Source organism: Erinaceus europaeus, chromosome 7, assembly GCF_950295315.1.
Source record: "Erinaceus europaeus chromosome 7, mEriEur2.1, whole genome shotgun sequence".
Classification (NCBI taxonomy): domain Eukaryota; kingdom Metazoa; phylum Chordata; class Mammalia; order Eulipotyphla; family Erinaceidae; genus Erinaceus; species Erinaceus europaeus.
The window spans coordinates 104,904,515-105,048,693 of NC_080168.1; the positions used below are offsets into that span (position 1 = coordinate 104,904,515).

The 144,179-nt window shown below is 40.3% G+C and overlaps 1 protein-coding gene and 1 long non-coding RNA gene across 2 annotated transcripts; one reads left to right on the forward strand and one right to left on the reverse strand.

Moving 5' to 3' along the window:
* Positions 1–13,363: 13,363 nt before the first annotated feature.
* Positions 13,364–15,482, reverse strand: LOC132539479 (uncharacterized). Its single transcript, XR_009550798.1, has 2 exons — positions 15,359–15,482; positions 13,364–14,987 (listed from the first exon to the last, which is right to left on the reverse strand). It is a non-coding gene; the product is annotated as an uncharacterized LOC132539479 (long non-coding RNA).
* LRIG3 (leucine rich repeats and immunoglobulin like domains 3) lies at positions 14,984–76,347 on the forward strand. The gene is made up of 19 exons (XM_007516658.2): positions 14,984–15,393; positions 21,556–21,627; positions 22,403–22,477; positions 48,064–48,195; positions 49,127–49,270; positions 52,382–52,525; positions 52,834–52,977; positions 53,430–53,573; positions 54,505–54,585; positions 57,246–57,317; positions 61,996–62,067; positions 62,836–62,999; positions 66,158–66,478; positions 67,480–67,761; positions 69,301–69,753; positions 70,947–71,105; positions 73,803–73,946; positions 74,046–74,321; positions 75,698–76,347. Exons 1-19 carry the CDS (start codon positions 15,149–15,151, stop codon positions 75,940–75,942), a joined length of 3,369 nt encoding a protein of 1,122 aa, XP_007516720.2. The 5' UTR covers positions 14,984–15,148; the 3' UTR covers positions 75,943–76,347.
* The last annotated feature ends 67,832 nt before the right edge of the window (positions 76,348–144,179 follow it).

A 144,179-nucleotide genomic window follows, 5' to 3' on the forward strand; every position in this document is an offset into this window, starting at 1 on the left:
GCCTGAACTCCCACCTTCTGCACCCAAAAAATAATTTTGGTTCAAACCCAGAGGTGGAGAAATATTAGAGGAAAGTGACTAAATGGCTCTGAATTCCAATTCCATCAGGACCCAGAGAGAGAAAGGGAAGAAAGGAAAGCCATTTGGAGGTAGTAACGGGTGTAGGTGTGACTTAAAAAGGAAAATAAGGCAGGGCTATAGAAAAAAATGGGCAAAATTATACATATAGTTATAGATATAATCAATCCTTAGCTGTGACCTTGGGAGAACCACTGCAGTTTCCAGTGGAGGGAATGGGGACAGAGAACTCTGGTGGTGGGAATGGTGTGGAATTGTACCTATGTTGTTTTATAATTTTATAAATCACTAATAAAAAAATAGAAAAGAAAGAATACTTATTTACTCATTTTTCAGCACCAGGACCTTCAGCATGAGTAATTCCATTGTTCCTGAGTCAAATTTCAATCCCTTCCATTTCTCAGAGAGAGAGGAAAAAAAAAAAAAACACCACAGCACTGCTCCACCACCTGTACAATTTCCCCTGGTGCCCTGGCTTTCCTATGTGAAGAAATACATATGGGAAAGCATGCTCTCTACTAGGTAAGCTATGATCCAGGCCCCTCAGAAATAGGCTGTGCTTCTATAAATCAGAGTGCATGAACACAAACTCATAGACAGAGAGACATCATCCAAAATTTATTCTCAGCCTTTAGCCATCTTCGATAACCAAGTAGGCTTCATTTCTACAATTACTGAAATCAATAATTATTCTACCATGACCTGAACTGGAATTGGCATCTTGCACCAAAGTAAAAGACTCTGGGGGTGGGGGGGAAGAATACAGGTCCAAGAAGGATGACAGAGGACCTAGAGGGGGTTGTATTGCTATATGGAAAACTGAGAAATGTTATACATGTATAAACTATTGTATTTACTGTTGAATGTAAAACACTAATTCTCCAATAAAGAAATAAAAAAATAAATAATTGTTCTACTGTTCCATCTGGTCAAGAAGAACCCAGGTGGACCTTCACACTGGACAAAGGCTGAAACCTGTTCACCTTTATATCCTGTTGGAGAGGGTGGCTACAGGTAAGGCCTCCTAACATAAGGCACGATTTCACTTTATCTATGATAAAAGCAGCTAGCTGTTTTCAGTGACTGGACTGTGATTACTTTCTTCCACTTTGAGAAACTCTGTCTGCCATGAAAATCCAATGGTGAAACATTGGGACCGCACAAGGAGAGAGCTGTGCTGTGTGGAGGACACCTGTGGAAAGGGCCACCATGGCAGCTCCCCCAAGAGTGAGTCTGCTGGGCACACAGCCACCCCCACAGACTGGCTCTCACCCAAGTCATAGTAATGCTAATGATTTGTTTTAATCCAACCAAAACAAGGGTAGGCAATATTAAAGCTTTTAAAGAAGAAAAAAAAATCTAGTTCTACCTTTGACCCAGGCTATTTTTCGTCAAATATTTAAAGTTCAAAGGCACTGTGTGCTTATACTTTTATTTCCAACCAGAAAGTCACCCTTATTGTATTTGATCACCCTCTTAGTTTAATTTGAAGACCTGATTAATAATAAAATATGTGTTGGACTTTAGCCGAGTATATCATGTGCATAATAATAGCAGGACTGTTTTTTTACTGATTAACTAGGAAATACATGAAATGCCGACCTTGCCAGTGAAAATCTTTTGCGTATATTTTAAAGCATTATTCCGTTGCGAAAGAGTTGCAAGAGTGAGGTTTTAACATGGCTCCCAGGAGAATTATACCAGTCTTTATGGAGCACATTGCTCACAGCTGTGGCGAAATATCCATCACTGAAAATCACAACACTTTTATTCCATGTCGATGACATCATTGGTATAATTTAACTATAATTCACATATGGGAAGCAGTTGTCTACCATTGTGAAATTACCCTCACATTTTGTGCTAGGAGTGGGGACTGTAGCAAAAACCAACTACATGGCTTTATTTGCATATACTAGTAGTGTCATTTAAAAAAATATTTTGCATAAAACACATACAAGCCATATGACAGCAGATGGCACTTTTAAGATGCTCCTTTAGCTATTAACAGGATGACATCTATCCATAAGAGCACTGTATAGCCAGAGGTCCCTCTGCTTTCTACTTACATATGACCTAAGGGTTTCTGTTCCCTAAAGAAGAATTTCCTATTTAGATAAGCAACATCACACAGTTATACCTAAAATCTAAATTAATAACCTCAGAGACTCTGAAGAGGAATCTTGAAATTGTAATAGAAAGAGTACCAACAACAGGTAAATTGTATAGATTACTTGGGTTTCATTGGGATAACAGTAAGGAAAAGAGAGAGACGATGAAAATCTATTATTAGATCTCTGCTGTCTTTTCTCTGATATGAGCATATTTCATAATGATTTATTCTGATGAGAAAAATTAAGTTTATGATTGTTTTACAGGATGAGATAAGCCCCCGATTGATTTTTAGTTAAGAAAAACTCTGGGGTCGGGCTGTAATGCAGTAGGTTAAGCACACATGGTGTGAAGCGCAAGGACTGGTGTAAGGATCCCAGTTCAAGGCCCCCGGCTCCCCACCGGCAGGGGGGTCGCTTAATAGGCAGTGAAGCAGGTCTGCAGGTGTCTATCTTTCTGTCCCCCTCTCTGCTTCCCCTCCTTTCTCGATTTCTCACTGTCCTATCCAGCAGCAATAACAATAAGTTAACAACAACAAGGGCAACAAAATGAGGGGAAAATGAAGAAAGAAAAACTAACCTCCACCTTGACTTATTTTATCTAAGCAGAAAAAAATAAATCTGTTCCACAAAAGACTGTAATCAAATAGGTAGGTGGAGGGAGGAATACGTTTAAACATACGCAAGCAGCACATTCTGCTAAAAGGGAACATTTGCCACTAGAAACGCAAAGCTTCTAGCAGTCATTCATTTAAACATTCAGTCTTGTATACAGACATCTGATAATGTGACAATCTGGGAATACAGACATTCAAGGCAATTTTACTGGTTATTGTGCCATATTAGAAAGTGTTCTGGGTATGGCATTACACTGGCAAACAAGAACAAGTTTCCACTTTGCCAGGGAGCTTACCTTCTGGTAGAGGACACAAGCATTCAAACATATCTATGGCCTGGGAGGTGGCATAGTGTCTAGGTTCTAAATTCAAACTCTAGCAACCCATGTGCCAGAGTAATGCTCTGGCTCTCTCTCTCTCTCTCTCTCTCTCTCTCTCTCTCTCTCTCTCTTCCCACTAACAAATAAGTTACATAATAATAATGCAAAGAAGAAAAATAAGTAAGACAAAGCCTAGAGATTCCCTGGGAGCAGGTAAGGGAGCAAGGCAATTTTGAAGCTGTGGCAAGTGTCTCTGGGAAGTAAAATGTAAGCTGAGACCTTAATGAGGCAAGAATGAGTTAAGGAGGTCATCAAGGAAACACATTCTAGGCCAGTCCTTGTGCTTCGTGCCACATGCGCTTAACCCGCTGCACTGCCATATAATTCCCTCTCCCTCACTATCTCCCCATTCCCTCTCAGTTTCTCTCTGTCTCTAACCAAGGAAGAAAGAATAAGGAAAGAAGAAAAGAAGAAAAAGGAAAAAAGAAAGGAGGATGCAAATAAGGAAGGAAGGAAAGAAGGAAGGTAGGAGAAAAGAAAGGAAAAGGGAAAGGCTTACAGGTGGGCCACTGAGAGTGGTGCATTCATTGTGCCGGCACCAAGCTCAGAGACAACTCTGCTAGCAATAAACAATAAGTAAACTTAATAAATTATGTGCTTAGAAGAAAGAAATGCTGCACAGTAAGAAAGAGTCTCTCACAATACCAGAGCAGTAGCCTTCACATTCTCAAACTTTGGGGGTGTGCTAAAATGTAGATTCCCCAGAACTTATTTATAAAATATTTGACATAGTAAGTTGGGAAAAGAGCAAAATCATTTTTATGCTTGCTAAGTCAATCCCATATGTGATGCTGTTATACTGGTCACCCTAGAAAAAATATTATCATCTATAAATTGTTTTTGTTTTATCTCATTCCTTGTAAATGGTCTACAGAGGAGTCATATTCAGTATAAAGTTTTAGAACTAAGGATGATAAAACATAAAAGATATTTTAAATAGTTTCTGACCTAAAACTTTTCTACTTTTAAATATCAGAGTTCCAACAAATGAATTCATAATTTCAGATCTAGTCACATATAAAACATACCTTTAAAAAAGTTAACTTTAGTTACTAAATAAGAATTGCCTTAGGATATTTTAGTGATTTTTAATGGAAGCAAACATGCCACATTCAAATGATATTATTAAAACTTATTTAAGGTGTTTTTTTTTTTTGGCCTGGGTTAACGCTTTTTAAAAGAGCTTTTGGGATTGCAATCACTATGTTCAAATTATACATACTTTTATTTCTAACATTCTTGTCTTGGATCATAAGAAGTCAAGTATAATTACTAACAAGATAGAGAATTCCCCCCTCAACTTGAGACATATAGTTACATTAACACTATAGGAAAAGTTCCAAAGTACGAAGGGAAAAGATATAGTACTTTTTATTGTTCCATTCACAAGCATATCAATTTCAATGAAAAATCACAAACTTCAGGAAAATACTCATCAACTTCTAATGCTAGAGAATCCTTTTGGGACTAACTCATGGGCACGTGGTATAATTAATTATTCATGTTTCCTTTAGCTTCCTGAGGTAGGCTTTCATTAGATGGAATTAAGGTTTTGTTCAAATTTCTGTTTTTAAGGTGCACCATGGCTTTTAAATTTTTTACCACTGAATTAAATGACCCAGTGTTCTAGGAAAGCTTTAGATAAGTTTTGTTTTTTTAGGTAGCATATTTCATAAATGACTGAAAAATCAATATTCTCTTGTATGAATTATTTTGTGTATCGACTTTTAAAATCATAATTGAGCTTTCTTCATACTTTGTGAGAAATGCTTAAAGACCAATTCACAACTTTTAACATAAGGGAGCTTGTGTTTCTAGAACTTTCTCTCATAATATTAAAAATATAGATTTTTATCAGAATTCCAATAAACTTATTTTAATGATGTCTACTATATTATTCATAATAGAAAGTTTTGTCATGGTGATGAATGTCTTAATAAGTACAAATTAAGATAAAGAAATTAAGATTATGACCTGAACTGGTTCTTTGAATGTGAGAAAGATGAACTCAAGAAATTCTGAGAAGAGTTGGACAGTTTCCCTCAGAAGGAAAGCTGCCGCCCAGGAGGTGGCCAAGTGGCTGGAGCGTTTGACTTGTATAACTTGTAGGCACAAGGTTCCAAACTCATTCCCTGGCATAACATAATGCCAGAGTGAAGCTCTGGTGTTCTCCCTCTCCCTCTCCCTCTCCCTCTCCCTCTCCCTCTCCCTCTTCTTCTCCCTCTCCCTCATATTAATATTAATAACAAAAAAGTTAGTTTTATGTATTTATTCATTTATTTTTAAAGGATGATCCAAGAGATGGTGCATTGGCTAGACTGATGAATTTAAATGCATGAATTCCCAATCGATTCCAGGCATCTCATAATGCCAGAGTGATGTTCTAGTTCTCTCTCCTCTCTTTATCACTAATGAATAGGTAAATATTTTTTTTAAATTAATATTTAAGGATTTTTTCAAAAAAAAAGAAAGTTCCTGAGAGCTCTGGCACAATGAACTTGTAGGTTTCCCCTTTAAAAAAAGAAGTAAAGAAGTGATTGCAAAATAGAACTAATGAATTATTTAACATTTTAAAAAATATTTTATTTATTTATTAATGAGAAAGGAGGAGAGAAAGAAAGAACCAGATACCACTCTGGTACATGTGCTGCCAGGGATTGAACCCAGGACCTCATGCTTGAGAGTCTAGTGCTTTATTTATCCACTGTGCCACCTCCCAGACCACTGAATAATTTTTTTCTCACCACTCCAGGCTGACTTTTTCTGATGAGAAGAAAGACACCAGACCAGGACAGAGAGGCAGAGAAGAGGAAAAGACACTAGGGCACTAAATATTCCCCCCAACCTCCTCCCATGAGGTAGGGCACGTACATAACAAAGCTGACATCCTCACAGGTGAACTATTCTGCCAGCCTGGGAAACTGGTACTGGAAGTGGTTAATTTGGAATACTGAAGCACGTTTCTCCTTAAATAGTATAGAAGTTAGTAAAGCATAAAAATTATAATAGCATTAGCTGATAAGCCAAAAACAAAGAGAAATTTCTGAATCCACCTGCAAAGTATCTTAACTGTTCAAATATAACCTCTAGTTCTGATATTTCAGAACTCAGGCATCCAAGTTCGACATCCTCAAGGAAATACTCACAAAAGACATGTCTCTGATATATGATTACTGTAAAAAAAAATGGCGACTAATCCCTAGCACTGCAAAAACGGTATCATCTGTTTTTCATCTACACCATGCCTCGGCCTCGAGTGAGCTTAATGTGTAGCTTGGCGATACAAGAATCCGGCCTGAAGCCCAGCCAGTCTATCTTGGCGTTACTCTCAATCGCACTCTGTCATTTCACGAACATCTCATAAAAACTGCAGCAAAGGTGGGCGCGAGGAATCACATCATTGCAAGACTGGCCAGCTCCTCATGGGGCGCGAGCGCTTCCACACTACGATCATCATCTCTGGCATTATGCTATTCCACTGCAGAATACTGTGCCCCAGTATGGTTCCGTAGCCCCCATGTCCACTTGGTCGATTCCAAATTATATTCCTCCATGAGGATAATTTCTGGAACCATCCATTCCACCCCGGTTGCATGGCTGCCAGTCCTTAGCAACATCGCCCTGCCAGATATTCGTCAGGATGCAGCATCATCTAAGTTCATTTCCCACGTCTACGCTCGACCGGACCTGCCAATATATGCGGATATCTTCGCCCACCCTGTCCAACGCTTGACGTCTCGTCATCCAATCTGGTCCCCTACGCCTACACTGAACTTCTCTATTCCAGACTCTTGGAAACAGTTGGCAGTCAGCTGAGGTAAAGAACAAACACCTCATCACAGATCCCTGTAAGCGTCAACCTGGCTTTGACCTAGCACGTTATGACTGGGCCCTCCTCAATCGCTATCGAACAGGCCATGGCCGGTGCGCTGCTATGTTCCATCGCTGGGGAGCCAGAGAGGACCCTAACTGCCCCTGCGGCTACAGACAGACTATGACCCACATAGTCAATGACTGCCACCTCTCCAGATTCAAAGGAGGTCTCGAAACTTGACATCAGGCTCAACCTGACGCTGTTGACTGGCTACGGAAGAAGGGCCATGCTCCTGGAGGTGGGGGTGCACTGACTTTAGAGTGATTGTCATGTCTAAGCACATGTAGTTTTTTTTTTTTTTTCCTCCAGGGTTAATCAGTGGAACTCAGTGCCTGCAATACAAATCCACTGCTCCTGGCGGCCATTTTTTATATTTGTTGTTGTTTGATAGAACAGAGAGAAGTTGAGAGAGGAGGGGAAGACAGAAAGGTGACAGAAAATTAGACACCTGCAAACCTGCTTCACCAGTTGTGAAGCAACACCCCTGCAGATGGGGAGCCGGAGGCTCAAACCTGGGTCTTCGGTCCTTGTGCTTCTTACTTTTTGTGCTTCACTCAGTGAAGATAAATATTTTTTCTAACCTTGAATCAATGAAGAAAGGAGCAAAGAGGAAATGACTTCATTCTCGAAGGAAGCTGGCCCCACCTTCCCTACCCGTCTGACTGACTGAAAACTCTCTCTTTTGAACATTAAGGAAGCCTTTGGAAATCCTTGATTCTTCTTTTCTTAAAAAATATTTTTATTTTATTTTATTTTAATGAGAAAGAGTAGATACAGAGGGAAAGATACCAAGAAAAAGAGACCAGAATGCTGCTCAGTGCTGGCTTATAGTGGTGTCTCCCATTATGATGTCTTCCTGGCCCAATCCTTGATTCTTCTAACTCAAGTGAAAAGTAATGAGGCACAAAGGTGCAACTTGAATTTGAATCTTATCTCTACTACAGGCAAATTCTTTTGTCTTTCCAAGCCTCAGTTTCCATACCTGGTAATATGAGGTGCTATCTTATAATGTGGCTTTAGAAATACATGTTTAATACAAGTAAAATATTTAGAGACTAATAGGAGCTGGGGGAGGATGGATAACATCATTTGTGGCGATCCAAAGTCTGTTAATTCCACTGTACCACACTTACCGATATAAATCAAATCAACAAAGGGAGATCTTCACGAAGCTGTTACAAGAGCATTGCTTGGGAGAAAGTGTCAAAAAGATATGCAATTATTTAAGTTGTAAAGTGGATGCTTAATGAATATTTCTGGTAATAGCTTCTGTTTTGCCCAGAAGAGTTCAAATGACATCAAGAGGAGGGAGGAATCTGTGTGAGCTATAAAGATGAAGGCTCTGGCTGACAGGGAGTGGGGGAGGGCTCCAGCTGCACACAAGGCTGTGGCAGGGGCCAATGGCTGAGCAACAACTCTCTCTCTCTCTCTCTCTTTCTCTCTCTCTCGCCAATGGCTAAGCAACTTCTCATTCTCTCTTTTTAAATTTTTATTTATAAAATAGAAATATTGACAAGACTATAGGATAAGAGAGGGTACAGCTGCTCTCTTTAAAACTTCTCTGTGTTCCCTGTCAGTCTTTCTATGGAAATTATTATTATGAATTCTCAAACTTTACATTCAAACAGGGTAGGCTAGTTTAAAAAAAAATGTGATGGGATTCTTCATTGAGTCTTATGGCAGCTGATGAAAAGGGGAAAAAGGGTCAAGGGAAGAAATGACAAAGCATGCTAAGGTCCTTAAGGGAGTGGAGAAACTGGAGACCACTGAAGGGCTCTAGTGTGGGACACTCTCAAAAGAGAGGGTTCTAGTGTTGGAGCTGCATGCTTGAGGCTTTGCCCAGAACAGTCCCATCTCAGAGATCAGGACTCCATTAAAGTCCCAGGCCAGGGAATCTCTAAGGTGTCCAGTTTTATCCACATCGAGTTTTCCTCAAAGCTCACATTATTCCTAGAAGGTGACTTGAGAAGTGAGTAAAATAAAAGATAGCTAGCTATGTTTAAATTTTGGTCAAGTGAATATTCAGATAACATTGTTTTTGATCCAAGTAACATTCAACTTGAGAGAAAGATGGGTGGCTATCTTCGTTTTTCTAAATATTTTCTAAAAGAGTTAAGACACATTAGTGGCAAGGCTTTTGTAAGGTAATATTCTGCTTTGTCTACTCTTTAAGTGACAAACTGCATTTTTCCCAAGGAAAGGGGGTTATCTATTTCTTCTAAAATGCCTTAATGAATAGGAAATGATATGGTTAGGTTTCAGAGGACAGCGTCATTTGCTTTGAGCTTAATTATCTGAGGGCTTTGTGCTTTTCTTCCTCCTTTGCCTTATCTCTTTTCCCCTTTCACAGTTCACACTTAGACAAACTGTGTCATTCATTGTAATGATAAAGCAAGTACTGAGTGTTTAGCTTTCATGCTTGTCCTTGGATGTTAAAACTGACAGCTTAGCACCTCTATTACTGTTTATCTGTGAGTCATTGCCCTTGCCAGCACTCAAGATAAGAAAGTCTCACACTTGCCAGAGGGAGAAAAAAACAGGAACACTGAAAAGATCACTGGGGCTGGGTTATACTAACCACAGAATGGACAGGCTGGAGGCTGTTCTGAAAATGGATGGGCCTTGCCATTCACCTGGACAAAGTTACAGAGGAGAAACTGTCTGCTATAATTTAGATGATGTCCAATGGAAAGTCAATTTTCAAATACCCAGTTAACCAGAGTAAATTTCTGGAGTAGAGAATTTCAACACTTAATCTAGTGTTGATTCTAATGTTAAAATGTCCTCCTCCAGTCAAGGTGAATGTGACTGTTTTACACTTAATCCTTACTTATGAGACATTAGCCACATGCAACAAGAACAAACAGTCGGGACTGTTGTAACATGGGTGTTTATGTGTGGGATCAGGAGAAGATCAGAATTCCGTGGCACTTTAAGGCTGCTTCTGGGTCATTTTTATTCACTGGTAAAATTTAGATCAGACAGGATTGTTATGATCCCCCCACTCCCAAACCCCATTCTGTTGCAGGTTATCTTTCCTAGTTTGTTGTTTTTGTCTTTATTCCTGTTTCATAACACTAGAGAGCCTCAACAGGCTCTTAGTACTTACCTGTTCAGGTAAATATTTAGAGGGAGATCTGTCTTGTGGTTCATAGTGTCTGAGCAATCTGTGAAAATATTAAATTGATTTAAAGCTACCTTGTAGGACTAATTGCTCTTTCAACTGACTGCCTGGCTGATGAATTGCTGAGGTGGAGAATGGGTACAATTACCCAGAACTACAACCTTTCACTAGTTTGCTCTCTCCATGTGAAGTTCTGAGTAAGCATTTGCCACACCCATGAAATATCCTCTGACTGTTTCCTAATTCTGACTCCTTTAAAGTAGAGCAAGAACTTAAAGATACTTGCAAAGAAATCCGTGTGAATAACTCTCCTGTACTTAGCATTATCTCTTCAGTATTTACAATTATCTTGCCCATATCTGATAGCATTGTTTCTTTCCCCATGTTTATGTGTGATTAATAGTGGGTTACAAGGTTGTAAGACTAGTATATAGTTCCAGACCACACCCATCACCAAAGTGACGTGGGTGCTCCCACCCTCCCACCTTCCAAACATAACCACCATAGTTTGCACAAACTCTTAAAAAAAGGTGACTTCTATTTTTTGTTGTTGTCGTTGCTTTTTCCGCAAGTTTTTGTGTATCAGTTCTATTGTGTTTTATTGATTGCCTTAATTTTTTCACTATCATAGACAGGCAGTTACTTTCTGGTTGCACTTGTTTTATTTGGCTTACACAATATTTGATGTCATTGTGCAATTATAGATAATAAACAAGTCTGGAACTACTATGGATCAACATCCAACTGGTAGAAACAATGGGTGTAGCAGGGAGGGGCTGGTAGACTCTAGATTTCAACTCGGCATAGGTTTAGTCAATACATTTTGCAGAGGGAGCAGAGTGAAAGCTATTCCAGTGAAACAATAAATGAAAGTCAGATAAGAAAGTTTTTACTGCATTTTCAACTTACTAGAGTAACTGAGGTGATGAAAATTTATGAGTTAATATCAAATATATTGTATAGGATACATAGTTCCATAGAAATTGTCAGAATTATCTAAAAAGTAGAATGAAATGATCCAATTACATTCCAGTGAACATTGGATATTCTGGGATTGTACCAGACAGGTAGAGAAAACAGAACTCTAGGAAGCCTCCTTCAAAAGAAGAATGCCTACAGGAGGGTAGCTTCACAAGTGGTGAAACAGGTCTGCAGGTGTCTGTCTTTCTCTCTCCCTCTTTCTTCCCCACCTCTTTTCATTTCTCTCTGTCCTATCCAACAGCAATAACAAGGGCAACAAAAATGGGGGAAAATGGCCTCCAGGAGCAGTGGATTTTTAGTGCAGGAACTGAGTCCCAACAATAACCCTGGAGGCAAAATACAAATAAAAATAAAAGAAAGAAAAATGCTTAAATTGAATGCTTCAGCCCAAGTCAGTCAGGCAGTAGAGGGGTAGAGAGTGGTCTGGCTAGGAAGACCAGCATGGCAAGAAGAGTCAAAGACAGAAAAGTACAGCATAGGGAACGAGAATGGCAAGTAGTTCCTAGAGAACAGGTGAGATGATGGGCCAGCATGGTGACTGTCCTGGATACTGTTCCTGCTTTGTCAGACAGGAGACTTGGATTGGAGGAAGGCTCCCCGGTACAGAGGGAACTTAGGTAGTGTCACCTTTCTCTCTGGTATTCTGTCTCTTCTTTTTATTTGAAAAAGTGGGCCCTGAGCAGTGAAAACCTGGAAACAGAGAAAAGAAAAAAAAAAAAAAAAAAAAGGAAAAATGACTAAATAAAATGTATTAAAAGAGAAAGAATCCAAAGATACACAACATAGAGTGGCTGCATATGTCACCCAAAAGAACTTAAACTTTACTCTGAGGCCACTGGGAGTCCATGACAGAAATCAGACAGTTGAACTGCAGGTTCAGATTTGAGTTTTTGGACTATCACTTGACGGCACTCTGGAGAAAGGATCAGAATGCCAGATAGGACAGAAGCTGTGGCAGTAATCCAAGCAAGAGCTGATGGTGGTCTGAGTCTGCATAACAGTTTATGGAGATAGAGAGGAGATACATTTCTTTCTAGCTTGTCAGGACATGCTAATTGATAAAAGATACAGGTGGTGGTGAGAATGAGAAGGGTGATTCACGCTTCTGAGGCAGAAGACATCTGGCCACAAAGAGGAGGGATTCAGTTTTTGAGATAGTGAACTTGAAAAAAAAAAGAGTAAATTTAAGGGATTGGGAAATTAAATTCTAGACATGTTATTCTTACTTTGTTTAAAAGAATGTATCTGTTTATTAACCAGAGAGGAGAGAACCAGACACCATGCTGGCATAGGTGGTGTTGGGAATTGAATTTGGAACCTAACACTTGCAAGTACTGTATGCTACCACTGTGTTTTGGGGCTATCACTTGATTGCACTCTGGAGAAAGGATTAGAATGCCAGATAGGACGGAAGCTGTGGCAGTAATCCAAGCAAAAGCTGATGGGCATGTTACTTTTGAGCATTTAATTTGTGGATCTTGTGTTTAGGAGAAAGATCTTGGCTAGGAAAACGGATGTGGTAAACATAAGTATATAGGTGTAACAGGAATCCCAGAAGATGAACTACTGCAAGGAGAGTATATATAGAAAGGGGAAAGAAAACAGGTCTCCCCTGTTCCCAATGGCAATCAATTTCTATTTATGCCATGTTTATTAATCCACCATACTCATGACACCATGCTTATACCTAAAGATACATGGATAATGGAGTCTCTCTTCTCTTTTCTTTTCTTTCCTTTCCTTTTCGCCTTCAGGGTTATCGTTGGAGCTCGGTGCCTGCACTGCGAATCCAGTGCTCCTGTAGACTACTTTACCCCCTTTGTTGCCCTTGTTGTTTATCGTTGTTGTTGTTGGACAGGACAGAGAGAAATCAAGAGGAAGGGAAGACAGAGAAGGGGACAGAAAGATAGACATCTGCAGACCTGCTTCAACGCTTGTGAGGCAACCCCCCCCTGCAGGTGGGGAAGGGGGGGGGATCGAATCGGGATCCCTAAGCTGGTCCTTGAGCTTTGTGCCATGTGTTTAACTCGCTGCACTACCGCCCAGCTCCCTCTTTTTTTTTTCTTTTAAAAAAACTCAATTTTTTAAAATTTGAAACAGATGGTAGAATGGGGGAGAATTAGCTGGAAAATCCACAGTATAACTGTGGTGTGTTTTGCCCACTCTCAAACAGCCAAAATTATAATTCACAACCAAGGTGCCATCATTGAAAATATATTTATTTTGCTAAAAAACAGAGAACTGGAGAGGGAAGTGGTAAATAGAAAGATAAAAAGGCAGATGCCTGCAGCACTGCCTCATTGCTCATGAAGTTTTGACAGCTTCTGTGTCTTATGTATTGTAATGTCCTCTCAACCATGTCCACCAACACCGGGGGCCTACAAATATTGTTAAATCATACATCATTCAAATGGTGGTGGGGTTGATGCAAACAATCACTGAAAATAAGAGGATGGGCTAGCATATCTAAAATACTGTGCTTGGACATCAAAGTTTGTCTTTTTTATTGAGTGGAAGTGCTTACTTATTGGGTGATTTGTTGTTACAGTGGAGATCCACTGGACATTAGAGATGGAGTTAAAGTCTCAGCTATACCTCATTAAAAAACAGTCTTCATGCGATTCCCAGGAATGCTTGGATAAATAACGTGCAAAAAAAAAAAAATGTCTGCGAGTGGAAGTTTAAAATATGTGTTCTTTTTTTTTATTATTATTTCTTTTTCTTCCTTTTTCTCTGCCACAGATTTTTTACATTTCCCGGGTCCATTTCCTCACCCACAGGAGAATAGTCACAGGTGATCTTGGATCCCCATCAATTTCAAATCCTTTGACACTAATCATTTGCAAGAACAAATGAAGGCACTGACTTCACTGTCAGGTCTTATAAACCTAGACCCACGATGATTTTGGAGGTAGGCAAAGAATTCTAGCCTGGTAGCATTCTCAGTCAGGATTCGTCATCTCTCAAAGCCCAGGTGGAAAAGAACATTTATTAATTTTATCCTCCAATTCCAGTTTTCATTATGCTTTGGAATACCACTGTGACTACTTTTATCATTTCTAGTTTTTTCACTGAATAATATATAATTGTTGCCAGAGAGGTTCACTAGAGGGTTAGTTTCTACCAACCCCCTCCCCAGTACTACACCACAGCTGGCCATTTCTAACTCGAGACAATATTCTCCATGTTTTAACTTTTACGTGTCATTATTTTAAGTTTGGAAGCTGTATATTGGGGGAAAAAGTCAAACAGTATGAGAACTCTTATTCTCATTGAAACTATATTGTTTCATCTATGGAGAGTTTGGCTACACGATTTTCAAAATTCGAACTTAAAGGGTTTCCTCCTAACAGAGCTAGTAACTTTACTTGACTCCTCTGAAATTCCTACAAGTCATCTCTGAGACAGGGAGAGCTGGCCTAATAGCTACTCATTTGTTTGCTCACCCCATTCCCCTTCAACTGCATTTGATATATGTAGGAGCGACTTCTGGCTGGAGAGGCTGGAAAATGTTAACTCCGAATTTCCTACAATCTCAGCTCCACTTTCTCCAGATCTCCCTCCCCGGGCTGGAGCCTTGTTATTGTCACGTGGCCAAGGGGACGTGGGCGGCCAATGGGCGCGCAAGGGTGTCTGCACCGCCCGCCCAGCGACTCCGCAGCGCCGAGACTTTGCGAGCCGCCGCGGGGAGGAGGGTGAAAAAGTTTCTTTTGCTTGCTGGAAGGGGTCCGGCGCCCGGCTTGGCTCTTACTGCAACTCTTGCTGCAACTGGCCGTTCTTTTTCGTTTCCTTCTTGCTGCTCCGGGGCATGAAAGAGCTTCGCTGCAGAGAGTGAAAGAAAGGAGTTTACCTGGGAGCGCGAAAGAAAGGAGCGCGCACGCGGTCGGAGCGCAGCGGTCCACGCGGGGCGGCTGGAAGTTTGCTCCGGGCCGGGAGTACGCGCCGCGGTGGGGCCGGGCGGGGCGAGAGGCCGCGGGACCGCGATGGGCGCGCCGAGGCTCCGCGTGGCCGCGGCGGCGCTGGGGCTGCTGCTGTGCGCTGCGCTGGGGCGCACGGGCCTGGCCGAGGGCGGCCGCCGCGCCGGCCGAGGGGCTCCCGAACAGCCTTCGGGGGTGGTCGCTGAGCCTCTGTGCCCGGCACCCTGCCGCTGCTTCGGGGACCTGCTGGACTGCAGTCGCCAAGGCTTGGCGCACCTTCCCGAGCTGCTCCCGTCCTGGGTCACTCGATTGTAAGTATTCTTCCTGTGGGCTACGGTGGAGCCGGCGAGGGGCCTGGGGTCTTGGCGCAGTCCAGGCCTCCTGCGGGTTGTCCGTAGCGCTGGATGGAAAAGGAGCCGTAGGGTCCAAGACGCGCCCCCCCCCCCCCTTCCGCAACACACACACACACACCTTGCTGGCGGTGTAGGTGGACCGTGGGCGCGCCCTTCTTGGCCACCTATGGGCCGAGGGTAGCAGCCTCTGACAACTCCTGGAGGCAGTGCCAGAGTTCTGCACCTGGACTTCACTAAGGGAGTCACAGGTACTCACTCCCCTGCCAAAACTGTAGACTGCGGGAGTTGGCAATCTTACCAATGATCATTTAACTCAAGGATCATTTCTAACCTGTCCAGGCCTCTGTACCTATCCCCTGCCAGTTAATGAACGCTCCCCCTTCACTGCGGGGATCCCTTCCATCAGCAGTGTTTGTTTGGTCACAGCTCAAGCTTTTGTTCTTTCTCTGTTTAATTTCTCATTAGGAAGCACCATAAATCCCTTCCTCGAACAAATTCCACTAAGGTGACAGACTGATCAGGAGACATGGCAGGGAAAGATGGAAAGTTTGCTGAATCAAGGACGTGATTTCTGTGATTGCTTAGCATGCCCAGACGGTTTAAGAGAGTGCTTAGTGCAGTTAGGCAAGTTTCCGGTTACTAGCTGTAGAGTCTGAAAAACCTGAAATCATTGCCAACTGCGTGGAAGAACACGAAGGAAAATGTAGTAGTTAAGCTGGAAAAACAGCGATTCTTCACAAATTCCGTCACTTCATTCTCTCAGCCCTCGTTTTGTTAAAACTGTATAATGCAAACAGAAAGTTAAACATTGTTTGCTTTTAGAAAAACAGCCAATAGTTGTCTAAAATTTTAACGAAACCCATCCTTGGTTCTTAGATTTGGGCCTAACCAAACAATTTCAGTAGACTATCCTAATGTCTTAGTTTTGATCAAGTAATTTCAAATACTGTGGTTTAAAAGCATTTTATTATCAGACTTGTGTATGCTAATGAACCTTAGTTTAATAAAGTAGATTTACAAGGTTTTTTGATTAATGTTTAATCTCTTATCATAGGATGTCTTATTTAGTAATTTTTATTACAGTTGAAGAAGATAAAGGCTTTAACCTAAAGCAGGAGAACTTTCAATTAGTTGTGGCTAATTCTGTTCAATTGCCTCTAGTGGAGGTCATGCTGCCTTATTCAAGAAATGTGAATGGCTCTATTGACAACATATGGAACTGAACATTTGAATGACTGGAGGTGAACACCTATGAATAATAGAGGGATGAGAAAAAGTAAATGAGTACAGTGCTTCCTGCTGTGTGCTTTGTAATGGTTGGGTCATTTACTACATTCAACTTCTATTTAGTAGTTTTCTCAGTGGCTGCAGATGGGTGTGTGTGTGTGTGTGTGAATTTGAATGTCTTTTAAAAAATTAACTGTATTTCTCTTGATTAGAAGTTGAGTTAAACCAAAAGGAGTTTGATACCTATTTAAACATTGTCTTAAAAGTAGCTGACCTAATTAGGATTTTGTTTTGCAGGTAATTTGGTGGCACACTAAAAACAAATTACAGTTTATTTGGTTAGCACAATCTTTAATTACATTTCCGCCAGCAGTAAATTGTCTCAATACAAGTCTACATTCCTTAAATGTATGTGAAAATAAGTTCCACTTGTATAAATAAGCACTAGTTCTGTTGTCAGAAGCCCCGCTGTGATCATTCATTGGACAACTCGCTATTCTTGTACTTGTGTGACTTTTAACCAATTTGGTAGTTGTCACCAAGCCATGTGGTCTAAATTCTTTATTGTAAATGTTTCTTTTGTGTCTAAAGCTCTAGAGGTCTCCTGGCTTCACCTTTGAAAGGAGCAGATAAACTCCTGGAACTAAACTTTCTTTAAACTTCTTTTTTACTTGGTGTTTGGAAGAGGCATAAGCTACTGCCTTCTGAGGCTTCATGTAACTTGAAAAACAGTTTCACACTTCAGAAATACGTGGAAAAAATGCATTTTGTTATTTCCTATGTCTTAAATTTGTGTTTGTTAGACAATTGAAACAGTAAAAAAAATTTAGAAATAGTTTATGAGAGCATTTTTTTTAGAATAAAAAATCAGTGCCTATCTTTTTTCATTTTATGAACTTGCAAGGTAAAATAAGGAGTATCTTATGAATGGATGTTTTCCCATTTTATTCAGTCACAAGCTATTGCCATTAAAACTCCTTGTGTGAAAAGTTGAATAGTTTGAGGTGTAAAATAATGTGCCTGGTTCTTTCAAAAAGTAACTTCTAAAAAAAAGTAACTTCTAATATTTCAATGAAAGTAGCTCTTTAAAAAACAGTATTTGAAGTTCCTTACAACTGCCTATAAAGTCAGTTTTGAGTTTACACCTAGAGTTTGTGCTTACAAAGAGTCCTGGACCTAAGAAGAGTGCTTAATAGAATGTCATACATAGCTAGTTTCAGTTATTTATTTATTTATTTATTTATTTATTTATTTTAGATAGATGGAGACACAGACAGAGAGAGAGAGAGAGACAAAGAGTGGGGGGAGAGGTGGAGGGAGAGAGGGACCACAGCGCCACAGCTTACTTCAATGCAGTGGGGGCTGAACTTGAACCTTTGCAGATGGCAAGGCAGAGGCAATATACATATAAGTGAGCTCTTTAGCCAGGCTGATTGCTCAATTTCTGATGAGGTCTTCAGATATAATTAAAATCTCACATCTCACCGAAATTTCAAAATTATTTATCTTATCACACAGAGTTGTCTGAGTTAGTTAGTTGGGTTTGGGACAAAAGTCTGAAAGGTACTTTTTATTAACACATCTTCTGCTTGGTACCAGAGTTGGGACTAGGGTGGGGGTAATAAGTCTTTATGGTTTTTACAGCTGTTCTTCTATATTTTCCAGGCTGAAAACTTGAACAGAGCTGGCTGATTTATGAGTCACTTTGGATCAGTGTCTTAAAACAGCTACAGCCTGCCTTTTTGTTTTTCAGCTTTCCAGATTTCTGCTGAATTAGCAGCTCCCTGGGCCCCAGTGGGATTGATTAAGAAGCTGTGCTCGATTTGCATTTTAAAATTTGACTTGGAAGTCAGATTTCCAAATGCTAAAAGGAAGAAAAATGATAGCTGGAACCAAATGTTGTAAATTGGTTATTTTCATATGTGTGTGTGTGTGTGTTTGTGTGTGTGTGTGTGTGTGTGTGTGTGTGTGTGTGTGTGTGTGTTTTCTTGCTAATATGCAAGATGAGAGACTTCTCTTCCAGGTGGAGTTTAATTTTTCAAGTACTTGGCAATCTGAATTCTGGATAATTAATTAACACCTTTCTGCCTTATCACCTTTTCCATTTATTATTCTTAACTACAAAAGGTTTTTGAGAAGATTTTCATTAATAGAACTTTTAAACCAAATAATCTGCTTTATTTATTGAATGAATTTATGGATTTAGAAAAGTATTGACATTGTACAACTTGAACTTGCTTTTAATGGTCCAGCCATAAAAACAATAAAGTAATATTTAGGAAAATATGACATCCTTTAACTGGAAAGTAATCATTTCTGAAACAAAAACTGTATTAAATCTAAATTTAGATATATTAAAAGTTCCATGGCTCTAAGTATTTAATAGTAAAAGTCACATAGGAGGTGATTTTCTTTTCTCCACCACATATAATGTGGTTTTAATAGTACACAAAACTCAGGAATGGAAGTGTGTTGCAATTATTGAAATATCTAAGGTTGCCAGCTCCAACTTCTGGATTAGAAATGAGTGGTCTCCAGAATGTCTTCTGCTCTTTGAAGGCAGTTTTTCACTCTAAAGATCTTTTTTCACTTTAAAGATCTTTTGTTAGAGACCTCATTCCATGACTGATTCCCCCCCCCCCCCAAAAAAAAAAATGGTTAACATTCAGTCTCTCTCATGGGATTGCCCAGTGAAATAATCCTTAAAAATGAAGAGTGTGACTTTAGTTTTTCTAATTAAATAGAAAAATCACCTGTATTAAGTGTAAAAATACCAGATTGGTTCCCCCCCTTTCCTCTTAAAACTTGAAACAATAGGCAATGCAGTCTTATGTTTGTTCAACATTCTTTAGTTAAGTGGATCCAAATGAGACTTCTGTTGTTTCAGGCTACCTCCCAGGTGAAGAACTCTTTCCTTTGGTTGTTTTTTTTAACCCTGTGGGAAATCTGTGACTGTCTGTGGTTCTAAAAGCACACAGGTTTTTGTTTGAATCCTAACGTGCATTGTTGGGCTCACGGTTTCCTTGATGAACTCCAGATGGATGTGAGCTGGGCTGTGAGGGAAAGTGTCTGGCTCCAGCATGGTGAGCATGCACAGCAGTGGTTGTAATTGCAGGATTTTTATAGTTTAAAGACTGTGCCAGATTTTTTTTTTTCTTTTCATGTTATAACTCTACCAGAACAAATCTACTCATGTCTGTTACTGTCTGGTAGGTCTTTAGGCAAGCATGTTTCAAATAAACCTTTGCAGTTTTTTTTTTTTTTTTTAGGTGAAACAGAGAAATCCAGGTCTGTTCTCTACAAACATCCAAAGACTGAAAGGAACTCCTATTTCTAACTGACTAATGGGTGCACACTGCATAATATTGTGCTTCTCGTTTGTTTGTTTCCTCTTTCTTTCTGGTTACCTGAAACTTTGGTTATTTTAAAATTCTTCATTTTAAATGCAGAATTAGTGTAGTGTTTGCTAACCTCTCTCAGTAGGAAAGCTTCAGTCATGCTTATTTTCAACCTGGTGTTAGGTAGCCCCTTGACAGGTTCATTTTCGCTACACCATTTTGAAGGCACTCAATGTAGTGATGATCAAAGTGAATATAACCAAAAACCTGCCATATTTTGTTCCATAGTTTGAATCTTAAATGCTGGCTGGGATGACTTTTAGTCCTGGACTATTGTATATATAGGAGTTTTGGCTTGCTTTTAAAAAAAAAAAAGATGTCTGTCCCCACCTGCAGGGGGAAAGCATTATGAGTGGTGAATCAGGGCTGCAGGTGTCTCTCTGACTCCCTCCCTCTCTATCACCCCCTCCCTCTAGATTCCTGGTTGTCTCTATCCAATAAATAAAGATAATAATAAATAAAAAAATAAAAACTGTTTAAAATAAAATAATGATGTCTGATGGAAATTATGACTGAGTTGAAATGAATCTGAGGAAGAAAGCACGTTTATTTTAATGAATGGAAAGCGGTCCTGCAGATGGCTCCCCTGGGGGATGCCTGCTCTACCATGCTGGGGCTCAGATTCCAGCCCCGCCCCCACTACACTGGGTGAGGCTTTGGTGCTGTGGTGTCTTTCCCTTCTTTCTGTCTATGGCTCTTGTTCTTTCTAAAAAAGTCTGCCTGGTGCAGTGAAACCCAATGATGACCCCCCCCCCCCGCCGCCAATACATAAGTAAATAAATAAATGCACACATAAATAAATAAATAAAAACACTGAAAAAAATCTGATAATAGGATTTGTCCAGTCTGTTTAACTCAGCTATGTGTTTGATGTGGTTTAAACTATACATTGTATTACCAAGCACTGAGAATTTGGGGGATTCAGGAAGGCGGGGGATTCAGGTTGTTTTCAGACCTCAAAACACACCATTTTAATCTCTTTAAATAACTTGGTGCCTTAGCACAGAGAAACAAATATGAATGAAAAGCAATTTCTGTTCTGTTTGACTGTAATAAGGACACTGCTGCTTAATTTTATAATGATAAAAAGGTGCTTTAGAGGTTTTAGGTTCAGTAACCTGCCTAATTAGCCACTTTTCATAAACCATGACTTAATCATATCAAGTTGGAAATGAGAAGGTAGGGAGTAGGGAGGGTGAAGCAAAATAACCAGTTCACAAAAGCTCCGTTCACTGTGTGCCAAAATACATCTCCTGAAACGCTTGTGGGCTTCAAGCAATTCAATCTGCCAGCCTCCTAAACTAATTTTGTCCTTAGAGCTTGGATTTTGAGCTTCATGTTTTGGTTGACATCTAGTTTATGGACAAGCCAGGCCAGTTTCTTATGCCGTCACCAGTGTTGATAGAATCCCTAAGTCCACTTGGTCTTACACATCATTAAATGTTATTAATGACTATTCTAAACTACTTATGATTTTATTTTTGTTTTCTTCTAGAGACGTAAGCCACAACAGATTGTCTTTTATCAAGGCAAGTTCCATGAGCCACCTTCGAAACCTTCGAGAAGTGTAAGTCTTAGTTATTTTCTCTTCGAGGTTTGAATACGATACTCTACCCATCACACTACTTAATATAAGGAATGTTTGGATTGCAATACATTATTTAAAACATCAGGTTGGATGTATTTTTAAATACATATTTTAATCTAATACATGTATTAGAAAGAGACAGAGAGAAATCTAGAGGGAAGGGGGAGACAGAGACAGACGAGAGATGTCTACAGTACTGCTTCTCTGCTTGTGAAGCTTTCCCCTACAGGCAGGTTCTGAGGGCTTGAACCCAGGTCCTTGCACACTGTTACAACATGTCCACCAAACTGGGTGTGCTACTGTCTTCCACCCCCCCCAGCTTAGCTATATTTTATAGTATTTTTAATAAAAGTTTTATTGAAATGCCAGATTTATTTTTTATTTTTATTTTCCCCCCTTTTGTTGCTCTTGTTGTATTATCGTCCTTATTATTGCTGTTGTTATTGTTGTTGTTGTTGGATAGAACAGAGAAAAATTGAGAAAGATGGGGTAGACAGGGGAGAGAAAGATAGACACTGCAGACCTGCTTCACCACCTGTGAAGCGACTCCCCTGGAGATGGAGAGCCAGGGGCTCGAACTGGGATTCTTAACAATGATCCTTACACTTCACACCATGTGCGCTTAACCCACTGTGCCACCACTGGGCTCCCATTTCAGAGTGATTTTATAAATGTTTCACCTCTGTGAATTACAGACAACCTAATCAACTTCTTCCTGTCTTTTTTCTCCCCCCTTTTTTTTAAACATTTATAGAAAACTGAACAACAATGAATTAGAAGCCATTCCAAATCTGGGCCCAGTCTCAGAAAATATCACACTGCTGTCCTTGTAAGTAAATATAACAGGACTTCCCATGCATGTTTTCAGAAACACTGTTATCAGTTTCTTATGGGCTAAGGTCTTAGAAACAAAATACAAGTACATCTTTAATGTTTAATGAAGATAGGCTCTTCAAATGGTTGTCTTCCAGCTCTGTCTCACCTTCTAAATTGTAAGTTTTGTTATAACAGTATACTTTTACACTTTATTGTCATTGCTGGGTTGATCTCCATGATTCAGAGAAGTCACCTTTACCAGAGGTACATGTATTTGATTATATTTTATAGACTAGGATTTGCACTCTGGTCGTAGTCAGTAGATGGCATAAGACCTGTGGATTAGGTATTGCAGAGTTCCTAGTTAAAAATGAGCAGAGTTGCTTTGTGAGGAAGAACTGGATTTGGTGAGAATATTCTTTTTTATTGTTATTATTATTTATTTATTTTATTTTTTAAAAATTTCTTTATTGGGGAATTTATGTTTTACATTCCACAGTAAATACAGGGTGAGAATATTCTATGTATAGGACCTGAAGTGAAAAAATAAGGTTCAGAAACATCAAATATCACTTTATCTAGTTAAAATGAACTATGTGCTTAGAGCTACGTGCCATTACATGTTAGTTTGCAAATATGAGATGGAAACCAAATTGTGTTGAATTTTCCATATTTGTAGGGCAGTATATATTGTATATCATGTTTATATTCATGCACTAGAGATATTTTGGAGTAAAATTGACTTTCAGTCTTTAAAATTAACATTTAAAATGCTCCTTGTTTGGTTTCTAAAATCAAATAGTTTACCGCCTTAATCTCAGATAATCTAAATATATACTTAAGTCACAGAAATTAAAAATATTTCCTCTTTTAATTGACTTAAAAAACCGACCGTTGTTAGTTGCTTCTGGGGAAGGTGTGGGGGGGGTTGAAATTATATAGTAAATTTCAGGAAAGCTGTTCAATTAATTAAAATGATCACTGCCCAATTGCTTACATCTGGTGATTTATAGAGGTTTGTTTTTACTGAGGGCCCAGGTCAGCTAAGTCACGGGTGTAGCCGCTATGTCTGCTCTCTTCTGTTTGAATAAGAACTAAGTGACATTTGATACCGATGTGGTTTTTCCAAAGATCAGAAACAGAAAGGAATGAAAAAAAAAGCAGTTGGTATTTGACAAATAAACACTAAATTTAAAGAACATTTTTATGCTTGCATCAATACCTGTCCCCCCCACCCCCACCCCCACCAACTGCTTAAAAATCTGGATTCTTTAAGTATTGGTTTTGGTATCTTAAACATCTTTAGCCACTCTGACTGAGAGGAGTTATTTTAAATCTCAATGAATGCCACTTTACCCTGTAGCCCTGCACTGTGTATTGGCAGATTCTGTCAGCATATTCAAGAGAGCTTTGAGAGTCACTGCATGCTTCATGGCTGAGAGCATCTGTAGTAGAGTTTCAGAATCTACGTGGGGTGGGGAAAGCAGCCCTCTCTGGCATGGTAGAAAGCTGAAAGCATAAGGATTCCTAAGGAAATTAGAAAGTTCTATTGGAAACATACTGCTAATTTTACACTTTAAGGCTTTAACTTGAAATGAGAAAATAGAAATAAAATCTAGAAATTTAGAAACCTTTGAAATGTGAAGTCTTCTCCTGCATTTAAGTGTGAGTGAGTGAGTGTGTGTGTGTGTGTGTGTGTGTGTGTGTTTACTGAGTACTGAATAATCTTTGGTGAACCTGAATAACCTCACTTTCATCCTCATTATTTACTGCAGATCATCTAACCTGCAATAAATAGTTGTTCATTTTTATCTGATAGGGTCTGTTTATTGCCTAGATTACATAGACTCTGTGAAGAGTGATTTAGGTGATGGGCCTGCTGGTTCAATGTGAATACTGAATGATAGTTTTGATACCTATGAAATATTTTTTTAAAAAATGCGCTTGTCTGGATGCTTTTCACAAATGTCTTTTTTTCTCATATAGGCTTCTTTGGATGTTGTAGTATATAGTCTCTGTTTCTATGGCACTGTTAATTTCTGTCTTGGAAAGCATAAGCTATTTTATACTGAGTCACTTTCAGTATAATGATCAGCACTAAAATTGAGTACTTAGATATCTTTCTGAACTTTCAAAAGAAATTACTAGACCACATCACCTGAGTCATATCAGAAACTAGCTAGAGCACCACATTTGAATCAATGCCATACCTTTCAGAGAAAGTATCAATAGTTCTCAGGACTATTTGACTGTTACTCTATTGAAATCATTTCTTTTTCCTTTTTTTTTTTAAATATATTTTGTGGAGGGAAACATTTCTCTGGGCAATGTGTTCAAATTAAGTCAGTTCTGAAAACTGACTTAAAAGAAACTATCAGGTGAAAGTCTCTGCTCTCGACTTTTGCTGCTCTGGTTAGCAGCAATCCCTGCTGTCTGGAGGGGCTGGACACATAGAAGACTGTTTCAGCTATAGCAGCCAGAAACTAATAAAGAGTCGAAGGGTGCCTCTTGTCCAGGGGTACATGCAGTCATTTAGGAACAAGTGCTGATGTCAGAGAGACCTTAACGTGATTAAATACTAATATTTTGAGGATGATGGTTGAATGAACATTTAACTGTTTCATTAGCAAAGTTTTTTAAGAATCTTTCAGAATATGAAAGATTTGAACTGATCTGTTTTCCTATGAATTCTGTACAGATCTAGTTCAGAAATCAACTGGCGTATTTGGACAAGACATAGCTTGTGGTTTTTGTTTATTTGTTTGTTTTCCTCATAATTTCCTGGCCGAGGCATGGTATAATTTAGGGGAAAAAATGGAATAAATAATCATTGGTGTGGGGGGTGCTGGGTGGTGGTGAATTTGGCTAAGTACACACATTACAGAGTGCAAGGACCCACATTCAAGCCCCTGGCCACCGACTGCAGGGGGAAAGCTTCATGAGTGGCAAAGCAGGGCTGCAGATGTCTGTCTCTCTCCTTTCTTATCTCATCTTCCCCTCTCAATTTCTCTCTGTCTCTATCTAATAATAAATAAAAATGTCTTTTAAAAATACACTTAAGGGAGTCCGATGGTAGTGCAGCGGGTTAAGTGCACGTGCCTCAAAGCGCATGGACTGGAGCCAGGATCCCGGTTCGAGTCCCTGGCTCCCCATCTGCAGGGGAGTCGCTTCACAGGCGGTGAAGCAGGCCTGCAGGTGTCTGTCTTTCTCTCCCCCTGTCTGTCTTCCCCTCCTGTCTCCATTTCTCTCTGTCCTATCCAACAATGACATCAACAACAATAATAATAACTACAGTAACAAAAAACAAGGGCAACAAAAAGGAAAATAAATAAATATATATTTTTAAAAAATACACTTAAAAATAATCACTGGTGTGAAGATATCTTGTAGTGAAATTGACTGACATTCAAGAACTGATTTTACTAGCAATAGATGTGATTGTTCTGGCTTTCTGTGACATGTATAATCTGCTCATGCATTGAACATTTAGGAAAACTGTGTGTGACCCTGAACAGGGCAGGAAGGAGTCTCTAAGTTATTAGGCATTATTGTTGGACAAAAGAGGCCTTGTTGGTTACTAAATACAATTAATTAGGTCTCAGTTTTGACACTGAAAGTTTATATAGGGTTGTTCAATACACAGATGTTTGCCTCATGTCCTGAAGTTGGAAAGGTTTGGGTCAGTGATTGTCAAATGAGTACTTAGAATGAGAATGAAAAATACAGATTTACTGACCTCCATCACTAGACATTCTGAATCAGTGAGTTTGGCTAGGACCCAGGAATATCTGTGTTAATGCATCGACCTCGCTATGTCTGATGACATAACTATTACTGGAACTAATGGTAGCAGCCAACTGATTATAATCGAATAGGCTTTTTCATCTTATTTCTTTTTTTAAAATATTTTTATTTTCCTTTTTGTTGTCCTTGTTTTTCATTGTTGTTGTAGTTATTATTGTTGTTGTTATTGATGTCGTCTTTGTTAGATAGGACAGAGAGAAATGGAGAGAGGAGGGGAAGACAGAGAGGTAGAGAGAAAGATGGACACCTCCAGACCTGCTTCACCGCCTGTGAAGCGACTCTCCTGCAGGTGGGGAGCCCGGGGCTTGAACCAGGATCCTTAGTGAGGTCCTTGGTTTTGCTCCATGTGCGCTTAACCCACTGCGCTACCGCCCGACTCCCTTTCATCTTATTTCTTATTTTCGAGGTAGACCATTTATCTTAGGTCCACAGTTCTCTTCACAGCATGCCATTTTTCCAGAGATCACATTGTTATTCTTCTAGAGGGGATCCTCAAATATGTGTTCTACCAGTAGAAATCACTGACTAGATTTAAAACAGTGAGGGATCCGATTTGCCATTTGAAAGTAGTGTTAGTGTGGTAGTAGCCAGAGGGGATGGCACTGGGGGATGGGGGGTAGTGGCTTAGAGAGACAGATAAATGAGGAAACCATGGCAGTAGATCAGGAGTGATGATGGTCTTGATGCACTGTGCAGCTCTGGCCATGTCAGTGGAACAGGAATTAAAAACAAAGCTCAAGTGAGATGGTGTGGAATTAATTCCTGGCTCTATTCTGCTACATTTGTGACCTTGGGCAAGTTACCTTCTGTTTGTGTTTCTTCATCTATAAAATGAGAACCACGATAGTGCCTCCCTTACACAGTTGTGAGGATTTGGAGAGAGAGAAGACTAGTAAAACTACCTTGTATACTCGGAGTGCTTAGTGAGCATGAGCCATGGTGATGATGATTGTTCAACTCAAATATATTAAATAAATGAACAGCACAAGGCTCTGTGTTAAGTGCTGGGCCGCAGCCATGAAGAAAGCAGACAAACTCATACTTATCTTGAGACTTCCATTCTCATGGAGTGGAGGGGCGAGAAAATAAGTAAACAAACTTAAAATGAGCTCAGTTTTGTGATAAATACTGTGGAGGGAGAGAAAGGATAGGGCTAGAGAGTTCTGGCAGTTGCCCTTTCATGTGATCAGAGAAGGCTTCTTTTTGATTATTTACCAAATCCTACTCTGTTAGGTTTGCTCTTGGGTCAAGATTCAATAGTGAATGAAATAGACAAATTTCTCTATTCTCACATAGCTGACCTCATCAAAGACAGAAGGTAAAGTAAAAGATGTGTTCAGGAGGTGCTGGGAGTCGGGGCTGGGGGTAGGGAGGTGAGGGAACAGAGAAGAAAGGTGTGTGTGTGTGTGTGTGTGTCTGTCTGTCTCTCGGGAAACAGGGTTTACAGTTTCATATGAAAATTCTAGGAGGGGATCACTAGAAGGTGAGACTTTAATTAGGCCTAAAGTTGAGGGGGGGGAGTTATGTGAGGTTCTTAGGGAATAAAAGTCATCTCTTTAAGCCTCTCCTGCCCTGTTAAGGCTCACCTTGCCTTGTAGAGTAAAACAATAGTTTTCATTTGTTTGTTGACTATATTTTCAATCCTTTATGACTTGGTCTTGTTTTCCCCAGTCTTCACTGCAGCCATATGGCCCAGAGCTGGTGGTTAATTTGTGTATGAATGAAGGAATATTTATGGAGCGACCATACCCATTGAGCAGAATCCACAAGGCAGCTCTTTCCTCTCTCTCTTTCTCTTTCTCTCTGTCTCTCTTCCTTATTGCCATTAGGGTCATTGCTGCCAATAAGGAGAAGGAGAGACGAAAACACCTGCAAACCTGCTTTACCACTCCTGAAGTGTCCTTCCTACAGATGAGCAGCAAGGGCTTGAATCCAAATCCTTGCGCAATGTGGTATGTGCACTTCACCTAGTGCACTACTGCCCAGCCCGGCCCCCCTTTCCTTCTCTTCTATCAGCATAGCCTAAACCAATGACTAAATGAACTTTAGTGGAGACAAAAACTAAATATGTTTTACTTAACTTATGTCCAACTATTCATTCTTGGTTAAAATGAAATAGTAGTAACAGCAATAATAATGAAAGGGAGAGAATGTATGAGAAGTAGCTCAGATATTCAGCTGTCCATTGTAGCCAGTGAGCACACACTCTATAGGATGTGGGAAATAAAAAGTATGTGGGAAAAACAGAACTTTCTTGCCCACTTGCATTTTTAAGTTTGAATATCCTGGCCTACTGAGGATGACTTTGGTCTTTAAAGATAGACTTTCATAGCCACAAACCTCCTCCCTACCCCCTCCCCTCATCTACCTCCTTCTCTCCCATGACAATCTTGAATCATCCACCAAAGAAAGAAATGGTTTTAGGATTAAGAGAGAGAGAAAAAAAAAAGAGAAACTGTCTATGTAAAGTGTTTTGCTGCTATTTAAGGAATCTTTAAAAAGTACCTCAGACTCGAAGTGGTTCTTTCACATCCAGTAGCTTCAGAAACTAATGCCATGATGCCCCCTGAGATGTGGCTCTGTCACATCATATTCCTGTATGGCAGTTCTGTGAGGAAGCAGGAAAATCAGAAGGTCATGTCCTTCCCTCCAAGTTCTGCTGTAAACTTGGATGGTGGTGCTTATTGCCAAATTCTGAGGAGGGTGTGTGTGTGGTTATATATATTAATATATATATATTAATAAGTAATATATATATATTACTTATTGATAGCTAGAGATAGAAATTGAGGGGAATGGGAGAGCTAAAAGGATAGAGAGAGAGAAAGAGACAGAGACACCTGCAGCCCTGCGTTACCACCACTTGTGAAGCTTTCCCCCTACAGGTGGGGGTCAGGGGCTTGAACCTGGCTTCTTGTGCCCTTTAATATATGGCTTAACCAGGTGTGCCACTGCCTGGCCTTGAACATTGTTTTTTGTTTGTTTTTGTGTATGTCTGTTTTTCTTCTATTGCTTCTGATGGCATTTGTTGCCTGTCTTATTTAAGGTGGGACTCGTATCTTACTGAGCTTTCAGTCCCTTCAGCAGCCCAGAACATAGGGAGTCCTCATTAAATGTTTGAATGGGTAAGAGTGATCACAGGCCCTTGTGCAGAAGCAGAGGGACTGGAACTAGGAAAGGAAATGCAGGTTTTTGTCTTGTCTTAAAGTCATGACCTGTCTGACCTCAGCAGAGTTAATTAACTTGTCCTTGTTTATCTGTACAGGCAGGCAGTGTGTCATCTGCTCTCTCTCTCTCTCTCTTTCTCTCTCTCTCTCTTTCTCTTTCTCTTTAAATATTTTTATTATTAAATTTTTTTTAGTTTATTTTTATTTTATTTTTACTAGAGCACTACTCAGTTCTGGCTTATGGTGGTAGAGGGATTGAACCTAGGATTTTGAAGCCTCAGGCATAAGAGTCTTTGCATAACCATTATGCTACTTCCCCCCACCCCATGTGCTCTATCTCTTCTGGTTTCTGTAAAGAATCAGGTGGCAGGATGTACATGAAAGGGGCCTGAAAAGTGGGAGCTGCAGGAGCTGCTCTGCTGCAGTCACGGGGGGGGGGGGGGGGGGGGGGGCGTAGCAGAGGAGAAAAGAGTTGAGGTGGAGGCCCAGGGTAGACTCTGGAACAGAAGGGTCACAGGAGGCTAGAAGGATTTTGAAACCTCTGAACAGCAGTTAAGTGAGGGAAGGAAAAAGACCTCTGCTTCTGGAAGAATTTCCAGGAAGACTTTTACTCTCTTCAAATGGTTAAGAAAAAAAAGTTGTGGTTGAGCGTACATGTTACAGTGTGCAAGGACCCAGGTTCAAGCCCCCAGTCTCTACCTGCAAAGGGAAAGCAGTGCTGCAGTTGTCTCTCTCCCTCTCTACCACCCCCTTCCCTCTTGAGTTCTGGCTGTCTCTATCCAGTAAATAAAAATAATATATATGTATGTATGTGTATATATATATATATATGTATATATATATATATATATATATATAGAGAGAGAGAGAGAGAGAGAGAGAGTGAGTTTATGAGCACTCAGCTGTAACTAACAGCTGTAAACAGCACTGTGGACCTCTGTATCTATAGGTGGATTTTGAACTGTTCAAAGGGCCCAGTAACAAAGGATGTGATCTTGTGATGTGATATGGGGGGGGGGGACCTTAATCTCTGCCCTCAAGGGACTTGGAATAACGGAGGAAGAGAAATGCAATAGAGACATCTCCAAGTAAGGTTTTAAGGCTTGGCAGGGCAGTGGTTTCAATCTGTACAGTGTGAGGTGACAGGCCTAGGCGGGGAAGCAGACATCAGTGAGTTGATAAACTTTATTATTTTATAGGTTGCAGTAAGGGAAGTCATGAAACATAGCCTTTTTCTTCTTCTTTCTTTCTCTGTAGATGGAGACAGAGATAGAATGAGTGTGTGAAAGAGACCACAACATCTAAGCTTCTTTCAGTGCGTGTGGGGGGGGTTGGGGGGGGCAGGCTCAAACTTGGGTCGTGCTCATATTAAGTAGCACACTATCCCCATGTGCTGTTTTGCTGGCCTGGAACATAGTCTTTCCTTAATCAGGGGAATAGAGTAACCACATTTCAATTAAGTACAGAAATTGTCCTGTTTGTCTCATCCCAGAGTCATTAACTAATAGTTATGTTCAGAGTCAGCAATCATAAAGTCAGGTGAATAATGCGATTTCTAAATACCTGCTATCCCTCCATCTTTAGAACTGTTACCTTCTGAGTCCTGCTGTATGTTAGGACCACATTTTGTTTCCCTACAAAGAGGAATTGACCATGGGGTGAGAAATATATGAGCACTGGCTTCAGCATAATGAAAAGGGTATAGTTGAACTTGTGCTTAGATATGAGATCTCAAGTATTCTGTTTTCTTTATACTCAGCCCAGCACCATATGAAGTGGGGATTTCTTCTAGAAACACACATTGATGATTGCATTGCAAAAATCAGACTTTTAGAAAATCAGTTTGTCAGACAGTGATTTAGGAGACTCTTGTTTGGTTGCATGACAGAGAGTTTAAATAATTTGTCAAATCCAGTTTGTAGCTTTTAAAACATTAATTCTTCAATAACTCATGGCTCAGAGATAAAGCTCCATGTAGAGAAGAGAAGGCAAGCTTTATATATGCTTCCAAGTGAGTGATTTTACAGCTTTGTGATAAAGTTCAAACAGGGACTACCTTTTTTTTTTAATTTTAATTAAAGCCTGTTTTTAGTATTTGAAAAGTGCTCACCAGTTTGTCATATTAACTAGGGAAGTGAGACTAGGAAGCTTTGTTCTATTTAGGTAAACATAAGCTGTGCCTCAACTTTACCCACATTTAAGTGTAGATAATCTCTTGGACCTTGACCACCTTAACTGGAAAGTTCATGCCAAAATGTATGGTCTACTGACAGGCGGGAACTGGGCTAATGTTTATGTGTCATAGATTCTGCATTGAGGGTACTACCTTCTTCACAATGGGAGCCATACAGGCATTGCTGTATTTAGTGGATATGGGTTCATGAAACTCAGATATTACAAAACAAGTGCATAAATATCTTAGTATGATCAATTGGATTGCTTTATTGGTTAAAAGGTTTATATGCTTTGTAAGTGAAAGAAAGAATAGAATCCACCAAACTGTATTTGTGGCTAACACTATTATAAGTTTCTTCTTATATTTAATCATAAACCAGTCTCCAAAATATATTAGTAAGCCTGCTCGGTTTTTGAATTCTTGATTTAGAATGACTAGTTTTGAAAGAAAAATTTGTGACTGGCTCTTGCCTCTTTTAAACTCTTCTGGAATTTCCAGTTGTGAGTGGATCAAGAGTGAGCACATAAACTAATAAACAATAAATAAATGAAAAAAATTCTTTCCCAAGGCATACAGTGCTTTGACTGATCAGAATGTTTTGTTGCTATCAAATCCTCTTTAGAATCACTCCTCTCTACGAGAAGTGGCAAAGGCAAAATGCTCTTGCCTCGGAAATATGTTCTTTGCATATGTGTTTTGCTCTGCACAGGATACATACCCTAGCCCAACTTTTGCTAAATTTGACTTCCCCTTGTACATTTTTTAACTCTTTTGCTTATAATGTCCATTTTAAAATCAGGTATGCACCCATGTTTTTCAGTTACTGTTTTCTGACTATTGTTCATTGTCCTCATAAGAATGAAACCTCATAAAAGCCCGACTGCCTCTTGTTTTTAGATCCACTACGATTTTGTCATCAGCACAGAGCCTACATGGCAGATAGAATGTGTTTGCTGAATGATCCAAGAAATGGGTTACACAGTCCAAATTCATATGTGTAGTGAATTGTGAAAGAAATGATTTAGTCTTTCTCATCACACACATTAAGGATTTCTTTTTATTAATAAAACTCCATTTTTCCATGATAGCAGCATTCTTAAATTTCACAGAGTGACTACCTTTTTTCAGTGGTGATTCTTGGGGAGTCCATAAAAATAGACACACAGCCCCCACCCCCACCGCCCAGACCATTGAACTGGACTTTGCACTACAGCTTGCCACTAAATTCCTGTATTACCAGTGTTTATCCTGAACCTGCACCATTTTCTCATCCCTTCCTTCAATTTCATTCTAGCCATTTTGATTGCTGCTTTGAAGTATGAAGCACAGCTCCTGCCAAAGACTTCTCTATGTTGAGTGCAGCCTGGGCTGCCAAGACAGACAAAACAATGAAGTTACTGCCAGTTGCTTTGCATGATTAGCATGGCAAGACTCAACATGTGTCTCTCTCTTGGCCTAGCTCCTTTTCCTCTTCCTCCCCCTTAGTTTAGCATCTCAGTTTCTCCCATAAGGCAGAGATTCAGAGCTTTACTAGAATAGGGACACCAAGACAACAGAACAGGATGCAAGCCAGCATTACCCTGTCTTTGGGCTGAAAGTTGTTGAAGTACTAAATCCAGAACATGAAAGGAAAAGGCAATTATGAATGTAAGTGCCTCCTTTCTAACAATTCAGTTCACCTGCCTAGCTCTTTCCTTCTCTCTCTAGTCAATACAACAATCTCTCCAAGTGGGGTTTGAAGACAAAAATGAAATTCTCCACTCATTTCCATGCTGCAGATACCATATGATGCAGGGCAATTGTGGTATACAATCTTTCACTGACTTTACTATGCATGAGTAACTTTAAATGATTTTGTAACAAAATAAACATAAAGATTAGAATCAGAACAAGCACAGTGTTGTTCAAAACTGTAGTCCTACACATTGGCCTAGGAGTAGAGGTGGGTATTCTTTAAAGATGAATGAATGTGGGGCCGGGTGGTAGCGCACCTGGTTTGAGCGCACGTTACAATGCACAAGGACCCAGGTTCAAGCCCATGGTCCCCACCAGCAGGAGGAAAGCTTTGCGAGTGGTGAAGCAGGGCTGCAGGTGTCTCTCTCTCTCTCCCTCTCCCCTCTCAATTTCTGTCTGTCTCTATCCAACAGATAAATAAAGATAATTAAAAAAGATGAACAAATGTTTACTAAGTCAGGGAAGGCAATTAATTGAGTGAATGTTTATTCAGTTCTCTTCCTTGCTTTGACTTATTCATCACCATTTCTACATAAGTATCAATGAGCAGGTAAGGAGAACTAGAAATAGTTTTCTATGTAATACAACTGGCCTCAATTCTTTTGTTTGTTGTTTTGACTGTCTGCAGGAAGTTCTGATAACTTAGTTTTATGAGACATTTTTCCCCCTATAAAGAAGTCTCTCTCAGGGAGTAAAGCTTACTTGGTGGGGAGCCTTTCCTCTCTGAACAGCTCTAATCACTGAGGCTTTTTAAATGCTAAGCTGAGTTTTGCTTTCCTTTGGCCTCTACCCATTGTCCCACTCTTTGTGTTAGGGGGAACAACTTCACCCTATATTCTGCACAGTGATACATACAGCTCTTAAAACACAGGTTTTCTTAAAGCTTTCTCTTGACTCATTCCTTTTCTTTTTTGACATGGGGTCTAGACCAGTGCTGTCCAGGGGGCAAGTTGTGCAGTGAAGGCAGAGTTCTCCATCTTTTCTTTCCACTTTGGGGAGCCACATAAATAAATATTGAACACTTGAAATTCTGGTTAGTGTGACTTTAAATTAAACAGTTGCACATGATCACACATGACCCGTGGCTATTATACCAGTCAGTGCAGATCTAGACTTTAGACCGTTGCCTCACACACCCTGTCTGGTGGTACAGTGTGAAATATGGTGCCCAGATTAAGATATCTGAGATTGGCCAATATTGACTTGTGTCAGCTTAGATCCCCACAGTTATAGTAATTTTCATAGGAAATACCTTCACATAAGCCTTTTAAGTGACTACTTAAACATTCAAAATATTACCTTATTCTAGCTTAATTTCTTCAGTTATTTTCATTTATTTACTTATTTACCAGAGCACTGCTCAGCTCTGGCTTATGTTGGTATGGGGAATTGAACCTGAGACTTCAGAGCCTCAGGCATTAGAGTCTGTTTGTATAACAATTTTGTTTTCTCTCCCCCAGTTGATTCTAGCCCAGCATTTTAGTAGTTTAAGGAGGCACTTACATTTTAGAAGTTTTGGGGGAGGGCTGGGCAGTGGTGCACCTGGGTGAGCGCACAAGTTACCATGCACAGGGACCAGGGTTCGAGCCCTCACTCCCTACCTGCAGAGGGGATGGTTCACAAACATGAAGCAGGCAGGTGTGCAGGTGTCTGTTTTTCTCTCCTCCCTCTACCTCCCTTTCCTTTCTCAATTTCTCCCTGTCTAATCAAGTAAAAATAGAAAGGAAAAAAAAAAGGAAAAAATAGCCAACAGAAGCAGTGGATTCATAGTGCTGGCACTAAGCACCAGCTGTATGCCAGTGACAATAAAAATAAATAAATAAAAGCAATTTTGGGTCACACTTAAATTTAATAGGCGAGTTATATTTCTTTCTGCAGAATTTGTACTTAATTATTCATATCTCCATCTATGGTCAAATATATGTCAGCAGCACAGGCACTAGCAGACACAGTCAGACCCGAACAGTTTCCACAAATGTCTTTTCCAGTCTATAAAATACAGACAAGGGCTGTGAACTCAACTGCCTGTGTAATTTATCCCATTTACTACATTGTAATCCTCAAGCTAAACACTAGGTGAAATCAAGGTGTTCTGTGTCTGTAATGCTTCTAGTCCATATCAGAAAAAATAATAACAGTAACAATAATTTAGTCTGTTGTATTCCTACAGAATTAATCTTCTGTATGATAGCTGTTTATGAATCAAGACTCTCAATAACAGAGGATGATTTATACAAATCTAAGTTGATTGATTTTTCATTAAGATGACAGTGGTTTCTGAAGGAGGATTTTGTTACATATTTTATTTTTTATAGGAAAAAATGGTTTTACTTATTGAATTTTATAAAAAACTTCCTATTAGGCATGATAGCAGGAATACATTCATTTCCCTCTGCTTCCTCCTAGAAATATACAATGTCAGGAACAAAGAGAAAACAGGAGAAAGCCCAAATGAAAGACATTATAAAATTTTTCTCAACAAATTATAACTGGAGAGAGAAAATAGAGTAGATCCAAAAGAAACTTTCTTTTTTTTTCACAGTTAATAATTAAAACTTCAGAGCTGTAAAAGTGGGGATGCAGAGTAGGACTGAAAATAGAGGATTGAGTTGAAGCCTTTTTTAAAGAAGCCATCAGACCTTGAGGCTCCTTTTCCAAAACTCAAATCAAAGCTCCTTCTCATCACTGATCTAAGACTGAAAGCCTACCCTTAAGAGAGCTGAAAGAGAGTCAGGAATTTAGGACACAGTCCCAGTTGGGGAAGGGGTGGGGACCAAGGGTGGTGCCTTCTGCAATGAAGTCAAGTTTGAGTGTTAAGGCTACACTCCCTCCTACCACTTATTTCCTGTTAGCCTTCTGAGACACTGGCAGTTCTGCTTACCCTCACCAGAGTAAAAGCCAACTGGAGAACTTGCACAGTATGACTTATGGATATCTTGCCATGAATTATGTCTTCTCTCAGCCACCTGTGGTGAGAGTCACCCAATTAGCAAGTCTAGTCCACACTTTGCCCTCAATGAATTATTTAGTGCTGCTTTTTTATTAAATGTCAATGGATTGCCAGTGATCAGCTGACTTTTGAAGAAGTGTCTTAACAACCAAGTCAGAGTCTTACATAAAAGGAAAAACACAACCAGAGACAAATGAAGGGGAAAGGACTCAACAACCCAATATCTCTGGAGAGAAAAGATGTTACATATGCAAAGAAAACAATTCCTGTTTCATGAAAATAATGGTTAAAATAGTAAGAAAATGAACTCAGTAAATTAGTTTAAATAAAGAGTGCTTTTCAAAACAAATAGAGAACTTGGGAGATAACCTGTTAGAGCACCAGCTTGCATGCCTGAGGCCCCAGGTTCAGTCCCAACACCACATTATGCCAGAGGTGAGCAGTGCTATTTTCTTTTGATAGCTACCTATATTTCTTTCGTTCTCAAATACTTAAGGCAGTAGAAGTACTGGATGAAAATTTAAAAAACTCCCTCAGGAACCACCAAAAAACAAAGGGATAGAAAACGAGAGGAAAAACAATGGGAAATAGAAGTCACATAGGAAGTCCTTAATTGGAATTCCACAAAGAAACAAAAGACACAAAAACATTTTCCACAGTGAAGTAATACACATTTCTAGGTTGAAAGCCCCTACTGAGTACCATCAGATGAGAGAACAGAAAGAGCTATACCGAGAGACATTACTGTGCAAACATGGAATGCTAAGGGAAAAAGAAGCTCTGATGGGAGGAAACCATCTTCCTCATTTAGGGTGGTTTTTCCAAGTGTGCTCCTAGCAGCACTAGCATCAACCATGTCTTCAAAGTCCTATTCAGAAGGAGAACAAATGCCAGCTAATCTTACTTATATTTGGAATATCAAGAAACAAAGCAAGCAGACATCGCATGCTCTACTTGACATAAGGCCCCAGGCAATTCATGGGCATGGAAGGAGCTCTCTATATATGGTGACACAGTGTTGTGGCTGGTCGGTTAGTCAGTTCTCCTCTCTTCTCTCTTCTCTCCATTCTCTTTCTCTCTTCTCCCCCCCCCCCCCTCTCTCTCTCTCTCACACACACACACACACACACACACACACACACACACTAAAATAAAAACAGGCAGTTAGACTGTAATGGCAAATTGAAGTGGCCAACATGGAGGAAGGAGAAATATAAGGATAAAGAGATTCAAATAGCCTTTGATGGAGTGTGTGGTGTGGTAACATATCAAGAAAATATGTGAAATTGTATTACAGAAACATACAGACTTTTAAGTCAAAATTATCTTTATTTATTTATCTCACTGCTTATGGTGGTGTGTGGTTATTAAACTTGGGTCCTAGAAGCCTCAGGGATGAAAAGTCTTTTGTATAGCCACAATGATATTCCTCCCAGCCTGATCACATTTTTAAAAAAATAAAATTAACCTTTTACATACCCAAACTCTCAATCCTATAAAGGCCTTTCCAAACATAGGAGAGAAGCAAAGCACCTCCACATGTTAAGTATATTGGAGATGGTAATGAAAGGCATATGGCATATCCCGGGAACATGAGGAAATAAGCTACGCAAGAGAAAGAGTGAGCATTCAGGCAGTGGGACTCCACCAAAGGAAAGACTGAGAGAAATCTGCCACAGGTGAGGTCAGATTTTGTAAGAGGCTACAGTTTTCATAGGATGGTCATGTGATGCTTCTGATAAGTGTGGTTTTCTGAGTGCTTGTCATCCAGATCCACCATCACAGTTCCTGAGAGCTAGGAGAGATGGCCTGCATCCCCACCCACTGACATGTGAGGGAATCAAGGTTCACAACGTGTAGTCAATCAGGATGCAGTAGAAGAAGAAAAACCTAGCAGTGAACTGTGATACTTGAAATGCTGCTTCAAAGATAGCCTGCTTCTTCTAACAGGTTGATTAATGTGTGGAATCAGCTTTTGTATGTCCTTTACCTGACTGGCAGCTATAAAGGCCAGTCTTCTGATGTACATATTCATCTCAAATTACAGTTTAGATAAATTCAATCTCAAGGTTGACCTAGTTTCTAGAATAAAATCAAGATTGATCACTTTTTAAAGATCCTTAAGAGACCCATCTATTTAATCCCAAATTTCTGGAGACTCAATCTCAAGTATAACTGTAGTGGTCTTATTGTGGAAGAGATGTTTGCCTCAAAAAAGAGGTTGTGGATAAAATTTTTTTCTTTTCTTTCTTTCCTTTTTTTTTTTTTAATTTATTGCCACTAGGGTTATTGTATGAATCCACCACAGCTCCTGGTGGACATTTGTTGTTGTACTTTCTGTTGTACTTCATGAGACAGAAAGAAATTGAGAGGGGAGGGGAGATAGAGAAGGAGAGAGAAAAAGACATCTGCAGAGCTACTTCACCTCTAGTGAAGCACCTCCCTACATGTGTGAGGTCTGGGCTCAAACCCACATCCTTTGCATAATAATCTATGCCCTTAACTGAACATGCCACTGCTTGATCCCAGGATTTAAAAATTTTCAAAACATAAAGTTAATTTTTATTCGATATATTTTATTCTATATAGAGTTGAAATTATTTTGCATCAAAATAATTATTCATTAAGTGTCTTCTAGGACTTACCCTTAAATTTCTGTTCATGTGAAGTACTGAAATGAATTTATACCAATTGTTTGTGTTGTGGGTGAATTTCAACCCAGTTTTCTTTTTTCATTTTTAATATATGTTTGGATTAGCACATATATAGGGCCTGATTACTGTAGGATAACCTCTTTATTATTGGGAGTTAAAACAGCTTTATGTTGACTTGACTTTTAACTGAAAGAACTGAAACTCTGTTCCACACAGTGGCTCATTTACTTCTTGGTATCAGTTATTCATAATCAAGAGTCTTTCTCCTTGCAGAAGTTTCCTCAGTTAGCTTTATTCTTTTGATTTCACAATAGTAGTAGACCAGTCTAAACATGTGTCTCTTTATGAAACTTCTTAATTATCTTTTTAGGGAAAAAAAAAAAAGACAAGCAGAGAGTTTATTTTTATCTGTGAGGGAGAGGTTCTTTGCTTGCCAACTCCCTCTGTTGAAAGCAGCCTGAGTGTTATTATGGGGTGTTAGGTATTCTGTTCAAGCAACTTTTTAAGGAAAGTAAAATAGAGATAGAGATAGATAGATAGTGGGGGGAGGAGAAAGGATTATTGTTGGAAATACAAATAACCTTTAATATAGTTGCTTTAACAACTTATAATTCTTTTATAAATGGTGATAAGGTGATTCCTTGCAAGTTATTTATAGAAATAAGTATTTGCTGAGCCCCTGGCTCCCCACCTGCAGGGGAGTCGCTTCACAAGCGGTGAAGCAGGTCTGCAGGTGTAAATGTTTCCTCCTCTCTGCCTTCCCCTCCTCTCTCTATTTCTCTCTGTCCTATCCAACAACAGAAATAACTACAAGGCAATAAAACAAGGGCAACAAAAGGGAATAAATAAATAAATAAATAAATATTTTTTAAAATTTTTAAAAACTTAAAAAAAAAAGTAATCAGTATTGCTTGGGGCCAAACTGTCCGTACAGTCAGTACAGCTAATGAATGCACTGCTCTATCTTTGTTTACAGTGACCACACGTTCAACAATTTGTTAGTTGTAACAACTGAATTAAACTCAAGGGGTGTGGTTAGAGTAATGCATTCTAAGAAAATAGGTACTGAAATATGTATTTACGCATATAAATGATTTCAAATTAAATTTTACTGCACACACGGTAAGACAAAAATGCCACATATACACACACCTTCTCGAAATAGCCAAGACTGCATGTCTTTACACATTGAGCTACAAAGCCCTAAGCTACCTGTTCTCTTGTGCAATAGGTAGGAGACAGTTGAAACTATTGACAGATTTTTCTTATTCATCAAGAAGCTACCATTTAATTGGTTCAGGAATTCCAGTGTGAAAGAACCTGATATTCTGGTTCCTCACAAAGAATGTTCTTCTCTCTGAAACTCCTTTTAGACTCAGGAAATAACCTAGCATCATTTATATCCACTTAAGCGTGCATCCAAGTTCTTTTGTGATTCTTTATGTTTACTAGGGATCATGGTGAGTCAAAAGGTGCAAACCTGTCATCACCATCATCATGTGATCATCGCCTCATAATTTTACTGTTACTGATTTAGTGTGAGTTTATGTTCAGGGCCCATGTTTGGAGTATCAGGACAAATATCCATCTTATATATAGAGATATCCCGTCTATCTGTTTTCTTTTGTTATTACACACAGATTAAAATGCCAGTTCAGGATGATTCTGGTCAGCAGGAGCTCACATCTGAGTTGGAGGGAACCTCAGTCTGTTTCCCATGTTTTAGAAGGTCTCCCAGGTACTCAGCACTAAATACAACTGCAGGCTTGCCACATAAATCTGCGTGTAAGACGAGGGGCAAGCACAGCCTGTGTCCTGGAAGAGTGGGCTTTCAACGCCGTACTGGGCACAGGGGGGTCCACTGCATCCCTGGCATTTGCATCAGGTGTCCTCTGCATCAAACAAGGAGCCTCCTACCCATTCTTTGTATTCACTGTGTCCAGAGCAGAGGGATGTGTGTGTGTGTTGCCAGGACCTCACACATGAATGATTTTACCACTCTAGGCTAGGTGGTCCCCTCCCCCATTCTGACTCATCAGTGGACAGGAAGGAAACAATGAAGCTTCCTGTGGTGCCATTATAGTACTCCTCCTGCAATACTCAGGCTCACACACATGCTAAGTGCACATCTGACACGGTCACCTCACCATTTGGAATCCTGCACTCTGCCTCCCCCCAGTTGGTCAGAAGGTAAAGACCAAATGTCTGTTAGATTGTATTTGACCTATTCTCATCTTCTGCATCTTACTCTTGAATTACATTTTTTTTTTTTTTTTTAGCTCTCCACCCATGGACTCTTAAGTACCAGCCTTACTAAGGCTTTCCTTTTATTTTTTTCATTTATACTTTCTTTTTTTTTTTTTTTTTTTTTCACAGAGCTCTAGTTATGGTGGTTCTGGGTACTGAACCTAGGACTTTGTAGCCTCAGGCATGGGAATCTCTTCGCAGAACCATTATGTTATCTACCCCCCTGTCATTTATTATTTAGCCTTGTGTTGTTCTCACTTGCTTCTTGGAGGAAACCAACCCTTCTTGCAGCAGGGAGGCTTGCTGACGTGCCATACCCCCCACTTTGTAAGGGCCTTGCCCCTTTTTTCCTCTGAATTCTTTCCTTATCATAGCACTTGTTACTCTGGTGACCACTTTGCCTGCCTGCTTCTCTCAAAAGAATTAAAGCTTCGGGGGTCGGGCGGTGGCGCAGTGGGTTAAGCGCAGGTGGCGCAAAGCGCAGGGACTGGCGTAAGGATCCTGGTTCGAGCCCCCAGCTCCCCACCTGCAGAGGAGCGCTTCACAGGCGGTGAAGCAGGTCTGCAGATGTCTATCTTTCTCTCCCCCTCTCTGTCTTCCCCTCCTCTCTCCATTTCTCTCTGTCCTATCCGACAACGAACAACATCAATGATGGCAATAATAATAATAACCACAACGAGGCTGCAACAAAAGGGGGAAAAAATGGCCTCCAGGAGCGGTGGATTCATGGTGCAGGCACTGAGCCCAGCAATAACCCTGGAGAAAAAAAAATTAAAAAATAAAAAAAAAGAAAGCTTCATGAGGTCACGGACTTCACTCATCTGGTTTATTGTTAGATCATTAGCACTCAGCAAACATCACCATTCCGAAAATGGTCATCCATGTTTGGGTCTGTATCTTAAAGGTATTTGGCAAAATTGGTTGAGAGGGAGGCTCCCTTAGGAGGCCGGGTGGTGGCACGCCTGCTTGAGTGCACAAGGACCCAGGTTCCAGCCCCCGCACCCAGTCCCCACCTGCAGGGGGGAAGCTTTATGAGTGGTGAAGCAGTGCTGCAGGTATCTCTTTTTCTCTCTCCTTCTCCCCTCTGGCTGTCTATCCAATAAGTAAAGATAATTAAAAAATTAAAAAGAAAAGAAAAGAAAAGAATAGGTGAAATTAGTAACAAGGTGAAATAATTACTGTTGCATTTGAGACACTGAGGCTTAAAGCATTGGAGCTCCTGTTTTTCCTGTGGCCTCTTAACAAGCCTCAACTGTGTTCTAATTGACCAACCTCCTCCCTCCCTATCCCCCCCATCTGTTTTTGTACACATGGGGTAAATTACACTTGACCTCAGCAGTGATTTGACCGTGGTACATCTTGTACTGCTAGCAAAAATAAACGACCAAAATATTCATAGTCCGTCAAGGTGTGCGTAGCAAGAGGCTGACAAGCCTTATAATACTTGCATATGCCAGCTTTGAACAATGGAAAGACGGCAGTTCGACATTAGTATAAGTAATGGAAAAAGATACTCACATAGTTTTGCTTTTGCTAATGCACTGCACATTTCCTGCCCCCCAAATATTAATTAACTGCAGTGCTTTTAATGTTTTCATCAATTGTGGCAATAATGCTTACTTGGAGAAATATTAAAGCTGGAGTTGAATATTTGTCTTTTGGAAAGCAACTACTTGTGATCCACTCTGTTATGAAACATTTGAGGGTTCTTGGTGACTAAAGAGGTTTTTAATCTAGTTTTTCATGCACTCTTTTTTATGTTGTTTAACTTCTTTTCATGACATAAAGCAAGTCTTATATTTTGTAAACTCGTATATATCAGGTGATTATTTACCAGTTAGTCTGAGAGCTAATATGAAGCAGGTATTTGGGTTTAATTCAATTCTATTAGGACAGAGTTACATTTTTGTGATACAGGGACTATTATCCTGGCAGTTATAAGGGATTTTTGTGCTAGGAAGCAGTGCTGACAAAGACAGCACTGTGCACGCTCCATCTATAACTGAGCACTTTCACACTGCAATTTAGGAGGTGTGCAGTTCAGGAAATTGCTGGCTTTGGCTACAACATACTTTAACTGCAAGGAAAACTTTATTCATCACTCAAGTAATTGGCACTTTTAGTACCTTGTTCATAATTACCTTATAAACAAACGAATATATAAACCTAAGATTGTGTGGTATGGTATCTAACTTGTAAGTCGGACCAATGTGACAGACACCTGTGGGTCTCCCTCTCCCTCCCACAAAAAGCTGATTTGCTCCCTTTACTGCAGAAATCCACAGCTCAGCATCTTCGTTTTCTGCTCTCTCTCTCTCTCTTTCTCCCTTCCTTTCTCCCTTCCTTGCTTCTTCCCTTCCTTCCTTTTTTTTTTTTTTTGCCTGTTACAAAAGTGTAGCTATATTAGCCCTAGACAGCCTGAGGGCCAAAACCAGATGTGAGTTTGGTGAGGGAATAAGGGGCAGGAGTAGGGAAGGGAGGAGGAGAGTGGGTAAAAACGTTTGGACTCTTGGGTTACTCCACTGTTTGTGGGAGGACATCCTGGTTAATGCAAACATTTGGGTTCTGTATTTAAGAGAAAAAACTGTTCCCCCCAAAGCATGGTTTTGTTTAACCCACACACTCTGACCCTCTGGCCCTGTGGCTTTTCTTTTGGACTGAATCCATGAATCCATCTCCGGGACCTAGAAATTGACTAATTGTCTCACTTGCATCACCCTGTACCTCACAGCTAGATCAAGGGGTTTATACATTGGTGAATGCAGATGTGGGAAATGGTCAGAATCAGAGGTCACGGCTGACTTGCCTCTGTTAAACAAAGTTTGTAAAATGTTATGGCAGTCTAAAGGGTGAAGGGCTTGATATTTGTGAATTCTATAGGAGACTTGTTTGTTCGTTTGTTTGCTTTAGTATTATCATACTAAATAGAGAAAACTCAGTCTTTAGGAGTTTTACCTGTGTTTGTTACCTGGTTTGGGATTGCTTACTTGGGAGGGTGCCTGCTTTGTTGTTCCTGGGACCAAGATTCTAGCCCACCCTCCTTGAGAGCACTTAGTCACTGTAATGTTGTGTCTGCCCCCCCCCCCCATACTCCCATCCTCATCTAAAAATAGCCCATTTGTGATGAAGGTCTGATGTTGACAAAATAGAAACAATAAGTAATGGGCTGGGGAGACAGCATAATGGTTATGCAAAGAGAGTTTCATGCCTGAGGCTCCAAGGGCCCAGGTTCAATCCCGAGTACCACCATAAACCAGAGCTGAGCCGTGCTTTGGTCTCTCTCTTTCTCCCTCTCTGTCTTTCTGTCTCTCTCATTAAAATAAATAAATAAATAAAATATTGGGCAGGGGTAGATAGCATAATGGTTATGCAAAGAGACTCTCATGCCTGAAGCTTCAAAGTCCCAGGTTCAATCCCCTGAACCACCATAAGCCAGAGCTGAGCAGTGCTCTGGTAAAAAAAATAATAATTAAATAAAATATTTTTAAAAAACAAAGGAAAGAAATAGTAAATAAATAGTGGGGTTAGATTCTCAGGTGAGCTGAATCAAAGGATTTAACATTATTTTGTGTGTGTTGTTGTCTGCATAGAAACCTAAATCCATTTTCCATCTCTACTGCTCTTCCCTGTTGTAAAAGGCATCCCTGACATTTGCACATACACAGAAAGTTGATGTTCTACCCATATCAATGCATAACACCTGCAAATCTGTATCTACCTGATTTTCGATAAAAGTGGGGTTGGGGGGGGCCTGTCTCGCAGGCATTCTTACTGTTGGCATGATCATGGCTCAGTGACCCTGGTGAATTCCCACATTAGTTTGAAACCAGAAGTTCAGCACTTTTTTTTTTTTAAGGGGTAAAAGTATAGTGGGTCTTCCTGGCCATTTATCTTCAATAAGAACTTAATTGCCAAACTATCTATGAAACAAGTCTCCAGGGACTGCATTGGAACTAATTTGGATGTATTCTGTGAGGTGGCTTGGGAATACTGAACTCATTAGTTTAAAAGCACCAGTTTCCTCATTTTAAAATCATAAGATCTACATCAGAGAAAACTTATTATGATTAAATAGCATAATATATGAAAAAATGCTTAGCTTGGCACCTAATGTGTACTTAACACTATTTAGAGAAAAGAGTGGAGACGTAGCTCGCTTCAAAGAGCTCACAGTGTGGCAGAGAGGACAACTATTTTAAGTGCTGTATCAAAATGCAGAATAGGATTTTGTGAAAAAATACAACACCTGATCAGGATATTCTGAAATGGTGAGGGTTACGTGAGCTACTGTAATGCAAAAGAGCTCAATAATTTATTGTTTTTAATATCTACTTATGTATTTATTTATTTTTTACCATAGCTCTGGTTTATGATGGTACAGGGGACTGAACCTGCCAGGGACTATGAAGCCTCAGGCACGAGTCTCTTTGCACAACTCTTTTTTTTTTTTTTTTTTTTGGCAGACTCTATTCTCTTTCTAGTCTGCTTGAACATTTCCCTTTGGCAAATGATGGTCTAAAATACATTAAATAGTAAAATAAAAAGGCATATTACTTGTTCTAATATGACAGTTAAGATGATTTACATGTCACTTTAATTCCTGTTTACTTGTGGTAATTGAATGCTAAATATCACTTTCAAAGCTGTTATATTGGTGACCTTATTTCTTCTTTTTTCTCCTTTGTTGTGTAGTACAGTGCTCGCCAGTAGTACTATGGGTCGTAATGGAGACATCCTGTGGGTGCAGTGCCCCTCTATACAGCCAGCCATCAGGCACATGTGGCTCTGGAAGGCTAGAAATGTAGCCATTGTGACAAAAGACATACATTTTAACATTACATTTTAATTAACTTAAATAGCCACTTGTGACTACTATATTGGACAATATGAACTGGTTTGTAAGACTGTTAATGTTAAATTTAAAAAAAAAAATCTAATTACTCCCAGGCATTGAAGTGCTCTTTTGTGGACCCTTTATAATACCAAACCCCTGAAGCATATCCACAGGCTGAATGACTAAGGCAATCCATTGTAACTGCTGCTTCTTACAGAGGAAAAAAAAAAAAAAAAGAAGAAGAAGAAAGAAAGGGAAAAAAAGATGTATGTTGGAAGACTTCTTTTTTCAAAATCCCAATGTAATGGTAATATGGATACTTTTCAGCAAGAATTAAAATAGATTAGAAGTCAAGAGTCAGGAACAGAAAACTGACATGTCAGCACCTGGAATGCCAAACTGGTTCTAGTTATTTTACATACTGTTTAATAATATCATAAAGAAGGAGTGTCATTAGCACAATGATACTAAGAAAAGTTAAACTAGGGCCAGGAAAATAGCATAGCGATTTGTTCAACAGACCTTCATGTCGAAGGCTCTGAGTTTCCCTGGGTAACCGAGTTTCTGAGCACCACCATAAGTAAGAGGTGAGCAGTGCTCTGGTTAAAGAAAAAAGAAGGAAAGAAAGGAAAGTCATACTGAATCTGCAGAGTAGTTCATCTGCAAGAGGAGTGCCTGCTTTGTCAGGCAAGTGACCCAAGTTCCAGTCAGGCCCCCACTGGTGAGGGAAGCTTTGATGCTGTGATGTCTTGCCCTCTCTCCGTATGTCTCTCTCTGTCTGAAAAAGTTGATGTGGAGTGATGGTGAACCCTGGTGACAGTTGTATAGAATTTAGGTGTCATAGCTGTTAAATGCAGCCCAGATTTCTAAAAAAGTGACCATATATATAATATTAATTATGATTTACTATTCAGTGCAAAGTTAAAGTGGCCATAATGCTAACTAATGGGAGGGAGTGGTAATGGTTTATAGTACACTTGTTGCTACGTGGGTACTTTTTTTTTTTTTTTGCCTCCAGTCGCTAGGGCTAGGTGCTGACATTACGACTCCACTGCTCCTGGAAGCCAATTTTTCCTTTTTTTTTTTTCTTTCCATTTTTATTCAATAGAACAGAGAAATTGAAAAGGGAGGTGGAGACAGACAGGGAGAGAGACACCTGCAGACCTGCTTCACCACTTGTAAAGTGTCCTCACTGCAGGTGGGAAGTGGGGGCTTGAACCCAGGTCCTCGCATAGTTCCTTGCACTTAGTACTGTGTGTGCCACCATCTGGCTGCTATGGGTACACTTTATCTCTCTATGATAGGTGTCTGCAAAACATTCTCATCCCCCTAGATCCACCCCTATAGAGTCCCTCTGCCTTCCCTTATTCCCCCAGAGTTCTTTGCTTTGATGCAATATACCATACCCAGTCCAAGTTTCACTGTGTTTTCACTTTTTGGCTTATCTCACTTAAACATGATGCCTTCAAGTTCCATCCAAGATGAGGCAAAGGAAATGACTTCATCATTTTGAAACCTTGAGTAGCATTCCATTATGTATATACACTACCACTTCCTTAGCCTCTCATCTGTCATTGGGCACCTGGGTCGCTTCCAAGTTAGGGCTATTATGAACTATGCTTCTGTGAACATAGACGTACAGAGATCTCTTTGGATAGATGATTTTGTTTCCTTTGTATTATTAACTCCTAAGAGAGAATTTGCTAAGTTATAGTGTAGGCCCATGAGTCTCCAGACTATCTTCTACAGGGGTTGGACCAATTTACTTTTCTACTAGTAGTGTAGAAGAGTCCCTGTTTCTCCACATCCTCTCCAACACCTGTTGTTTTTAATGTATGTGTGAAATTCTCATAGATGTGAAGTGGTATCTTACTGTCTTTCTTTGCATTTTTCTGATAATCAGTGTTGCTTGATTTTTAACAGTACTATTTGGAGTTCTTTACTCCATGTTTCTGAAGGACAAGTTACAGTAGTCTTCACCTTTCATATCATGGCCCATTCACATTCTTGTGTGTGTTCTCCTTCAATTCTAGAGCTGGAAACAGGATTGTTGAAATAGTACCGGGACATCTGAAACAGTTTCATTCCCTCGAAACTTTGGATCTGAGCAGCAATAATATTTCAGAGCTGAAAAGTGCATTTCCACCCTTACATCTCAAATATCTGTAAGTCCATTTTTCATTAACAGAATGTTTTCATCTGTGGAGGCTGGTGAGCTAGCTCCCCCGAGAAGAACACCTGTTGTGCCATACATGGGACCTGGGTCTGAATCTCCTGGGACTTCTGCTACCCTGGTTGGCACCCTGGTTGCCACTCTAGGTTGGCACCTCTCTCTCTCTCTCTCTCTCTCTCTGAAAAAAGAAAGGGGGACAGGAGTGGTGAAGCCCTGATGATAGCAACAGAATTTTCCCCTATGTTAAGTAAAATTTACTGTGTTATAATTTTATAATGCATTACGGTTTTCAAATATCAATTTTAAGATATAGTAAAGTCTGCCTATTTGACTAATGATGTATCAAAGATGTTGCTTTCCTATTGTAATTTACTGTAACCGCAGTTTTCCTTTTATGCCTACAATTTTGGATTGCAAAACATTTAAAAAATATCAAAGTGAAATCACTGTTATGTTTCACTAACCTCATAAAAGACAACAAATCTCATAAAAGACTGGATAAGCATCTCTAAAATTGCTTTGTAACTTTAAATACTCCAGTTACTTTTCCTCAGTAATATGGGTGAATCTCAGTCCATATTGGTTTATAATGACCCAGAAGTAATCATCTTAATGGTTCATTTTAAAAATTATTCACTTGCTAGGACAGAGAGAAATTGAGAGAGGATAAGGAGATAGAGAGACACCTTCAGCACTGCTTTACTTCTTGTCAAGGCTCCTCTCTCTAGGTGGGGGTTGGGGGTCTGAACCCAGGTCCTTGCGCACTGTCATGTGTGCACTCAACCAGGTGCACCACCAACCAGCCCTCTTTCACTGCTCATTTTTACAAATTATGTTTAGTTTTTTGGAGACTACAATGCAGACTATGCATGCAGTTACCCAAAGGAAGCAGAAAGAACAGCTCATGTTTACAATTTCAATAGGTATATCAACAGCAACAGAGTCACATGGCTGGAACCTGGGTATTTTGACAATTTGGCAAACACACTGCTGGTGCTGAAGTTGAACAGGAACCGTATCTCAACTATCCCACCCAAGATGTTCAAACTGCCCCAGCTGCAATACCTGTGAGTAAGATGCCCTAGACATTGTTCCCTCACCTCCTCTATCTCCTAAAATCCACACTGTGGCAAAAGGAGTTTGAAAGTGAGGATTTGGTCACCTTCCCTTTTGAGAGCCCAAGTTATAGGATTTCTAGATCAGAATGAAGTCTAGAAGTCACCTGGCGTGAGCTCCAGCCTGACAAGGCATGTTGGATTGTTAATGAAAGAGTGAACAGTGTAATCACTGAGCAACCTCCTCACAAAGGCATCATTGTGGCACTGAAGAAATCACAGGGACTCTCAACAGCTGAGGTTTATGAGAATAACACTGACAACTGCAGGAGGCTCTGGCGGCTTAAGTGGCTTGCACAGAACTGTCTCGTTAATAAGGGTAAAATGATCTGTGAACAGGCTTCTAAAATATAGTGATTTTTCAACTTTGGCTGCACATTACAGACACTTGGGGAGTTTTAAAAATCCCAGAGCCCAGGCTACACCCTGGACCTGTTATATTAGAACCTGTGGAGGTAAGAAGCGGTGGGCTTCAGTAATTTTTTAAAACTCCCTGGGTGATTCCATTGTGCAACTGAGGTTGAGAAATAAAGAGAAGGCATTACACATAAAGAATCCTGAAGGAGTAAGCAGTTTTGAAAAGGATATACTTAAGGGCCCTGCTCCTGAGTAGACCCCATAGTCCTTTTTTTAAGACCCAATTTTTATTTGATTTTTTAAAATCAGCATTATTTATTAACTAGAGATAGCAAGAGACTAACAGGAATGGGGAGACAGAGAGGGAGAGAGAGACAGAGAGACACCTGCAGCGCTGCTTCACCATTCATGAAGCTTTCTCCCTGTAGGTGGGGACTGGGGGCTTGAACCCAGGTTCTTCCACATTGTAACATGTGTGCTCAACCAGGTGTGCCACCACTTGCCCCCCCCTGTATCATATTTCAACGTACTGGTCCATATTCTCATTCTTACAATTTAAAAATAAATGCTCACTTGTTTATTTTTATGCTGATTGGACAACAATTTAGATATTGTGTGGTAGGCTTTCAGTATTTTCTTATTCCAGAAGTGTATCACACATCTCAAAAGGAAATTCTACTTTTGTTTCTGAGGTTTCCTTGGTTTATAAGATCATGAATGTTTTTGAAATATAATTCTGTATCTCTGAAAAATATGTAAGTAATCCACACCTATCTCCCAAGCACCAGTAGCCCTTGTCTTCAGTTTATGGATCCCCTGCACACTTGCAGCCCAAGCCTTTGCCAGTCTCCTATTCTGCTTGGTAATCTCAGGTCTTTGGTCTGAATCCAAAGCTGTGTTTTCAGCTGATGCTCCCTGTTTTCCTTGCTGTGTTTCTTTACTGTACATGGGTAAGATCCCTGTCTATTTTTACTTCATAGAAGTCGCTTGTTTATCTGAAAATGCTCTTCATTACTCCTTCAAGCCTTAATGCTATCCTAGCTGGAGAGAGCATTCTTAGGTGGAGCTCTTTTCCATTCGACAGCAGTCCTTTCTGGTCTTTAGAGAGCCTGTTGAAAAAAATCAGCTGATGGTCTTTTATAAGTAACTTTTTCTTTTGAGGATTTTACATTTCTTTTATATTTGATTTTTTGCCACTTTAACCGTTATGTACCTTGGTGAGCCTAGGTTTAAATTCTTTTTGTTTTGAGCTCTTAATGCTCCCTGGATCTAAGGATCTGTCTCCTTCCGGGGAACAACCTTGGTTAATATTTGTTCGAATAAAAATTTTGTTCCTGGGGCCAGGCGGTGGCACACCTGGTGAAGTGCGCACATTACAGTGTACAAGAACTGCCCAGGTTCAAGCCCTTGTTCCCCACCTGCAGGGAGAAAGCTTGGAGAGTGGTGCAACAACGCTGCAGGTATTTCTCTATCTCTTTCACTATCTCCCCCTCCCATCTCAATTTCTCTCTGTCTCTATCCAATAACAATTGTGGTCCTATCTCTGCTCTTTTTGGTGCCCTTGTGATATGAATGTTCTTCCTCTTAATATTATCCCATAACTCTATTACATTGTTCTCATTGGTTAAGTTCCTTTTTTAAAAAATGATTTTTAAATCTTCTTCTACTCTATTCTCCAACTCACTGTTTCAGTCCTTGACTTCTGTCCATCTGCTGGGACACCTTTCAACTGTTTTTGTTTTATTGTTGTTTTAGCTCAGCTACTGTATTTCTGCTATAACTTGCATGTTCTCTGATTTTCTCCAAGTTTTCTTCCATTAAACTTCTTTATTCAGAGACCATGCTAGGGATCATAATCCTGGTATCCTTTTTAGGAGGTTTACGCAGCATTTTTTAACTTGGGATTTTCTTCAGTTGCTATCTTGGTCCAACAGTGTTTTCTCATTATGTTTGATTCTCTCTTAGAACCTGGGCCTAGTGGTCTGTGTTTGAACCTGGGTATCAACCAAGAAGCTCAGTGTTGTCAGTTCTTACTAGCCACAGAGTTGCTGTGTGCAGCAGTTTCAGATTTGATCTGTGGCTAAGGCCTCAGTCTAGGTAGTGGCAATCTGACAGGGTAGTCATGGCTGGCTTAGGCCAGGAATCTTCCCCCAGTGTTCTCACTATGGAAACTAAAATCCCAATATAGCATCCCTGGAGCTCCAGCACGTTTCTGCCCTAGGGCTTCCCTCTCCCCCTCTTTGTGGCTTTTAATGCCCAGGTTTGCATCATCTTACAGTTTTAAGAATAGGACTGGGATGTTAGTTTTCAATACAGCTTGCCCTCTGCTTCCTTGCAAGATTTGAGCCCTGAACCGTACAGTTCTCTCCCCATAGCAGTTTGTTTTAGCACAGAGGGACTTTTCTTTCAAGAGTGCATCTTTTTGTGTCCTTCCACCTGGATATTAAACACTTGTGCCTCTTGCCTTGAGAAGTTATTTTTTGTGCCTGCTCCCCCCCCCCACAGTGTTGTAACTTTCATATTGATGCCAGGAGGAAATTTACTCATTATTAATCAAAATTTTCTCAATAAAGATACTAAGAAGCTTAAAACAGTCTATGTAACTTATCACTGACTGATTTAACTATGTTATAGTACTGCCTAATTTTGTTACTACATCTAGAATTTGTCGTGTAAGCTAATGTTTAATTGTAACATCCAATGCAGTGAACTGAATCGAAATAAGATAAAAAATGTGGACGGACTCACATTTCAAGGGCTTGGTGCTCTGAAATCTTTGAAGATGCAGCGAAACGGAGTAACAAAACTTATGGATGGAGCTTTTTGGGGACTGAGCAATATGGAAATCTTGTAAGTGTGGGTTATCATGATCCCTTCTTAGTATGATTCCCAGAATGCTCAGTAAACAATCAGTAGCTTTTATTTCAAATCCTAAGTCCAAAAAAAATCACATAGTGAACAGTCTTATTTGTAGTGTTTCAGGTGAGGTGACTGAGAATTTATAAGCAGACGGTGTTTTTTGCTGATACCTATATAACAAAAGCCAAGCATGTAGTAACAACAATAGGCATATATAATAGGATGTAATCATATGTCCCCTTTGAAGAGAGTAGATAATGAACTTTTGATCCTGCTTTTGATTCTTGTTGTAAATGTAGGCAGCTGGACCATAACAACCTAACAGAGATTACCAAAGGCTGGCTTTACGGCTTGCTGATGCTCCAGGAACTTCATCTCAGCCAAAATGCCATCAACAGGATCAGCCCTGATGCCTGGGAATTCTGCCAGAAACTCAGTGAGCTGTGAGTTCCCTTTTATTCTCCTCAGGTTCGGAGCACAGGTCATGCCAGAGCATGAGCTTCTTACCACTGATCTGTGAAATTTTCATAACAAAGTTTCCAAGGTGACAGCTTTTTTCATATAAAACCTAGTCATATTTTTGTTGTGACAAATTGCAGACAACTCTGCTGTTTCAATTCAGTAGCACATGGGCTAAAGTAATGATGGTTATTTCCAAATACAGAGAATAGTTTTTTTTTTTTAATTGCTAGGATTAGAAATCATGTTTACGTGAGTATTATCAAGAAGACACCATTGTACAATAAGGATTATTGTAGTTACGCATAGTATCAGGGTGTTTTTGTTTTGTTTCATTTGCTTTTTTCTTAAATCATTGTGCTTAATTGAAAAATAAAAACTTTATTTGTACTTTTTCTTTTTTCCTTTCTTTCTTTCCTTCTATTTTTTTTTACAGGGACCTAGCTTTCAATCACTTATCGAGGTTAGATGATTCAAGCTTCCTGGGCTTAAGCTTGCTAAATACACTGCACATTGGGAACAACAGAGTCAGCTACATTGCTGATTGTGCCTTCCGGGGGCTTTCCAGTTTAAAGACTTTGTAAGTTACACATTTTGCTCTATGTACATAACCTAATTGGTTCCTAAATGTGCCCACTTTTCTCCAACCAGCCTTCCTTTGTTGTGAAGGAAATGTGTACAGCCTCAGAAGTAATGTCTTAATCTTTCCCAGATCAGTTTGATTAAAATAGGTCCATTTTATCCATATGTGTTTCTTAAAGGGATTAAAAAGGACAGTGATCAGATTGTTTTGGTGATTGTTGTTGGCGTTCTAAGGATTTCCAGGAAGTTAGTCACTGTTCAAGAGGAAAACAATTTTAAATTCACTAATTTTTCTTTATAAAATACTGATTAAGAATTACTCAGAGAAAAACAGTCTATGCGAAAGGAATCAAAAGCCAACGCCTGCTTATCCTGCTAGCTATATCCAGACTTGATCTCTATTGTAGGAGAGAAAAAAAAAAAAGATGTGATTAATTGAACTTTGAAAAAAAAAAATCTCTCAGATGTTAACTTTAATGTTGTGCAGTGGACTTTTGATTTTTGCACTGTCAGAAACTTTTCCTCTGCACTATTTGAAGCATTACATAATTGAAAGGCATGCTGTATGCTTTGGCGAATTCCTCCTGGTGTGGTTGGAACAGTGGTTTTAAAGTTTAATGTATTTTTCAAACTAGTCAAATCTTTCAGAATTTAGTCATCTTGACAGGGGAATTAATAGAACTGAAGTCTGCTTTCCTGAATTTGAGCGAAGACTTTAAAAGTTGCTGAGGGAGGAGGGCAGAGGTTGTAAGAAACCTGATGGAGAGTTTTTCTATCATTTTGAAACAACAGATATGATGAGGGATATTACGGATTACAAGATATGCGGATAGTAATCTTAGATTTCTGAGTGTGTCTCTGAAGAGAATTTATCTTTTGTTTTGTACTAGTTTCAGTAAAGTTTCTTTTTTTTTTTCCTCTTAAATGAGGGATCTGAAGAACAATGAAATTTCCTGGACTATAGAAGACATGAATGGCGCTTTCTCTGGCCTTGACAAACTGAGACAGCTGTGAGTATTATGTTTTGTCTCACTCTTTAAACATTTTATCTTAATCAAAGTGAGTTTCACAAATTAATGTCTTAACAGGTAGACAAGTAGATGCTTATCTGGTTGCTACTTTGTCATTTCCCCTAAATGAGTATTGATGGGGTGGGGGAGGGAGTTGGGCTGTAGTGTAGCGGGTTAAGCACACGCACGTGGTGCGAAGCACAAGGACCAGCGTAAGGATCACAGTTCGAGCCCCTGGCTCCCCATCTGTAGGGGAGTCGCTTCACAGGTGGTGAAGCAGGTCTGCAGGTGTCTATCTTTCTCTCCCACTCTTTGTCTTTCCCTCCTCTCTCGATTTCTCTCTGTCCTATCCAACAATGACAACATCAATAACAACAACTAATAACTACAAGAATAAAAAACAAGGGCAACAAAAGGGAAAATTTTAAAAAAGATATGTATTGAGTAGCTTCTTTCCCTTGAGTATGGTGGCTTTATTTATCATCTTCCTTAGTGTAACAACATATTTTAATAATGATACTTGAGGTTGTTGTAAACAATACAGTATAAAGGCATGTTTACATTTAACCATCAAATGACCTTACTGATGACTAAATTCTGTGTTTCAGGTTTCTGGTTTTCAGTTTTGTTGTTGTTGTTGTTGTTATAGCCTCCAGGGCATTGGTTCCTGCACTACAATTCCACTGCTCCTGTGGCAGTTTAAAAAAAACTTTTTTTTTTTTTTTTTTTTTTGCATAGCACAGAGAAATTGAGAGGAGAGGGGGAAAACAGTGAGAGAGAAAGACACCTGCAGACCTGCTTCACCCCCTTGCAGATGAAGAGCCAGGGACTTGAAACAGGATCCTTGGACAGGCCCGTGAGCTTAGTACTATGTGCGCTTAACTCTGTGCACTGTCACCTGGGCCCCCAAGTTTGTGGTTTTCAAACTGAGTCACATTTAGCGCTAAAGTTCTCTTTGGTGAAGGTATCCATGAGGAGGTGCAAGGTATGCTGGGAAAGAATCCACAATTATCTGCTTTATTTACTAAACTTTATTTACTACTATTCCAACTTAGTTGGAATAAAGTTTCTACCTCTTCCTTAAAAGACTTTGAAAGCCACTGCTTGGGGGCCAGGCACTGGTGCACCTGGTTAACTGCATATATCATCATACAGAAGCCTGGGTTCGAGCCCTTGCTCCCTACTTACAGGGGGAGCTCTTCATGAGTGGTGAAGCAGGTCTGCAGGTGTCTTTCTTTTTTTTTTTTTGTTTTTATTTTTTTATTTAAGAAAGGATTAATTAACAAAACCATAGGGTAGGAGGGGTACAACTCCACACAATTCCCACCGCCCAATCTCCATATCCCACCCCCTCCCCCGATAGCTTTCCCATTCTCTATCCCTCTGGGAGCATGGACCCAGGGTCATTGTGGGTTGCAGAAGGTAGATGGTCTGGCTTCTGTAATTGCTTCCCCGCTGAACATGGGCGTTGACTGGTCGGTCCATACTCCCAGTCTGCCTCTCTCTTTCCCTAGTAGGGTGGGTCTCTGGGGAAGCTGAGCTCCAGGACATATTGGTGGGGTCTTCAATCCAGGGAAGTCTGGCTGGCATCCTGATGACACCTGGAACCTGGTGACTGAAAAGAGAGTTAACATACAAAGCCAAACAAATTGTTGAGCAATCGTGGACCCAAAGCTTGGAAAAGTGGAGAGGAAGTATTAGGGAGGTACTCACTGCAAACTCTAGTGTACTTCTGCTTTCTTACTTTGGTGCCATACTCCAAACTCAGTCAATTTCTGCTTTGCGTTTCTACTTCTTTTTTTTTTTTTTTACATGCATAACATTCCCCAGATTCCCATTTAACAATACAACCCCCACTATTTAATTCATCATTTTTCATGGACCTGTATTCTCCCCACCCACCCATCCACCCCAGAGTCTTTTACTTTGGTGTAATACTCCAATTCCATTTCAGGTTCGACTTGTGTTTTCTTTTCTAATCTTGTTTTTCAACTTCGAGAGTGAGATCATCCCGTATTCATCCTTCTGTTTCTGACTTATTTCACTCAACATGATTTTTTCAAGGTCCATCCAAGATCGGCTGAAAACGGTGAAGTCACCATTTTTTACAGTTGAGTAGTATTCCATTGTGTATATATACCACAACTTGCTCAGCCACTCATCTGTTGTTGGACACCTGGATTGCTTCCAGGTTTTGGCTATTACAAATTGTGCTGCCAAGAACATATGTGTACACAGATCTTTTTAGATGGATGTGTTGGGAGGTGTCTTTCTTTCTCCCTCTCTGTCTTCCTTGCCCTCTCATTTTCTCTCTGTTCTGTTGAAAGGAAAAAAGAAAAAAGGAAAAAATGGCTGAAGCAGTGGATTCTTAGTGCAGACACTGAGCCCCAGCAATAACCCTGGTGGGGGAAAAAAGCCACTGCTTTAAATTTCAGCATGATGTTTTGAACACCTGTTTTAGCTGTCACATTCTTAATTATGCAGAGCTATATTACTGACAAAGGTAGCTTGGATACATTTTAAATAAGCACATACTATATAACTGAAGAAAAAATATTCATAAATGATTTTGAAAACTTCTTTTTTTAAATGAGAATTCTACCCCCCAACTGGTTTTTTTATTACCTGCACCAATATTTTTTGTTGTTACTGTTTTCTAGGATACTCCAAGGCAACAGGATTCGATCTATCACCAAAAAAGCCTTCACTGGTCTGGATGCATTAGAACATCTGTGAGTATATGAATTTAGTTATCTTAAGGGTGTTCTAAGATGGCTATTTACTTCTGTATCATAAAGATAAACCAACAAGGACTTTTGTTGCCTTCTCAGTATTATAAAATGTATTTACACATCTGCCTGTTATCTACCTGCCTTCCTATATCTCCACCTGTGTGAGATTATACAGGTACAGCTTTCCCTTTGCATTTATAGGTATTGCTCTCTGTCACTACTAAGTTTTAGTTATTTTTCTCAAGTGCTATGTTTTAGTTTAAAATAAACTACCTTTTATTGTGCACCCATTACGTCAGGCATTATACTATATGTGTGTGTATGTATATATATATGTATGTATACATAAGTATGTATGCAAAGATATATATACACATATACACACATATACACATATACGTATACTTAACCCTCAAAAGAAATGATGGTTATTATGTTTAAGACAAGTATGGGACAGGACAAACCATAAATAAATCCTTACTCTATGTCTATACATCAGTAATAATGTGACTTGGATTTTAAAGATCGAGAAGGAAAATTTCCATAACCTTTTAGAAAGACTATTAACATGAATTTGAGAACTTGTATTAGTTCGTTTCTGCTGGTTGTTGTCTAATCATAAAATGTAAAACCCATTTGCCTTTCTTTCTTTTTTTTTCTCCTTTTTTTCCTTTTGGCTTATATTCTTCTGCTACTAACCCAACGGCAACTAGCAGAAGCAGGAATCAGGCCAGGGGACCCTTGCTGACATGTTTTCCCTACATCACTAGTGCTCCCGCCTTCAAGTCTCTGCCTCAGTGAACCATGGCACACATTTCTGAGATGACATTTAGACACTTATATATTGAAACAATAGAAGAGCAAGCTAGTCAGCCTAGCTTGCTAGCCAAACCTGTATGTGTATTGAAACAGCCAACTGCTTCTAACAGCAGGCATATGCTTTCCTCCTTAATAGTAAAAGTACAAAAGACTATAGATGATGTCTATGCTGACTAGAAGGAATGTAGGCAGCTAAAGGTTTTAACATGCATGAACTTAGACAAGAGAAGTGAAAGTTTAAAATAGGGACCTGTGGTGTACTTTCACTGGAGCTCTGCATTTAGAGTTAGTCAACTACTAACTGTGAACTACCTTGTTGTTGTCTAGCTTACCTGTTAGTTTGAGGGGTGATTTGCATTGCTCGCCATGCAGACAGTGCAGTAGGACGACTCCACAAAACAGTTTGGAAAGATGAGCCAGTATTGTTCTTATTGAAACTTTTTTTTTTCTTCAAGGGGAAATTAGCCAAAAGAATTTGTCATCGGGCCCATTTCATTTCTGGGAAACTGGAATTAGTGGGGTCCGTGGAGTATTAACCTCTGCTTCAGTTTTTCTAAACCTTGACTCTCCCAGTCTCTTTTTCTACCCGTGTTCAATTTCTTCATTCTGTTTTCTGTTTCCACTTGGCTCATTCCAGATCTTTTTTATACCCTGTAAAGGAAAAACAGAGTGTTAATATTTGTGAAGAGTTTAAAATTCATACTGCTTGTAAATACTCCTTAAAAATATAATAGTTGATGCTGGACAGTAGCCATCCAGTACAGTGTGCAAGGACCTGGGTTCAGACTCCTGGTTCCCACCTACAGGGAGGGAAGCTTCTAGAGAGGCAAAGCTGGGAGTCCGCGGTAGCGCAGTGGGTTGGGTGCAGGTGGCGCAAAGCGCAAGGACCGGCTGAAGGATCCCGGTTCGAGCCCCCGGCTCCCCACCTGCAGGGGAATCGCTTCACAAGCGGTGAAGCAGGTCTGCAGGTGTCTGTCTTTCTCTCCTCCTCTTTGTCTTCCCCTCCTCTCTCCATTTCTCTCTGTCCTATCCAACAACAACGACATCAATCATAACTACAACAATAAAACAACGAGGGCAACAAAAGGGAATAAATAATAAATAAAAAATATTAAAAAAAAACACAACAAAAAAAAATAGAGTGGCAAAGCTGTGCTGCAGGCCTCTCTCCCTCTCTCCCCCCTCTTTTTGTCTCCCCTTCCATCTCAATTTCTGTCTGTATCCAAAAGAAGTAAACGTAACAATAAATAAAATAAAATGAGTCAAGAATATTTTCTCATTTTTATGAACATCCTGTATGAGGGGGATCGGGCAGTGATGCACCTGGCTAAGTGCAGAGTACTATGCACAAGGACCCAGGTTCGAGTCCCTGCTCCCCACCTGCAGCAGGGACATCTCGCGAGTGGTAAAGCAGGTCTACAGGTGTCTGTCTTTCTCTCCCTATCTACACCTCCCCTTTCAGTTTCTCTCTGTCCTATTGAATAAAATAAATAAATAAATAAAGGAAAGAGTGGCCACCAGGAGCAGTGGACTCTTAGTGTGAGCACCAAGTCCCAGCTATAACCCTGAGGCAAAAAAAAAAAAAAGATCCTCTATGAAAAGAGAGACTGTGTTTTAGCATGTACATTTTTTTAAAGATGGAACTTAAATTATTCAGTTTATTTATTTTAATTTCTTTATTTGGGGATTAATAGTTTACAGACAATAAAATACAGTAGTTTGGGGGGCTAGGTGGTAGCGCAGCAGGTTAAGCGCACTTGGTATGTAAAGGAATCCCAGTTTGAGCCCCAGCTCCTCACCTGCAGGGAGGTCACTTCACAAGCAGTGAAGCAGGTCTGCAGGTGTCTGCCTTTCTCTCTCCCTCTTGTCTTCCCCTCCTCTCAATTTCTCTCTTTTCTATCCAACAATGACGACAGCAGTGACAACAATAATAATAACAACAATGATAAACAAGGGCAATAAAAAGGGAAAAAAATATAGTAGTTTGTACATGCATAACATTTCCTAGTTTTCCACATAACAATACAACCCTCACTAGGTCCTCTGCCATCATGTTCCAGGACCTGAAATCCCAAGAGTCTTTTACTTTGGTGCAGTACACCAGCTCCACTCCATGCTCTGCTTAGTGTTTTCCCTTCTGATCTTGTTTTTCAACTTCTGCCTATGAGTGAGATCACCTCATATTCATCCTTCTGTTTCTGACTTATCCCACTTAACATGATTCCTTCAAGCTCCATCCAAGGTGGGGTAAAGAAGGCGAGTTCACTATTTGTCATAGCTGAGTAGTATTCCACCACATATATAGACCATATCTTTCTCAGCCACTCATGTGTTGTTGGACACCTAGTGCTTTCAAGTTTTGGCTTTTACAAATTGTGCTGCTATGAACATAGATATACACACATAATTTTGGATGGGTGTGTTGGGTTCCTTAGGATATATCCCCAGGAGAAGAATTGCAGAGTCATAGGGTAGGTCCATTTCTAGCCTTCTGAGAGTTCTCCAGACTGCTCTCCACAGGAGTTAGACCAACTGACATTCCCACCAGCAGTACAGGAGGGTTCCTTTGTCCCCACAACCTCTCCAGCATTTGTGGCTGCTACCTTTTCTGATGTCTGACATTCTCACAGCAGTGAAGTAGTATCTCATTGTTGACTTTACTTGTGTTTCTCTGACAATCGATAGCATGTACATTTACTTGAACACTTTACCATCTTTAGGTAAGGTAGAATAATTTAGTAATTACTACGAGTACAGGTTTTAGGGCTCGGTGGTGTTATACCACTAAAGTACATGTCACCATGAGCAAGGATCTGAGTTGAAGCCCCTGGTTCCCATTTGCAGGGGGGAAGCTTCACAGTAAGTGAAGCAATGCTGCAGGTATCTATCCTCTCTGTCTCTCCCCTATCTCTCACCTTCATTCAAAAATGAATACATCTTAAAAAAAAAAGTGTGTAAGTTTTGAAGTTGAAAATTATTAAACTTGGGGCCAGGCAGTGGCATACCTGATTAATAAGCTCACATAATACCATGTACAAGGACCGACCTAGGTTTGAGCCCCCAACCCCCACCTTCAGGGAATACACTTCATGAGTGGTGAAACAGGTCTGAAGGTATCTTTCTCTCTTCCCCTCTATCTCACCTTCCCCTCTCAATTTCTCTGTCCTTTTAAGTAAAATAGATAGAAGGTGGGGGAAGGATGGAGGGAGGGAGAAAGAAAGGAAGGAAGGAAAGAAGATAAAAAAAATGGCCACAGGAGCAGTGGATGCATAGTGCCAGTACTGAACCCAGCAATAGCCCTGGTGGCAATAAAAAAAAAAAGGAAGGGAGGAAGTAAGAGAGAGATATTGGGCTCAAATCTTAAATGCCTTTTCATCCTCTAAGGAAGATATCAATACCATTTTGGAGAGTTTCTATAAAGAATTTACATATAAAGATAATATTTGTAAATCATTTAGCACAGTGTATAACATAGAAAATGCCATGTATTTGCTGGTTATTTTAAAAGCATATTTATGGAGAATTTTATTTGTATATTTAGAAGTTTCCAGTGGTTACTAACTTGAATAATGGGAATGCAGTAAAATTATATAATGGGACAGTTTGGGCCTTTGTGAGTCAGATAACCTGTACATGATAAGGCCAAGTGATTCAACCATTCCAGAATCTACCTCTGCTACAGATAGTCTTGATTTTCAAATTAAGCTTCCTCCTGGGTTCTTTTGGAATAATTCTGTCTGTGTGTCAGTATATAGACCATTTGTTTCAGGAATGAGGTGGGCGGTGTGGACTCACCCTTTGTCTGAAGGCACAACCGTGTCACGGTTTCCACTGATGTATCTAATTTGGTTGTTTTCAGAGACCTGAGTGACAACGCAATCATGTCCTTACAAGGCAATGCATTTTCACAGATGAAGAAACTTCAGCAATTGTAAGCCTGTCTTCTTCATGTTAAGAGTTTCCCATCAAACCTAAGAGGGAACTTCTAGGTGTATCTCTCTAGATTATGTATCTGTGAAAAGTATCTAGGACAGTCTTAACATTACTTCATTTTTATATCAGAAAGCAAAGCAAAAGGAATTGGTTATTTCCTTTGTTGACAAGGGAGTTCCTTGGGGACAGGGAGGTGAGGTTCAGTGACAAATAAAACACTTCCCTAAAAAAAAAAAAAAAAAAGACCTCCCTCACATCTGAGACCACAGGAGAGCAGCAAGGAGAACTCTATCAGTGGTGGACTGGTGCTTGACTCTCTGTTCCCTGGGTTGTTCTCTGTCTCTTTCTAAAAAAAAAAAAAAATACAGCATTGGGAGATGGCTTAGTGATAATGTGCATGTCTAAGGCCCTGGGTTCAGTCTCAGGCATTGCGTAATAAAAGGAGTTGTTTTTTCTTCTGTTCTGACTTTACAGCCTAAATCTGTGAGTCCTGGTACAGTAGAGTCTGATCAATAGCGGGTTTCCAGTAGTACCATATTTCTGGTGTATCAACACTTCTATCTCAGTAAGACAGTGAGAACAGCCACAGAAAGTCATGCTAGTTCCATTTCTTGCATTTTTAGAAGAAGTATAGAATGTCTATTACATGGGATGTGTGTATTTGGTTTCCACATTCATGGCTTTGTTCATATTTACTTGAGTTTTAGTTTACTTGTAGAAATCTGCATTTCATACAAGACAAATTGAATGTAATTACTCTCCTCAGGCATTTAAATACATCAAGCCTTTTGTGTGATTGCCAACTAAAATGGCTCCCACAGTGGGTGGTGGAAAACAATTTTCAGAGCTTTGTGAATGCCAGTTGTGCCCATCCTCAATTGCTAAAAGGAAGAAGCATTTTTGCTGTCAGCCCAGATGGCTTTGTGTGTGGTGAGTATAACTATCGCCCTTCCATTTCACCCCCCCCTTTTTTTTTCTCTACCATTTGTCCAAATATGGTCTGGAGTATACTTATGTTCTTAATAAAGCTTTTATGCCTGCTGAAGGAGATGAAAATAGATCCATAGCTTGCTGGCTATTTTAATTTGACAGATGAGAGAGATTTTTCTAAAAGGTCTTCCTTTTTGTTTTGGCATCAGGATGGTTCGGTGAAAAGAGAATTTATGAATGGTTCTGCAGTTCTACTTAAGCCCCCTAAACCTTGGTGTTTACAAATGGGAACCCTGCTATCTGCTCTTCTCACTTCCTGCGCCTCTTGAGAGGCTCACATGGGCTGGCTGAGGACACTGAACCCTGAACAAGTGCTATTCAGATTGAGTAAGAAAAGAAAAGAAAAAAGAAAAATTAGCTAGGGATTGTTAGACCAGTAAAAAATTTTAACTGTTGAACAAGAATTCAATGATGTGATAGGTCTGAATTGATTATAAATGCCTTTGAGGTCCACTGTCTTATCACCCAAGAGGTTTAGCAGTAGAGATCTGCTGTCCTGAATGTGACTTTCTTCCATGGTGCTGTCTTTTGTCCACTACACTGAGCCGTGGTCTACTACTAGCCGTCATGGAGAACTTTGTGGAAAAACGTGCATACTACCTGAAATAAAAATGCACTCCTGGAGCTGGGTGATGGTACACCTGGTTGAGCGCACATGTTACGATGTGCAAGGATCCAGGTTTGAGCCCCCAGTCCCCACTTGCTGGGAGGGAACTTTGTGAGTGGTAAAGCATGTGTCTTTCTGTCTCTCTCCTCTCTACCACCTCTGCCCTCTCGATTTCTGGCTGTTTCTATCTATCTGATAAGTTAAAAAAAAATAAAGTTCTAATTTAAAAAATGCACTGCCCTACATTTTAGCCTGTTTGTTAAGATATTGTACCCTTTACACTGATGCTTGAAATGTTATTTATATGCTGGAGCTATTGCACACCAAATAGGTTATCTGCTGGGCCATGCACACAGCCATGTTCAAGCCCCAGTACCACATGGGAATGTCACAGCACTGGGGAAAGCTCAGGTGCTTTCTTTGTCTCCCATCTGAAAAACAATAGCAGCAACAATAATAATAGCTGTAAGCCTGGGAGTGATAAAATCACATGTCAGAGGTCCCATAAAATAACTTTTCTTACAATTGCTTATGTAAAGAATGGGGTGGGGGGCGCACAATTTTTTTTTTTTTTAGGTTGTAGCATTGAACAGTGCCAATACTTTCTAGAAATAAAACAACTGCTGTTGTTTTGAATCAATGAAGCTTTTGGCACCCACCTGTAAGGGCATAATCTATCCCTTTCCATGACCCTTATTTCAGTTCTCTAGCCTCAAGATATAAATTCTCAGTTACTCTGAGACATGTGTAGAGTACCCATAGGTTTTCCACTGTCTTCATTGTGAATCTGAACATTGATTTACTAGATGAGGATTTTGGAGTAATTATACAGAAGAAACCATGCTGATTGCTACATACAGGCACGACACTGGAAAATAGCAGCATTGGATTTGAGACCATCACACAAACATTTTAATTTTCACGCATTTTTTTAAATATTTATTTTCCCTTTTGTTGCCCTTACTGTTTTTTTATTGTTGTTGTAATTATTATTATTGATGTCATTGTCATTAGCTAGGACAGAGAAATGGAGAGAGGAGGAGAAGACAGAGAGAGGGAGAGAAAGAGAGACACCTGCAGACCTGCTTCACCACTTGTGAAGCGGCTTGCCTACAGGTGGGGAGCTGGGGGCTCGAACTGGGATCTTTATGCTGGTCCTTGTGCTTTGCGCCACATGCGCTTCTTCTTCTAGCTTAACCTGCTGAGCTACCACCCGACTCCCTTCACATAGACATTTTTAAGAACAGTGTGTGTGTGTTTTCTCCACCCACCAGAACAACTAGTGGTTTATGGTGCTTGGCTCTAACTTATGGTGGTGCTGGGGATTGAACACAGGACCTCAGCACATAAGGCATCAAAGTCTTTTGCAGAACCACTGTTATCTCCTTGCTTTCCACTTAAGTTTTGATACATCTAAGATGTTTCCTTCTGGTTTTACATCATCTCTGAGAATCCAGAGTTCAAAAAGGTAACTTTTCCAGAGAGTAACAGAGAACTGAAAATAGTTGTTTGAAATGCAAGAGTTGCTTAGTTCTAATTATAATGTAGCATGTAGCTCTGACAGTGTAGCACAGTGGCCTGACTGATTGTCCCTCAGAACTCCAGGCTAAAACCAGTGTCTCATAGTGAGTTTGGGAGCTTTTTCTTTCACTGCAGACTGTTTTCCCCTCTTGCACTGCCTAAAATGATTTCTTTTTTTTCTCTAATATGGATTCTGGTTTAGATGTGTAGGGTATTAATTAGTCTCTTCAGTCATATTACCATTACTGGTATATGGTTTCTTAATTGTGTTACTCTTTGCAGAGAACAGGGGGAAAATTACAGTCCCTGATAATCCCACTTAAAGATGATGCATAAAACTGGAAGTCTCGGGAGTCGGGCTGTAGCGCAGCGGGTTAAGTGCAGGTGGCGCTAAGCACAAGGACCTGCGTAAGGATCCTGGTTCAAGCCCTGGCTCCCCACCTGCAGGGGAGTCGCTTCACAAGCGGTGAAACAGGTCTGCAGGTGTCTTATCTTTCTCTCCCTCTCTCTGTCTTCCCCCTCCCCTCTCCATTTCTCTCTGTCCTATCCAACAACAATGACAATAATAACTACAACAATAAAACAACAAGGGCAACAAAAGGGAATAAATAAATAAAAATAAATATAAAAAAACTGGAAGTCTCCTCACTAATTTCACTTTGTATTTCATGGGGAAAAATACTAGAAATCTGCAGTGAACTAATAAGCTATATTTTCAAAATAACGGCTTTCTCTTGCTTTAATACTGATTGAGAAATGGATTCCAGTCTGTTTGAAATGAACAGATCACTTTCTAAACATGCTCTCACGGTATCATTTCTACCCTGGGACTGCTAGTCAGTTCGTAAAATATACAAAGGGTAAAGCCTAAGCCACTGTTTGTTTTGAGTTTCTTGGTGTTCCAATCTGAGTTGCTCTCAGACTTTCAAGCCTTAATATTATTTTGTTTCCTCCTCTCTCTTTTGAACAGATGATTTTCCTAAACCACAGATCACGGTTCAGCCAGAAACACAGTCGGCAATAAAAGGTTCCAATTTGAGTTTTATCTGCTCAGCTGCCAGCAGCAGTGATTCCCCAATGACTTTTGCTTGGAAAAAAGACAATGAACTACTGCATGATGCTGAAATGGAAAATTATGCACACCTCCGGGCCCAAGGTGGCGAGGTGATGGAGTACACCACCATTCTTAGACTGCGCAATGTGGAATTTACCAGTGAGGGGAAATATCAGTGTGTCATCTCCAATCACTTTGGATCATCCTACTCGGTCAAAGCCAAGCTGACGGTGCATAGTATGTGATCTGACTTTTTCCTTTTGCATCTAAAGACAACTTTTAGAAACAGAAACTACCTGGTTTTCTCTTATTACATATTGCCCTTCCTTACCCTACTTCTCACTCCTCCAAATTAAGACTCTTCACCAGTTATATTACTGCAAGCAATTACAGTATAGAAGGTATTGATCGTATTTAGCATACACCAGACACTATTTGCTCTTCGGGAGTCACAGTGTACTAACATGAAGGGAGAAGTGTGAATCTTGCCAGACCTGCTAATAGCTGTGTGAGACTTCTCAAATTTTTTAGCTTCTCTGAGCCTTCATTTCTGTACTTTTAAGCTAGGGATAATAGTATCAACTTTATAGAGGTATGGAAATCATTAAATAAAGTAACTTGTGAAAAGGACTTCATAGAATGACAGGAATATAGTAGTAAGTGCAGTAAGTGTTAGCTATTTATAAAGACTAATCATTTGCTTTTTATAATATACTCCTTGTCATTATCAAATGCCATTTTAGTCATGGTAGAAAGTTTTAAGATATGACTGATGAATGCATTTACTCAGTAAATGATTTCTATTTTTGAGGCATACTACAGAACAACTTTGGGTTACAAATTATAGGGCAGAACACACATTTAAAGCCCAATCGAATGCTAGAGCCAGGAGAAACTGTAAGAGAGAAAAATATATGAAGTGAATGGTCAGCAAACAAAGGATTACTTGATTTGCCCAAGATCTCCCAGATAATTTAGGAAACTAAAAAATGACCAGAAGATAACAGAAAGTCTTAGGATCAAGTGATCTGGGTGTCATTCTGATTCAATCATTTTTGTACCCTTGTAAACTTAAGGGTCTCAATCTCTCTCTCAACTCTAGTTTCCTTCTTTTGCAATTTGAAATAACCCTTGTCTTCTGTCTGCGAAATCTGTAAGCATTAGTAAGAAAGAAGAGTGAATCAATGAACGCAAACCTCTAAAATTCCATAGCACTAATGCTTGTTTTCTGATTTTAGTGTTTCCCTCATTCACCAAGACTCCCATGGACCTCACCATACGTGCCGGGACCATGGCACGCCTGGAGTGTGCTGCCCTGGGACACCCAGCCCCTCAGATAGCCTGGCAAAAGGACGGGGGCACAGACTTCCCTGCTGCGAGGGAGAGACGCATGCATGTGATGCCTGAGGACGACGTGTTCTTTATTGTGGATGTGAAGATAGAGGACATTGGGGTCTATAGCTGCACAGCTCAAAACAGTGCAGGAAGCATTTCTGCAAATGCAACTCTCACTGTCCTTGGTAAAGAGATGTTTCCAGATTCTGTGATGTGAATTAGTTTCAGAGAGACTAATAGCTCACTCAGAGGCCTGAAGTGGTAGACATTGTGAGGGTGAGAGGCACTGCCCTTTGCTTCGGAGAACAGAGAATTTCTCCAGACCTTGAAGTCAAAGGCTGTTACCTCTTCAAATCTGGCCAGTGGAGTGAACCTGTACCCACTGTTTTAAGCAAAGGCGACAAGTAAAGCGTTTATGCCTCCCCCTCTTTGCAGAGATCACTTTCTACATGCCCTATGATGAAGTCACTACCAGTTATCATAATACCATAAAGAACACATAAGGAAATCAAATACTTAAACAGATTGGGAAGTACCAACTCTTTTTCTCTCAAAACATCACTCTGGAAGCCAGAGTTCACAGTCTGTCTTTGACCAAAACAAATGCTTTTTAAAATGCAAATATGTCTATGGTACCTGAATGTTTGAAAGATTTAACCTGTTAACTCCAAAGAATAAATATGAATTATTTTCAGAATTTAATCTAGGGCTGGACATTTAAGTACAGAAAAGGTGCTTCTAAACATTTTAAGTATTTGGATTTTTAACCCCCTCATCCATCTACATGCTCTTCTGCTGGAAATTATTTTTATACATTTTCTGGATTTTTTAAAAATGACTTTTGAGTGAGAGTTTTCATGAGTGAGGCACCTGGTTGAACACACGCATATGACTATGCACAAGGACCCAGGTTTAAGCCCTCAGTCCCTAACTGCAGGGGGCAGGCACACTTCACAAGTGGTGAAGCAGTGCTGCGTGTACCTTTCTCCCTCTCTATCTTCCCACACCCATGTCACTTTCTCTTCATCTCTAACCAATAAATAAGTTAAATAAATAAATACAGAAACTTTCACATGAGAGAAAGAGAAGCCAGACTATTAAACTCTGGTACATGTAATCTGCAGTGAACCATCTCCACAGCCACTTCATTTTCTGTTTTTTGTTTATTTGTTTGGTTTTTTTTTTAATGTCTAAGAAGGTGAGAAATAAGAAATGGAAACACAAAGCAGAACTTGGACTGGGTTTGATGTGTTACTCTCGAGTGGGGGTGATTTTCAGGTCATAGAGTATGATGGTGGAGGAAGACGTAGGTGGGGGGGTTAAGACTGTCTTGCAGAAAATTGAGAAATTTTACACATGTACCAACAATTGTATTTACAGTAAACCATGAATCCCCCAATTTTTTTAAAAAAGTATTTTTTTTTTTTGTTACTTTACCCTTTTCCAGCTATTCCTCATCTTCATCAAGAATGATGGAGATTGGGATAAAGAAACAATAAATATTATCCTTACTTGTATTATGAGCAAATTACTGCCAAGTAACAAAACAAAGTCCCAAATGTTGTATACATGTTTAAATTCTCAAAAAATTATGTGCATTAAGTTGTGGGAGAATAAAATTCTAGGCTCCAATTTGAATAAACTTGAGTGCTAGCTAACTAGATCTTGTGATATACAAAACTTAATTTCATTTAGGAAATTAAAAACATAACCTGTCATTTCAGAAACACCATCATTTTTGCGGCCCTTATTAGACCGGACTGTGACCAAGGGAGAAACAGCCGTGCTACAGTGCATCGCTGGAGGTAGTCCTCCTCCCAGATTGAACTGGACCAAGGATGACAGCCCTTTGGTGGTCACTGAGCGACACTTTTTTGCAGCAGGCAATCAGCTGCTCATCATCGTGGACTCAGATGTCAGTGATGCTGGGAAATATACTTGTGAAATGTCTAACACCCTCGGCACAGAGAGAGGCAGCATGAGCCTCAGTGTAATCCCCACTCCAACCTGTGACTCCCCCCAGATGACTGCCTCCTCATTCAGTGATGATGGATGGGCCACTGTGGGCGTCGTGATCATAGCAGTGGTTTGCTGTGTGGTGGGCACATCTCTCGTGTGGGTGGTCATCATCTACCACACAAGGCGGAGGAATGAGGATTGCAGCATTACCAACACAGGTGTGTAAACAGAAGTTTGGCCCCAGGTGCCATAGTCATGTGTGTTTGTGGTGCTGTGGTAATTTTCTTCTTGAATGTGAGTCTTGCAAGTCAAGGTCATGTCATCTGTTTCATGTCGCAGAAGTATGGCTAGCTAAAAATAATACCCCAGCCTCAAACAAAGCTACTGTTGAATAAATCATCTTTCGTTAAGACCTCCCCTAAATATCCTATTGACTGTGAGGTACAGCAGAAATCAGAGTAAAACAGTGTGACTTCTTTCTGAATGGTGATTGGGAGCCAGGGACAGTCTTTTGATTTCAAGATTTGTGCTTTTCAATAGTTCTTTTTTTAAATTATTTACTTAATTACTTAGGTTAGATACAGAAATTGAGAAGGAAGGGGAAAATAGAGAGAGACACTTGCGGCACTGCTTGTGAAGCTTTGGACTAGGGGCTTGAACCCGGGTTCCTGTGCATGGTAACATGTACTCTCTACTGGGAGGAGGGGGTGTCACTGCCTGATCCCTTCTGCCACAGTTGCTGGATGTGTGTGTGTGTGTGTGTGTGTGCGTGCACGTGTGTGCAAATGCCTTACAATGTGCTCATGCAGGCTACTCTAGTGGATTCTGATTTAAATGAGAAAGGAGCTAAGGCTTGGTTAAAATGTGTAAACTCATATCAATGAATGACTTTAAAACCAGATGTAGCAAAAATGACAAGTTTAGATACTACCCCGTGAAAATTCCTAAAACTTTGATACTTGTCTTATAAATTTGGATGGGGCAGGAGTCTGGCAGTAGAGCAGCTGGTTAAGCACATGTGGCGCGAAGCGCAAGGACCAGCATAAAAATCCTGGTTCAAGCCCCCAGTTTCCACCTGCAGGGGAGTTGCTTCACAGGTGGTGAAGCAGGTCTGTAGGTGTCTATCTTTCTCCAACCCCTCCTCTGTCTTTCCCTCATCTCTCCATTTCTCTCTGTCCTAGCTAAAAAAAAAAAAAATGATGGGGCATCCTACAGTTGCTAAAGTAAAAATTAAGTTCATACTTTCCAGAGCACCCAAATATAGCCAATCATGATGGGTTTTGCAGGAGTAGGCTTATTTGGTTTGCACAAAAACCCTGCACATTTTGTAGCATTTGTCAGTGAAAGCTGATGGAATAGTTCTGGTCAGTCCTAGTTAGTATAAAATGCAAATGCTTTTGTTTGATTACAGATGAGACCAACTTGCCATCAGATATCCCCAGTTACTTGTCATCTCAGGGAACACTCGCCGACAGGCAGGATGGGTATATCTCATCAGAAAGTGGGAGCCACCATCAGTTTGTCACTTCTTCAGGAGGTGGATTTTTCTTACCACAACATGACAGCAATGGTAAGTGTTTAAAATGAATACAAACTATGTTTATCTTTTTTAGAGTCTTAGGAGAGCTGGAGAGATAGCTCACCCAGTAGGACACATGCCTTGTCATACCCGAGGCCCCGATTTGAGCCCCAATATTACATTGGCACCAGGGGAATCTCTAGTGCTGTCATGTCTCTCTTTCTGCCTAAATGAAGGGGCAGCCTGGGAACAGTGAAATCTGGCATGCATGCAGCTCTCTACAAAGTATACAAATAGAAAAAAAAGGAAAAAAAAGTATAAAATAGAACAAGAGAAGATAATGTTTTGGACAACTCAAACATGTATTTTCACTAGAAATTGAAACAGTGAAATTTAGGACCAAGCCCAAGCAAGATCACTAGCAAAGCTGTGAAATTCCTTTTATACCCCTCTCAAGTATCAAAAAATAGAATATATTTTCATATTTCTGAAAGTAAAAGAAGATAAACAGACTAAAGTTTAATTGAATTTTATACAGTGTAATAGTGTCAATGTGCATTGGTCATAATAATAACTGGTTTTATGCATGGCCTTAAAAGTTAAGTGATTTAAAGCTCTTACTGTTGGAGAAATCTAATTCTGATTCTTTAAGAATGGTGTGGTTTTAGGAATAATAATGGAGTCAGCACAGTATAAGCACACAGTTTCAGTTCTAGACTCTCTCCTGACACTTTCTCCATGGGTTTCTGCTTGTATTTCCCTTGGGTAAATTATAGCATTTCTCTATTAAATTGTTGTGAAAATTAGGGAAAGTGATAATGAAAATCTACCTGGTGCTTGGCACAGGTTCAAGGCTAAACAAGTGGAAGCTATTGACATTATTTTTAAACATTTTATCATGTTTAACCACAACTGTTTAGTGAGTGTCTGCTCTGTAGTAGACCGTAGTTGGGAGGATAGAATATTTGCTTTCAGTTTCACAGTTTAGTTAGTGTTTAGACAAAAATTGTACAAACACGTGTTTCGCAGAGTTTGGAGATACAAGACTAGATCTGAACACCAAAGTTGGTGTTCATTAGGGTAAAGGATATAGCTCAGTGATAGAAAGCATGCTTGTATGTATGAGGAGGCCCTGGTTTGAGGGGTGGGGTGGGGTGGGGTGGGTATGCATTCTAGTTAAACTCATTTAATTACAAGAAGCAAAGACTCAGATTTACTGACATACTGTGGCGGGCGGAGGGGGGGGCAAAATAGCTTTTCTGCATAGTGCGTTTGCTTTGCCATGGGTTCAAATGTAGCCCCCATGCACTGGAAGAAGTTTTGGTAATGTGTCTTTCCCATGTCTTTCCTTCTCTCCCTCTCTCTGTCTCTGTGTCTTTCTAAAAGTATCAACCCAGAGTGGTGAATTCCTAATAACAACCACAAGTCCATTTTTTACGTTAACATAGCAGAGTTTACTGGACCATTGTATATTTACAAATACCTAATGGGACAGAACTGGAGCTGACATAGTGCTGTGTCACTTGAAGTCTGAGGCTAGAGATTGGTCTTCGAGAAGCATCAGCGAGCACCAGCATGGCTGAGAACACATTCGGCATTTTCGCTTCTTTTCGGACTGCCATCCAGCTCCAATTGCCCAGTTCCTGCTCCTCAGACACAGGGCGCATGTCATGGCACCCATAATCCACTTCAGCATCCTCTCTGCTACTAACCAGGATATCTTTCTGGGTTGTTTAGCTCTAATTACCAGATATAAGAGAATAATCATAAGATTATTTGATTTTTTGACTGAGCTTTTTTTTTTTTTTTTTTTTTTTTTTTTTTTTTTGCCTATAGGACAGAGAAATTGAGAGGAGAGGGAGAGGGAGAAAGAAGAGAGACATCTGCAGACCTGCTTCACTGCTTGTGAAGCTTTCCCACGGCAGGTGGGGAGTGGGGCCTTGAACCCAGTTTCTTGAGCAGGTCCTTGCACATAGTACTATATACATTTAATTGGGTGTACAACCACCCAGCCCTTCCTTGAACTGGACATTTAGGACATTGATTAAGCCAGTCCTAGTCCAGGTAGCCCCTGCCATCCTGAAGGGAAGAGGTGGTGGTATTATGGGGTTTAAGAAATTACTTTTGGGGTGTCGGGTGGTAGTGCAGCGGGTTAAGTGCAGGTGGCACAAAGTGCAAGGACTGACATAAGGATCCTGGTTCCAGCCCCCGACTCCCCACTTGTAGGAAAGTCTCTTCACAAGCGGTGAAGCAGGTCTGCAGATGTCTATCTTTCTCTCCCCCTCTCTGTCTTCCCCTCCTCTCTCCATTTCTCTCTGTCCTATCCAACAATGATGGCATCAGTAACAACAGTAATAATAACTACAATAATAAAACAACAGGGGCAACAAAAGGGAATAAGTACATAAATAAATATTTTTAAAAAGAAAGAAAGAAATTACTTTGACTGTTTAGTTTTGACATGTGTAGTTTAGTTTACTTGGAAACCAAGTGGAGCCTAGACCAACATTAATACATTCAGTACAGTAATTAGTCAAGTTATTTTTTAGTAAGCTATTATGCATTTACTCAGTTACTCATCCATTGATTGCAAGAAAATGTTTCAGTGCTACTCTAAAGTTGTTTTTCTTTCTTGTTATGATTCACAAGCTAAAACTTTCATCTATATATACGAAGAAATGTCAGAAAAATAGAATGTTGACTATTATTTGAATGCATTTGATTCAGTAACCAACAATTTATTTTAAGGGACATGCCATATTGACAACAGTAGTGAAGCTGATATGGAAGCTGCCATGGACCCATTCCTTTGTCCCTTCCTGGGGTCCCCAGGTCCTGTATATTTGAAGGGGAATATATACAGTTCAGATCCTTTTGAAGCTTACCATACAGGTATGTGACTTTCTTGAGTTTTGTTCTAGTTCCTGAAAAATGTCTACAAGTGTTAAATTCACTCTTTCCTCCTTCTAATATTGTCCTCAAATTCAAAAGGCTGCAGTTCTGACCTGAGAACAGCTTTAATGGAGCACTATGAGCCCAGTTATATAAAGCAAAAGGAGTGCTACCCATGTCCTCATCCCTCCGAAGAATCCTGTGAACAGAGTGTCAGTGATGTAAGATGGCCTTCCCATGTAGGGAAGTTAATCACCTCTACTTACTCTCAGAATGAAGGGCCGAGAACGAAAACTTTGTGTCTCAACACGTCCTCTTTAGATTTTAGTACAAGTCCAGAGTTAACATTAGGAACCTCAAGTAATACATTCATGGGTAAGTTTATTGAATTGTTCAATACCTTGACTTAGGATCATTACTACATATTTCATGTAGGAGAACAATAAGAGTTTTGAATGCAAAACTGGTAAAAAAAAAAAAAAAAAACCTAGATACTATCATGGCCTCCTATTAGTGTACATGTTTCTAAAAGCAAAGTCAGATGTGGAGGATTTTATGTGATTATATATTTAGTCCATAACTGAGCCTTAGGATCTTTCTGGGTAACACTGTGTGTGGCATGATCAGGAAGACAAGAGTTTGGAGAGAGACTTAGGAGCTCAGTTTGTCATCCATGTGGAAAAAGTGGTTTGGACTACAGCAGCTTTTGGGGTGGAGTCGTGTGCACTTCATGGTTGTGGTTTGGGATGTCTGGAGGCTTGTAAGTCACAGCCGAGGGTAGACACATTCTACCTGGCAGCAGCAGCTTGTCAGCCAAGCTGGACTGGCTACCTTTGGCAAAGAGGTCATCAGATGCTTAGGGCTTGCATTGGTTGCGGGATCCACTGGCTGACACCAAGATTCTTTTGTGGATTTCTTGGTCTAGTGCATGGGGACACTGGGCCAGAAAAGCCGAGATCATTTTCTCACTGAATGGAGACATAGGAGGTTGAGCCACAATTTGTCTTGCTTTAAAAATAGAATTTGAAGATATTTTGTCCAGCTTGTAGGAAATTTTTGTCATGATCTAATTGTTTGTACTCCACTTTTAAAAAAATAATGAAAATATCTTTCATATGACTGAGGCAGTAGTTTGATCCAACTGAATAAAGGGAAGAGATGAGGATTCTGTGTTTTTAATTTTATGGAAGCAGCGTTGCATTGGCACGTATATATTTCAGCTCGGAATCATTAAAAATCAACATATATTTATATGACATTAAGTTCAAAAACCCCAAAAAAGGATCCTGCAAGCAAATAGTTCATGAACAATTAATTTATAGGCTACTATCCCAAGTGCCTTTCTGGACAACTGTGGACTCCAAAGTACTAAATTTAGGACTTAGCAGGATTTATAGTGGGGAACTTCCTTGCACAGTGATTACTGTTCTGTAGGCCATGGGAAGTGGTTAGGAGTGGGGCATTTATCAGTGGGTATAAATAGAAGTACAGAGATCCCTAGCTCTCCACTACCTATGTGGCCCCCCACCCCACCCCAATAACACTGAGATATAGATATAGATACACACACACACACACACACACACACACATACACACACACACACACACACACATACTGTTAAGTACTGTAATGTATACTTGGAGAAAACATTTGGGGCTTTTGGGTAAGATGCCCATTCATTTGACCTGTGTTTTATTAATTTACATGCTGGTAAAAGGACCTAAAGGCTCAAGGGCTTTGTTTTTCAGGAACATTTGGAAAGCCTCTAAGGAGATCTCATCAAGATGCCTTTTCAAGCTTTGTACAGCCATCAGATTGTCAGCCAAGAGCCTTTTACTTGAAAGCTCATTCTTCCCCAGATTTGGACTCTGAATCAGAGGAAGATGGAAAAGAAAGGACAGATTATCAGCGAGAAAATCACACATGCACCTATAAACAGGCCCTAAAAAACCACAGGACTCCAAATTTTCAGTCTTATGACTTGGACACATAGACTGAATGGAACCAATGAAGTGGGCTGACATACTACCTCAAGTGGACTTTTATTTAAAAGAGAGAATCCTATGTTTTTTAAATGCAGTTGTGAGTTTTAAAAGGGCAAAATGTGTTATTTATACAGATGGACCAAAATTACGAAAAGTTATTAAAAATTTATACTGGGAGTAACTTTCATATAAGATTACCTTTTAAAAGTATTTTATAGCTTTGTTTAAAAAAATCTTATGTAAGTTAATGGTATAAATCCATGCCTATTTTATGTATTTTTATAATGCCAGATTTCTTTATATTGAAAATGAATACTAAAGCATTTTAAATAATACCTGTCTTGTACCTTGTTTAAATAGAGGTCACTTGATTTTACTTTGCACATTACATTTAATAAAATGGGTAATTCTGATACCAGTTCCTATCCCTACAACATTGTTTTCAATACATTTGCAGGCTTAATTGTTTAATATTATCATGGCCAAAATGGAAAAAATTAGATTCAGCACATTAAAATATGAGCTGACAATGGCCATTAAATATTCCAGAATTGTAATACGGACTCACATCAGATTAGTGTAATGAAACCACATCACAAATGAGAAGGAGCAAGAGAGATTCGAGGTACATTAAGTGTACCTAACATTTAACTCTAACTACAAACAAAAAGAGATTTGTTGTTATAGTCTGGTGTAATATAGTACAACCAGCACTGCTTAAAATCACTGCTCAAGCCATGTTTCCTTAATTACAGTAATGCCTTATGTGGTCTAATGCCTTATACTTTTCCAAATAGGTTCACATTCACCATCCCTTTAATTATAACAAGAGTGGTTTATTGCACATTTCTGTAGTTCAAATGGCTATAGCAGAAGTATACTTTCATCTGCTGTTCCAGGTTATAATGCGATACTGGTAGAATTCTTTGCTGTTTTTATTGATTTTCTGCTAGATGAACTGCCTTTATATAAAATAACTAAGCTATTCAGCAGTGTTTTTAAGAATTACAATATTTTCCTAATTGGTCATCACTACTCTGCTGAAAACTTAAGTATCAAACCTGTTATTTAAACACACAAAAGTATTTAAAAATACTTGTTTACAACAGTATTTAGGTGAAAAAGTCATTAGGACTTGCATATAAACTTGCACACAAGTACATATATAATCATTTCCAAACTAAGTGCCATAGATTGAATTGAATGAATACGATCAAATGGCATAATTCTGGAAATGAAACTAGAATGTTTTTCTTATTTTAAAGAAAAAAAAAACCTCATCCAAGAGAAATTAAATGGGCAAGAACAGAATAATACAGCACAGTAAGCTTTAGAGACCCTTGAGGTCATGGTAGTGGGACTGCAGGACTTACAAGTGCAAGGTTCTGAGTTTGAACTCTTGATGGTGTGCATTTATACCACTGTCAGTTCTCGGAACTAAACTGAAAGCAGCTACTTGACAGATTCTTTAGAGGACAGGTGGTGGTGCACCTTGTCCAGTGCACAGGCTGCCATGCACAAGGACCCTGGTTTGAGCCTTTGCTCCCCATCTGCAAGGGGAAGGTTCACAAGTGATGAAGTAATGCTGCAGGTGTCTCTCTCTCTCCTCAAATTCTGTGTCCTATCAAATAAAGGCAAAAACTTTAAGGAAAAAGTGGCCTTTGGGAGCAGTAAATTCTCTGTATAGTAACTGTGCTCCAGCAAAAGAGAGAGATTCTTCTCAGAGATATCTGTCTTTGGGGATTAACTTGCTGTTTGGTGAGCTTTTGTTGCTGAGGCAGAAGACTGGAACCCAGATTTCAATACGATTTTCCTCCTTTAACGCAGACACTAGAGTTAGGAAGTTGACCCTGCTGGTAACTTCAATTCAGAGAAGTCACTTAATATACAATAGTCTTACCAAGTTACAAGATTTTCAATTCTTATTATTTTGTGTTCATCATTGCCAGATGTAGTGCAAGCATGGATAGGGAGCTAGTCGATGATTATAAACTACTTTTTGAAACAGAAGTGAGGAAACCTTTCTGCCTAAGGCCACTGGGATATTTATAACATCATTTTCAGGTCATACGAAATGATTAACTTAAAAATTAGTGCTTAACCTTGCTATTAAAAACCTGCAATTGCCTTGGCAGGGCCAGAACAAATGATTTCCTGGGTCATATACATATACATTCCTACCCCTCTTTGAAAGGATTTATTTTTTTTACACTTAAATATAAAGCTTTAGATCATTAACAATTAAAATTTTAAAAATTAGTATGATTTTCCTCTCTTTGTGTGTAGAAAATTATGGATTACATATAATCTTATCTGGGAACAAAAAAGGACTCAATTTCTTTGACATTTGCTTGAAAAGATTATGTATAATTTTCAGACTCCATGTTGAATTAAAATGTATCTAGTAGTTATTAAGATATTCTAAAACCTCATACACTTAAGAAAAAAAGGAATTAAGATATTCTAAAACCTCATACACTTAAGAAAAAAAGGAAAATGTCAAATCACTTGGCTTAGTTTTGAGGAGCAATACTTAAAAGTATTAGTTTTATTTTATTTTTTTGGTCACCAGGGTTATCACTGGGTCTCAGTGCCTGCACAATGGTTCCATCATTCTGATGGACTTCTTTTTCTCTCTCTTTTTCTGATAGAGACAGAGAGAAAGACACAGGTAGAGAAAGGGAGAGAAGGTAAAAGTGCTACCTGCAACACTGCTCCACTATATGTGGAGCCTCTCTCTCCAGCACAGATGCACCACCACCCAGCCCCAGACGGACTTCTTTATGCCTTCTAATACAGGACCAATTCATATAGACATTTTAGCAGATGTTCATATAACATTTTATAAAGTCTACTATCTATAAGATATTTGCAATTTATTTTCACAGCATTCCTATAGAAAGAGGACAAAAGTTATCTCATGATAAAGATAATAGCATGTTTTATAATTACTATTTGATAGCAACAGAGAGGAATCAAGAAGGAAGGGAGAGGCAAAGAAGGAAAGAGAAAGACAACCTGCGGTACTGTTTAACCACTCGCCAAGCTTCCCTCGCAGGGTCCTGGCACATTGTAATGTGCACTCAATTGGCTACACCACCACCCGGCTTTTCCAGTGGTATTTTTTTTTAATTTTTTATTTAAGAAAGGATTAATTAACAAAACCATAGGGTAGGAGGGGTACAATTCCACACAATTCCCACCACCCAATCTCCATTTCCCACCCCCTCCCCTGATAGCTTTCCCATTCTCTATCCCTCTGGGAGCATGGACCCAGGGTCATTGTGGGTTGCAGAAGGTAGAAGGTCTGGCTTCTGTAATTGCTTCTCCGCTGAACATGAGCATTGACTGGTCGGTCCATACTCCCAGTCTGCCTCTCTCTTTCCCTAGTAGGGTGTGTCTCTGTGGAAGCGGAGCTCCAGGACACATTGGTGGGGTCTTCAGTCCAGGGAAGCCTGGCCAGCATCCTGATGACATCTGGAACCTGGTGACTGAAAAGAGAGTTAACATATGAAGCCAAACAAATGGTTGAGCAATCCTGGACCAAAAGCTTGGAATAGTGGAGAGGAAGTGTTAGGGGGGTACTCACTGCAAACTCTAGTGTACTTCTGCTTTCAGGTATATATTTTGCAGTAGTTTACGGATACGTGTGAACATATGCTCTCTCTCACAGAAACTGGTGTATATCTAGGGGTTTTGGGACTTTGTTAGAAAGTGAACCACCTGAGATGAAATTAGAGTATACTATGAAAGGAAAGGTCTCACCCGAGTAATGAAGCTGAAGGGTTGTCATTCCACATGTGGAGTCTCTGGACACAGTCTGAAGTGAAGCATGTTGAGGTGACAATCGTTGTGTTGGTTAGGTTGTGATCGGCAGATGCAATATTATTTTATATGGATTGGGAGAGGCATACGGGAAAGTGGGCCCTATCCAATGGTTCCAGGACTGGGGGAAGTAGAGGCTCTATAGTGGAGATGTGAGGTTCCTGCTGTCTTAGGGTTCCAAAAGACAATCGATAGTTAATGTTATCACATTATTTGGTAATTGGGTTAACTTTGAAAAGTCCTTTTGTTAGGGTTTGCTGTACAGTACCCAGTATCTTGTAAATAGCTGTGCTATTGGTTGCTTCTGATCTACTTAGTCTAGGCTTTTGAGACAGTCTGCATATCAATTACACAGCCTATATATTGAAAAGATTCAGTTTGTGTTTTGAAAAACTTCGAGACATACAATTAATTTTCCGCCTCTCGTATTAATTAACTAGTGATTTATATGCCTACAATTTACTAGGAGTGTACATAAACACCATTCCCACCACCAAAAGACTGTGACCCATCCCTCCCACCCACTCCCACCCCCCACTGGCCCAGGAAGCTGCATGTCTACCCCTCACCACAGGGTTTTTACTTTGGTGCCCTACTTATAATTTGGTCCAGTGGTATTTTTAAAAGACTGGTAATGTGGAAAGTGATTTGATATTTGAAAACACTTGTGTGGTTTAGCTCTTCTGATTTAATATGATGGGAGCCAATTTATTGCCAATACTACAATAGATACTATAGTACCAATACTACAGTGGTACTCTGCAGAGAATGAGAACCAAATGTGATTGCAAAATGCCTGCTCTTCCCTCCTGTCCTCTCCCTTTGAAATTTGCAAGGCTCGACATGTATAATAGAGCTACTCAGAACTCAGAACTCGCTAAGACGGTGTTCTATTAACACACTGAATAACACAATGTTCTGCCAAAAAGACTATTAGAATCTTCAGAGAGGGATACAGTTTCTTCATGAGTAAGTTCGATACTCAATGAAATGTAATTACCACAACTTATCTTTTTCATAAAAATTTCTTAAAGTAGTACATAATAGGACAGTACTAATACAGTCTTGAGAGTTTCAGATTTGACTTAAAGTGGCACAGAGCTATTTTAGTTGACATTTCCGTTTAACAGAGAAGAGTATTTGCCCATAAACATTTTCTCAACTTTGTTTCTTCAATTCCATATCATTCCATATTGATACCCATTAATACAATAAAATAGTTTTTTATTAGAATTGTTTTTATACTTAAAAGGCATTTTGGAAAATGTACATCTTTAAGATAGTAGACAAGAGAGAGGTCAGGCTCAAAGTTGGGTGCATACTATCCAAATGAGCTATTCCACTGATCTGAAACTACGTTTTAAAGAATGAAACAAAGAAAGTTATAACTGTTAAAATTTCTCAGACTTCTACAATGATTTTCACTTTTTCATGTGTTTTTGTTGAGTTCACAACTGAATGTTGACTTAAGTGTTCTGTTTTATTTTTTCTTAAATGATATTTAAGCCAAAGACTTAGTACCTTTATAAGATTATTATTGTTCTGGTATTTTGATATCTCTGCATCTGACTTTATTTTACGCTAGCCACAATTCAACATGCTGTTTTATACTCAGTTGTGTATTTTGAATGGGTGATATGAATATGAGTAAAATGATCACTCTCCTAATTATCTGTTGGGCTGCGATGTGAAGGAGAGAGAGAGGATATCCGGAGCAAAGAGGGAAAACAAATCTTTATTCGCACGGGCACCTCAGAGTTGGGTGCTTCAGGCCACGTGGAGGTAGCAAAAATGGCCACCTCCCACAGCACCCTTCCCTGCGTCTAATCACCGAGGTGAAAAGTGGGCAAGAGAGAGAGAGGCTGAAGTAGGAGGGCTTTATAGGGCAAAAACCAGGAGTGACAAGTTGGGACAGGATTGGTTGGGAAAGGCACTCCGAGAATATCATATTAACTCTCGTGAGAACTGGCAATAACCTGAGGGGACAACATGGCTCAACAGGCACTCCGAGAATATCATCTAACTCTTGTGGGAACTGGCAATAACCTGAGGGAACAACATGGCAGAACAGGCACTCTGAGAATAACGTCTAACTCTCGTGGGAACTGGCAATAACCTGAGGGGACAACATGGCAGCTGTGACTGCATCTGCACAATTTCCCAGCAATTATCAGTAGAACAGAATGCAGATTTATAATTAGATATGTAAAATATAATGCATTAAATATTATAGCTTAGTAGCTCCTGTAGTTAGGCACTAGTGTTTCCTCTGCTGTTAAATGAAACCATCTAGAAGTAATACAAGCTCTTCACTCAGCATATCCCAAAACAAACTGATTGTCTGATGTCTTCAACTGCATTCCAGAGCAATTCTAAATCAAGCGCTCCTCTTAGTCATCACTTCTCACCATTCCTGTTGATATCACACCCATTTTTCTTTGGCTACACTTTAAATTCCAATTCCGTCATTATAAGACTTTCCATACCTTAGCCCCCACCCCCTTTCATCCACATTCCCTCTCGCTACCCCCCTAATGCTCCGACAGTCCACTACAGCAACTCCTCACCAGCATGCCCCTCTGTCTCTATTTTCATAAATGTACATACAGCTGGCTGAGACTTGAAGCTTGGCTGGCCATTACAGATCTTTAGTTGCTCCTGTGCACATTTTCTCATGTCTAGTTCAGGAAATAACTTTTGAGTAGCTGATGTGTTAGGTGCTGTTTTAGATGTTTGGACTTTAATCATTAAAACTACTCTCTCCCTCACCCCCAAACTTATAGACAGGGCTCATTTGCTAATTGGGAAATTTTGGTTGCATTTATAGTCTTTGAGCAATTACTACTACAATTTTAATGTGTTCCTTGAAAAAAATATGCATTTTCATGAAAGAGAGGTGAGTACTGCTCAGTTCTAATGTGGTGATCAGCTCAGGATCTCAGGCACGCAAGCTTGGTGTGCTACCACTAAACTATCCTTGTTCTAAAACCTAAACACAGATTTATTTCTCTTCTCTTGTTAATTAAAACCAAAGCTTTACTCTTGTTTTCAAGGGGTTCTTTATATGTCACAATAGTGTTCCATATGAGACACAGAGAGAGAAAGGTTGAGAGAGAGAATCCCTTCAGTACATCAAGGGTGCTCTGGAATCTCACGCAAGTCCTGAACTTCAACACCAGTTTTCCCCTGGCAAAATCTTTAAACCCCATGAGCCAAAGTAGCAACTGACACTGTTTCTACAGTGTTAACTTCTGACCACCCCCAGTACTTCACTTATATTTCCAGACCTTTTTTTTCTTCCTCCTTCACATTTGATTAGGTTAACCAACATCTTTTCGCCATTTCTTCAATCAGCTTTGTTTTAATATTTAACTTCATTAACTTTGGTTATTTCTTCTTCTAATAAATTATATCCTCTAGTAGTTTGTTCTGCTGAAAGTTACATCCTCAGAACCTTTGTCCGTCTAAAGTTATCTTCACCTTACCCTTATGTATGAATTATTGTTAAGCACTAAATTGATGTTATTTCTTCTTTAATATTTAAAGTTATTACTCATCTTTCTTCCAGAATCATTTATTGAAATCAAGGCTGAGTTATGTTTTTAAATTTTACTCTATGGACTTAAATTTTTTTAAGCCCATAGAGTAAAATTTTTGTATTTATGTATTTTTGATTTTTCTTTTTATTTTAATATCCATGGCACATGGGTTATTCTTTTAATCTGAAAACATGTGTCTTTAATTATGTAATGTTATTTTTAGGAACTTTCCTTTCTGTTTACCTTTGACTTTTCAGATCTCTTTTAAGATATGCTTTAAACCTAACGTAATCTTTCATTTTTTTAGTTTACACTGCTGCATTCTTTCTATACCAACTCTCAGCATATATATGAATTATATTTACTAACTCTAATATATAATTAGAGTTAGTAAATATATACTAACATATAATAACAAATATAACAATAAATGTATAAATATGCCAGTTAATTTTTAACTATTTCTTTTTCTTTCCTGTTCTCTGTTTTTAGGCATTTTTTCTTGAGATAAATCTGCTGGTTTGTGTTTCACAATTTCCCCCTGGGTATAAACTATTTTTGTCTCTAAGAATTTAAACAAAATTACTTTAAAAATTACATAGAGATTGTTCAAGTACCTTAATTTTTCCAAGGCTACCCCAAACTTCCACTTATAGATTTTGTTGGCTCTCAGTGTTGGTTATGTGCTTTGAAATTTTTATTTGCAAGTTTATAATTTTCCATTGAGGCCACTTTCCCTCTATAGGTTTTTTGTTTGTTTTTAAGATTTATCACACACACACACACACACACACACACACACACACACTAGAAAGAGAGAGAGAGATAGAGAGAGAGAGAGAGAGGTTGATTTATGAGAGAAAGGGAAACTAGAGCACTCCTCCAGTACATGTTGCAATGGAGAACTAACTGGGAATCTACCAGCTAAGCTACTTCCTCAACCACTTTGTAGTCATTTTCTGATTATCTCACAGCACTGCTCGATCCCTGGTCCAGAACCATATTTTATATTAGAAGTTAGGAGTGAGTTGGGGTGCTTATCAGAGTCAGTCACAGGAGCTGGCAGACAGTTCAATTACTATGCAGTCTATTTCCTTCACAGTGATACAAAGAGCTGTGAACACCTTAGCCCTGGCCAGTGCTCACTACATTTTCCACTGCATTCCACAGTCCTTCCCCCACTGTTTGATTTTATGCAGGTGAGCTTGACTTGCTGTTTTCTGGCTGAGATCTTAGTCTTTCTTACTTTTGAATATTATTTATTTACTTATTTATTTGGTGAGAGATAGAGAATAATTGAGAGGGGAGTGGGGTGATAAAGAGGGGGAGAGACAGAGAGAAACCTACTTAGCCACCTGTGAAGCTTCCCCCACCCCTGCAGGTGGGGGCCAGGGGCTTGAATCCAGGTGCTTGTGCACTGTAGCATGTACACTCCATTAAGTGCACCACTGCCTGGTCCCTCTTTTGTGTGTGGGTGTTGTTTTATTACTTGAGTCTAATTTATAGATATGTTTATCTTATTTTTACTGAGGCTATATCATATGTATATGGCATTCAAATGTTTTCAGATGTACATATGTAGATGTTTATATTTATCAGGTTAAAGTTAAAGCAAGAAATCATAACACTATCTGGATCAGAAAGACTTCAAGTTGGTAGTGACTGTGAAGGAGAAACTGGAGACAATATCAAGGCTTAACTCTTATAGTTAGATGAATGGTAGTACTACTACTGGGATATAGAACATGATAAGTTTGGAGAGGAAAGATATATTTCATATTATTGTATAATATACTTATAGAAGCAAGAGGATATTTTGGCAAATTCTTAGAAAAAGTGTAAAACTCAGGAGAGTTTTTTATGCTATAGATCTGAATCACCATATTAAATTGGCCTACTTTCTGAGAAGTTGTAAGTCAAAGAATTTTTCAGAGGTTAATAGATATGACTGTCAAACCACTGACACAAATAGATGGAATGGAATTAGCAGTGAAGTTGGAAAAGACTTTTCAGAAAGGTAAGAGAAAACTAAAGATCAAAAGAGACTCTATTGCTTTTCTAATACCCACTCATTCATCTACTAAACATGAATTGATCACTTCTTCTATGTCAAGTTTTGTTCACCTTATAGGGTATTCAAGGACAAACAAAACAGAAGTTTTGATCCTTATTAAATGCTTTGTGGAGGGCAGTAAATAAACAATATAAATGGGTTGACCATAAGATCAGTTACATAGTGAAAAAGACTAAAAAGAAAAATGAAACAAAGAAATGGAGCTTAGCAGTATCAGATCAAGGCTAATAAAACTATTTGAGGTGGCCAGGGAAAATTCTCTTTCACTTGACAAATATCCTGAAAAAACTGAGCAAAACTGGAGAAAGCTCTCTCTACAGAGTGGGAAACTTGCAAGTTCAAAACTATGAGGAGCATGTGGCTATGGGGGGTGGGGGGAAGAGTTGGAGATGATGCTGGAGAGACTACAGAGGTCAGATCAGGGACCCTTACAAGGATTTTGTCTTTTTTTCAATCCAGTAGATGTAGAATTGGGAGAGTTTTTATCAGAGCCAGACATGTGTACTAGCAATAAACTCAAATAAAATAAAAACAAGGTTTGAGACAAAGAGATTAAGTATGCACTATTGTAGTAGTGAGGCAAGATGTAAGCATTCTTTGGACTAAAGTAGCTGTGAAGGTAGTGGAGGTTATATTCATATTTTTTGAATTTAGAATCAACGGGATTTGCTGGTGGGTATGAGAGAAAAAAATGAAGTCAGGAGTCACTGAAAGTGTTTTGGTCTGAGCATTTTAAAGGATGAGTTGTCTAATCTCTGATGGGGAAGGCTTTGGGATTATTAGGCTAACAGAGAATGTCAGTTCAGTCTTGGACAGATGTATAAACTCTTGAGTGACATCTGTTAGCAAGCAAAATCAAACCACCATCCACTGCAAGGAAGCAAAGATGTTTATTCACGAATTCGAATCCGGGCCAAGTGGTGACTGACAGCAGTCCACCAGCTCGACCCCGAACAGGGCTCAAACCACACAATTTATAGGATTTCTGAATACACTCAGGGAGGGGGAACACATCACCTTATCAATCTATATCCAATAACATGCTATGGAAAACGCAAAATCCAATCATTTCAAACCTAGCAAAAAGTGGGATCCACTCAAAGCAAAGTGTGGGCTAATTTCAAACATTGCAAAACCACACAACCAATAGAACCTAGCCAAGTAGGGTCACCACATCCTCCTGCAATCAGCTGCAACCTTCTGGTAAACAGTTTCCTTGTGCAAAGGTCCTGATAAGCCTTGCTTGTATGCAGGGTCTTGGTAAACAACTAGTGGCTTACTGATTAGGTCCTGTTTTTCTGGGGGAAAGGGTAAGGGATTTTCCATCTTACATTCCCCACTAATCTTAGCCAAGAATCAAATCTTTGATTCATCCTCTTCTTCCTCTGAATAAGCTTCAGTATATCCTGTCTTAAGGAGCATCACCTTCTCAGATTGTCTCCGAATCAGGGAGATCAATGATCTTAATAGACAGGGTCCTAGGGTAAAGATTAGGAGTAGGGTGATCAGGGGCCCTGTCAAGGAGCTGACCAGTGTCGTCAACCAAGGGGGCCAGGAGAATAACTTTGTAAACAAGTTGCCCTGGTTACTCCCAGGTTCTTTAGGAGGTCATCCCTATCCCCTGTTCTTTTCTTAACTTCACTTAAAGTCTTCCTTACCATTCCAGAGTGGTTGGCATAAAAGCAACAAGTCTCTCTTAGGGCCACACATAATCTCCCTTGTTTCTTGAACAACAAATCAAGTCCCCTACGGTTCTGCAGGACCACCTCGGCCAGGGATGTCAGCGACCCTTCAAGGGATTCGATGGTGCCCTACAGTGTTGCCATGTCCTGATTAATTTGCTGGTCTAATTTTACTAAGGTTGTCTCTTTGGTTAGGGCTGAAACGCCCACTGCTAGCGACCCTACTATTCCTGCCCCTACAAGTAGGGGAATCATCACCGGGATGCTCTTCCCTCTTGCTAACCCAAGGTATTCTTTTTCCTGCCATCTGAGGTGTGCCCACCCTGTCTCACCCTGAAAATAGTATACATGTGGTAGAATGTGGGCCAAAACACAGAGGTCCTCCTTACTCATTCCATAAGGGGAGATACAGGGAGTCATGCCTGAAGTGCAAGCCGACCAGCTTCCTTCGGGGGCATGGAGGAGAGTGGCCCACTCCTGGACTTTACTAACTCTAATGGTCAGGTTACAGTTGTCCCTGTACAGGGAGGAGTCCAGTTATACCTGGCTGTGACAATACAGGTTCCTGTTCCCTGGATATCCCCCAGTGTCATGTGAGGTTGTACTCCCCACTTACACTCTGGTCCTCTAGAGTTGCCAGAGGGTAGAGTCAGCTTCCTGATGTCCCCCTTCTGGCTACCTATCCCAGCAAGAGTAGCCACACCTACATAATAAGGAGGTTCAGGGTGTAGACACAGCCAGCAGTCTCTAGTTATATTGGGGTCAGTCTCATTCAAGAGATGGTACATTAATTCCACAGTTTTTACTAGTGGCTCCACCCTGGGATGCAAGGGCTTGGTGTCAGTTGGTTCAGAGCCAGTTGGCTCAGTGTCAGTTCCATTATTTCTCTCTGTCCGTGCAGACGGGGAGGATGTCAGTTGGGGGTCCTTACCTAAGATGATTGTTCTCAATGGCCCAATAGGATTTTGGGTCCATGGTATTATCCGCAGTTGGATGGTGAATAATGTCCCATCATTCTTCCCAAACTTGATGCCCCATGTTCTCCCTCCTGTCCATGAATCAGTTTCATGCCAAGTCTTGATCTTCATTTCCATAGGGTTACAGTCCCCTATGTTGCAAGTACCTGGTGCAGTAGGGGCACCTGGGTGGTTCACCCTTGTGAACTTCAAGTGTTTGTCCATGTCCCTCTTCAGAGATTCTGTCAAACATTCACTATATGGTCCACAATAGGGTCTGTCCCAATGGAGCGTGAGCAAACATTCCCCCCATAGATCACAGAAAAAAGATGGCTCTCCCCCACACTTGGAGGGGCTGCCTTCCTTGGGACAGACATAATGGGGTCTGCTCCAAATGTGCCTCTCTAGATCAGTGGAGCCGCACCCTCCATCACCAGTCCAGTTTGCCCCAAGAAAATCACACAAATCAAAAGAGAATATAGGCTGCCCAGCAGTTGGCTGGGTGGCAACCACCCTCCCTTCCTTATTTTTTAGTTCCCACATGAACAGTGTGGACCCTCAGGGATGAACTCGTGAGAGTTCAGGCTGGAGCAGAGCAAAAGTGCAAGGGTCAACAAGAGACCAGCCAGATCTTCATTGGGTCTCTGGTGGGCACGGCACGCCATCCTCTTAAGTCTTCTGCTCCCGGGGGATCAGCAACAGACCTCTTCAGGCAAGTGTGGTGAATCCAGTGGCGCTTTCCGGCGACCTTTGTGGCAGTTGGCGTGCTCTGTATCACGGTGTATGGTCCTTCCCACTGGGCCTCGAGGTGGTCGGGATGCAGCTTCTTTACCAGCACAGAGTCACCAGGCTCAAACAAGGGGGCGTGGCCTCGGCTCTCCTCCCTCCAGGTTGCAGGTTTCACATCCTGGACAGTGGCTCATGCCTTCCCTCGCACCACCTGTAAGGCCTGTAAAGACTTAAGGAGACTGCCATGCGATACTTCAGCCAATTTTACAGCCTCAACCTGGGGTACCAGTGTTGGTTGCTTGCCATATATAATTTCAAAAGGGGTGAATCCAGACACATAAGGGGTATTCCTACTTTTAAGCAAAGCAAAGGGTAAAAGAGTAACCCAGTCCCTGCCAGTCTCTATTTTTAACTTGGTTAAACTTTCCTTGATAGTCCTGTTCATTTTTTCTACCTGCCCTGAACTCTGGGGGTGATAGATACAATGTAATTTCCACTTAATTTTTAAAGTTTCAGCCAATTATTGGGTGACCTTGGCAATGAATGCTGGACCACTGTCAGACCCCAGTGAATAAGGGAGCCAAACCTGAGGATAATTTCAAAGACCAATTGTTTCACCACTACCTGGGAAGTCTCTTTCTTAGTTGGGAAGGCTTCAGCCCATCCTGAAAGGTATCTATCATAACTAAGAGGTACTTATATCCTCCTCGAGCTCCGGGCATTTCAGTGAAGTCTAATTCCCAAGGCTCTCCAGGTTCTTTTCCTCACCACCGGGTCCCAGGCTCCTTCACCTGCACAGGATTGGCGTTGACTCTAGCACACGTGGAGCATTGGCTTGCCACACTCTGGGAAATCCTGTGCAGACCAACTATCAGATAGAATTTACTGATTAGCTCGGCCAATTTGTTTCCCCCCAGGTGGGTACCTTGATGCATCCAATTGACCACCTGTCTTCCCAGTGACTGGGGCAGTAGAATTCTCTCATCCGGCAGGATGATCCATCCTTCCTTGTTGGGTTTTCCCCCAAGCTTCTGGCTCAGCTTCTCTTCTGGTTCAGAGTACTCAGGCTTCTCCTTTTTGATAATTTCTACTGGTGTAGTCACTATCAACTGGGCCTGGGTCCCCACTAGTCTTTGGGCTGCCTCCCGGGCTGTCTGGCCCACCAACTGGTTACTCCACGAGACTTCTGAGTCATCTTTCTGGTGTCCTTTACAGTGGATGACAGCAACCTTCTCTTGTCCCCAAACAGCTGCTAGCAGGGCCAATATTTCCAATATGCTTGATAGCTTTTCCTCCAGCCATCAGCAATCCTCTTTCTTGGTACAAAACCCCGTGGACATGGACGGTAGCAAAGGCATACCTGCTGTTGGTGTATATATTCACTTTCTTCCCCACTTGAGTGCTTGAGTGAGGGAGATCACCTCCGCCTTCTGTGCTGAAGTGCCTTGTGGCAAGGACTCAGCCCACAGAACCATCTGACTTGTGACTACCGCGGCGCCAGCATACCGTACACTGTTCTCCATAAAGCTGCTTCCATCCGTGTAGAGGGTTTCCTGTGCATCCGGCAGCGGGACATCTGTCAGGTCAGCTCTCAACGAGGTCAGTGCTTCCAAGATTTATCCACAATCATGGGTGACACCTTCTCCTGGGTTGGGGAGCAGGGTAGCTGGATTTAAAGCTGCAGTCTGTTTAAAAGTAATGTGAGGTGGGTCCAACAACAGTACCTGATAATGGGTGACCCGAGAGTTGGTCATCCACCAGTCCGGAGGGGAGTGAAGTAGGCTGGCCAGGTTGTGGGCCATGGCAATTTCTAGGGTCTGCCCAAAGGTGAGCTTGGTAGTCTCTTTCACCAGTAGGGCTGCTGCTGCCACTGTCCTTAAGCACCCTGGCCAACTTGCTGCTACTGGGTCCAATCGTTTAGACAGGTAGACAACAGGCTTCTTCCAGGGTCCCAGGGTCTAAGTAAGTACCACCTTGGCCACACCGGCATTTTCTGCTACAAACAGCTGGAACAGCTTGTTAAGATCGGGGAGACTCAGGGCGGGGGCACTCACCAAAGATCTCTTCAGTGCCTGGAAAGCCCTTTCCTCCGTCTCAGTCCATCTCAAAGGTGTATCGCCTCCGCTGGTGGCAGTGTAGAGGGGTTTTGCTAGCTCGGCGAACCCTGGGATCCATAGCCTACAGTAGCCCACCGCTCCCAAGAATTCTCGGACCTGTCTCTTTGCAGTGGGAGTCGGGATCTTCAGGATGGCCTGGATCCTTCCCTCAGACAGGGCTCGCTGCCCCTCCTTGATCTGATAGCCCAGGTAGGTTACTGCCTGGGTACACAACTGAGCCTTTTTGGCAGATACCCTGTATCCCAAGTTTCCCAGTACCTCGAGCAGGTCCCTGGTTGCTGTTTCGCAGTCTTTCCTAGAGGGGGCAGTGAGTATCAGGTCATCCACGTACTGCAGAAGACTGCACTCGGGGTATTCGCCTCAGAATGTCAGCAAGTCTTTGCTAAGAGCTTCATCGAACAAGGTGGGAGAGTTCTTAAAACCTTGGGGAAGTCGGATCCAAGTCAACTGTCCTGACTCACCTTCTTCGGGGTCTGTCCATTCAAAGGCAAAGATAGGCTGGCTCTGTGGGGCTAGGGGAAGACTGAAGAAATCATCCTTCAAATCCAAGACACTGTACCATGTTCGATTGGGAGGCAGGATACTGAGGAGAGTGTAGGGGTTGGGGACTGTAGGATGAATATTCTCTACCCTCTTGTTTACCTCACGCAGGTCCTGCACTGGTCTGAAGTCATTCGTCCCAGGCTTCCGAACCGGAAGGAGGGGCATGTTCCATGCCGATTTGCAGGGTACCAAGATGCAAAACCATCTGTTTTCTATCTACACCATGCCTCGGCCTTGCGTGAGCTTAATGCGCAACTTGATGATACGAGAATCTGGCATGAAGCCCAGCCAGTCTATCTTGGCATTACTATCGATCGCACTCTGTCATTTCACGAACATCTCATAAAAACTGCAGCAAAGGTGGGCACGAGGAATAACATCATTGCAAGACTGGCCAGCTCCTCATGGGGCGCGAGTGCTTCCACACTACGATCATCATCTCTGGCATTATGCTATTCCACTGCAGAATACTGTGCCCCAGTATGGTTCCGTAGCCCCCATGTCCACTTGGTTGATTCCAAATTATATTCCTCCATGAGGATAATTTCTGGAACCATCCATTCCACCCCAATTCCATGGCTGCCAGTTCTTAGCAACATCACCCCGCCAGATATTCGTCGGGATGCGGCATCATCTAAGTTCATTTCCCACATCTACGTTTGACCGGACCTGCCAATATACGTGGATATCTTCGCCCACCCTGTCCAACGCTTAACATCTCGTCATCCAATCTGGTCTCCTATGCCTACACTGAACTTCTCTGTTCCAGTCTCTTGGAAACAGAGTTGGCAGTCAGCTGAGGTAAAGAACAAACACCTCATCACAGACCCCTGCAAGTGTCAACCCGGCTTTGACCTAGCACGTCATGATTGGGCCCTCCTCAATCGCTATCGAACAGGCCATGGCTGGTGCGCCGCTATGTTCCACCGCTAGGGAGCCAGAGACGACCCGAACTGCCCCTGCGGCTACAGACAGACTATGACCCACATAGTCAACGACTGCCACCTCTCCAGATTCAAAGGAGGTCTCGAAACTTTACATCAGGCTCAACCCGACGCTGTTAACTGGCTACGGAAGAAGGGCAAACACTAGAAGAAGAAGAAGAAGATGCCAGCCTCCCTCAGGCATCGAATATGGCTCTTGATACCATACTGGGCCTCCCGGCTCATGGGGTACTGTCGGACGTGAACCGGGGTAGCTGAACTGATTAGTTGAACTACTATGGGAGTCACATGCTTGGCCAGCCCTGGGGGGTTGGTCTCGGCCAATACTCTTGGGATTTCCTGCTTCCACAAGTCCTGATTACCTGCATCCTTTGGGGTTTCATAGAGGCGGTATCCTTCCCTGCTGGCATGGTGAGCAAGATCTGCCCACCTGCTTGTACTGTTGGCCCATCGTTGGCCTCAAAGGAAATGGTGGCCTGCAGTTTCTGCAGGAGATCCCTCCCCAGCAGTGGTTCAGGACATTCGGGAATTACCAGGAAGGAGTGGGTAATGGTCTCTAGACCAGGGCCAGCGACTCTTCCTATAGACTTTGGATAACTCTTTGCTTCCCCGGTGGCCCTTATAATTTTAACTTTGTCCTTCCCGGTGGGTCCAATTGGTTGCTGAAGTACTGAATGAGTGGTATCCACCAAAAAGTATCCACCAAAAAGTCAATTAATTTTCCCCCTACTGAGAGTTTTACCCTAGGCTCCTGGGGGTTGGAGGAGCCTTGACTTCCTCTATCTAATTCAAGCAGCACAGGTGCTTCCTCCTTCCTCCTTCTTTCTTCTTCCCTCAGCTTTGGACAGTCCTTCTTCCAGTGCCCTTCTTCCTTACATAGTACACACTGATTCCTTCCTAACCCTCCTAGGGGCTTGCATCTGCCTTTTATCTTCCCTCTCTCTTTCTTAGGTCCTCTTCTGTCCTCTCTACATTCTGTCTCCCTGGCCAGGAGGATCTTTGCCATCTTCTTATTTAGTTCCAGCGTAGCCTTTGCTGGGTCTTCCCTATTCTCAAACACCTTCTGGGCTACTGCCAACAGTTCAGAGAGAGACTTCCCCTCAAAACCTTTTAACCTCTGTAACTTCTTTCTAATATCTGGGGCTGATTGGGCCATGAACTGGAGAACAACTGCTGGCCCATTCTCAGGGTCCTGGGGTCTATGGGCATCCAGGTTCGGTACACCTGACATAACCTCTCCAAAAAGGCAGTTGGGCTCTCATCCGCGCCCTGTTTACACTCGGTCACCTTAGATAAATTAGTGGGTTTCCGGGCCGTGGCTCAGATACCCTGTAATAGAGTCTGGCAGTGCCTGGTGAGGGCCTCGTATCCGGCACTCATACTGGGGTCCCACTTTGGTCAAGATTGGGGGAATACCTCCTCTATCATGCCCTGGTCAGTAGCTGGCTCCCCCCTGTGATCCCAAACCTGCTTCTTTCCTTCTACTTTTATTCTTTCCCTTTCCTCCAGGGTGAATAGGGTATTCAGCAGCTGCTGGCAATCATCCCAAGTGGGTTGATGAGTATAAAAAACTGACTCGAGTAGGGTTGCCACCCCCTCTGGGTCTACAGAAAAAGGAGCGTTCTGGTTCTTCCAATTATACAAATCAGAAGTGCTAAAGGGGACATAAGTCCTCAGGGGCCATCCTCCTGCATCTTACTCCCCTACCTCCCACAAAGGAAAAGTCCCAACCAACGCAGGTTCTGATCCAAAAGCAGTCCATGCTCTAGTATGAGGTGGGCTCAGGACTCCTGACGGGGACCCAGAGGTAGAATCAGGCACCTGGAGGGTCCCCTCAGGGGCGGTAGCCCTTGGGGCATCGGCATATGGAGGAGGGTTCTCATTCCTCCGCTTCCTCACTCGCGGAGGGGATTCGGGGGCTTCGGGGAGGACAGGAGTGGTAGGTCTCCTGGGAAGCCTGTCTCTTTGCTTGCTCTCAGTCACAAACACTCCCGATCTGCTCTTAGCCTTCTCCTTCCCTCTGGGACCACCTTTGCACTCTCGCAAGTACTTTGGCTGGTCCTGAACAATGCCCATCCAGACCTCAATGTATGGCATTGGGTCTGGGTGCCCGGGGTTCCCAAAGATCACATCGTGCACTGCCGCACACTTTCCCAGGTCGAGACTCCCCGCCTCAGGCCAGCTGACCTCAAAGGTTGGCCACTCCCTTTCACAGAACTTCCTCAGTGTGAAGACGTCCACCTGGGCTCTGAACCCAGCGGCTCTCTTCGAGAAATCTGAAAAATTCTTAGTTAAACATTCAAGGGGGGTGGGCTTACAGTCCTTAGACTGGCTCTATCCCATTTTCTCATCAAAATGGAACAGAAGAAAGACAAACAGTACAACAATGACTCCAGCAATCAACCCCAGGGTCCCTTTCACCCTTGTCTTTACCTGCCGTCCGGCGCACCACACACTTTCACAATCCCCCTCACTCTCCCGCACTTCCCCAACTAACCCAAAGGGTGTCCACTTAGGACCTTCTCCTTTACTGGGGTTGCACAGAGCCTCAGTCGATGAGGACTCCAGCTTGCTTGACGCTTAACCACACAGACACACAAACACAGATTCAAAAAAATTTATTAGAGATTGGAAGAAGAACTGCCCCCCTATGGGGGACAGGCAATCAGCTGTGCTCGCCTGACCAGGCCCCTCGCGGAGCCTTAAGGAGTCTAAGCTTAGGAGTAGCCGTATGATCCCTGGCCTCAGTCTCAAAAAATTGAGAATTTCCACTGAGCTGAAACGACTCCACGGACACGCAGGTTAGAGCCCAATCAATCCCCGTAGTCTATTGACCGTGAGGCACACAACATGCACACAATCGTTCACAACAGACTATTCATTCAGTCAAGAGGGGGTGATTACCTGACCGGCCACCGCTACTAAGGTGTTGCAAGTTCGGGAGTCACTGGAGAGTAGCTCCGGCCAGACCCCATCAGTTGCACTAACAAGGTCAACCTTTTCGTGAATCGCCAAAGTAGAGAGAAGAACAGAAGCCAAAAACAAACAGTAGAGAGACACAGACACAGAGAGGAGGAGCTGGTCCTGCCACAACAGCCTCCCCCTCCCCCGGGGTCGCTGCTGGCAGCGGAGCCAGACACTAGAAGCTAATCCTGCCACAAAAAGCCCCTAGACCCCCTGGGCGGTGCAGTTCCCCGTTGCAGTCCTTGTTGGCAGCTGCAATACCATTGAACCAGTGCCTGACCTGGTTATGTGCTGGTGCCTAACTTGTCAGTCCATGGCCCTACAGTCCGTCAAACTTCAGTCCTGGGCCTCACCCAGCTATAGTGTGGCATGGCACACCCCACACTAGTTCAGAAGCTAGACCCTGGCCAGCCGGTCCCTTTCTGCTCCCCCAGGACCTCAACCTACTTCCTCCTGAAGCAGTTGGCAACCTGGCTGCAACAGAGAGGCCGTCGCCTCTGGTGCTGAGGCTGGGATTACCGTGGCATCCCGCAATCCACAGGCCTCTACCAAACATGCGGGGACAAAACGTCACAAAAAATGGTATACCATGCACCAAAATTAGGCCTGACTTACTGGCGCCGGGCAGAGCCTCCAAGGCCTCCTAGCATCCGGACCTGGGATGGGGTGTCCTCAGAAATCCCCGTCCAAGGAGATCTCGCTGGGGCCTCCAAATGTTAGCGAGCAAAATCAAACCACCATCCACTGCAAGGAAGCAAAGATGTTTATTCACGAATTCGAATCTGGGCCGAGTGGTGACTGACAGGAGTCCACCAGCTCGACCCCGAACAGGGCTCAAACCACACAATTTATAGGATTTCTGAATACACTCAGGGAGGGGGAACATATCACCTTATCAATCTATATCCAATAACATGCTATAGAAAACGCAAAATCCAATCATTTCAAACCTAGCAAAAAGTGGGATCCACTCAAAGCAAAGTGCAGGCTAATTTCAAACATTGCAAAACCACACAACCAATAGAACCTAGCCAGGTAGGGTCACCACATCCTCCTGCAATTAGCTGCAACCTTCTGGTAAACAGTTTCCTTGTGCAAAGGTCCTGATAAGCCTTGCTTGTATGCAGGGTCTTGGTAAACAACTAGTGGCTTACTGATTAGGTCCTGTTTTTCTGGGGGAAAGGGTAAGGGATTTTCCATCTTATCACATCCAAGTGGAGATGTCAAGCTGGCAGTTGAATATATGAGCCTGGCAATGATTTATAAATTCAAATGCCATTAGCTAAGAGATGGTGTTTTAAATATTTTAATGTGTAGTTCCTCTACAGAGAACATAGAGAAGAGAAGAGATCCCAGGCTGATATCCGGGTCCTCCAACAATAAGGTAAGCATCTGAGCTGATGGAGAAGAAGGTTTTAGAACAAACAAACAAGGAGAGACTTTGGAAACCAAGTGAAACCATGTGTGAAAGACAATGAAATAAACTAGCCACATTACATCTACTGTTAGGTCAAGAAAGATGAGGACAAAGAATTTAACATTGGATTTAGCAGCAATGAGATTGTTTGTGTCCTTGAGATTAAAGGCTTCTGTTGTGGTATAGTCTTGGGTATGAAAACTTGATTAGAGTGGGTCCAAGGAAAACAAAAATAATGTGTACAGAAAGTACAAATATTTGGCGCATTTTACTGTTAGAGAAAAGAGAAACAGAAATCATTGCAAGATGAAGCCATATAAAGTGGCCTTTGGTTTTGTTTTAGAAGATGATGGGGAAAAAATCCAATAATATATTTTATGCTAATGAAATGACCTAGTATAGGATTATGTGTGTGTGTGTGTGTGTGTGTGTGAGAGAGAGAGAGAGAGAGAGAGAGATGGATGTGAAGTACAGTGTGGTGCTATGGGTAGCCTTGATGATATATTGGGACCAAAAGCACACTGTGGGATCATGGCAAAGGGACACCATGTCAAAGGGACTCTGTCAGAAGGCAGCTCAGAAAGTGGAGGAATCACACCTAAGGCATTGCTTCTGAGATCATTTTTCCCAAAAGAAGCCCTGTCACAAGAAATCTTAGAAGTCCTGTGGAACTAAATAGGGTGTAGAGCTGGAGAGAAAGTTTGGTTTGTGCATGGTTTGGGTTGGAGTTCCAGCACCACATGGTGGGTGTTAAGACATGGGGGAGGGGCTTGGCTGCTGTGATAGCTCTCTCCCCATCTCTTCTATCTGAATGGAAAAACAGCTGAGAGATGAAAACATACATGCATGCATCCAGTCAGTCTATAAAAAAGTGCTAGCACAGAAGGACCTTAAAGCCCCTCTTCTCCACTCTGGTTTATGCCTTCCTTAAGAAACTTTAACACGGGAGTCCGGAGGTAGCGCAGCGGGTTAAGCCCAGGTGGTGCAAAGCGCAAGGGCCTGCATAAAAATCCGGGTTCGAGCGCCCAGCTCCCTACCTGCAGGGGAGTCGCTTCACAGGCTCAGGTGAAGCAGGTCTGCAGGTGTCTATCTTTCTCTCCCCCTCTCTCTCTTCTCCTCCTCTCTCTATTTCTCTTTGTCCTATCCAACAACAATGGCATCAATAACAACAATAACTACAACAATAAAAAAACAAGGGCAACAAAAAGGAATAAATAAATATTAAAAAACAGAAAAGGAAAACTTTAACACTCCTCACACTCTCTCCACAGGAGTCATAGCTCAGTCGGTTATAGAAACCTTGGTTTTGGCCTAGAGACTTTGTATTGGTGGGACTCCCAGTTCAGAACGTGGGAGTGAGATGCACAGGTGGTGACCACAAATCTGTAGTCTTTCAATGCCCTGAGGAGGCTCCATTCCCTGAGGCGATTACTTGGTTTTCTGGCTCAGAACCAGGGGCCTCAGTCTGAAGTCAACCAATATCCAAACGCTACAGCAACCTAAACCCCAGCTGTTATTTGCCCCGTGGTCAGAGGTCTACATAAACGTGAACAGTTCCTTTTTTTCCACAGACAGCTCTGTACTTTCGCACTCAGACCTTGTCTACTGCCTATCTATCCCCAGCCCTGCAGAAGCTTCAGGATGGTAATGTGTAAATCATTGTAAACGCACGTAACAAGAGAGCTCAGAAATATATTCTAATGTGCTACCTGGGCAAGATGGGATACATCAGGGAGTGGCAGGGACTATGCTGTCTAATAGTGACTCCAACAGCTAAAACCCCACTGTTAGCTTTAAAACCCACAGCTAAAATATTCTGGGGACTCAACTAGTCAGGTGCACTTGCTGAAACTATTTGTGCCCAAAACAAACAGTGTGTGTGTGTGTGTGTGTGTGTGTGTGTGTGTGTGTGTGTCTTTGACTTGGACCTAATCTCAGACCAGGTGTTTCTAAATGAGCAGTAGAGATTTATGTTTCTAAAGAGCCCAAGTGTTAAAAAAAAAAAAAAAAAAGACCTGTGAAAGCTAACCACTGTGTTCTTGTAAATGAAAGCTGTCAGAGGAGAACATTTTGAAGGAGTTACTTAGTTTCTTTTCCTCTTTCCACCAGTACTCCCTTGGGGAACAATTAAGCCCACCTTTTAGGGCCAGGTGTTGTTTACAGTTAAATGAATGTGGTAGGGAGAGGCTAAACTCACACTCAACTTTGAACAACCTAGTAAGTTTAAACTGTTTTTGTTTACATCTGGAACTTTAAATGGGTTGCATAAAAATCGAACCAAAAGAAAAACACAGTGTCTATGATCGATTCTATTTTCAAATCCTTCATATCCCTAAGAAACCTGGCAATCCAGTAGACTGAAGTGGTCCCAGGCTTACTCCCCTTACCTCACCCCACCTTGTTCCTACAGATGCTAATATAAATAAATTAGAGGCTGACACAGCAATTGGCTGCCTGACAAATGTTCCATAATAATGCAGCTCAAGAGAATGTGAAATTTCTGAGGTGCTGGTTATAACACTTTCAATATAACTGTAAATTCCATGCCATGTCAGCACAGGTGGAAAGCCGAATCATAAATAAAATGTTTCCCCAATTCTTAAAGAGTTCCCTAGATGATTGACCAAAGCAAGTGGTGATTTAATTCAACCACTTAAACTTTCAGAGAATAAAAACCAGACTTTCATCAAAATCAGGACCTCCTCCTCCTAAGTAAAAAAATAAAAATAAAAATAAAAAAGGAAGGAAGGAAGACAGAAAGGAAGAAAGAAACAAAAGAAAAATAGAAAGAAAGAAAGGAGAAAAGAGAAAGAAGAAAAAGGGGAGAGGGAGAATGTGTGTACTGAGAATAGAGGGAAGTAAGAAAGGGAAAACATGAGCAAAGGCTGCTCCAACTGAAGCAATTAGAGTACTCATTACTTGAAAAATAGTAGAAGAAAAGGCCATGGCTAGACGTGTGCTCAGTTCCATGGGAGTAATTAAAAGAGGCACACCACTTCTGCCTGCTCCATGGACCACAGCATGTCATGCACATGGTGACCTAATTTTTCTACTGTATTTTCATGGCTAATGATGGGAGCACTCTTGATTCGTATGGTTCGACCAGGCCCTGCTTCCATTTTGAGAACTCTCATGCGTTGAAGCCAATTAGCTTAGTGAGGCATGAAGGGACAACTGCAGTTCTCATGAAATTTCTCTAGAAATCTCCCCAAGGACAGATAGTGTTCTTATTGCTTTTAGCATTCACTCTGAGGGCAAGGTAGCCCATCACTTCTACACTGAAAGGTGAGTGGAATCAAAAGAGAATCATCAAAGTTGCATTATTTCAAAACAGATTGTGGCAGCAGTAATATGGAGCAAGCTTACGTGCTGACCTAAAATTTGAATATACCTGAGCATGACTTTGTTTGTTTTTAATTAGCTCAGCTATGATTTACTGAGGTGCTGGGGATTGAACCTAGCATCTTTGTTGCCTCAGGAAGGAAAGTCTTTTTGCATAACCATTATGCTATCTGCCCAGTCTCCCATTCCCATGTGACTTTTTTTTTTCTCTTAATTTTTTATTAACACCAGGGTTACTGCTGGGGCTTAGTACAAAAACTATGAATCCACTGCTCCCACTGGCTTTTTTTTCTTTTCTATTATAGGGCAGAGAAATTGAGAGGGGAGGAGAGAGAGGGAGAGAGAAAGACACCTGCAGATCTGCTTCACCACTCATGAAGCTTCTCCCCTGCAGGTGGGAAACATGGGCTCAAACCTGGGTCCTTGCCCATAATAACATGTATGCTTAACTAGGTGTGCTACTGTCTGACCCTTCAACTTTTTAAGAGTCTCATTACTGTCAACTTTGCTCTTAATTCCCCATAGTTTTAGATGTCATTATGTCCAAGTGTATTTGATCATTCGTGAGAAAGATAAAAAACCCTGCTAGAGATACAAGTATGAAAATACATTGCTATCTGAAGTGCTGCAAATGTATACTCTTATTTTCAGAGGATGCCTAAGTGAAGTGAAAGAACTTATTGCCAAGAGAATAGGTTTACTCTTATCTTCCTCAGTATAACACTTTAGCTGCTCTTTCAACGCTATGAATATACGTGCACACACACATAAATAGATACATCTGTGGTATGTTATCTATAGAGTTCCATTAAATATAAAATGTGAGGAAAAGGTGGCCTTCCGGAGGCAGGGCTATAGAGCAGCAGCAGCTGCGTTTTGCTCTCCCTGAACAACCAGGAATAGCAAAGAGGATCACGTGAGAACGAGAACGCGACAGGACAAGACTAGGATTACTTTGGGAGCCCACCAAGTCACGGGTGAGTGCAAACACATGTGTCTCATGATCAGAGAGAGCCACCTTCAGCAATATTTATATTTATATTCCAATGTTCTGTGCTTTCCCCAGTCCCCAAGATTTGTCTAGAGACTCCTTAGGCAAGTGAAGTGCTATCCACCCCATGATATCTCTTTCTTTTTTTCTTTTCTTTTCTTTTTTTTTTTTTTTTGCCTCCAGGGTTATTGCTGGGGCTCTGTGCCTGCACTATGAATCCACTGCTCCTGTAGGCCATTTTTCCCATTTTTGTTGCCCTTGTTATTATTATTATTACCATTGCTATTGTTGTTATTGCTGGGTAGGACAGAGAGAAATCCAGAGAGGAGGGGAAGACAGAGAAAGATAGACACCTGCAGACCTGCTTCACTGCCCATGAACGTACCCCCCTACAGGTGGGGAACCTGGGGCTTGAAGCAGGATCCCTACTCTGGTGCTTGTACTTTGCGCCATGTGCACTTAACCCGCTGTGCTATCGCCCGGCCCTCACCCCCCTGATCTTTTCATGCCTCCCTTTTTCCTAGATGAACTTTTCAACCTCCATCCTCCACAAGCTTTTCAACCTCCTCACCCTCTGTTCTCTTTTGAATAAATTTATTGAGACAACAGAAACAAACAGATGAGAAGTTCCACAAACTTCTCCATGGCCCCCAGATCTACACTGATACCCACAGAACATGATTTCTCTCTTGCTATGTTGGGTGAACTGTCAAGTCTGTTACTAAAGGCTTAAACATTTGGTACTACTTTCATTTGCGCAACAACATGGACTAGGGCAGTCTCTGTCCTTGGTCTGGAGCAATGGAACATCCTATAGCACTCGGTCCACTGCTGTGACGGGACAAGGACTCCACTCTGGGCACTGCTCCTAGAACCATTTGTGGGCACAACCTAAAGGCACCTGCCTTCCCCTTTGATATGCATGTCTATCCTTTGTCTCTCATCACTGGAGCTCCCTAATCAAGACAACCGGGACAGTTAGGAGGCATGGACTGCAGTATAAATTCTCCCTTTCTCTCAGTGCAAACACTGGGGAATCGGCAACCCCTTGGAAATGGCGTTATCAGAAGATGTCCTGTACGACAGAAGAACCAAACTGTCACAAAACTAGTGTCAGATTTATGATATTCTCCTGGATTTGTTTTCCAGCCACACCTTATGATCCCTATTTCTGCTTCCTTGTGACTTCATCTTCCCAATGAGATGTGAAAACATGAAGCTTTGCTTTTCTAGAGCACTGTTTAGTGTGGCCCCTCTTCTTCCTATCCCCTCTCAAGGACACTGTTCTAGTCATTCCCCTTCTTCCACATCACTCGTTTTTCTTTCTATTCCTGGTTTTCAAAATACAGATACAGACCAGAGCTACTCTTATTAAAAACAAAAATCGGGCCACCATTTCTTTTTCTACCTACTTAATCCCCTCTCTTCTTCCATTTTCTATTTTTCTAATCTTAGAACTCCTAGGAGAACTTTTCACCTTCCATTTATTCATGGATTTTCCCATCTAAGCTTCTGTACCCACCTTCTAATTTTTTTTTCATGGTCACTTATAAAATCCATGTTTTCAAATCTAGGATTATTATTTTTTTTCCTTTGCCAGGGCTTCACCTCTCTCAGACATCTTTTTCAGATGAAAAGAAAAAGAAAGATACAGAAAGAGAGAGAGTTCCATAGCACCACAGTTTTCCCCAATGTGATGGGGGAGGGGATCCAACCTAAGTTACAAGACAAAGCAGATGCACCACCCAGGTGAGCTATTTTACTGCTTACCTTTTCCTTTTATTTCAGGAAGACACATTTCAAAGGTATATTTTATGGGCTATTTAATACTGTGATTTTGGAAAGAACTACGGCTTTTGTACTGACTAGATACGTAATACTAGATAAGCAATTTCTTGGATCCTGAATTCAATCCCCAGCACCACATGTAAGCAGCTGGAATAGCACCAAGGGAACTCCATGGACGGTAGAGCAATACTTTGTTCACTCCTTCTATATACCCCCCTCTCCATGAGAAGTGCAAAATAAACTGTAGGTAGGGGAGATGGCACAGTTAGATCATGCATCCTTTTTTCACTTTAAAACATCTCTCAGGGGTGGGGGGCAGTAGTTCACTGTTTATGGGGATGCTTCATAAATGGTGAATCAGGTCGGCAGGTATCTGTCTCTCCCCTCTATCTCCCACTCCTCTCTCAATTTCTCTCTGTCCTATCTAATAAAAAGAAACTTGGGGGGTGGGAGGAAAAAAAGGTCATGGAAAAAAATCTTTCTGGAACCTGTCCTTCAATTTCTCATTCATTTCTCCTTTCCATTGTTCTTGATATAGCCCATTATGCCCAGGGGCTGCTCAACAAATGTTAATGACCATGATCTTTTCAATCAGCAGTTTGTAAAGTGAGTAGTTACTGTCTATAAGTGACAAGGGAAATACTATTTTTTACCCATGCTAATAAAATATTTGACTTATGGATATAGTATCTACAAACAGTGGAGAGAGCTAAATGCATTAGCTCTTCCAAAGCAAATAGGGTCTAGAGTTAGGAGGAAGAGTGACATCTATTGTTTAGAAGATGCTCACTGGGTATTTTCTGCTGTTACCTCCTGCACTGATTCCCGCCAGCATCAACAATATGAGCTATAAATAAGAGCATATCAAATGCAAAAGGGGCTCTTGTCAGCCCTTTCTAACACTGTGCATCTGATACAAGCAGCATTTGTTAGGCTTGCTGTCAGTTCCCACAATCAGCAGCAGCTACATTTTAACCCATGCCCATTTAAACAAGTCATTAAAGAGGGAAAAAGGACAACATGAAAACATAACTAAGGCACTTTTTTCTTAAGATACTAAGGAAAACCAGAAATTACAAAGGAATAATGCCCATTAGAGGTGTCTGGTGACACGTAACTTCTTTGTATAATATATTTATAGCTCTGTAATTTTTTTTTAAAAAAATAAGCTTTAAGTTTTATGTTACATGTGACCTATATAAAGAAATGACTTCCAATGGGTGATTGTTAGAAAATGAGAGGACTCTGAATTTTATGTAATCAAATTTTTTTAAGATGGAGAACTGTTTAGTGGAAGTGGTCAGTCATCCAACCTCAGCTTCTACATTTAAGTGTGGCAAGAATTCCATCACAACTTGAGGCAGATACAACAGTATATTAAGACAATACCTGTGTTGGTTGATATAGTGCTGTTGAATACATCCAATGGTAAAATACATATAAAAAAACAATTTTGAAATGTGTGTGGTACTAATGCTACAAGATACAAATGAGTACAGTGAAAGACATGTCTATCTAGAGTTGTACCAGAATTTATATGACATAACACTTTTTTTCTTTCTTATTTACAAGTGATTTAACAGTAATTTAGAAAATTATTTTTTTAAAAAAGAAAATTATAAAATAGTAAAGGTATAATTCCACACCATTCCCAGCACTAGAGTTCTCTGTCCCCATCCTTTTCAGCAATAGCTCTCCCAAGATCACAGATATGGGTTGACTATATGCATTGCAAAATGTGCTTGAGGCTGGTAAAATTCACAGTAACATGCATAAAAAAACCATTTAAATGTATTTCTCAAAGATGTTCTAAATTTCTATAAATAACTTACAATCAACATTTTTAAATAAAGCTTATGTTCTATGTTATAAATATATATTGTGTTTACACAAAATATTTACTATGTTCTTGATATCTTCTTTGTAGTGACCTTGAAATACATATTCTCAAGACAGGCTCAAAATGAATTAATTATAAAACACTGCAGGATTGGCAAATTGGAGAACCTAAAAAAAGAACATTTAGGCACAAAATTGCAAAAGATAAAACAGATAAAAGAGTATGTGTCAACCAGGTAAAATGGAGAGTCAAAGAAAAAGAAAACTGTTTTCAATGATGCATTTCTATGGAAGAAAGGAGAGAGCAAGAACACCACATGGCTCAGCTCTCCCTTATTCAGTTCTGGAAATCAAACCCACTGGGCCTCAGGTATGCAAGCCAGACTACCCCAGTCTGAAAGAAAAGAAATTCCTAGGCAAGAAAAAAGCAAGAACTAAGGCATAGAGACTAATCTATTACAGGAGGCCAGGCGGTGGTGCATTGGGTTAAGCACAAAGTAAGAAGCACAAGGACCTGCACAAGGATCCCAGTTCAAGCCCCTGGCTCCCCACCTGTAGGGGGGAAGCTTCACAAGAGGTGAAGCAGGTCTCCCTCTCTATCTTCCCTTTCCCCTCTCAATTTCTCTTTGTCCTATCCAAAGGAAAAAAATGGCCACTAGAAGCAGTGGATTCATAGTACTGGCACCAAGCCCCAGCAAAAATTGTGGAGGCAAAGGCAGGAAGGAAGGAAGGAAGGAAGGAAGGAAGGAAGGAAGGAAGGAAGGAAGGAAGGAAGGAAGGAAGGAAGGAAGGGGAGAAAGAAAGAAAGAAAGAGAGAGAGAGAAAGAAAGAGAGAAAGAAAGAAAGAAAGAAAGAAAGAAAGAAAGAAAGAAAGAAAGAAAGAAAGAAAGAAAGAAAAAAAGAAAGAAATGAAGGAAGAGAGAAAGAGAAACAACCTACACAAAACATGTCTGATAAGGGGAATAAGAAATAGCTGACTGTTCCTGTTTTACTTTATTATGTTTAAAAGATAAGGATTGGGGAAAAACAGTAAGGATCCAGGAGTGTAGAAAATAAAACGAAACAATATACTAAAAGGAGATAAAGAGACATTACAGTAGGTGGGTAAGGGGAAATCAAGTCAATATAGAGAGCTTGGTTTAATAAGAGTATTTCTGATCATATGGTCTGATCATTTTTATATTATGATATTTGCTTTCATTTTTTTGACTTTTGAAATTCTTTATATATTTTGGATACAAGTCAGATATGTGATTTCAAACATTTTTCTTGGATCCTGTGATTTGACTTTTAATCTCTTAATAATGTGCCTATCAAGGAACAGAAGTTTTTAATGTTAATGAAATTCAATCACTAATTTTTCTTATATGATCATGTTTGTAACTTTATGTAGAAAGAAATATTTGCCTAAGCAAAGGACATAAAATTTTCCTCTCTGTTCTTTTTGGTCTATGATCAATTTTAATTAATTTTTATATGGTACAAAATAAAAGCATATATGACATATGAATCAAGTTCTGTTTTTTTTTTCTCATGGCTATCTCATAGTTCCAGCACCATTTATTAAAGAGATTATGCTTACTCTACTGATTTGTCTTTGCTATTGAAAATCAATTAATCCTATATATGTGAGTCTATTTTTGGATTCTCTATTATGTTTCATTGATCTCTCCATTAATCTCCAATACTACACTGTCTTGATTGCTGCAACTTCATAAGGATTTTCCTCAAGTCAGATAATGAAAATTCTGCACTGGGCTGAATGATGAACCACTAAACCCAACCCTCTATCTCCCCGAGAAAGAGATAAACATGTTCAAATCCCTGGAACCTGTGAATGTTACCTTTATTTGGATAAGAATTTCTGTATATGCAATTATGTTAAGAATTATGACATAAAGATGTCATCTTCTATTACTGAGTGAACACTGTGCCCTTGTAAATGTCCTTATAAAAGACACAAAGAGAAGACTGACACAGATGAAGAGGAGGTCTGATCACAGAGGCAAGAACTGATAGCATATGGTCACAACCACAAGTCAAGAAATCTTGACAACCTTCAGAAAATAATAAGGAACTATAGAAATGATCCCTGGAAGTGTACTCTTCAGCCTTCAGAAAGTAAAGAGGCAACCTACCTATTTTTTTTTCTCACTGATTTATTTAAGATTTTTTTGCCTCCTGAATTGTGAGAGAACAAATTTGTATCACTTTAAGCCACTCAGTTTATTTGATACAATAGTCATAGGAAATTAATACATCTTCCAACTGTATTTTTACCTCTTTCAAAGTTGTTTTGACCATTCTATATACATTGTATTTTATTATGAATTTTAGAAATTAACCATTTATTTTGTTAACTTCGCAACATAATAAAAAGGTTTGTGTTGCATTAAATCTATAATATGGGGAAATTTTGCTCTCAACAATATTGGCTCTTTCCTCCATATATGTATGGTCTGTCCATTTTTTTCCCACTAAGTTCTCTTAAGAACATTTTTGTAGTTTTCAGAGTATATGTCTTGAGCACTTTTCATTTTAAGTATCCTTATCATATTTTGATGATATTGAAAAAAATAGGATTGTGTTAAAATGTTTAATTCCTCATTGTTTATTTCTACATGTATAGAATTTATCCCATGTATATAGAAATACAATTGACTTGTTATGTTAATATTTTGTCCTGAAAATTTGTTAAACTAGCTTATAATTATATATTTTAGTAGATTGTAAAGGATTTCTTACGTAACTGATCATCTCATTTGCAAATATTTGTAGGAAAAATCATGGCATATTTTTCTGTGCAAAAATGCATTATGACTTTTCAGTTATTTACAGTTATTCCTTTCTAAAGTGAGAAAGATGTCTTTGGTTTCTTCTTATCCTTCAGTGCATTGATTTAAGCTTCTTGAGTATATGGGGTGAAACTGAAAGAAAGCATGCATGTATTTATTCAGATCTTAGTAGGATAGAAATGTTTTTGCTAATAATTAGGATGCTAATTGTAGCCTTTCCACAGATGCCCTTTTGTCCTTTTTCAAGCTGAAGAAGTTTCTTTCCAGTTTTCATAGACATTTTTAAAATTCAGAAATATATGTTGAATTAGTCAAATGATATTTCTGTGTTGTCTATTAACAGGGTAGTTAATTTTTATTACGTGATTTTAAATGCTAAATCAATTTTATTTTCCTAAAGTCAACCCCATTTAATTATAATTTAATATTAATGTATTATTTAATATTTAATTATTATCCATCTAATTTATTGATGGATTCTGCTCACAACAAATACCCTTTAGAATTTTTTTTACATCTATAAATATAAGGGTCTGTGTTATAGTATTTTTCTTATAGTGTTTCTGCCTGGTTTTGAATTAACTAGGAAATTTATCTTCTTCACAGTTCTAGAAATATTTGCACAGAGCTAATATTATTTCTTAATGTTTGGTAAAATCAACAGTGCAATCATCTGGGTGCAGGGTTTAATGTATATTTGCTTGTTTGGGATTAATTTTTAAAGTACAGATTTAATTACTTTAATAGTGATAGGCCTATTTAGGTCTTAAATCTCTTCTTCAGACAGGTTTATTGATTTTTATCCATCAAATAATTCACTGATCTCATCAGAGTTGTTAAATTTATTTCCACAAATTTATTTATAATATTCTTTTGTCATTTAAAAATAACTATAAAATTTGTGTGAATACAGCTCTTTCACTTCTACCACTGGCAATTTTTATCTTTTCAAATTTTGCCTAATAGTTTTTTTTCAGTTTTATGAAACTTCTTAAATAGTTGAAGTCCTCATTAATTTTACTATTAGTATTTATTGTTATAATTGCTATTTTGTTGTAAAAGTTGAGTTTTAGGAAGGGTAAAGATTTTTTTATGTTCTGAATAAACAGGTGTTTTTACTTCATTGTTGTTCTTATTTTTGTTTAAATGAGAAAGAAGATTTAATCAAAACTTGATAAATGTTCCCTTTTGATGCAGAGGAAATACTGTTTTACAAGACTTGTCACACAGATGCAATTCCACATCTTCTCAAAATATGTATTAGCACACCTCACCCACTACCAAAGTATCATCTACCTCCACCATAGGACCCTGGATCTTTCATGTCTTTTAAGCCCCCAGCATCCTCCTCCTTTAGTTCCCCGGGGTCTGCTGAAATTGACCATGAATTGATTAATGTTTGTCCCTATATACTTCCTTGCTCCCCCCCCCCTTTATCTCTCCCAGCTGTTCTTCCTCCCTCTCTGTCCTCTTCCCTCCCCCTTCCTTCCTTCCATTCTTCTTTCTTTTCATTTATTTGCAGAGCTAGGACCTCATAACTAAGTGATTTCACTACTCCCATGGGGGACCGGAGCTCCACTTGGATCAAGTGCATACAGAATGGTTAAAAAAAAAAAGGAATATTTTCGGGGGCCAGGTGGTGGTGCAACTGGTTGAGCGTACATGTTAACAGTGCACAAGGACCCAGGTTTGACCCCCTGGTTCCCACCTGCAGGGGGAAAGCTTCACAAGTGATAAAGCAGGGCTGCAGGTGTCTCTCTGTCTCTCTCCCTCCCTAGCATCTCCTTCCCTCTCGATTTCTACCTGTCTCTATCCAATAAATAAATAAAGATAATTAAAAAAAATGAAGGAATATTTTCATGCAAGAATATGACATATTTTTACTCTCATTTACTACATACCTCTAATTCCCCTTCTAAAAGTGTGTCAGTGTCTATTTTGTTTGTTGAAATAAAAGGAAACTTTATAAAAGATTAAACAGACAATATGTAGTAATATAACCAATAAGATCTAAATTTTCTTGTGTTTATTGGAAATTTCATTTTATTTAATGAATTTTTGTCCCTAGTAGCATGAACAATTGCCCTGACTAAATTAAAAGCATCTCAGGACTATCACAATTACATACTAGAAAAGAATTTGCCAGTAAGAATTTCATTATGAAGCAAGATTGCACTGCAAAAATACTTGTTTCTGTTACAAACGGGAAAATAACTTCAATTAGCTCTCTGAGGAACCTTGATTTATGTAGATTAGGTGGTGAAACAAAAAAAGTTTAAGTTACTGAATTTACTAAATTTAATTTAAGGTACTACATTGGGATAGTATACAAGATGTTTCATTCAGTAAGAACTTATCAGTAAGGCAAAAATGAAATAGTCACTTTATGCTTCTAGAAACTCTCATGATTTTACATCATTATTTAGAGAAAAAAAAACTTGTTTGTTCAAAATATGAATTGTAACCAGCAACTGTATTAAAACTAATAGAAACTAGAATGCCTGATATATTTAATGTTTGTACTTGAAATGCTATTTTAAAAAAAAAATTTCAGATAAAGCAAGAGACTTAGAGATATCTTAAGGAATCCAAATAGGCATATTTCTTTACTTTTAAAGTAAGAGATTTATTCCATGGTATATGCTTCTGAAAGCATCCAGAAGACATTAGAACCTAAATACAAACTGAGCTAGATGCAATGTTATAGCTTTGAGAAGCATGTGAGTTAACTTGACTCTTCTGTAAGTAATGTAACCAGGATAACACACTCCTTAAGGCATTGCCAGGGAGCAAATGGAAACCTAGTTCATCTCACCTCTCTGTCTTCTTTCGTGTTGGAAGAAGGGTGACATTATAGTCAGGCTTTCAGAAACTCAAGTAAAAAGGTAAACAAAAAAAATGCCTATCTCATAAAAATCCAGAGGGATAACCAATTTCTAAATTGGCTAATTTAATGGTTCAATTGCATCATCCAGGATTGAAGTCTTTTCTATTCTTCCTCACTGTGATCCTCTCCTCCAGACAGGATACCTAACAGTAGTAAAAAGGGTGTGCCTATAAAAAAGTGAAGAGACGTCAGGCATGGAATGTCAGCCCTTCAGCCTCATTACTTGGGTGAGACCTTTCATTTCATAGGATACTCTAATTCCATTCCAGGCGGCTCACTTCCTAACAAAGTCTCAAAACCTAGATATAGACTAGGTCCCATGAGATAGAGCATATGTCCACATGTATCCATAAATTAGGGCAAAATATATATCTGAAAGCAAAAGTACACTAGAGTCTGCCCTGAGTCAGTATAAAGTTCCTAATGAAATGGTATCTAATTAGACTTAGATACCCCTCTCACCTACTTCCTATTATAGTTCTCTCACTCACTACAAAGCTAACCTTATCAAAGCAAGGACTGCAAAAGCTGAATAAGGGCAAGAGACTGGCATACTTTAATGATGACTCTTTAGTCACTATCAGGCCACCCCATCAACTGGGTCCTATTTGGGAAGTCCTGGGATTCCCAAACAGACATGATGGGCCTAGACCTCAAATAAATCCTTCTCTCCATTGTTACCAATCATCTCTATCAGGAACAACACAATAGGCCCTTCTGTGGGCCCCCATAGGACCTTGCCCTTAACTAGGATCAACAATGGTAGAAAATGTTCCATCCTCTGAAGGGAGGATGGACAACATACTCTATGCTACACCTGAGGAAGATGGGTTGATACTGGGGGCAGCTTGGAATGTTCCTACTGATGATCACAGAATGTGAGGTTGGATCTACAGGGATGCAGAGGTCACATGGGCTCCTCAGCTGAATATGGGCCCCAGACCAAATCAAATCGGTGGGGTTTACAGTCATCAATTATTTATACTCCATTCCCATATTAGGGAGCTACTCTCTTCCCTGATCCAGCTTTCTGGTCCTTTTCCAACCATGACATTATTTCCCCAGACAATAACTTGGATCCACCTGATTATCAGATCAGGCTCAGGGGAAACAAACAAACAAACAACAACAACAAAAACTAGTACAGCCACAGGCCCATTGGAATATAACTAAAATATGCCTCCTAGCTATCTATAAAATGGAGACCCCCCACAACTCTTCATCTGCACTATTCCAGCCTTTAGGTCCATAACTGTTCAACAATTTGTTTGGCTTTATATGTTAACTCTCTTTTCAGCCACCAGATTCCAGATGCTAGCATGATGCTGAACAGACTTCCCTGGACAGACGACCCCACCAATGTGTCCTGAACCTCCGCTTCCCCAGAGCCGCACCCTACTAGGGAAAGAGAGAGGCAGATTGGGAGTATGGATCAACCAGTCAATGCCCATGCTCAGTGGGGAAGCAATTACAGAAGCCAGACCTTCAACCTTCTGCATCCCACAATGACCTTGGGTCCATACTCCCAGAGGTTAAAGAATAGGGAAGCTATCAGGGGAGTGGAGGGGATGTAGAGATCTGGTGGTGGGAATTGTGTGGAGTTGTTCCCCTCTTATCCTATGGTTTTGTCAAAGTTTCCTTTTTATGAATAAAAAAAAATTTTTTTAAAGAGAACACCATTCCCCACAGCCTTTCTCTGTGTCTTCTCTTCTGTTTCATATGCCCTTTCCTAATCAACACTCATTTGCACCCCTCCTTCCAAGACTTTTGTAAGCAAATATACTTAAGAGCTCTTTTAAGGGAAAATTCTCAATTATGAGTAAAGACATTATTCTTTATTTAATATATATCAATTAAAATAATTTTTTTCTCCTGAAACTCTGGTCAGAGGTATTTGGTATCACATATAAAGGTAAATAATAATAATAGAGAAAAAATTTTTAACATGTATGTTATAGCTTCTTTTCTTTCTTCTTTTTTTGCCCACTTCTTTTTTTGCCTAAAGGGTTTTCATAGTTGCTTTGTGTATGAGAGATGCCATAGCTCCTGGTGTAATCTTTCCTTCCTCCTTATTTCCTTGGTCCATCCCTCCCTTCCTCCCTTCCTTCTTTTCTTCCTTTCTTTCAATAAAGACTAAACAAGTGGGGAAGAAGAGACACCACAGCTCTTTTTCTACTTGTAAGACTTCCCCTGAGCAAGGTGCTCCCATGTGGTGATAAGGAGTCTGAACTCTTATCCTTGAGTGATAAAGTGTGTGATATCTCTTGGCCACACTCAACCCCTTTATTTAATAGCTTTGGGAGGACTTCACTTTTAACTCCTTACCCACTGGCCAGGGACCCTGGGTAATTCACATAACTTCCTGTAGTAGATTTTGTGTCCCTTTCTTTTACAGAAGAGGAGTTATTCATACCTAAGTGAGCTGTTCTGCTTGGGGGAAGGAAATCCAGAAATGAAATAAAGGACTGGAAATTGATTAGCTCCCCTCAGAGAAGGAATAAGTCCACGGGGACTGGATTGCTATAGCTGTTCTATAGATGATTAAAGAAAGAATCTCTGCAGTTTTTATGGAGAATAGGTACTTCATAAAAATGTTTGGTGTCTGAACTCAGTTTAGAGTTCTTTTGCAAAGTATCTCACTCGGCTGTTTTTTGTTGAGCTGTGTGGTGACAGGTTTCTTTTTAGAGTGACTGGTGAGCAAGTGACAACATTACAGCTTTTATCTCCCTTTGCATTGTTCTACTGCTTGTTGGCAGTGCCTTGCATTGCTAATTTAGTGGATAATGGATGAAATATGGTTGGCAAACCCTATAATGCTGAATTATAATGTCATTAATCTTTCACATCCCTTCCCTAAATTCTGCTGATCTTATGCAAAGCTCACCTTCAGAGACTCATCAAATACCTAAGGGAATGAAATTCCTTTAAGATTTTTTTTCCTTCCATTTTGTTTCATATAATCAGGCATCTTAGTAGTTGACTGAGATTGGATCGATGCATGAGAGGTTTACAGAATTTGTATGACACTAACAAGGGTTCTCACTCTATCTTCTGAGTTTCAGATGCATTTTTAATGTTGTGGACTGTAAATCTGCATGACTTCATTCTTTGTTAACTCTTTCTAGACTTTGTACCCAGGGTAAAAATTTTCCTTTTTAGGAAGTTTGATAAGCTGAGTTTGATGTACAAATATATAATATTCTGCTAGTAAAATAGCCCAAGAAGGATGATTTTTGTGCAAAAATTTCAATCTTTATACCCAATAAATTGATATGCTCTGAACCCCACCTCCCCAGAGCCCTACTCCACTAGGGAAAGATAGAAACAGGCTGGAGGTATGGATCAACCTATCAACACCCATGTCCAGCAGAAAAGCAATTACAGAAGCCAGACCTTCCACCTTCTGCACCCCATAATGATCTTTGCTCCATACTCTCAGAGAGATAAAGAAAAGAGAAGTTTCCAATGGAGGGGATGGAATACAGACTCTGGTGATGGGAACTATATGAATTGTACCCCTTTTATCCAATAATCTTGTTGATCATTATTAAATCACTAATAATAAAAAAGAAGTTGAAAAATAAGAAAACGCAAAAGAGAACTTGGACTGGAATTAGTATATTGCACCAAAGTAAAGGGCTCTGGCATGGAGGGGAGGGTTCAGGTCCTGGAACATGATGGCAGAGGAGGACCTAGAAGGGGTTGAATTGTTATGTGGAAAACTGAGAGATGTTACACATGTACAAACTATTGTATTTTACTTTTTTTATACTCATTTATTTATTTTCTCTTTTGTTGCCCTTGTTTTTCTTTTTTATTGTTATTGTTGTTGTTATTGATGTTGTCATTGTTGGATAGGACAGAGAAAAATGGAGAGAGGAGGGGAAGACAGAGAGGGAGAGAGAAAGACAGACACCTGCAGACCTGCTTCACCACCTGTGAAGCGACTCCCCTACAGCTGGGGAGCCCGGGGCTTGAACTCGTATCCTTACACTGGTCCTTGCGCTTTGCGCCACCTGCGCTTAACCCACTGTGTTACCGCCCAACTCCCTGTATTTTACTATTAACTATAAACCATTAGTCCCTGTAATAAAGAAAATAAATACACAAAGGCTAAAAAATATTGGTATGCTCTGTCTCACTATCACCACACAGAGCAGGTTTCTAGGCCATCTCCTCACCTCTTGCTTACAGAAAACCATCATAGGGCCTGGTGGTGGCGCACCTGGTTGAGCACACATCACAGTGTGTGAGGACCCATGTTTAAGCCCCCATTCCCCATCTGCAGGGGGAAAGCTTCACAAGTGAAGCACTGCTGCACATTTCTCTCTATCTCCCCCTTCCTCTCAATTTCTGGCTGTCTTTATCAAATAAGTAAAGACACTAAAATAATAATAATGAGAGAACCATCAGATTTATTTGATCATATATCTCCCCCCCTTTTTATGACTTCTAATAATAATGAGAGGTACTAGCATAAACCTATTTTCATGGCTGCTTTTTCATCAGTATGTAGCACACTTTATCATCATCACACACAAATTGCTTGTTTAATCCCTCCTCAGGGGCCAGGGAGATTGTACTGAGTCAGCACATCAGACAGGCCCATGACTTCTTAGAGAAGTCATAGACTCATCTCTGGGCACCATCAAAAGGCAGAGCTGAGCAATGCCCTGGTTAAATAAATCAATAAATCTATCCTTTACTTAAAAGGTCTCAAATATGGAAGATACCACCTGAAAAGTGGAAACATCTTGAAATTGTAATGTTAAGAAAGCACCGGAAAAACATTTTACGTGTTGGAAAACATCATAGCAGTAGTGCACTGACTTTGCATGTAAGAGGATCAAGGTTTGACCCCAGACATTATCACTAGTCTGAACTGAGCAATACTTTGCTAAAATAAATTAAAAAAAATTGCATTCTAGTAAAAAATAAACAAGAAATGGTACGTCTCAAACCTGTATTATTGTTTTAGAACAGGACTTAATGATTTAGAAGACACTAACATCCTCCTGAGATTAAGAAATTACTGTGATCATGGGCTGGGGTGGTGGCACACCTGGTTGAGTTCACATGTGGCAATGCGCAAGGACCTCGGTTCAGTCCCCATCTGCGAGGAAAAGCATTGCTAGTGGTGAAGCAGTGTTACAGGTGTCTCTCTGTCTCTAGCCCTCTCTACCACCCTCTTCCCTCTCAATTTCTGTCTGTCTCTATCAATCAATAAATAAAGATAATAAAAATTAAAAAAAGAAAGAAATCATAACACTATGTGCACTAGAAGCAGAGAGAGTGTTTTAACTGACAAACTTCATAATACATTAGAAAAAAATGAACAACTTTAAATATGGAATCTCTTTTTTCACTCCTAGTTGCCCAAATTCTCTCCTTTCATAGCCTTGCACCTCAGTTCTCCTTATGGTATCAATTGGCCTTAGCACTTTGTGACATAACTTTAATATCACACGAGTCTTTCTGTGGAGATAGCCACATAAACAAAGAAATAAACAGCACAAATTAAAGCTGAATTTATTGCTTTGAAAGGCCAAAGAATTTTGTGTGGTAATTTCTGGAGACAAAACAAAATGATAATAATAACCACTATCACAAATTGTGGTCATAATTCATACCAGGACATATATTCTTTATACTTAATGTTTAATTTGATTTTTGCTCCCAGGATTCACATTAGGGTTCAGTGCTAGCACTGCAAATCCACATCTCCCAGTGACCACTTTTTCCCTTTTTTTCTTATTTTATTTATTTTATTTGATAGAATAGAGAGAAATTGAGAGGGGTAGGGGAGAGAAAGATAACTTGCTGCCTTGCTTCACTGCTCATGAAGCATCCCTGCTGCAGATGGGGAGCAGGGGCTCAAACCCAGGTCCTTGAGCATGGTAACATGCCCCACTGTCTGAAAGGAGGCTGCATCAACCTACTTTGCCACTCCAGGAAGACTGATCCTGAAATGGGTGCAGCGTAGAATGCTCCTAGCTACCATCATGGAATGTGAGCTCAGACTGACAGGGATGCAAATACTTAGAGGCAAACATTGGTAAAAACAGTTTCCCACCTACACTTCAAGGACATCTTTGATGAATCAAACCCAGTTGCAAGGAAGACTAAAGCAGAAACAAACCAATGGGACTACATCAAATTGAAAAGCTTCTGCACACCCAAAGAAACTATTAAACAAACAGAGACCCCTCACAGAATGGGAGAAGATCTTCACATGCCATACATCAGACAAGAAACTAATCACCAAAATATATAAAGAGCTCAGCAAACTTAGCACCAATAAAGCAAATTACCCCATCGAAAAATGGGCAGAGGATATGAACAAAACATTCACCTCAGAGGAGATCCAAAAGGCTAACAAACATATGAAAAACTGCTCTAGGTCACTGATTGTCAGAGAAATTCAAATTAAGACAACACTAAGATACCACCTCACTCCTGTAAGAATGGCATACATCAAAAAGGACAGCAGCAACAAATGCTAGAGAGGTTGTGGGGACAGAGGAACCCTTTTACATTGCTGGTGGGAATGTAAATTGGTACAGTCTCTGTGGAGAGCAGTCTGGAAAACTCTCAGAAGGCTAGACATGGACCTTCCATATGAGCCAGTAACTCCTCTCCTGGGGTTATACACCAAGGAATGCATAACACTCAACCAAAAAGAGGTATGTACTCCTATGTTCATAGTAGCACAGTTCATAATAGCTAAAACCTGGAAGCAACCCAGGTGCCCAACACCAGATGAGTGGCTGAGAAAACTGTGGTATATATACACAATGGAATACTATGCAGCTATCAAGAACAATGAACCCACCTTCTCTGACCCATCTTGGAAAGAGCTAGAAGGAATTATGTTAAGAGAGCTAAGTCAGAAAGATAAAGATGAGCATGGGATGAGCCCACTCATCAACAGAAGTTGAGTAAGAAGATCTGAAAGGGAAACTAAAAGCAGGACCTGACCAAATTGTAAGTAGGGCACCAAAGTAAAAACCCAGTGGTGAGGGGTAGACATGCAGCTTCCTGGGCCAGTGGGGGGTGGGAGTGGGTGGGAGGGATGGGTCACAGTCTTTTGGTGGTGGGAATGGCGCTTATGTACACTCCTAGTAAAATGTAGTCATATAAATCACTAGTTAATTAATACAAGAGGGGGAAAATTAATTGTATGTCTCGAAGTTTTTCAAAACACAAACTGAATCTTTTTAATATATAGGCTGTGTAATTGATATGCAGACTCTCTCAAAAGCCTAGACTAAGTAGATCAGAAGCAACCAATAGCACAGCTATATTCAACATACTGGGTACTGTACAGCAAACCCTAACAAAAGGACTTTTCAAAGTTAACCCAATTACCAATTAATGTGATGATAACATTAACTATCCATTGTCTTTTTGAACTCTAAGACAGCAGGCACCTCACATCTCCACTATAGAGCCTCTACTTCCCCCAGTCCTGGAACCCTTGGATAGGGCCCACTTTCCCGTATGCCTCTCCCAATCCATATCAAATAATATTGCATCTGCCGATCACAACCTAACCAACGCAACGACTGCCACCTCAACATGCTTCACTTCAGACTGTGTCCAGAGACTTCACGTGTGGAATGACAACCCTTCAGCTTCATTACTCGGGTGAGACCTTTCCTTTCATAGTATACTCTAATTGCATCTCAGGTGGTTCACTTTCTAACAAAGTCCCAAAACCTAGATAGACACCAGTTTCTGTGAGAGAAAGCATATGTTCACACGTATCCATAAACTACTGCAAAATATATGCCTGAAAGCAGAAGTACACTAGAGTTTGCCGTGAGTGCCCCCCTAACACTTCCTCTCCACTATTCCAAGCTTTGGGTCCATGATTGCTCAACAATTTGTTTGGCTTCGTATGTTAACTCTCTTTTCAGTCACCAGGTTCCAGATGTCATCAGGATGCCGGCCAGGCTTCCCTGGACTGAAGACCCCACCAATGTGTCTTGGAATTCTGCTTCCCCAGAGACTCATCCTACTAGGGAAAGAGAGAAGAAGACTGGGAGTATGGACTGACCAGTCAACGCCCATTTTCAGGGGGGAAGCAATTACAGAAGCCAGACCTTCTACCTTCTGCAACCCACAATGACCCTGGGTCCATGCTCCCAGAGAGATAGAGAATGGGAAAGCTATCAGGGGAGGAGGTGGGATATGGAGATTGGGAGGTGGGAATTGTGTGGAATTGTACCCCTCCTACCCTATGGTTTTGTTAATTAATCCTTTCTTAAATAAAAAAGGAAAAAAAAGGAAAAAAAAAGAAAAAATAAAAATAAAAGAAAAAAGAAAAAAAAAAGAAAATTACTGGATTAGTATGGCTAAAATTATCTACCAAACAATGCAGGTCAGTAGTGAGTCCATCCTTGTAATGTCTTTAATAGGCTATCTTTAGTCCTGAATAAAAATAAAACTTCTTCCTCAGGTCCAGTCAGGGACTTTGAGACTTTTTTTTTATTAGTATTTTTAGGGAAAGTAAGATTTTCTTCACATATGGAAAAATTTATTATGTTGTTTCAACTTCTTACAAACTTCTTCAAGAAATGTCATTATTCACAAAGGAGCTGATATCATGGTGGTGAACAGACTTACTTCAAATTAAACTGATAAAAACCTTTGATGTAGATATATTTTGCTGTATTTGTATCAATAAATTTAGAAAACACTTATTAGGCTCAAACTATGTATCAGTACATCTATTAAGCTCTTGGTTTGTAGCAGGGAATAATTACTGTAATGAGTCGATGTGCACAGCTTCTATCTTAAGCCAACTGGAAAATCCAGATGTTTTGCCAAATGGTTCAAATGTTCTACCCAACCACAATGTTCCAACAATTTAATTCCAATAAAAAATACTGTATTGTTTAAAGACATTAATTTCCTTGATGTTTCCGAAACAGACATACAATAAGAACATATTCTTAATAGCGCCATAATTTACATACTCAGCAAACACCCCGTATCTAGTAGAGGGCATTCACCATGGGTGCGGCAGGAAAAAATATAACCTGATCCTGTACCCTCAAATAATCGGGAGGGGGGCTAATAATTGGAGACATTAGTAGTTCTGCCCAATTTGGCTTATCTGCCAATTTCTATAAGGTCTCCTTAAAAAAAAAAGTGAAATATCTACATTTTTGGAGTGGAAGATGCTCAAAGAAGAACAAACCACAAACCACTTCTATTTACAAAGCATAGATTCCTTAAAGTTTCTCCAGTTGTGTCACATCTCCCTTCAGCAGTGTTAAAACACAGAATTTCAGTTTTTGCAGTAGGACTTAGAGTGAGAAACTACATTGTATATCCAACTACAACTCTTCCTTAAAAAAGACTATAAGACCACATGGTTTCTTACTCTAAATATATAGTTGAGCAGGTGTTATGATGCTTCCGTAACATGATCCTATCCAGTGGTCAGTCACTGAACTGGGGGTTGGCACTGATCCAGATTGGATAAATACATCTTTCTCAGGGAATGTGGATCTAGAATTAACTTAAGAAAAGTATATATGTGGGCAGGGATAGATAGCATAATGGTAATACAAAAGAGACTCTCAAGCCTGAGGCTCCAAAGTCCCAGGTTCAGTGCCCCCACACCACCAAAAGTAAGAGCTGAACAGTGTTCTGGTAAAGAAAAAAAAAGAAAAGAGAGAAAGAGAGAGTAAGAGAAAGAGAGAGAGAAAGAGAGAGAGAGAGAGAGAGAGAAAGGGATACCATAATTGCCTAACAAGAGCCTGCTATCTTAGGTTTAAAAATATAAATCAGATTCGATTTATCCGCTGATTAAAATCCTACAATGACTTGTCACTGCTCTTAATATGAACCTAGCTCTATATTTGCATTGGCCTCCAGAATACCTTCTGCCTAGCTCCTTGACTTCAGTTTTTATCACTCTGTGTATATTCATTTAGCCTCACTAATCCTTTTATTCCTGAAATATGATTACATACACATTCCAGTCTCAAAGAGTTCATAGTCACCTTTTAACAACTGAAATAAAGGATCTCCAACTTCTCCATGATGTACTCCTCTCCATCGTTCAAATTCCAACCTTCCTTTGGAAAGATAGAAACAGGCTGGGGGTATGTATCAACCTGTCGACACCCATGTCCATCAGAGAAGCAATTACAGAACCCAGATCTTTCACCTTTTGTACTCCATAAAAATCTTTGGTCCATAGTCGCAGAGGTGATAAAGAAAAGACTAGAGACACTTCCAGAGGAGGGGAGGGTATATGGAACTCTGGTGGTGAGAATTATATGGAATTGTACCCCTCTTATCATACAATTTTGTCAATCATTATTAAATCGCTGATGAAAAAAAGGGGGGGATGAATTCCAACCTATCTTCATGACCATTCAACACTGCCCCCTCCACAAGTCACTCAGATGGTTAAAGTGAAAGAAGCTCAAGAACAACAGCACTTATTTGGCTACATGCTACTGACCAGCCGGGGTACAGACCAATCTAGACCCTCCTGAGGTAGAAATCAACTCTGTTACATTCTAGTATACACTTAAAAGATGTAGGCTGTAGAAATAATAATAGAAAAATCAGAGAAGTTGAGAGGTTCCTCTAAGAGCACCAATGCCACAAGAACTGACAAACCCTGTCTTTGTAGAGCACTTTCACCTGGGTCTGGACTATAGACTGGGACCTAGGGCTTTACCAGAGTATAAATTACAAACTTCCCTGTCTTAACATGTTTCACATCCATGAGAAAGACTTTTTTTATTATTAAACTTTTCCTTTTTTAAAAAATTATATTTATTTATTTTCCCTTTAGTTGCCCTTGTTTTAATTGTCCTGGTTATTATTGTTGTTGCTATCGATGCTGTCCTTGTTAGATAGGACAGAGAGAAATGGAGAGAGGAGGGGAAGACAGAGAGGGGGAGAGAAAGACAGATGCCTGTAGACCTGTTTCACTGCTTGTGAACCTACTCCCCTGCAGGTGGGGAGCCAGGGGCTTGAACTTGGATCCTTATGCCAGTCATTGCGCTTTGCACCACGTGCGCTTAACCTGCTGCACCACCACCCGGCCCCCAAGAAAGACTTTTAATACTAAGGAAGAAAGAGTTGGGAAGCCTTGAGTTACAATGAAAATCCCAAGAAAATAAAACTCAGTTTAGACTAGAGAGTTGAAAGTACAACTCAACAGAATTTCTTTCTTTGGTTATTTAAAGATAGACTTCACTTAAAGGAAATTGACAGATGAGTAATAGTTTTGCAAGTTGTATTCCCTAAGAATCCAGTTAGGGCAAGACCCAAGTGTACGGATTGATTAAAAAGTAAATTACAAGGATGATTTAAGCAGCTGTGGAAGATCATTTATAATTCCAGCCTTAAATGCTACCCCTGAATGTGGGTTTTACAGGAAACCCTCCAAGTCAATGGATGGAAAAAAACACACCAAAGAATTCATTTCAAGTGCAAAGAACAGAACAAATAAATGAATGTTTAAGATATTTGCTCATCTTAGACTTTGTCTCATATATCCCCTTCCAACAGGATGTACTCTGAATCCGTGACCCGCTTACATTCCAACTTCTTTTAACCCAATATAAGATTTATCATAATTACACTGTTTTTCCTCCCAATCATTAGTATTAAATATTACAAGTTATAAGGGAACCATGTAAGTAAGTGATTGAAATGAGTAGGACAGGATAGGATAGGATAGTAGGATAGGACAATTCTGGCCACAGAGAAGTTTTCCCCAGATTGTCATATCCAAATACATAAAAGTATTGGGATTTTAAAAAAAGACATCAGGGAAAATGGTGCTTTTTGGATTATGGTGTAGAAAATACTTTCGTAGATACTGCTAACTTGAAACGTGTTTTATACGAGCAACATACAGTAAGATATTTCTAGTCAAAATGGTAAGACACATTTTCTCTGATGGTAATCAAAGAGAGAGTAGAAGGGATATGGGTCAACCTGCCAATGTCTATGTCAAGCACAGAAGCAATTACGGAAGCCAGACCTTCCACCGTCTGCACCCCATGGGGAATTTTGCTCCATGCTCCCAGAGAGGGATAAAGAATAGGAAGCCTCCAATGGAGGGAATGGGACACAGAACTCTGGAGGTGGGAACTGTGTGGAATTGTACCCCTGTTATCTTACAGTCTTGCTACTATTGTTATTTCATTAATAATAAATAAATTTTAAAAAAGAAAGAGTATTGAAATACCATGACAACAGAGACATGCACATATCACTTTACTCCTCATAGAAAAGCCTCAAGCCAATGTCTAGTTGCATCATACTTTCCTTAGCAATGTGATTTAATTTGGTTATACTTTGCTCAAAAGTTAATTTTTGAAGTAATAAAAAGCAAAATGCAAGTAGTTCATAAAACAACTCTGAGTGTATTAAACACCGTCACCTTAAAAACATATTTTCCCTTCATTACTCAAGCTTTTATTCCAGACATCTAACACTAACAAAATGGGCTCCCATTGGTCTGGGATATTATTGAGAACTAAGGTTTGTGGATTAGAGTAGAGGGTTCAACTTATGAATCAGAATCTTTTCCCTGTGTCAGACACACATCAACTATAGGGTTCTGTTTGTACAAATACCTCCCTCCACTGCTTCCAATTTTGTGGCTTGGTTTCTTACCTAGTCCTGCATATCAGCTTCACTACATTCCAAAGTTTCACTTTGTATGTATATAGTTGCTAGGTCAAGTCTAGTGCCTATGAGAGCTCGATTTCTCTCTCTCTCTCTCTCTCCTCCTTTTCCTCTTCTCCTCCTTCTCCTTTTTGTAATATAATTCCACATGTCTGTGTGCATTAGTGGAAGTTCTCTATTTCTGCTTCCCCCCATAGTTCATTTGTGTTTAATCTAAAACTTAGTAAGTGATCACAGAACATGAAACCTAATAGAGTCCTTACTGATTATCAAATACCTTCTACTAGTCAAAAAAGATATGACTGATTTTTAAAATTTTATTTATTTATTCCCTTTTGTTGCCCTAGTTGTTTTATTGTTGTAGTTATTGTTATTGTCGTCCTTGTTGGATAAGACAGAGAGAAATGTGCTGGGAATACTGTGAGAACCAGGTCGAGCATGGTGAGGCTTTTCCCATTGAAAAATGGGGAAATGAGGAAACGAATCTCTCTGTCAGACTCTCTCTTGCTGAGATTGAGCTTAGGAGAGGTAGGAACCTCATTTTTTACCTCCCTGTCAGCTTAATCCCTGTCTCCAGAGACCTTGCATTTTTCTGCCCCTAGGGGCTTCACATTCCTTAAAACATTTAGCCAACTCCCCTGCTTCACCCCGCATTCCTTGATACAATGGCCCACTCTCTTATCTACATATCAATGTTCTGCTTTGTCTAACAAATGACTTAAGGTCTCCTCCCTATTTCCCCACCCATTCTGCTCATTTGATATATTCATTTTTCCTACCCTCAAGACCCTCCCTGACTGCAGGGTATTATTAATCCTACCAGTTAAACCCCTAGCAACAGTTGCTAAGGAAGTTCCTACCTTTCCCAGCCCCTTTTACCTTTCTCAGCCCCTTTCCTAACCATGTATGGTATTGTCAAGCCACTTCCATTTCTGACTTGCCACTTCTGTTTTCTGGTCTTTAAGATCTTGGGCACAGGAATGAATAAATATCTGAACTGCCTCCCCACCATCAGCTCAGTTCCTGGGTCCTCTCTCTCGTGTCGTTAGCCCGACAGAAATGAAGAGAGGTGGGGAAGACAGAGGGGGGAGAGAAAGATAGACACCTGCAGACCTGCTTCACCGCTTGTGAAGTGACTCCCCTGAAAGTGGGGAGCCAGGGGCGTGAACCGGGATCCTTACTCGGGTCCTTGCACTTTGTACCATGTGAGCTTAACCCGCTGTACTACCACCCGACTCCCTTGACTGAGTTTTAAGAGAGATAAATACATTTGTCCAGGGATAGAGTAATTTAGCAATGAAAGAGAGATCTGTGTGCCAGGATTTCTGACTCTAAAATAATTTCTTTGTTATATACCAGGTTTATAGCAGATAGTGAAGGAAATGATTTCCCAGTTTCTTTTTAATATATGAAGTCAACTATATAATGTTTTTCTAGGTAGCATGTTCTTACACAGTGCCTTTCCCTTGAAAGTTTAAAATAATTCTCATGAATTATTCCAACCACATGAAAATCAGGCATCAAAGAAGAGAAGCAGAAATAATAGAACACAAGGCTGTAAGCAGGTGCCTCTCTTTTATATGGCGAACATTTAATTTCCAATTACTGGTCTTCAAGAAGAGATTGGAAATATCTCGGAACTAGTAACTAACCAATGTGAAGTCTTCCTGCTGCTTATGCCAGGCAACATTTCATTTCTGCTTGTAACCGCCTCTGCACTTACTATTCTTTTTTTTTTTAATTCAGCGAGTTAATCCTTATCTTGATACATCAACATTGCTGCATTGATTAAAAAAAATATGTATTCTGTCTCTGGAACATTATTTGTACTCTTGCTTGTACTCTTTTTTTCTTTGAGTAAGAATACTGAGAATTTCAATCATTGTATAATAGAAGGAAAAGGCTGTTCTCATGTTTGAAAGATAGAAACATGGGAGTCAGGCAGAAGCACAGTGGATTAAGCACACGTGGCGTAAAGCACAAGGACCAGTGTAAGGATCCCGGTTCAAATCCTTAGATCCCCACCTATAGGGGAGTTGCTTCACAGGCGGTGAAGCAGGTCTGCAGGTGTCTATCTCTCCCTCTCTCTGTCTTCCCCTTCTCTCTCCACTTCTCTCTGTCCTATCCAAAAATGACAACATCAATAACAACAACAATAATAACTACAACAACAATGAAAAACAACAAGGGCAACAAAAAGGGAAAATAAATAAAAAAGAGAGAGAAAGAAAATAAAAGATAGAAACATGAAGCAGCTCCCTTTGGCTACATCAGAGATTCACAAGAAAGCAGAATACAACATAATCATGTTTTCAAGACCACATCATTTCAGCATCTTCTAAAATCCAGACTTGGATATTTCCTATTTACTTCAAAGGTCTCTTACATTAATACACAACACTATCATGATAAGTCCCTCTAGAGACCTGCTACAGAATTCAGTACTGTCAGAAGATGTAAAATGTTTCAGGAAGTTAAACACTTGTGGGGCTGACACCTGTATAGTGTGCTGTTTTGTCATGCATGGGAGTCATGCTTATACCTGACTCCTACTGCTCTGGAGAAAGGTTTGATGCTGTGGTATTCTCTTCCCCTCTCCCTCTCCTTCTCCCTTTCCCTCTCTCCTCCTCCCCTTCTCTCTTCTCTCCTACTCTCCCCTCCACCCTCCCCTCCCCTCCCCTCCCCTCCCCTTCCTCCTCCTCCTCCTCCTCCTCCTTCTTCTCTCTCTCTCTCTCTCTCTCTCTCTCTCTCTCTTGCTTGAGTGGTGAAGCTTGGAGTGGTGAAGCTTGGAGTGGTGAAGCTTGGAGTGATGATGCTTTGACAGCAACAACAACAAAAATGAGATCAAATATTCATGGAAATAGAGCTATTGGGTTTATCGGATATTACTGGCCTTATTCAGCAACCTTGAAATTTGGAGTATGGGGTAATTCCAGGAACTCCCCACTAGTGTCCCTTTCTGGAACCATTAGGAAAAGAAGTCTAGGCTAGAGGGATCAGAAAAATCTCTCAGCATCTATTCTCAAGAATGTATTGTCATTTTCCATTTTAGTAAAGTATTGCTATTTCACAAGGGTATACTAAATTACTGCACTTCTCGCTAAAAGGACTTGGTTTGTTTTACTATTTTTTTTTCTCTTTTTACATTTGCACAATCAATCTCAGCTCACCTCAAAACTAAGAAAATACAAGCCATCTATCTACCAATTAATTTTCATTTCAACTCTTGAAATTAATCCATAGGGAGAAGCAGCAACCAGGTTTGATATAGTAATGGAAAAGATGAAAAGATGTAACTCAGGCAGAAGCAGAATTTTCAGATACTTATGGCTGACCCAAATATTGCCAGAGAAGCAGACCTTTAGCTGTATATCGGGACCTGCAGCTGCCAGGAATGTTTTCTGGGTGGTCACAGTGCTCATTAATTGCTTCCCTTTTGCTCACTGGCCTGCTGGCAGTGATGTGCAGAAACCGTAAGGAGCAGGTAAACCTGGCAAGCTTCCTCATTTACCGACTTGTCTGAACCCCCTCAAAATCAAGCTTCTTTGCAAGTCCTAAGAGGTGTTTCTTTATGTAGCCCTTACCCCCTCTTCCATATCCTCTTCAGCTGTTCTCTCTCCAGTATCCCACTCTTCCGGTTATGCTTCTATGCTTTCATACATTCTGCTCCCTCAGATCCAAGAAGCTCCCTCCTCTAGTCAACCTGGGGAACCATAAAACTTTAAACCAAGCTGCTTAAGCTTCAAATACCATAAACAGTTGATGACTTACTATTTTTTTCTTTACATTTTTTTTATATTTATCTGCCCTTTTGTTGCCCTAGTTGTTCTTTATTGTTGTAGTTATTGATGTTGTCATTGTTGGATAGGACAGACAGAAATAGAAAGGGGAGGGGAAGATGGAGAGGGGGAGAGAAAGATAGACACCTGCAGACCTGCTTCGCCGCCTGTGAAGCGACTCCTCTGCAGGTGGGGAGCCCAGGGTTCAAACTGAGATCCTTACGCCGGTCCTTGTGCTTCACACCACATGAGCTTAATCTGCTGTGCTACCACCCAACTCCCGACTTACTAAGTCTATTCTCATAGTACATAGTGTAACTCTTTGTATATCATTTTAACTACTGATTATTACTGTAATGACCACTTTCAATTGTGACTATATTTGCTTTTGTAATTACTTTGAAAGCGGAGGAACCAACACATCCAAAGTCTTTATCACACAACATAATGCCAGAGATATGATGAGTGTTTTTTTGATGAATGGATCTTAGCCCAAAGATGTCTATATTTTTTTCCACAATTCCAAAACTAATGTCTTTAAGAAGAATCTCTTTTAAAAAAAAAGTATCTAAAACTTAAATTTGGACATAAGGTCAAGAGGCAGTGAAAATATAAGCAAACCACAAAAGTAGGTTACGGGGGGAACTATAACAAAAGTTCTAGGTCAAAGGCTGACTTTTCAAAAGTGAGAGAGAAAAAAATGACAAGATCAGGGATATAGAGTTAGGACATGAAAAACTATAGAGGAGTCTCAAGGAAAACAGAAAGAAAAAAATAGAAGACAATAATGAACAACAAGTGGTCAAAATCAAGTTCAAGTCTCAGGTGTCTGACAGTGCAAAGCAAGGTTATAGAAATATTGCATCCACCGATCACAACCTAACCAACGCAACGATTGCCACCTCAACATGCTTCACCTCAGACTGTGTCCAGAGACTTCACGTGTGGAATGACAACCCTTCAGCTTCATTACTCGGGTGAGACCTTTCCTTTTACAGTACACTCTAATTTCATCTCAGGTAGTTCACTTTCTAACAAAGTCCCAAAACCTAGATATACACCACTTTCTCGTGAGAGAGAGCTTATGTGCACACGTATCCATAAACTACTGCAAAATATATACCTGAAAGCAGTAGTACACTAGAGTTTGCAGTGAGTACCTCCCTAACACTTCCTCTCCACTATTCCAAGCTTGGTGTTGGTATGCATGAGACCCCTTCTGTTTCATTTGGTTTAAATCCCCCCTGCTTAACACTATTCTATTTACATAACCACTTCATTCTATTTACATAACCACTGTTAACAAGCACCTCCCTCCAGGGCATTGGTTCAATCCCCACTGTTTCATGATATGTTTTTGCTCCACCCCCCCTCCTTGTCACACCCTGATCCCTTCTTTATCACACCCTGATTTTCACCAGTCACTTTTCTCTCCACCCTCTCTATGTCACATCCTGTTTCCACCCTACTTAGGAAGTATATATAAAGACAGCATTGTGAGTTTTAGAGTACTGTACTGTACCTTGAGTTTAGCTTAGCTCGTCTTAGATTGCGCTGCGTCCTGCATGAATAAAGAGATACTGCCTACAGCTCAACCATGAGTCCCTGGTCGTCTGTTACCCGCTCGTGAAGCCAGCCCATTGAAAACAACATAACCTGTCAAAAACAACAGCTTGGGATCCATGATAGCTCAACAAATTGTTTGGCTTCGTATGTTAACTCTCTTTTCAATCACCAGGTTCCAGATGCCACCAGGATGCTGGCCAGGCTTTCCTAGATTGAAGACCCCACCAATGTGTCCTGGAGCTCAGCTTCCCCAGAGACACACCTTACTAGGGAAAGAGAGAGGCAGACTGGGAGTATGGACCGACCAGTCAACGCCCATGTTCAGCGGGGAAGCAATTACAGAAGCCAGACCTTCTACCTTCTGCAACCCTCAATGACCCTGGGTCCATGCTCCCAGAGGGATAGAGAATGGGAAAGCTATCAGGGGAGGGGGTGGGATATGGAGATTGGGTGGTGGGAATTGTGTGGAGTTGTACCCCTCCTACCTTATGTTTTTGTTCATTAATCCGTTCTTAAATAAAAAATTTAAAAAAAAAAGAAAATGTATTTTGGGTTCAGGAAAAGAAAATTCAGTTATGAATAAAATGAATTCATCTGTAACTACTTATGGATTAAGTATTTACAGTATAATCTGATAAGAACTAAGAATGGAACAAGAATGGCTTTTACTTGCATCTACATCTGCATATAGATATATTCCAAGGACACAGCCCAATAACAGCACCATGTCAGTGAAGTGGTGAACATGTTTAATAGTTGAGTGGTGGAGTCAGACCACCTGTGTTAAAAGTCTGAGTTCATTACCTTCCAGCTGTGATGCACTACTAGTCAATTTCTCCATTTTTGTGAGCTGGAAATAGTACCTACTTCGTAGAGCCATTGGGAGGACTGCATGGCTTAGCCCATGGAAAGGACTTAATTGGAGGGCAGGAACATTTGGAATGGATAGTCAGAAAGTTAACTACAGTTCTAGAGAAGTTCACGATAAGAGACACATATCTACAATTTCGTGTAGAACTCAAATGTGCTTGTTCTCTTTCTTTTAATTTGCTTTTATCATATGACTTTTACAATGTCCTTTAGAAGGTAAAAAGCTACCAAACTAGAAAAGATAAGAACACAGAAATATATAACTGACCTAAAAATTTAAAAATGAAGTCAAGTTTTTGTTTGTTTAATTGCCACCAGGGTTATCCCTGGAGTTCAGTGTCTGTGCAACAAATCCACTGCTTCTGCTGGCCTTTGTAAATATCATTTTTAGAGAGGCAGAGAGAGACTGAGAGGAATTTGTGGGGTGGTGGGAGCAGAGGGAGACAGAGGGAAAGAGACCCTGCACACCTGCTTCGCTGCTCATGAAACTTCCCTCTGCAGTTGAGGAGCAGGATCTTAATTCTCCTTATGTAACATGTGCACTCTACCGGTATACCACCACACTGTCCAAAGTAGATTTTATTTGCTAGTTGATGCATTAATTCACAGAAAGGTTTGGCTTCATTGTTCCGCAGATTTCTAACTCTCAGACTTTTTTTACTTTTCTTTTTTTTTAATTAATTCTTATTTTTTTCCCTTTTGTTGCCCTTGTTGCTTATCGTTATTGTCGTTATTATTGTTGTTATTGCTGTCATTGTTGGATAGGACAGAGAGAAATGAGAGAGGAGGGGAAGACAGAAAGAGGGAGAGAAAGATAGACACCTGCAGACCTGCTTTACTGCCTGTGAAGTGAACCCCCTACAAGTGAGGAGCCGGGGACTCAACAGAGATCCATATGCAGGTCTTTGTGCTTCACACCATGTGAGCTTAACCTGCTGCACCACCGCCCAGCCCTTGTTTTCTTTTTTATTGAGAGGATTAATGCTTTATATTACAGTCATTGGCATATGCATACAGTTCTATTATTATGTACCAGCCTCCCAAAGATTTCTTTGTCCCCTTCCCTCCAGAGAGTCCTTTCTTTGGTGCAATATACCATGTCCAGTCCATGTTTCACTTTGTGCTCTCTCTCCCCATCCCTACTTATTAAGTCCCACTAATAAGTGAGATCATTTGGTATTCATCTTTCTCTTTTTGGCTCATCTCACTCCACATGATAAGCCCAAGGTCCATCCAAGAGGCTGCAAAGAAACTAACTTCATCATTTTTAACAGTTGAGGAGTATTTCATCCAATTTTTCTAACTTTCTGGAACCCCCATCCTTAAAGTGATCCATCATGATACTTAGAGTTCAGACAGAATTCCAGTCGTCAAATATACATTCCAAAGATTAAACACAGGAAAAAGAAACAAAGGCACTTAACATTTAAGAAGAATCCCCAACTGTTTCCCTATGTGTTGGTACCTCAGTACTTGTCCTTAATAGGTTTCAAAAGATTAGACTGGTAGCCAAAAAGATGCGTCCTGAATGAATTTTTCCCACAAGAAGTAATGAAAATTTAAAGAACACATTTCTGAACCCTGGGAATTTCACATTTTACTTGGCAATTTGTAAATTAAGATAGTTGTTCATTGATACAAAGACTTAAACCAGACAGACATAAGTAAAACAAAGAAACAAACAAAAAAAACCTAAGTAGATAACACTCTCATCTGTAGTGAGAGGAGATGGTGTTCTCACGGGATGACAGTGAGGTGGAGGAGGAAGAGGAATTGCTACGAGGTGAGGTGAAGGCCAGCTCCAGGGTCTTGGAGAAGTGGTCACCCTATAGTCGTTGGGTCCTGAGAGGCCATACCGGACACTGGCCCTGGCATGGTGGGCAGCCTCATCTTTGTGGTACAGCAGGGCTGCCCTGTCCATCTGCTCCATCTCAGCAGCACACCTCCTGACTGTGTCCTTGGGGGCCTTTGCGGTGGGGGTTGGGGACTGAGTAGGGCCGAGTTCACAAGCTTGTTGTCATAGTCATTTTTTTTGCAGGAGGTGGGATGGCACTGCCAGAGTCTTGATGAACCTGACTGGGGCAAGTGCCCTCAGACATGGCCACATTCTTTCTCCTGTAATACAGACACTGCAGGAAATGGTGGATGTGTTGTCTGGAAAGCCATATGTATGAGACCTGGGTGGAACTTTTTTTTAAAAAAACACTTGCAGAATGTCTGATGAACTTCTGTGAAGGGTCTGTTGCTGCGAGACCATTCAGGTGGGACAGCTACACCACCTGCTCTGGAGCCCTAGGCGAAGGTGCCAGGCACACCTTGAGGGGTGTGCAGACAGGCACGACCTGATGCGCTTCTTCCTGGCTTCTGTCCTGGCAGGTCAGGTGGCAGCAGGTGGCCCAGGTCCCCCTCTGCTTGAGGATCTTGGTATATTGTTTCTGTCTCTGGTGTCACACATTGTTTTGGATTATTTGCATTTCTGCCCTCTGAAATCAACTGTGAATTTGGGAAAATCCACATGTGCTCAGAAATAGAAGAATGAATAAACAGGTACTTTGCAGGATGAAATGATGATTTCCATGACCTTATTTCAGAGAGAATTCCTTTTGCTTTATAGAGATGCAATATGAATAATAACTTTTAAAGATATACTTTACTAGAGAGACCAGAGTACTGCTTCACTGTGGCATATAAGGAACCAGGGGTCAAATCCAGGGTTTGATGCATTGTAAGTCTTGTGCTCTACCCACTAAGCCACCTTGTACAGCCAAAATAATATATATATTTTTATAATAGTAGTGTTGGTGCTGCTGGAAGATAACTGCTATTTTTTCCATGAATGTAAAATGAAGTCAAATATCATGAATTTGAAATGCAGTGTGCCAAATCTCTACCAAACTTTTAAATTGAGTAGTAGCATCCACATTTTACTGCTGAGATAATTGAGACCCAGAGAGAATGCATAAAATATGATTTATAAAGCTGTCTGCTCTGAACTCTGCTTCTAAGTTATGTTTCTTTCTTAGCACTTTGCTTGGTTGAGTTAGAGAATTTTGGCAGAGCCAAAAAAAAAAAAAATGAGGGAGGGGGGGTGGGCACTGGTACATCTAGTTGCATGCCCATGTTATAATGTGCAAGGATCCAGGTTCGAGCTCCTAGTCCCCACCTGCAGGGGAAAAGCTTTGCAAGTAGTGAAGCAGTGCTACAAGTGTCTCTCTGTCTCTCTCCCTCTCCTATACAAGTACTAACCAGGCCTGACCCTCCTTAGCTTCTGAGATCAGATGAGATTGGGCGTGTTCTGGATGGTATAGCCATAGACTCTCTCTTCCTCTCTATCACTTACTCTCCTCTTGATTACTAGTTGCCTTTGCCTCTATCAAATAAACAAATACAGATAATATAAGAGGTGGGGGGGAGAGAACTTTTGCAGATATTCCAAACAAATACACTCCAAAGAGCCACTATCATTCATTCAAGCCCTGGCACAGAGCTGGACTTTCCTTTCATTATGAGCAAAGGAACAAGAGACACACAGAAGTACTGAAGAAGAGGTAAGTCCCTAAGATGAAAGCAGGGTGGCCCATGTTCCTATTCAGTCTAGACTGGGACTAGACTAGGCTATGTCCATGAAAACTCTCAATTATTCTTGTTCAAGGTACTTGATCACTGACTACCAATGATCACTGTTCTATTTGTATATGCTGTTTCCTGTTCAGTTTTGCACGAGTGCACTCACACACAATCTCTTCTACTTCTCAAAGAAAATAAAGGCAGAAGACAAAAGAACACCTTCATATTTCTCACATCAAATCAAGAAAATTTGCTTCACCCTTACACCCATGTCTTCTGCTTTTGTTTCCTCTTTGTATTTCAAAAGAAAAACTTTTTTTTTTGTCTGTAGGGTTATTGCTGGGGTTCGGTGCCAGCACTATGAATGCACTGCTTCTGGAGGCTATTTTTCATTTTTTTAAAAATAGAACAGAGAGAAAACTGAAAGGGGCAGGGGACTTAAGAGAGGAAGAGAGAAAGATAGACACCTGCAGACCTGCTTCACTGCTTCTGAAGCAACCTCCCTTCAAGTGGGGAACTGGGGGCTCGAACTGGGATCCTTGTGCAGGTCCTTGCATTTTGTACTATGTGAATTACTGTCTGGCTCCAAGAGATAAAAAACTTCTGTGTTATACATAGCTCTGCATGCCACACTTTCCTCAGGACTGCACATCATTTTTTTTCTTTCTCAGTCATTTAGCCTCTATAACATCCTTCCCATCATCATTTAAGCATGTGCACTCTGATTTCATGCTAAAAAAAAAGAAGATGGGGGTTGGGCGGTGGCGCAGTGGGTTAAACGCATGTGGCACAAAGCGCAGGAACTGGCATAAGGATCCCGGTTCGAGCCCCCAGCTCCCCACCTGCAGGGGAGTCGCTTCACAGGCGGTGAAGCAGGTCTGCAGGTGTCTATCTTTCTCTCCCCCTCTCTGTCTTCCCCTCCTCTCTCTATTTCTCTCTCTCCTATCCAACAACGAACAACATCATCAATGGCAATAATAATAACCACAGTGAGGTTACAACAACAAGGGCAACAAAAAGGGGGAAAAATGGCCTCCAGGAGTGGATTCATGGTGCAGGCACTGAGCCCAGCAGTAACCCTGGAGGGAAAAAAAAAAAAAGATGCCACCACTTCTTGATGTTACTTCCTTTTCTATTGTTTCTATATTTACCCTCCATTCTTGATAAATCCTTGAAAAGTTGCCTGTATTCGTTAGTCTGTATATCTGCCAACCCCCTCCCCAGTTCACACCAATCATTCTTCACTCACATTCTTTCATTCATTCATTTGCCTCCATGCAAGATAAGCAGTAAATCCTTTGTCAACTAGGCCAATGGACATTTTCCTGTCTTCCTATTATTTATTCCCTTCCTGTTACTTGGCACTTGAGAATGTAAACTCTTTCTTGAAACGCCGCACTGGGCTCTGTATTTACACATTTCTCTCATTTTCTCTTCTTGAACTGATTCATCTCAGCGTCCTTTGTGGGTCACTCTTACCTGTCCTTTGTTTCTTTTTAACTTATTTGTTTGTGAGGTAACCTCAGATTATAAGACTCTGTATATTTTGAAGTACAAATTCAGACATTTTCTGAAATGTTTCGGGGGCCAGGTAGTGGCACACCAGGTTAAGCGCATATGCTACTAAACACAAGGACCTGCACAAGTATCTGAGTTCTAGCCCCTGCTTCCTGTGGCACTCTTCACATGTGGTAAAGCAGATCTGCAGGTATTTCTCTTTCCCTCTTTATCTCCCCTTCCTCTCTCAATTTTTCTTTGTCCTATGGGATAAAAAAGAAAATGGAAAAAATGGCCACCAGGAACAGTGGGTTTGTAGCGTGGGCACTGAGCCCCAGCAATAGCCCTGGAGGCAAATAATTATGATGATGATGATGATGATGATGATGATGTTTCTACATTGTACCTATCACTCTCATGCCAATATCCTCTACCAAAGTCCATCAGACTCCTTCCAACCTGCTACTCCAGCCCTCTCCAATCCTCTCTGGCAACCTCAATTTATTTTTTGTTTTTATTTTATTGTTTCTTTTATCTAATATTCTAGCTCACTACTTTGATACTTGGCTTCTGTCTTCCTGCTGGTACACCTTTCTACTGTGTGTGTGTGTGTGTGTGTGTGTACATACTTTTTTTTACCTGTTATTGTGTATTATTCTTTTTTTCCTCTCTCTGATTCTTATTATGACTTCTCTTACTCTTATACTTTTTCTGACTTTGTTGAAGCTTCCATTTACTTCTCATTTTGGTGAGTAGCCTTAGGATCACAGTTCTAATGTTCTCTTTAGGAGACAAATACAGTTCTATTGAATTTGGGGCTTTCTTCCAGTAGCTTCCTTGGTCCAACAATGCAGGAAATCTCCCCTGTCTTACTATATTTGATGTTCCATGAGAACCTGGTCCCAAGGGTGGTTTTGATTCTGGATATCAACCAGAAGTTTGGGATTGCAAGTGTTCGACATTCCTAGGTTACTGTGCACGGTGTTCAGATCTGATCAGATATGCAGTTAGGGCCTCTGTTTAGGTAGTGAAAGCCCTGCACACTCTCAGGCTGGGCATAAACTCAGGCAGGCTGTGTGTATGTGTGTGTGTGTGTGTGTGTGTGTGTGTGTGTGTGTGTCTGCTCCTAGGACTTGTTGCCATGGAAACTGAATTCAATATGACATTCCCTAGAACTTCAACAAGATCTATGTTTCCCTTTTCTCCCCTTTCACAGCTTTCCAGCTTTTAATTATGTTTTGTGCTATGGAGTTGTGCTGGGGTTCTAGGATTTTGAAAACCAAAATCAAACCCTATACTCTATATATGGTTATCAGAAAAATGACACATTTTTGCATGGAAAAACAGAAAAATGTGTTATGACATTTCTTACAATCCAACAGTCTCTTCCTAATGCTGTTCACATTCATGTTCATGTGGAGGGTCCTTTATATACTTTAGAGAGGGCATCTGTGTCCTGCCACCTGGATACTGACTTTTTTGGTTTCATGTTGTGGAAACTACTTCTTTTAAAAATTTTAAAGGACATGTTTATTCAGTACTTGGATCAGATTGTTATATTTAGCAATCAACAGTACAGGTGTCATATATATATAGTTTTTTAAACCCTTTGTTTCCTACTCATGACCATAGAATGTGAGCTCAGATCTACAGGGATACAGAGGTCACATAGGCTCCTAAGCTGAATATGGGCCCCAGCTCACATAAAATCATTGGTGTTTACAGCCAACAATATTTATATCCCTTTCCCATATTATGAAGCTACTCTCTTCTTCCCTGATATAGCTTTCTGATCCTTTTTTTCCAGCCATGACATTATCTCTCCAAACAATAACTTGGATCTACCTGCATATCAGATTTCAGGATCAGGGAAAAAAAAAAAGGAAAAGAAAAACTAATGTAGCCATAAGTCCTTTGGATTATAACTAAAACATGCCGACTAGCTATCTATAAAATGGAGAACCCCCAACACTTCATCTGCACTATTCCAGCCTTTAGGTCCAGGACTGATCAACAATTTTTTGGCTTTGTATGTTAACTCTCTTGTCAACCATCAGGTTCCAGATGCTAGCATGATGCTGGCCAGACTTCCCTAGAGAGACCACCCTACCAGTGTGTCCTGGAGTTCCAATTCCCTGACCCCTTCCCCACTAGGGAAAGATACAGGCAAGCTGGGAGTATGGATCGACCTTTCAATGCCCGTGTTCAGTGGGGAAGCAATTACAGAAGCCAGACCTTTAACCTTCTGCATCCCACAATGACCTTGGGTCCATACTCCCAGAGGGTTAAAGAATAGTAAAGCTATCAGGAGATGGGATGGGGTGCAGAGTTTTGGTGGCGGGAATTATGTGGATTTGTACCCCTCTTATCCTATGGCTTTGTCAATGCTTCCATTTTATATATATAAAAAAATATACTTTGCACAAAAAGCTATAAACGTCTTTTGCCATATACTCTATTTAGTTTCACCTGAAGGCTTTTTTCCCAAATGGCCTCTGAGGCTGAAAATATCTCCCCTAGATACCTGTCTGACTCATTTTTTCACTTCTTTTAATTATTTGAGCAAACATCAGGTTCCAGTGAGATCCTGACTATACTACCATCATACTCCTATCTTAGATTCTATTCTCTTTTAAATTATTTATAGATTCTCTTTATTTATTCATTGGATAGAGACAGCCAGAAATTGAGAGGGAAGGGGGTGATAGAGAGGGAGACAGAGAGACACCTGCAGCATTGCTTCACCACTCACAAAGCAAAGCTTTCTCCCTGCAGGTGGGCAAGGGCTCAAACCCGGATCTTAGAGCACTACAACATGTGTGCTCAACCAGGTGCACCACCATCCAGTCCCAATTCTATTTTCTTTTTCTTATAAATAGCTTTATTAGGGAAATAATGATTTCTAAGATACTAGTCACAGGAATACAACTTTTTATCTTTTTCATGATAGGTGCCTGCACATGGTTCTCCACCAACTTAACTCCTCCTTTACTGTCATGCACTATGTCCCCAATACCAGCTCTACTCCTAACCCCACCATTTCTCCCACCCTCTCACAATCCTTCACCTTGTAACAGGCCATGCTTAGTCCAAGACCCACCCTCTGGTTTGCCTTTCCTTCCTAGGAGACTCTACTTCTATGCACTCTCTTCTTATTTTTTAAGACATAAGCTATGACTGAAGTTCAATATGCAGCATCTATATAATAAAAAGAAGAGAGATCACAGTAAAATAATGACAAAAAACATGGCATTCCATTTCCAATGCATTAAGAGTGGTTACCCCCTTAGTCACAAATGAACTCTTAGAAACCAGTGACAAGACAACTAATATTCTAAGGGGAATAAAACAATCAAATAAGTGAAAGTTCATACATTAGTAAATCGTTCAGATATGTGAAGATGATGATTTCTTTGTAACATCACACTGTGAAAGATTAAAACCACTGATATGTATCTGAGTGTCTGAAAACAATGCCTCACAGGCTAGGGATATGGATTGACTTGCCAATGTCCATATTTAGTGGAGAAGCAATTACAGAAGCCAGACCTTCTACCGTCTGCACCCCATGAGGAATTTTGGTCCATACCCCCAGAGGGATAAAGAATAGGGAAGACTCAAAAAAAAGGGATGGTATTTGGAACTCTGGTGGGGGTGGGGGGGAGAAGAGGGCAGTGGTGTACCTGCTTGAGAGCAAAAGTTACAATGCACAAGGACCTGGGTTCAAGCCACCAGTCCCCATCTGTAGGAAGGAAGCTCCATAAGCAGTGAAGCAGTCTTGCAGGTAGATTTCTCTGTATTTCATTGTCTTCCCTTTCCCTCTTGATTTCTCCTTGTCTCTATCCAATAGCTAGTAAAGTATTAAAGAAATATGTATCTCTCATAAGGAAACACTAGAGATAAGATAAAAAGTATTACCTCACTAGGGAACATGTAGCTGATAAACTTTGGCCATTCTTATTGCTAATGCAACACTATGCTGTAATTTTTCTCAAAATTGTAGTTAACATAATTTAAAAATAATATGTATGTTTGTGCCCTATATAGAAAATTCTTAGCTAATACATGGCAACAAAAACACTTCTTGAAAATTTTCAAATCAATAAATTCTAAAAGGTTGTACACAAAATATTAGGCAACTTAGGGGCAATAAGAAGGAGGAGGAGGAAGAGAAGAAAAAGAAAGGAAAGCAAAAACACCAATAAGAAGCGTTTATTTCAGGCCAGGCAGTGGCACATCTGGTTCAGTACACATGTTGCCAAGAACCTGGATTCAAACCCTAGGTCAGCACCTGCAGGTCACAAGTGGTGAAGCAGGTCTACAGGTGTCTATCTTTCTCTCTCCCTCTCTATCTCCCCTTGCCCTCTCAATTTCTATCCTATCCAGATGAAGAAGAAGAAGGAGGAGGAGGAGGAGGAGGAGGAGAAGGAGGAGGAGGAGAAGATGCATACTCCTTAAAAAGTTTTCTTTTTGAAAATGAGTTTAATTGACCCATCTTAAATTACTCTATGCAGTGAAAACCACATGTATATATGTATGCATTTACTATTTATTAGAGCACAGAAGTGATATTCATGTTTTTCCATGTATTGTTGTGCTTTGCTGCTGTACCCGGAGTTGAGATACACACACCCTGACTATTACAGCATTTTGGCCCTACCTTGATCCTAGATTATAATCTTAAATTACTCAAGGTTTTGAAATTGGTCCCTTATTTTCTTTATATTCACTCCTTAATTACTTCCATGGCTATATCATTAATTACCATCTACACTATGAATACTTTTAAGTAAGCATTTCCATTCCAAATTTTCCCTCTGAGTTCCAGATACATCTAACAAAGTGCCGACTCTAATCGGAAGTCTCAAATTAACCACAAATGTAACCAGATTAACCATGCCCATGATGGAACTCATGCTCTCCATGCTCAAACCTAGCCTTCCAACAGTGTTGTTTAGTGAATGGCATTACTATCTATTCAGCTGCTCAAATGGAAAGTTAGTAGGATACATTTTCTCTAAAGAAAGGAGCATGTGTGGTCTGATTCCCGTCAAGCTGACTATGGAACATAAGGTAGTCAGCCTCTATGCTGGCTGGATCTACTCTCTTGGGAGAACCCTTTCTTTGAGTGTGCATTGGATCTGTAAATTCACTTCTAACTGATAGGATATCACAAAATTAACGGGATGTCATTTTTCAGATTAAATTACAAACAGGATTGTCCTACACTTCTGCTTCTCTCTGTCTCTCTTTCTCCTTGTGGTGGGGAAGTCTTGCTGCCACATAATAATGCCACTCAGATTACCACATGAAGATGCTCACAATCAAGGAACAGAAGGTTTCAGCTGCTAAGGACATTGGATGAATAAAAACTATCTCATTATTGTTTTATTTTGCATTTCCCTGTTGACATTACAATGTACATCTTTTCATATGCTTATTTGAAGATATTCTTTGAGGAGGTGTCAAGGTCTTTGGTCACTTTTTAATCAGTTTGATTCTTTCTCATTTATAGGTTCTTCCCCTTCCCCCCACGTTTGGGGAAACAGTTCTTTATCAGATGTCATTTTTGCAAATATTTTCTCCCAGCATCTGCTTTGTCTTTTTGCTGTCTTGGCAAGCCTTACACAGAGCCACTGCTCTTTTGCAGAGTCTTACCAATCAATAGCCTAGGGTGTCAAGGTGGGAGTAGCTATTTCAGCCCTAATTAAGTCTTGAAATGACAGCAAGTCTGAGTGACTACAACCACGTGAGAAGCTGTGAACCTGTTAAATTGTTGTTCTAACATGCTAAGTTTGGGGTGATTCAAAATGTAGCAAAAGATAACCAGTTTAAAGGAGAGTATGCTTGTGAAGACTTTCAGAAACCATATGCCTTCCTATCTGTAACAGTTACCAAAAGAGAAACACAAAGAATTTCACATTAACCTAATTAGCAAAAATTGAGTTACACATTTTCCAATTAAAATGACATTTCAAAAGATTATGTTCAGTGCGGCCTATCTTTTAAATCTCTCTACAATTCAGAGCAGTTTTAGATTGACAGTAAAACTGAGAGGAAGACATACAAATTTTCTTTCCTTTTTCTTTATAAGAAGGAAACATTGACAAAACCATAGGATAAGCGGGGTACAACTCTGCACAATTCCCACCATAAGAACTGAGCATTTCATCCCCTCCCCTAATATCTTTCCTATTCTTTATCCCTCTGGGAGCATGGACCCAGGGTCATTATGGGATGCAGAAGGTGGAAGGTCTGCCTTCTGTAATTGCTTCCCTGCTGAACATGAACACAGACAGGTCGATCTATACTCCCAGCCTCTCTCTTACCCTAGTGGGGTGGGGTTCTGGGGAAGCAGAGCTCCAGGACACATTGGAGGGGTTGTCTCTCTGGGGAAGTCTGGTTGGCATCATGGTAGCATCTGGAACCCGGTGGCTTTCTGTTATTCTTTCTCAACTTCTCTTGATGAGTGGGATCATCCTATACTCCAGCACCATTTATTGAAGAGAGCCTCTTTCCTCCATTTAATACTTTGGGCCCACTTAGCAAAGATCAGATGTCCATAGGTGTGGCGGTTTAGTTCTGGGCTTTCAATTCTGTTCTGCTGGACTGTGTGCCTATTTTTGTTCCAGTACCAGGCTGTTTTGATGATGATGGCCTTATAATATAGTTTGAGATCTGGGAGTGTGATGCCTCCATTCCTGTTTCTTTTCCTCAAGATTGTTTTGGCGATTCTAGGTGTTTTCTGGTTCCAGATAAATGACTGAAATTTTTCTTCTATTTTCTTAAAGAAGCTTGGTGGAACTTTGATGGGTATCACATTAAATTTGTTTATGGCTCTGTTGAGAATATTCATTTTGATGATATTAATTCTTCCAATCCATGGACATGGTTTGTCTTTGTATTTCTTGGTGTCATTTCCTATTTCCTTGAATAGTGACTCATAGTTTTCAGTATATAAGTCTTTTACTTCTTTGGTCAGCTTTATTCCTAGGTATTTGATTGATTTTGCTGCAACAGTGAATGGGAATGATTTCTGGATATCCTCTTCTTCAGATTTAGTGTTTGCATAAAGAAATGCCACTGATTTTTTGTACATTGATTTTGTAGGCTGACACCTTGCTATATTGCCTAATAACTTCCAGTAGTTTTCTGATGGATTCTTTAGGTTTTTCTATGTATACTATCATATCATCTGCAAATAGTGAGAATTCTTCCCTTCCAATCTGTATTCCTTTGACTTATTCTCTCATCTGACTGCTATGGCGAGAACTTCCAATACCATACCATGTTGAAGAGTATTGGTGATAATGGACAGCTCTGTCTAGTTCCCGATCTGATGAGGAATACTTTCAACTTCTTTTCTTTGAATATGATGTTGGCTGTAGGTGTGCTATATATATGGACTCCACTATCTTGAGGAATTTCCCATCTATTCCCCTTTTTTTTTTTTTGCAGTGTTTTGAGCATGAATGGATGTTGGATTTTGTCAAAGGCTTTCTCTGCATCTATTGAGATAATAATGTGGTTTTTGTTGTGCTTTTATTGATGTAGTGAATGACATTGATTGACTTACATATGTTGAATCATCCTTGCATTCCTGGGATGAATCCCACTTGGTAGTGATGAACAATCTTTTTGATATACTGCTGTATCTGGTTGGCCAAGAACTTGTTTAATATTTTGGCATCTATGTTCATCAGAAATATTGATCTGTAGTTGTGTCCCTATCTGCTTTTGGTATCAGGGTGATGTTGGCTTCAGAGAAGGTGGGAGTGTTCCTATTTCTTTGAACTTGTGGAAGAATTTTAGAAACACAGGTATAAACTGTTTCCTCAAGGTTTTGGAGAATTTTTTTGTAAAACCATCTAGTCCAGTACTTTTGTTGTTAGGAAGATTCTTCTTCTTTTTTTTTAATCTTTGTTTTTTGGATAGAAACAGCCAGAAATCAAGAAGGGGAGATAGAGAGGGAGAGAGACAAAGAGACACCTGCAGCTCTGCATTACCACTCGTAAAGCTTTCCCCCTGCAGGTGGGGATGAGGGGCTCGAACCTGGGTCATTATGCACTGTAACATGTGCGCTCAACCAGATGCACTACCACCCAGCCCCTGGATGATTCTTAATAACTGTTTTGATTTCTTTGTCTGTGATTGGTTCATTTAGGTTTGGTAGTTCTTCTTGGTTCAGTTTTGGAAGGGCATATGTTTCTAGGAATTCTTCCATTTATTCCTGATTCTCTAGCTTGGTGGCATATAGTTCTTCTTAGGAGTTTCACATGATTTTCTGTATTTCTGTGGTGTCAATTGTGATAGATATCTCCTCTATCATTTAAAATTCTATTTGAGTTTTCTCCCTTTATTTTTTAGTGAGTCTGGCTAGGGCTATGTCAATCTTGTTTAATTTTTCAAAGAACCAACATTTGGCTTCATTGATCTTTTGTATGGTTCTCTTATTTTTGATGTTGTTTATTTCTGCTCTAATTTTAGTGATTTCTGTCCTTCTGGTTGCTTTAGTGTTCATTTGTTCCTCTTCCTCTAAGTCCTTGAGGTGTGCAGTAAGGTCGTTTATTTGAGCTTTTAATTGTTGTTTAATATGTGATTGTATGGCTATGAGTTTCCCTCTCAGTACTGCTTTAGCTGTGTCTGAAATATTTTGATATCCTGTGTCTTCATTTTCATTTGTTTCCAGGAACATTTGAATTTCTTGCTTGAGTGACTCTCTGACCCATTGGTTCTTAAGCAGTATGTTGTTGAGTTTCCAAATTTTGTGACTTTCAGTAATTTTCTGTTTGTTGTTAAATGTTAGCTTTAGTCCTCTGTGTTCTGAGAAGATACTTGGGATGATTTCAATGCTCTTGAATTTGTTGGTGCTGTCTTTGTGTCCTGACATGTGGTCTATCCTTGAGAATGTGCTGTGTGGATTTGAAAAGAATGTATATTACAGTTTTTTTGGCGTAAAGAACTCTGAAAATGTCCAGGAAGTCTAGTCTATCCATCTCTTCATTTAGTTCTCTTGTTTCTTTGTTGATTCTCTGCTTTGTTGATCTGTCTAAGTGTGAGAGTAGGGTATTGAAGTCTCACCATTATTATTGTATTACTATTGATGTATTTTTGTAGTTCTCTCAGTAGGTGTTTGATGTATTTAGAGGGACCCTCACTGAGTGCAAATATGTTAATAATTGTTAAATCTTCTTGGTTGATTGATCCTCTAATTATTATGTAATGGCTTTGCCTATCTTTTATTACTTCATTTAATTTAAAATCTATTGTGTCTGAGATGAAAAATGGCTGTTCATGCCTTTTTTTGTGGTCCATTAGTTTGTATGATAGTTTTCCATCCTTTCACTTTAAGTCTGTGTTTGTCTTGTTGGGTCAGGTGGGATTCTTGCAAGCAGCATATGGCTGGGTTATGTTTCCTGGTCCATCCTCTGACTTTATGCCTTTTAATGGTTGAGTTTAAGGCAATGAGTTATTGATATTATGCATTTAATGTATTGCAGTGCCATTATTCAACAGGTTTTTATTTGCTTTGATATATGGCAAGTGTTTTGGTGATGTTCTTGTTTATAAGAGTTTTTTTTTTAGAAACTCTTTCAGAGCATGCGTGGTTTGGTTGCCTCCTTTAACTGCTGCCTGTCTGAGAAGGTTCTGATCCCTCCATGTAGTTTGAATGAAAGTCTAGCAGGATATATCATCCTTGGTTGAAACTCTCTTTCTTTGAGTGCTTGACAGATATATTGCCATTCTCTTCTGGCTTTTAGAGTTTATGTAGAGATGTCTGCTGAGAGTTTTATGGATTTTCCCCTCTATGTGACTTTTTGTTTTTCTCTTGCAGCCTTTAGGATCCTTTCTTTATCCTTAA

Excerpts from the sequence above, each read along its gene's own strand:
- LRIG3 (XM_007516658.2), top strand. The coding sequence starts at position 15,149 with ATGGGCGCGCCGAGGCTCCGCGTGGCCGCGGCGGCGCTGGGGCTGCTG. Across the intron at positions 63,000-66,157 it reads CCCAGATGGCTTTGTGTGTG|ATGATTTTCCTAAACCACAG; the intron begins GTGAGTATAACT and ends TCTTTTGAACAG. Across the intron at positions 73,947-74,045 it reads TTTTGAAGCTTACCATACAG|GCTGCAGTTCTGACCTGAGA; the intron begins GTATGTGACTTT and ends CAAATTCAAAAG.